This window comes from Coenobita brevimanus, chromosome 52 (genome assembly GCF_032717465.1).
Source record: "Coenobita brevimanus isolate Jiangsu-jjx chromosome 52, ASM3271746v2, whole genome shotgun sequence".
Classification (NCBI taxonomy): domain Eukaryota; kingdom Metazoa; phylum Arthropoda; class Malacostraca; order Decapoda; family Coenobitidae; genus Coenobita; species Coenobita brevimanus.
The window spans coordinates 38241154-38385332 of NC_137005.1; the positions used below are offsets into that span (position 1 = coordinate 38241154).

Sequence of the window (144179 nt, forward strand, 5' to 3'; positions counted from 1 at the left end):
GTGGAGGGACAGGTTGACGAATGAAGAAGTGAAGGAACGTTGTGGGGTAGATGTGGATGTGGTTGAAAAGATTAGGAGAAATACACTGAGGTGGTTTGGACATGTGTAGAGAATGGAGAATGAAAGACTGACTAAGAGGGTGTATGTAGGTGAGGTGGAGGGAGGGAGAGGGAGGGGTAGACCGAGGATGAGGTGGAGGGATGGAGTTGAGAGGTATATGAGGGAGGGGGGGGTGAATTGGGGGGAGGGGAGTCAAATGGTCGGTGACAGTGACTTGGAGGCGTTTTGTCTGCGGCCACCCTTTGCGGGATTAGGGCATCGGGCTATAGATAGATAGATAGATAGATAGACACGAGTAAGGATGGTCAAGGACGAGTGTGGGAAAAAGGGGTTATTCTCCAGAGCTAAACCTAGATAGATCATATAGCCCTGCTGGGGTGACAGTGTTACCCCTCCCAGTAAGGCAGCTACCCAGGCAGGGCATGAACTCTCCACCTCGCAGTCTCTAATCAAACACTACCACTGAGGCACCTGCTCTGTAGTGGGAGAAACCTGACTCCCTTACTCTCAAATTCACAGGTAAGTACTGATAGGTAAGCATATATAAACGATGCTGTGTTTGCTATTATGCATTACCTAACCTGACAATGGATTAGGTATTCCATGGACAGGAGATAAAACACGTGCCAAAACTATACAGCCAGGCAGAGCTAAACGACCATCCACTACACCAGACACCGATACAACAATGGCCAGAACTGGACCTAAATTCAGTGCTGCCAGCCAGGTGTGTCCAGCTAAGCCTATTTTGCCTCAGGCTATATACTCTGCTATACAAGTGTGTCCAACAGTTTTATATAAAGAGTATCCACAATCCATCCAGTTCTCCATTAACTATACCCTATCTATAGCCCGACGCCCTAATCCCGTAAAGGGTGGCTGTAGACAAAACGCCTCCAAGTCACTCTGTCACCCACCATTTGACTGCCTTCCCCCTCCCTCACATACCTCTCAACTCCCTCCCTCCACCTCATCCTCTCTCTCCCCCTCCCTCCACCTACACACACCCTCTTAGTCTGTCTTCCAGTAACACCCCAATTACATAACCTCACCTGTACAGCAATTACAATCAATTACAAAATCCCTAAACATGTACTGATTTCTACCTGATATTGTCTATGCCTCTATAATACCGTAACTTCCCTATTCAAAGTTGTAAACTAATGTGAACAGGTATTCTCAATTAAGGAAGCTCCCCCAACATCTTTCCCTTAGCGATTTATTTTTTTATGGCTGGTTAATATCCTTCTAGAAGTTATTTATGCAGAGTATGGTAATATTGGAAGGATTTTTACAGCTAACAGGACAGTATGAAATTTAGTTACTTAAGAAAAGATGTCAGGGAGTTCTGGTTAATATCCATTTGGATGTTATTTATGCCGAGTATGGCAATATTGGACGGATTTATATACAGTAGTTAACAGGACGGTAAAAAAGTTACTTATGAAAAGGTGTTAGGGAGTTCTGGTTAATATCTTTCTGGAAGTTATTTATGCAGAGTATGGCAATATTGGAAGGATTTTTATTACGGTAAGGGAGCTCATTAATAGTTTTGCAAAATATTTATGCAGAGTATGGCAGGGTTTATATGACAAGGATAAACCAAATTACTTAGGGAAAGGTGTTAGGGAGCTGATTAATAGTTTTGCAAAATATTTATGCAGTATGGCAAAAATGGCAGGATTTATATGGCAAGGATAAACCAAACTACTTAGGGAAAGGTGTTAGGGAGCCTATTAATAGTTTTGCAAAATATTTATGTGGTGTATGGCAATAATGGCAGGATTTATATGGCAAGGACAGTAAAGAATAAACTACTTACGAAATGGTGTTAGGGAGCTTCAATCGCCTATATGAACCACGTTACTACAGATTAATTTACATGCCATTTCTGGTACTGGATTAAAACTAACCCATCTAGTTTGTCTCCTAAGCAGATTAAAATATCTAATTCCGTCAGGGGTGGCCACAAACAAATCGCCTCCATGTCGCTCTGTCCCCCACCATTTCACTGCCCTGCTCCCAGCTCACACCTCCCTCCCATATACCTCTCCAATCCATCCCTCCAACGCATCCTCGGCCTCCCCCTTCCCCCCTCCACCTCACTCATACTCAGTCTCTTGCTGTCTATCCTCTTTACACAGTCAAAATACATTAGTTTAAAGGTTAGCTACAGCACAGCATCTGAAAAACCTGTTAGCTTTTCCACTGAACCCTTTTCTATTTCAGAGAACCCAGTGGACTGCAGGCTGGCTTCCCTCAACCATCCTTTCAGGGGATAGGGAGTACAATAAACTATTCCATCACTTACTACGAATTTAATAAAATAAGTCTCCTTGGTTACTAGTCAAAATCGTCTCCACCTGCCCTGAGCCGAAAGGGTAAGAAAAAAAAATACTTAACTGAAAAGCCTTCGTCCGTTGAATCCAAACACCCGTCTTGATCTTGAATTCCAACCCCGTCTTCTTGGTCGCTTGAATTCCAACCCCCGTCTTCTTGGTCGCTTGAATTCCAACCCCCGTCTTCTTGGTCGCTTGAATTCCAACCCCCGTCTTCTTGGTCGCTTGAATTCCAACCCGTCTTCTAGTTCACCTGAATTCAAATCCCCGTCTTCTTGGTCACTTGAATTCAAACCGCCGTCTTCTTGGTCGCTTGAATTCCAACCCCCGTCTTCTTGGTGGCTTGTATTCCAACCCCCGTCTTCTTGGTCGCTTGAATTCCAACCCCCGTCTTCTAGTTCACCTGAATTCAAATCCCCGTCTTCTTGGTCACTTGAATTCAAACCGCCGTCTTCTTGGTCACTTGAATTCAAACCGCCGTCTTCTTGGTCACTTGAATTCAAACCGCCGTCTTCTTGGTCACTTGAATTCAAACCCCCGTCGTCTTGGTCACTTGAATTCAAACCCCCTTCTTGGTTACTTGAATTCAAACCCCCTGGTCGCCTGAATTTAAACCTTCTTGGTCGCTTGAATTCAAACCCCCGACTTCCTTGGTGGCTTGAATTCACCATCTTGGTCACGAATTCAAACTTCGTCGGTTGAAATTAGACACTGAAAAAAAAAAAAAGGAGTTATCTCAATCATTTGTAGGCTATCCCTCGAAATTCCAAATATATGCAAACCTAAAATAAACTCAATTCCGTTCAGTTTTATGCTTTCTACTACCACATTATACATTTTGAAAACTATTTGGAAAGCTATTAACTCCAAATTATGCCCTCAATATCAAACTTTGGGGAAAAATATCAAATGAAAACACGCATAATTTCAAGAACTACCAATTACGCTTCACGAACTTTGCTTGCTGCTGTTACCATCGCCATCTTTAAAGTCCCATCTATAAACATTAGATTAACACCATATGGGCTGCTAGTCACGAAAAAGTACAATGGGAAGTATGAAGGGCCATGCTACGATCTTATTCTGATACTGAGGTACGGAAAATATGATACTGGAGAAAAATTAAAGTGATGCTTCCATATGGGTCGGACTTACAAAATCGCCGCTGCTGGTTAAATATTCCAGAAAATCAAGTTTAACGTTCTTCCATTAACATCAAGCCAAAAGTTTTAAAAGTTCCATTATGAAAGGAATTAGTTGGACGAAAAAGAAAATTATACTTACCCAAAGACGCAGAGATGCCCCCACCAGCTCCGCCCAACTCGGAATGAGCCGGCGACCAAGGGAAACGTACCTCCCTCCACCCCCTCCCTCCCTCCCTCCCGATCTCTCCATTCCTGCCGTCCACCCCCCTCCACTTCGGCCCCTCCCACTCCATATGGTTTCCATATTTTTTGTGTATATATATTGCTTTATATGGATGTATGTACGGTAAGTGTTCATGTATGTGTATAAATGTACATTTCTACAACTCTTGATTAGCGTAAAGTACGGTAATGGCTGCTTGTACCGTCTTTCTTTTGGGATATATGAATACGTACATTTGTGAATAATAGGTGTATACATATGTATGTTATGGATTAGTCTAATTTGGATCTAAGTCTAATGGAAGGCGGTAGTTTCCTCCAACCCCCTCCTTCTCTCCGCCCCCCACTTTCTTCCCCCCTCCCTCTCTCCGTCCCCCACTTCCTTCTCTCCTCCTCCTCCGTCTCTCCGACCCCCACCACCTTTCCTCCATTCCCCTTTCTCCTCCCTACCTCCTCTGTCTCTCCATCCTCCACCTCTCCTTCCCCCTTCTCCGTCCCTCAATCCTTCCATCCCCCTCTATTCCTCCTCTCCTCCCTCCTTCCTTTCCTCCACAAAAAGCCGGCAGAAATTCCTTTACCCCCTTCTTCCCCCCTTCCTCCCTCCCTTCACGTCCCCCCCTCCCTTCTTCCCCCCTCCCACCTTCTCTCCCTCCATCCCTCCACGGCCTGCCATCTACGGGGTTCTGTAATATTCAAAAACATACCCTTGTCTTTCTTCTTTCTTTTTTCTTTGTTTTCCCTCTTTTTACCTTAACCTGCCCTCCTTACAGGTGACGTACATATAGGTTCATTCTGCCTTCTACTAAACTATTATATTCAGGAAGGATTTATTTAAGGGACCTTGTTGGTGGGACACAAGTCAAGAGTGAGAGCAGTGGCAATGAATTATCTGAAAGGAGCCTGTGGAGTTACATGGAGAGACAGGCTGACAAATGGGAGAGTAAAGGAGCGTTGTGGTGTGGATGTGGATGTGACAGAAAGCGTTAAGATGAATACATTGAGGTGGTTTGGCTACGTGGAGAGGATGGAGAACGAGAGACTGACGAGGAGTGTGTATGTGAGTGAGGTGGAGGGGGGTAGGGAGGGGTAGGCCGAGAATGAGATGGAGGGATGGAGTGGAGAGGTATATGAGGGATGGGGGTGTGAGATGAGAGAAGGGCAGTGAAATGGGGGGGACAGGGCGACATGGAGGCGATTTGTTTGTGGCCACCCATTACGGGATTAAGGCGCCTGGCAACAGATAGATAGATAGGTAATATTTGTAATATATATAATACATTTAAGATAAACAACATATATATATATATATATATATATATATATATATATATATATATATATATATATATATATATATATATATATATACACACACACAAGATGGGTACCAAGCTTAAGGGATTTAAGTTACTGAGAAAGACTGGAAAGATTGAATTTACCAACGCTGCAGGAGAGGAGGAGACGATTATGCTATATAAATGCATATCAGGGGAACAGAAAATAGACATAAAATAATATATATCATATGTGTGAAGCATCAGCAAGAGGACATTGCAAAATACAGCATAAAAAGAGAGTTGATAAAGATGTAAGGAAATTCAGTTTCCCTAATAGGGCAATTGATCAGTGAAATGCACACCCGAATGAAGTAGTGTGTGCCAAAACTATTTATAATTTCAAGGATATGTATGATAAAAATGGTTTAATACACGGGACAATACGACCTTGACTCATTCCTGTAAAGATTCAAAGCTAAGAGCCTAAGGCAATCGTCACGCCTAAGAGATTAGATAACTCGTCCCCAGATGATTAATTATAACCATGTTTATCCAACCTAACTCATTCATACCTTAGAAATTCGAATTTTTACCGCTTTCTGCCTAAGCTAATTTAATTTAAGGGCGGAAACTACCCGAGAAAGCTTTGAGACGAATGATATGAGAAGCCGGAATGACCATTTGCCGTTTGTAAACAAAGGGCGAGAGGCTCCGATCATGTTACCCCTACAGAGATCAGAGGACAAATGGCAATAATCAATTATGGCATATTTGTGGCGGCCTCTGGCTATTATAACGCTACACCGGACTTCTTTGGTGTTCTTTGTTGTGCAGAAAATGTGGCAACTCTACTGCCAGACTTACAAGCTAGGAAAACGTCTCGTACAGTTTTTTTTTTATTAACTTGACGAACCTGAAGTGACCTGAAAGACCCTAAACTGACAGAAATAACACTGAACTGATCTACTGAAGTCTCACTACTAAAATAATGAAGAACAGCAAGAAAGGGTTTAAGCTGACATGAAAGGGTGTGCCTGGACTTCGATCTGCCTGGGCCCGAGTGGATGTAATATTGAATGTTATCACGAGATTTAAATGGCTCTGAACTCATCTGGACTCTCTCTCTCTCTCTCTCTCTGTTACTTATACCATGAGGAATTTGCAAGACACTCCAAGGAAAGTTTAACGTATTTTATTATACAGTGAAGGCCATAGATATTAATCTCCCCACCCAAAAATAAACATCGTATACTTCAACTCACCATCATAATCATCATCATCATCATCATCACCCTATCCCCACTACTAGAAGTGGGGTTGGTATGATCCAGAAAAATGTTGCTGTTGTTGCTTAACCCCAGTCTGTCTGGCCAAACAGACCTGTAAACCACAGGTAAGCAACTGCCTCTGTTGGGCCTCCTACAAGTCCAGTTCAGTACATAGACCTTGTGGGGATCTGGCACCCCCTTATGGTAGACAGCACCTCATCAAAATTGGACCAGGGTCATTCCCACAGCGAGGTGTAAGGAAATATGAGAAGCTTTGGCTCCTGGGTGGATGTCACAGCTGCTTTGCTCCACCTAGGGTACACAGTGCCAGCATCTGTGGGCTCCTCATCAGTGCCTCCAGATACATGCAAATTAATAAAATATCAAAGTAGGAAGCAAAGTGTCCAGCAAAAATGGACTGTACCTCCATACACTTACATACTACTACTATGATAATATAGTATAAATCAGTTGTAAATAACCCCCTAGGAGGTGTAAGGACCAGAGGCTAGGCCACTGTGGTCCAGAACATGCATGCATAGGTGACAAGCCTGTGCCCGATGCAGTATCACTGTTTAAATAACCTGCAGTAGCTTCCTGTGTATCTGATCCAGTGCACACAGTACTTGATCTTTACCCTGATTTGTACCAGGCATCTACCAATTTATAAATGCAGATTTTCTCTTGATATTATGTAATCATTATAGAGACCTTTATTATTAACCCGTACTGCGCTAGGGACAGATCTACATCCCCCTCTAAATTGCCATTGACGTAGTTATACGTCCTGCAGCATTGAGAAGTCACAGCAAACGACCAAAGTAAAATGGGAGGTAATAATGTATCTTGCTAACTTCAGACATATCTCTGCTACATTTACAGCACTGATTTAGGAGTGTGGGAGGCGAGTGACATGTTTCACAGGCTCACAGCAGCTCTACTTTCACAGTAACCTTGAAGATTTCAAAGGTCGTGTGGCAAAACACGACTCGATTCAAAACAACTTTCTGGCTTTAGTGATTACACTGATAGTGCCAGGGATCTTATATTGATATATTAAGCTTTTTAGCCATACAAAAAAATCCAAAATCGGTTCACAAGCTCACAGATGCTCTGCTCTCTCAGTAACCATGAAGATTTAAGAGGCTGAGTGGCACCAACCTGACTCAATTCAACCAACTTTCTGGCTTTAGTGATTACTTTTAATAGTGCCAGGGATCTTATATTGATGTATTAAGCCCATTTAGAAGGGAAAAAAATAATCCAAAATTGGCCAGCGTACAGTAGAGGGATATATATATATATATATATATATATATATATATATATATATATATATATATATATATATAATATATATATATATATTTTTTTTTTGGGGGCCAGCACGATACGGGTTAATGTGTATTGTTATTAGATGTATGCATATGACACAGATCCAGAATGCGTCTCTCCACGAAATTAATGCAGTATTATTGGAAGCATATGAATGACACAGTGACCTTTAATGTACCTCACCAAGAAATATTGCCACTGTTACTAGATGTATAAGAATGGCACACTGATTAGAACGTTGTGTCAGTGTGAAATAAATGCACAGGTACTGGATGCATGCGTATGACAACTCTTGAAAGCGTCTCAGTGTGAATTAAGCACACTCTTACTGAATGCAGAAGTATGACACACTAATCTAGACCGCTAGTTACTGTATAATAAATGCATTGTTTTTTATTTACATGCGTACAGTTGCAGTTTGTGGTTCCTCTGTAGCTTTTCAATGTCGTTTCGGAATCTATGACATCTTATTCACTGGGTTATTTTATCTACAGACTCTCTCTCTCTCTCTCTCTCTCTCTCTCTCTCTCTCTCTCTCTCTCTCTCACGTCTTCTACATTCTTAGTTCTTTCTCTTCCTCATTCGTGTTTCTCCTTGGTCTCTCTCTCACCCTTTCTCTTTCACTTCCAGTTTTCGTCCATTGCCCTTCATTCTTCGCTCTTTCTCCTCCTCTTTCGTCCCTCATTCTTCTTTCTCCTCCGGCAGTCCACAACACAACAGCTGACAGACACCGGTAAAGGAGCCCATGAACCGGTTGAACGCCTCGGACCGGGGTGCGGCGCGGACGAAGATGTAATATACCGGGATGCCAACCAGGAAGACGGCGATGTTGTACCCCAGTTCTACCGGTCTCTCGTATACCGGGAAGACGACCAGGAAGACGGAGACGAAGAAGAAGAGCACAGCCACCCACAGCCACACCTGTACCGGAAGAGGGAAGCTAATTATAGTGTGTTTAACCTGGCAAAAATCACCAAACACCTTTCAGTTCAGTTGATGACGAAGTGTAGGAAGACAGAAGGTTAAGTCGACTTGTAACTAAAGAGATTCAGTCCTGATTCATAGCTCTACCTGCCATTTCCCTGCCTCATACTCTGCCTTACCCTTCCCTACCTCACCCTTCCCTGTCTCACCCTCCTCTACATCACCCTCTTCTATCTCACCCTCTACTCTGCCTTACCCTGTACTGCCTCAACTTTCCCTGCCTCACTCTTCCCTGCCTCACCCATCCTCTACTTCACCCTGTCCTGCCTCACCCTTCCTTCTGCCTCACCCTCTCCCGCCTTACCCATTTCTTACCTAACCCTCTGCTACCTCTATATCTTTCTTGCCTCAGACTCTACAAAACTTTCCCTATCTCACTCTTTGCCCCATCCCCATCCTCGCTCTCCGCCTCACCTTGTGCCTCACCCTCTGGCTCACCCTTGCGTCTTCTACCTAACCCTCTGCCTCACCCTGTGCCTCACCTTGATGGGCCTCTTCCTCTCTGGCTGGGTGTACCTGAGCCACAAGAGGGCCGAGATGCATAGCAGGACGAAGAGTGACTCGGAGAAGGACACGCAGTTGATGAGCGCCAGGGTATCCGAGGTGGTCAGCATGCACAGGGTCATCGCGCACTGGGGAAGGTCAAATGAAGGTCAGGTGGGGTCAGATTGGGTCACAGGGGCCACAGAAAGGTCAAAGGGTGAAAAGGGAGTCACAGAAAAGGCCAAAGAGTTAAACAAGGTCACAGCAGGGTTAGATAGGATTACAGAAAAGGTCAAAGGGTTAAACAGGGTCAGAGAAGGCTTGAATTGGGTCACAAAAAAGAGCCAAAGGTTAAATAGGATTACAGAAAAGGTCAAAGGGTTAAACAGGGTCATAGAAGGGTTAAATAGGGTCACAGAAAAGACCCAAAGGTTAAATAGGATTACAGAAAAGGTTAAAGGGTTAAATAGGGTCACAGAAAATACCAAAAGGTTAAATAGGGTTACAGAAAAGGTCAAAAGGTAAAACAGGGTCAGAAAAAAGGTCAAAGGGTTAAATAAGGCCACATAAATGGTTAGGAAAATTGCAGAGACGTGAAACTAATGATAACAGAACGGTCAACTTCAGTCCTGTCAAGAAAATGGTGTTGAGGTCACAGGGATAATGAGAGGTCAATGAGGGGTCAACTGGGTCACAGGAAGGCGAATAGGGTTTTATGGGGTCAAAGGAAGGGGTTACGGGTTATTTAGGGTCACAGGAGTCAAAATGGATTATAATAACTGGAGAAATGAGGAATAAAATAAATAAAGTCCTTCAAACTTGTCCCTATTAGATTAACTGGTGTTCAGAGGTCACAGGAGTAAGGGAAGGTCAACGAAGGGTCAACTGGGGTCACTGAAAAAGTAAGGGAGAAGTTTGGGTTATAAGGAGGGTCAGATAAGGGGAATATCACAAGCAGAAGAGAAGACAGGCTGTGGAAATCGGTGTCAAGTATTTAGAGAAAGGGTAAGTGGTGTGCTAGGGACGAGGGGCCAGCTAGGGTCAAGAGAGGGTCAGCTAGGGTCAAGAGAGGATCAGCTAGGGTCATATAATAAAGGACAGAAGGAAATGGTAAAATAAACTGAATACATCGAAGAGGAGAAATCACAGAGAGTAATAATAATAGACTGATATGTGTGTACCTAGAGAGAGAGAGAGAGAGAGAGAGAGAGAGAGAGAGAGAGAGAGAGAGAGAGAGAGAGAGAGAGAGAGAGAGAGAGAGAGGGAGGGAGGGAGGGAGAGAGAGAGAGAACTTACACCTTCACCTACGAAGAATAAGTTCAAATGGAAACGTGAAACAGAAAGAAAGAAAAAGGAGATAATATAAATGAAACAATCCACACAGACCCCCACCTGAAACAGCAGTGCAGGTACGGGCGTAAATCTCTTATAGCTGATGAGTGCCAGGGCCTGCGGCAGATGACCCTCCCTGGCACCCACGAAGAACAGTCTGGAGCAGGCGAAGATGAGGCCGTTCAAGCTGCCGAAGGTGGACAACGCTACGAAGGCGGGCATGACGTACACCACCCACCCGAGGACACGGCTGGAAAACGCCTGGAAAGGAAAAGCAGAGGTGGCAAACTGGAAGAATGACGTATTATTGGGTTATGGAATATGGAATGAGGAAGACTGGACATGAAAAGAGGAAGTGGTTATAACATTCGAGAAAAGACGAATCACTAGGATGGGCTGGAAATGAAAAGCAGTATGGCAAGTTACAGCACTACGAAGGCTGGCATGATACGGACAGACACAACCCACCCTAGGACGCGGCTGGAGAACGACTGGAATTATGTAGGATCGTTGAGAGGATTGCGAATTAGAGGTGACGAACTAAAGGGATACTGTCTTGGATGGGGAGACAGAGTGTGACTGAAGGAGCGAAGGGGAGAAAAGGATGCTAGATAATGAACGAGAGGAGTGAAAAAAACAGGGAAATGATGGATTAGCTGGGTGGAAACTGAGAAGATAGTTAGAGGTGTAATGATGAACAGTCTAGAACAGGTGGAGATGAGGCCACCCCCCTCTAGCACACAGCTGGAGACTGACTCTAATTAAAGAAAATGGATCAGATGCAAAATGGACTGGAACTCAAGAAAATGTGGAGGTCAGTGGTGGGCAAGGCAACACAGTAGAGAGGTGATGAATTAAATGAATGAACTGGAGGGGCTGCAGATTAGAAGGGTTATGAACAAGGTGACGAATGAAGAGAACGAGGAATTAGGAGAGCAAAAAGGTGTAGCAAGAGCGGAGATGAGGTCACTGAGACGGTAGACGGTGCAAAGGCGGCCAGACCGACACCATCCACCCTGGAATGACCCTCGAGAATGACTGGATGCATTGAGGATGGAATCAAGAGAAATGGCGAATGAAAGAGGTGATGAATTTTGAAGTGTGGGGCATTATAAGAGTGATGGACTATATAACTAAGAGACTGTAGGTATGAAAATTGCAGATGGCACTACACACTACAGAATGCAGCTGTAGGATGACATTACATAGGAAATAAGACTAAAAAAAGAAAAAAAACAAAGGGATGACAAATACATAATTACAAATGACGTTACGCTGAAGAAAATACAGCAGCAGGGATGGCTACTACAGATGACCACACACACACACACACACACACACACACACACAAACAAACATCCACTCTTTTCGTCCGCCTATCTCTATATCTTTGTCTCTATCAATCTGTTTATCTATTAATCTATCTATCTACTTATCTGTTAGTCTAGTGTGTCTATCTATCTATCTATCACTCACTCACCAGCGCCACAGCATGGGAGGCCAGGACCTCATTAGGCTCCAACACGGCGAAGTAGGCCATGTTGGTGAGGAAGTAGACCAGAGTTACGAGGGGCAGAGATATCACGATGGCGCGAGGCAGGTTCCTGGGGGAGACAGTACGTACCTGGATTAGAGTAGTAGTAGTAGTAGTAGCAGTAGTAGTAGCAGCAGCAGCAACAGCAGTAGTAGTAGTTAGTAGTAGTAGTAGTAGTAGTAATAGTAGCAGCAGTAGTAGTAGTAGTAGTAGTAGTAGTAGTAGCAGTAGTGGTAGTAGTAGTAGTAGCAGCAGTAGTAGTAGCAGTAGTAGGTTTTGGACTCCTCTTCAGGTAAGGAGGTTCCCTAGCACCTCTTCCTTGGCGATTTATTTTTGGATACGACTGGTTGGTATTCTTTTGTACGCTATTTATGCAGGGTATGGCGGTATTAGAATGATTTAGATAACACAGAACAGGAGAGTACGGTGTAATATGCAAAATAAATCGCTTAGGAAAAGGTGTTAGGGAAGTTCCTTAACAGACTAGTAACCAAGAAGATTCATTCCTACATCTCTTAGGCTTAATGAATTATATACAACCACGACACAGTAATCAAGCCGTGAGAGTGGCACACTTGTACCTCACAGAAAAAAAAAAAAAAAATCCCTACTCCATTCAGCTCAGTTGATGGAAGTGTAGTCACAGTGGAGGGTTAATCTGACTAGCAACCAAGGAGACTCATTCCTCCATCATAAGTGAAGCTCATCGAATTTCATGCACCCACAACATGGCATTTCAGTTGTAGAAGTGGCCCGGTTCCGTCAAATGAAAACAACTACGGGAGGTGACAATATCAGAGCTGCATCAGTGCTCGGCTCGCTAGTGGTGGTGTGGCTGAGAGGTTAACTGGGCAATAAACTGAGGCTGAATGGGGTGTTTATGGCTGGAGATAGGCTGTGTACGGCAGCTTAGGGGACGCTGTTATATAAAGCCTGTGGTAGAGATTGTTGTGGCGGAAATAGTAGCATCGTTCTTGCCCTTGTTCTTGCTCCTGCTTTTGTTGTTGTTGTCGCTGTGGGTCTTCTTCTTCTTCTTCATCATCATCATCATCATCGTCGTCACATTATTATTATTATTATTATTATTATTATTGCCATTTCACCTTAACTTGGCCCATACTGTTGTCTTTTTGCAACTTATTTCACGTAGCTCAGTGAGAGAAAGAGATAATGCTACGGCTCTAAACCCCTTCCATGGAACTTCTTCGTGACTAGCATCATATTCTAGTGCTTGTCTTTTATTACAACTCAGCATTCAAGGCGGAGAGGTGACAGTTTTGGGCCAATTTAGGGTAAAAGGAGTATTGTGGGTTTACTCACCTGTATGGCTCCCTCAGTTCCTCAACCACGAAGTTCAAACAGTTCCTGAGGAGAAAAGAAATCATCATCATCATCATCACCTTCATCATCATCATCATCATCATCATCATCCTTATATTATTTCATCATCATAGTCACCACCACCACCACCATCATAATCACAATCATCATCACCATCATCACCACTACCACCACCACTATCATCATCATCATCACCATCATCATCATCATCATCATCATCATCATCATCATCACCACCATCATCCTTATTTTATTTCCTACTAAAAAATGGGGAACTAAGTTTGATTTAGAGACAGGAAAATGTAAGTACCGTCCATCTCCCTCTTTCCCTTTGTGTCTGTCTATTTAGCTGTCTACACATCTTTCTATTATCTATCTATCTATTTATTTACGTATCTATTTTTCTATCAACCTGTCAATCTATACATAAAACACACATACACCTATCTATCAGTCTGTCTATCTGTTTATCCGTCCATAACACACACACACACACACACACACACACACACACACACACAGTCTCTCAGTTAAAGGACAAATTTACCAGACACTCATCTCAATATTATTTTTTTCCTCCACTAAAACAAAATAGTTTCTCCAGCCACATCTGCCATAGAATAAAAGTCCTTGGTGGAAAAATGAAGATATGGACGCATCTTTCTCTCTCTCTCTCTCTCATTTCCGGCACAGGTGAACAGTCCAGGTACTACGATATAATTAGTGACGAAACACTTATCCTGGTTCTCTAGGTGTGTGTGTGTGTGTGTGTGTGTGTGTGTGTGTGTGTGTGTGTGTGTGTGTGTGTGTGTGTGTGTGTGTGTGTGTGTGTGTGTATCTATCCATCCTTCTATCTATCCGACACTCACCATCCAGCATAAGAGAATAATCCCTGGTAGAACGCGGTAGACAGTGACGTAACACTTGTCCTGGTGCGGTAGAATGGGTCCTGGTACAGCTCCGTGTGTCCTGCGGCGAGGTGGTAGAGTCCTGCGCCGATGATGAGCACCAGAGCACACACCTTGGCCGCGGTGAAGGCTCCTTGAATGTTTTTGGTCCACTTGACGTTCGTGCAGTTTAGCCATGTTAGAAAGCCTGAAGGGGGAAGGCGGGGGTGAGTTTTGGTAGAGAGAGAGAGAGAGAGAGAGTCTTAAACATAGCAAAACTGATCTAAATGTCGACAATATTTTCCTGGGAGACCCCTATGTCCCTTCTGGCATTACCGTACTTCTTTCTCCACCTTCCTCTCCCACCCTCTCTTCACCCACCCCGCCCTCATTTCATTCTCAGAAAGAGTCGTTAGGTCAAAAACTATATAAACTAATGACACTTGGCCTCAAATAACTAAACGTCGCTGATCCCAAAGTCGAAATGTATTCAGACTACTGTTGTTGATTCTTAACCCCGGTCTGTCTGGCCAAGCAGACCTGTCGACCACAAGTAAGCAACTGCTGCTAAAGGGGCCGTGCTAAAGGTGAAGTACGTGTAGGGTACTGGCACTCCCTTGTGGCAGACAGTAACTCGTCAGGGTCGGAACAGGGTCCTTCCCACAGCAAGGTGCGGGGTAATATGAAGAGGTTTAGCTCCGGATGGACGCCGAAACTGCTTAACTCCACCCAGGATGCACAGCGCCAGCACAGGTAGGCTCCTGGTCAGCGCCTCCTTTTACCTGTAATTCCTATGTACTCTACGTGCACCTATGTACCGTATACCCTACTTTCGGGGCCGAGATGTTTTCCCAGCAGAAACCTTACCCTCATAAATCCCGAACTCGTCCCTGAGACCATCGGCCGCTTCCACAGTCACTCTTTTCTTACGATGCTGACTATGGAAATTTTATTCTCCAGTTTAGGCCCCCACAGTCACCCTTGACGGCAATGTTGACAAACACACGAACCATTATTAAGAACATTATAAGAACAGTTAACAGGGAATCTTTAGTGGGCTTTAGAATCCACACCACCCCAGTGAAGTTTATCATGAAGAACGCTCTGAACATTACTACGAGCATTATTAGCATTATTAGAACGCTTGTCATGGAATCCTTAGTGAAGCTTATTATCTGCGGGCATTCTCTGTACTGAAATACAAAGACAGGATACCGGTAGCCAGAGTGATTTTCGAAAAAATTCAGGAGACTGTGTTAAGCCTGATTTTGAGTGAGAAGCCCTATATTAGTATTGACGATATCACTTGTAAATTTCTTAAACTACCCGTGTTTTGCATTTATTCCCCTTGTGCGGCAGCAAGGACCTCTGTTCTTACGCTGCCACGATCTTTTTAGTGTAACCAATCTATCTCAACAGTTACGGAGCTATAATTAACCTACTGATGACCCTGTTAATTAGCCCATAAGATTATCAGTAACTTATGAGATGTGGGCCCGTAGATTTTACATCAGGATTCCGGAGCGATCTTAAAGATTCCATATTACTACTTGATGTTTTTAGGGGAGCTTAAATCATACACCCACAGTGTGTAGTTGATCTCTAACTCTCATTCAGTCTTTCTAAGCACAAGTAGAGAGTTTCCTTCGTGTGTGTTGCCCAGTGTCACGAATACACTGCTTACACATAGAACTGTCTCTCCAGCAGTACGAGGGGTGATCAGAAAGAAATGACAGTGAGTCCATAAACTTTTATTAGCATGAAGAACTATCAAACTATGACTCACATTCCTTCAAAGTACTCCCCTCCAACCTCTATGCAGCGTTCCATTCTCTTTCTCCACTTCATGAAGCAAGCGTGGTACTCTGAAGACGGTATACTTCGGAGTTCTGAATTGACGGTCCATGCCAAGCCTTGGATGCGATGAAATTGCTTCCCAGCGATGGCAGATTTAATTTTTGGAAACAACCAAAAGTCACAGGGAGCCAGGTCAGGGGAGTAGGGTGGGTGGGGGAGCAGAGTTATACCTTGTTGTTCCAGGTACTGCATAGTGAGGCGAGCTTTGTGGGGTGCAGCATTGTTGTGGTGCAGCAAAAGGCGAGACCGACGGCGGGTTGGTGCGGTGTTGGCCTTGTGTTCCAAGACTTGTGGAAGGACCTGGTCTGTGTAGTATTGGGTTGTGATAGTGGACTTTTCAGGCATCACATCCACGCATATTGGTCCTTGAGAATTGAAAAAGATGGTGAAAAGGCGCTTCCGGCTGCGAAATCCTTCCTTCAAAATCTGAGGTCGAGGGTCTTCATCGCCCAACCACACCATGTTTGACTGCTTGTCACGGGTTGTGAAGAATGAAATCCAACACTCATCTCCAGTAGCAACATCTGAGAACCGTTTTGGACCATTTGGTTCAAATTCAGGAAGCCAGACACGACAAATCCTCACCCGTTCAGCCTTTTACTCATCAGTCAACAAATGGGGTATCCATCGACAACACTTCTTCCTCAGGTGTAACTGTTCATGCACGATGTCATATGCACTCCCATAACTGATATCAAGCTCCAAGGCTAAGAACCTAAGAGTTACAGTTGGATCCTCGTCGATGATGGACCGTGCACGGACAGTTGTTGCTTCGGTCACGGATGTCCGGGGGCGTCCAGAGCGTTGTTCATCTTTCAATTCAGTTTTTCCTGCTGTGAAAGCACGAATCCAGCGGGAAACAGTTTCCAGGGAAGGAGTAGTGTCTGGATAAACTTGTAATAATTCCCCTCGACTCTCTGTTGCTTTCTTTCCCAGTTTCCACCTCGTAAAAATGTAGAACCTGCAGCCTTCTTTCGAGTAATCCATGTTTCTGGCCAGAGAGCAAAAACAAGAGTGAAGCATTCACTCACAACAATAAAACAAGAAAAGTCAGGCATACGGCGACAAGTTCAAACTCGTAAGGACAGACAACTCTGCACTCTCCTTGCTCCCCTACCTCCCATCATTCAAGGTTTTCATGTTATAGCACGAACTGTCATTACTTTCTGATCACCCTTCGTATTTGTAAGAGGTCTGGTGGCCACTGCATCACTCAGTAAGTACTGTACAGCTTTGTCCGACCCAGATGCATCAGCAACCGACATCCGCTCGCATAAACTCTAGCTCCGAAACAGTTGCGAATCGGATCCATGTAGATTAATTTTACTAAGAATTAAACCAACATTTATAAAGTTTCTAATTTATATCCCTGGACACCCTGTATATCAGGCAAAGTGCACAACCCTTCATGTTTTGCACAGCACGATTTTAAATTCAAAAAGAGGTGGATGACGAGAGCAATAAAACGGAGTACGAGTTTAGCATGACGGGCTGCGCGAGGCCTGAAGGTTTACCAAGATGTAGCGGTTTAATCATCTCAGTCCAATGACGTATTTTCCATTGTATAGAGGGATTTTTTTTTCTTTTTGAGGGGGGACTTTGAGGGGTTATTCTATCGCTAATTTTGAGTAAGAAGTTATATGCTATCATGGGCCCAATTCTCAAGCGTTATGGAGCTATAATTACTGATGACTGAACGAAAATGGTCTTCCTCCTAATTAGCCCAGAATCTTACTTAAAATTAACCCCCAAGTAACTTCTCTCTAACAATTTTCGCCGGACACTCTGCAGTCTTGCTCTCTCCAGACGATTTTATTAAGCTTAGGAGAGACTTTTGGAACTGGAGGGGTTAGATACAGCCTTCATTAACCCCTTCACTGCAAGAGGCCTCCCCAAGCTGAACAAAATCGTCTGGAGGTAGCAGGAATTTACCACTATACTCCTCTCACCATAACTTGGCCCTGATTTTTATCCTTTTCAGCTTTTTCAAGTACTTTCATGACAGTAGAAGATAATGGTAATGATACAGATTTTATTGCACTTCTTCGTGACTAGCATCAAAATCTAGTATTAATCTACTATTACAACTCAGCATCCAAGAGACACGACAATTTTAGGCCAGGTTGGAGTGACAGTAGCATTTGGGGGCTAGAGACTGGTAAGGCTGACAGCCGTTCCCGCAACACACGAGAAAGCGCCCGGTAGAGTGGAGGGGGTAACATTACTTATGGACCACCCTGTACTGTGTGGGGGGGATGGGAAGAGGTGATGTGATTTGATGTGTAGATCCGCTAAAGGTCAAGGTCACGGGGTCAAGGTCACGAGGTCAAGGTCACGAGGTCAAGGTCACATGGTCAATGTCATGAGGTCAAGGTCACAGGGTCAATGTCAAGAGGTCAAGGTCAGAGGGTTAAGGTCAGAGGGTTAAGGTCACGAGGTCAAGGTCAAAGGTCTCGGGCGGGGTGTTGCTGTGCTCTCTGAAATTTTTTGATCTATAGTGGGTTAGTCTTCACCTGAGGGAACTGGACCACTAATATAACTTCAATATTAAGCCGTGGCTGACTGAAATTCCATGCGCTTTAGTTGTGGAGTATAAATGCGTCTCCTTGGTTACTAGTCGAAATTATTCCTTCACTATGACTACACTTAGCCTTCAACTGAGCTGAAGTTGTTGCATGAAATATGACGAGCTTTAGTTATCAGGTAAGGATGCGTCTCCTTGGTTACAAAGTCAAACCTTCACTCTAACTACACCTGGCCATGAACTGAGATGAAAAGGTTAGCAATGAGTCTCCTTGGTTACTAGTCAAAATTAACCCTTAACTCTAACTACACTTGGCATGAACTGAGCTGAGATGGGTTAGAAACGAGTCTCCTTGGTTACAGGTCAAAATCAAACCTTCACTCTACACCTGGCCATGAACTGAGATGATAAGGGTTAGCAATGAGTCTCCCTGGTTACTAGTCAAAATTAACCCTTAACTCTAACTATATCTGGCCATCAATTGAGCTGAGAGGAGTTAGAAATGAGTCTCCTTGGTTACTAGTCAGTCAAACCTTCCCTCTGACTACACCTGGCCATCAGCTGAACTGAGAGGGGTTAGAAATGAGTCTCCTTGGTTACTAGTCAAATCAACCCTTCACTCTAACTATATCTGGCCATCAATTGAGCTGAGAGGAGTTAGAAATGAGTCTCCTTGGTTACTAGTCAAAATCAAACCTTCACTCTGACTACACCTGGCCATCAACTGAGCTGAGAAGGGTTGGAAATAGTCTCCTTGGTTACTAGTCCAATTCACTGAGCTGAAAGGCGTTGGGATCATTGTCAGGTTATAATAAACACACTATACTTACATAATGCCAGCTGGGGCGTGGGTCCCATCTACCCTTCACTGTTCTGGCCTACGTAAGCCTAGCCGCGGGCCCCTACACCTCACAAAGGGGTATAATTATGGGATTAAATTCCCCCCCTTTTCTTTTTTATCCTTTTATTTTTTCCGTTTTAAATGTTTGATGGAGTAAAAAGAAAATAGTTTTTATCCTATTCTGGGCCTACTCAAGGATGATGATGTTGTTGATGTTACTTGTGCTGCTGCTACTGCTGATGCTGCTGATGTTAGTGCTACTGCTTGGTAATGATGATGATGGTGGTGTTAATGCTACTGCTTGGTGATGATGTTATTGCTACTGTTTGGTGATGATGATGATGATATTGCTACTGTTTGATGATGATGATGATAATGATGTTACTGGGGTTTAGCTGGCATTGTTACTATTATGACTACTAACTTAACTATCTCAAAACACGTAAATCTTCTCTCTCTCTCTCTCTCTCTCTCTGATGCGTGGTTTAATCAGTACCCCGCCCCCTTCACCACCACCATTTCAAGGACGCCTGTTTGTTATCTAACGTGTTACATTACTTCCCTTTTCCTTAATACTTCGTCCTCCTCTTTTTATCTTCTTTTTAGAGCATTTCCTATATTTCACCCTCGCTCCCTCTCTCCCTCCCTGCCTTCCTTTTCTATTTTCTATTTCTAATCGTCAGGGTAGTCCATGATTATATAACACTCCTCTTCCGCTCGGCCTGGCAATGTCTATCCCACTGCCAAACTTGGTGCCCCTTGCCTGTCTCCGTTTTCTTTCTTACATCATACATCTTCCGAAGTTATTTTTCCCGCCTTCATTCCCCTTTCCACATTTCATTCTCTCTCTCTCTCTCTCTCTCTCTCTCTCTCTCTCTCTTCACTTTACCCCGTCCTCATTTTATCCGTATTCCATCATCTTCCTTTTCTCTCTTCCTCCTCCGTCACTCTTTCAAACCTCCTCCCACCTCGCAACCTCTTCCACATGCTCTCCTCCTCCTCTTTTCCCTTCCACACTCCATTTCTCCTGTGTCCCTCCTCCACATATTTCACTCTTCCATCTTCTCTCTCTCTTTCCCTGCCCCTCCCTCTGTTTCTCCATCATTTCTCTTCTGTTTCTCCTCCACCTTTCCTCCCTCTCCTCTCTTTTCTTCACTTTTCTCTGTCACTTCCCCACTTTCCCCCTTTTCCATTATCCTCCTTTCTCTGCCCCGTCCTTTTCCTTACTTATTCTTCCTTGCTTCTCCCTCGCTTCATCCATCTTCCACTGAATCCCTTTCCTCTTCTCTCCCTTTTCCACTTCTTCTTCTCCTGTATCTTATCCACACATTTACATATTTCATCCCTCCTCCTTACCTCCTCTCGTCCTCCATACTCCCTCCCCTGTCTCTCTCTCACTCTCTCTCCGTAGTTTCACCCTTCATCTCTCCTATTATCCCCCTATCCTCCTCCTCCACCCACCCCTCTTCAACATATATACTTCCTCCTGACATTCTTCCTTCTTTCGTCCTTGTTTCTCTATCCCTTCCCTATTTCCTTCATCATTCCATATACACTCCTTTTTTATTCCTCCCTTCCATCTTCCTTGTGTCTTTCTCATTTCTCTCTCTCTCTCTCTCTCTCTCTCTCTCTCTCTCTCTCTCTCTCTCTCACCAGTTTTCGCGTGAATGAACTAAGTGGTGGACTAATCATTACGTAACGCCAAAAAGGGGGTTAGCATTTTGGCGTCCCCTATTTGGCGATTCATCTTTGTGTACAGAGACGAACCTGGAACTAACGATAGGGCTTAGTGACGACTGTTTTGTGTTTCGTCAGCGTCATCATCATCACCATCATCATCACCTCGACAACTCTCATCATCATTATCATCATCATCGTCATCATCAACAACAACATCATCATCGCCACCTCCACAACTACCATCATCATCATCATCATCACTTACACAACTATCATCATCATCATCATCATCACAGTTATCATCCTCATCCTCATCACATTTATCACCCTCATCATCATCATTATCATCACTATCATCTTCATAATATTCATCATCATCATCACGTCCACGATTATCATCATTATCATTATCATCACCATCATCATCATCACATTTATCATCAAGAGTATCAACATCATCATCATCATCATCATCATCATCATTCCAATCCCAACTATCATAATATGGGATGGGCAGGGTCCAAAAAACATGAATAATTACCAGCAGAATACCTTATAAAACATACCATAATCCATTCCCTTATCACTCACACCAAAATCCTGTGTAATTATCTCATTCCTTATAATATTCGACAATCTTTCATCTTTAGTCCCACGATCTGTCAAATTCTTCAGCTATACTCCTTTTACTCTAACTTGGCCTAGATTTTTGGTCTTTTGCGGCATATTACACAAGGCTCAGTGGCAGAAAAGGAGTGTTGCAGCTCTGCGTTCCTTCGATACCACTTCTTCCTGACTAGCACCATATTCCAATGCTAATTTGTTGTAACTCAGCATTCAAGATGGAGAGGTGACAATTTTAGGCCAAGTTAGAGTGAAAAGAGTGTAGACTACATCTCGACGAAGCGGAACAATGGTCTGTGGTAAGATAGGAGGAAGTACAATATACTATACTCTTCTTACTCTAACTTGGCCTGACACTGACATCTCTCCGTGTTAATTGCTGAGGTGTAACAACAGATTAACGCTAAAATACGGTGCTAATCACGATGCAGTGCTACAGAAACGATGTAGAGTGGTAGTATTGTCTTTTTCTGGCCAATGAACTACATGAATTAAATTGGAGAAGGAAAAAATCTGTGCCAAGTTAATGTAATAATAGTTTAGTCATATTACTGACAGGATTAATCTCGTGCTAAAAAAAAAAACTAAGCTCTTCTAAAAGGAGATCGAATTTAAATTGAACTCCTGCCTGGTTTTCATGCACAGATCTTTCTATGATGATTGTTCTCGTGAAGACTTGTGTGTGCAGCAAATTTTCTTGTCCATCTGAGAGCTATCTAATCCACCGTCAACCTTCCCATCAGTGTATGTGCCACGTTCCTTCTGCCTATCGAGACACCAGACATCAACAGGATCTCTCAAATAAACAAGATCTGCATTCTTGTCATCGTGGGAGACTCTAGCTCCTCTGCCTCAAGGATTTATTTTATTAGTGTCTATCTCTATTTGTCCATTGCAAGACGCCTTAAACCCGTAGGGGTGGCCAAGACCAATCGTCTCCACGTCGCCCTGTCCTCCACCACTTTGCTCTCCCTCCGCCTCACATCCCATCTCTCATATATATGCTGTATCTCTGAACTCCATTCTTTCATCTCATCCTTGGCCTCCCTCTCCCCCTCTTCACCTTCACCTCACTCACATACACTCGACAGCTCACAATATTTTCTTTAACGCTTACAGTCACAGTCACATCATTTACACTATTTTATATATCCCTCTAGTACCGACATAATTGGCAAGAAGAAAGTGAATATTTATGTGCCTTACTCTGATATAGATTTTTTTTTATTGTCGAGTTGCAATTAATAGACTGACACTAGAACATGGTGTCAATCACGAAGAAGTGCTATGGCAAGGATGCAGAGCACGTGTTGTCTTTCTACCACTGAGCAAAGTGAAATAAGCTACACAACGACGAAAATCTGGGCCAGGTTAAGGTAAATGATCTATAGTAAGCCACATGAACCTCCAAAAATACGATCCCAAGAGTCTAGACCATTCCCAAGCTGATAAAACTCAATTTGACATTTTAAAAGCGATTATCAATGAAAGAATCCCAAACATATGACATTACTTGGTACTCACAGACGACAAGCGCTGCAATGAGGCGAACGGGGACGTCAGGGAGGAAGTCACAGGTGGCGAAGATTGGCTTGATGATGTAGCTGGCGAAAGTGAGCGCCATGATGGTGTTGGAGGTGGGCGTGATCACCACCAGCGTCACCCACAGGAAGAGGAAGCCAGGCAGCCCGCCAAAAGTCTCGTGGATGTATGCGTAGTCACCGCCACTTTTCGGTATCATTGTGCCTGGGAATTATTATCATTATAATTATAATTGTTATTATTATTATTATTATTATTATTATTATTACTACTACTACTACTGCTATTACTGATACTACTACTATATTTTTTTGCGTCCTCTGTCTTCACGCTGCCCTCACTCCAACTCACATTGACATGAAGTGTACAGTACTGTGGAGGAAGTGAGGGGAAGGGGAGGCCTGTGAAGAATGAAGGATAAAGCGAATAGTTTTTAGAATCACAGAGGAAAATGAAGATGTTAGATACGGCCTTCATCTTCCCATTCACTACAAGAGGTCTCTCCCACAGCAGAATAGAATCGTCCGGAGTTAGCAAGCCAGCGAGCGAGCGAGAGAGAGAGAGAGAGAGAGAGAGAGAGAGAGCAAGTTAAAATGAAGTGGTTTATGGAGGGTGGGATGCAAGAAGTGTAGCGGCGGGGGTAAACTGTAAATTAGCGGGAACTATACTCCATCCACTTTAAGTAGGCGTAAAACTGCCACCTCTCCATCTTGAATACTGAGCGGTAACGAGAGAGAAACATTAGGGTATGATCCTAGTCACGAAGAAGTGCTATGGAAAGGATATTGTGCCCTAGTCTTATTCTGCCACTGAGCTTAGGGAAATGAGCTGCAAAAGGACGAAATCTGGGCCAAGTTAAGGTGAAGAGAGTATAGCTGTTAGTGATGTATACAGGGTAAGAAGTGATGCGACGGGGGTAAACTGAATCGGCGGGGCGTGGTTGTTTGTGGGTGGTTTAAAACTGCTGAAAGTGTGTCTGTGTACGTTCCAGTACTTCTCTCTCTCTCTCTCTCTCTCTCTCTCTCTCTCTCTCTCTCTTACTTCTTTATCTGGCTGGAGCGCCTTATCCCACTACGAGGCGTCATTTGGCTATATGGTTACCACCCAACGTAATAAATAGTTTCCTGGGTTACAGGAAACCATTTGGCCTGTAAATCAGCATAAACACAAAAGCTGGACAATCAAATGAAAAAATATGAAAAACAAAATACAACTGAGGCTGAATATTAAAAAAAAAAAAAAAAAAGCTGAAAGATCGATTATTATACAGGAATGCAAAAAAAGCAAAAAAATAGACGAATTATTTAAGTGAAAAAATAAAAAAAATAACACGGGTGAGACGTAGTACGGTAGTAAATTGAAAACAGAAAAATAAAACACGGCTGACTTAATAGTAAACTGAAAAACAGGAAAAAAAACACACACACAGCTGAGACTGAATATTAAAGTAAAAAATGAGGAAAACAAAGCGCGTGAAACTGAATGTTAGTGTCAAATACGAAAATAAAACAGACGAGACTGAATAATAAAGGAAAAAAACACGAAAACCACAGCTAAGACGGATTACTATGGTGAAAAATACGAAAATAAAACAGCTGAGACTGAATATTAAAGCAAAAAAACAAGAAAAGCAAAAACAGCTGAAAAGGATTATTATGGTGGAGAATACGAAAATTAAACAGCCGAGACGGACTTGGAAGATGAGAATTATAAAAAAAATGCAATAATAAAGGTTTGGTAAAGATATGCTTATGTTGTAAATTGTTTAGGATCCTTTATAAATACGATCTCTTATAGCTGCTTGCTGTTACGCATGTGCTAATCATGTAAACTAGTTAGGATCCTTTATAAAAACAATCTAGTAACGGTCAGCTGTTATGAATATTTGTTTACGTAGATTGAATGGGATACTTTATAAATACAATCTTTATTAATGGTTTGCTGCTACGAGGAGGTACTTATGCTGCAAATTAGTTAGGATCCTTTATAAATACAATGTCTCAACGGTTCACTGTTACGAATACTTGTTGATCTCGATTGGTTGGGATGTTTTATAAATACGATCTCGATTAACGGTCTGCTGCTATGAATACTTGTTTATGATGTGAATTGGTTAAGATCCTTTATAAATACAGCCTCTAATAACGGCTTGTTGCAGTGAAGAAGTGCTTATGCTGTAAATTAGTTGGGATTCTTTATAAATACAACTTAAAACTGGGCGGGAGAGGACCACAACAAAGCCACCTATGTTTACTGTATATATCTCCCTAAAACTTAAAATGTTTACTGTATATACCTAAAACTTAAAAATCCCTAAAGCTTAAAATGTTTACTCTATACCACCCTAAAACTTAAAATGTTTACTGTATATATCTCCCTAAAACTTAAGATGTTTACTTTATCTCCCTAAAACTTAAAATGTTTACTGTATACACCTCCCTAAAACTTAAAATTTTTACTGTATATACCTCCCTAAAACTTAAAATGTTTCCTGTATATATCTCGACAATTTTATTCACTTGTCACTCTAAATCGACAAGATATAGATAAAGAGAGAGAGAGAGAGAGAGAGAGAGAGAGAGAGAGAGAGAGAGAGAGAGAGAGAGAGAGAGAGGTACAGTCTCAGTGACCGAACACATCCATTAGATAACTGGGGGAAGGAAAGGGGGGGAGGGGGAGGGAGAGGGGAGGAGGGAAGGGGCAGGGAGGACAGGAGGGGAAGAGAGATGGACGAAGATAAGAGGAGAAGAGGGAGAGGGAGGAGAAGAGGAAGAGAAGGAGTGGGAGAGAGACACAGGGAAGGGGAGGAGGCAGCTGGGGAGGAGGAAATGGAAGGGAAGGGGAGGGAGATTGGGGAGAGAAGAAACAAGAAAGAAATGGGAGGGGGAGGGGAAGTGAGAGAGAAGGTGGAGGGAGAGGAGGAGGAGGAGGGAGTGGAAGGAGAGACAGGAACAGGAAAAGGAGAAAAGAGGAGAAGGAGGAGAGGTGGAGAGGGGGGGGGGCAGGGAGAGAGGGATAGAAAGGGGTGTGAGGGGAAGGGGGAAAAAGAGGAAGGGGAGGGAAAAAAGGGAGTCGATGAAGGATGGTGGAGGGAGGGGAAAGAGAGAGACGAAGAGGAAGAGGTAGGGACGAGGAAGAGGAGAGAGAGAGAGAGAGAGAGAGAGAGAGAGGAGAGGGAAAAGGGGAGGCTAGGACGTCAGCTTATCAGACTTCCTTCATAAAAAGTCCAAAAAAGTCTTAAGAACCAGTTAAGCGAGGCCGCGTGTTGTCTACCCTTAAAATTAGGAGGGTTGGGTCTCTCTCTCTCTCTCTCTCTCTCTTTTACATCCTTTTACACCTCATACTCACAATCCCCTACCCTCTCTCAGTCTATCTACCTGCCTCAACCAATCAACCTTTCAACCAACCAATCAACCAGTCAACCAACCACTCAACCAGTTTTTCTTACCTAGTTCAGCGTAGCAGAGGGCGCCCACCATGGACAGCAAGCCAGACACCGCCCACACCACCAGGGCCATTCCAATACTCCCGCTGTACTGCAACACTCCCTTGGGGGACACGAAGATCCCAGACCCTATGATGATGCCCACGATGATCCCTATGCCATCAATGAGGCCCAATTCCTTCTTCAGCTTCACTCCCGCACCTTCGCCGCCTTCGTCAGTCTCCCGGGCCTTGGGGTACTGCGTGTCGATCACCTCCGTCAAGTTGGTGTCAATTTCGCCATCCAGCTCGTTCAAGATGGGTTCGTGGTCACTGGGCGCCGTAGGGTAGATGTTGCTGTTGGTTACCATGGTGACGGCGTCGTGTTTGTTTACACTTTGGGGTGAGCACGTGGTAGCAGTTTGACTATATAACGCCCGGACACCTGTTTTGTTTGTTTACATTTAAGGGAGCATGTAGCAGTACCTGTCTTTTATTTTTTACTTGGCGATCACGTGATGGTAATTTTGTTTGCTTACACTTGGGTTACGTGGCGGTATTTGTTTTGTTTGTTTACACCTTTGCAAACACGTAGTGGCACCTATTTTGTGTCTGCACTAGAACTGCTAAAGTAGCATTTGTTTGCTTACACTTCGACTAACACGTGATGGCACTTGTTTGATTTGCTTACATTTGGGCAAACACGTGATCTGTCTTGTTTACATATGAATCAGTAGGTGGTGGCATGCATCTTTTTACACTTTATCAAGCACAGGATGAAATTCGTTTGTTTATACCTGCATGAGCACACGCTGTATTCATTTACACTTAGGCAAACTCATGGCAGCACCGTGTTAAATTACGTTCTTGGTACCTGCCTATCACCGTAGCACCTGGTCAAGTAACACCTTAGTAACAATTTTAATTAACACCTTGTTTCTTAGCAGTAATGTGACAATATTCTTCTCACTTTAACTTGGCCTAAAATTGCCACCTCTCCATCTTGATGCTCAGTTGGAACAGATGAACATTAGAATATGATGCTAGTCATGAAGAAGTGTGATGTTGAGGATATAGAACCGCAGCCTTGTCTTTTCCTGCCACTGGGATATGTGAAATAAGCTACAAAAGGACGGAAATCTGGGCCAAGTTAAGGTGAGGGAACTATATTTAACGCCACAGTACGAGTATATTTGACACTATCCCTTTTCTAACGCGGGGTAACTTTTCTGTCGTCAAAAGTAACAGTTTGTAGTGGGTGTTGTGTGGTGTCAGGAAGCGTGGGCATACAGAGAGACGGAAAGATTGACATGATAGTTAGGCAGAGAGGCAGATAATTAGGCAGGCAGGTAGATCCATAGCAAGGTAGGCAGATGAGACAGGTAAATATTTTGACAACGTTGACAGGCAGAGAGGCAGACTGGCAGACAACGCAGATAGCTAGGCAGATAAACGGGCAGACAGGTACACGCTGACACCAGTAGACATATAGGTAAGCAGGTAGATAATTAGCCCGGCAGATAGGTAGGCATTTAAACACGGTAGATAATTAAACACGTAGGCAGGTAGTTGGGTAAAGCAGGTAGGTAGGTAGACGAATGAGACACGCAGGTAAATAGACAGACAGACAGACAGATTAATATACAAGTAAGACAGGCAGACAGACGCGTGGATGGACAGGTGGACAAGTAGGCACGAAAATAGGTAGGGTAGTAGGTAGCAAGACACGTAGGTAGGAATCTGTTTTTCCACTGACTGGGTCTCTCTTGGTAGTCCTGCAAGGTGTGTGTGTGTGTGTGTGTGTGTGTGTGTGTGTGTGTGTGTGTGTGTGTGTGTGTGTGTGTGTGTGTGTGTGTGTGTGTGTGTGTGCGCCTCGGGGTGAGTAACTATTTTTGTACCCTCCTCTGCAGCACCAACCACCTCCTGCGTACATATGGTCAAGGTCTCAGTCTGTCTATTTACTGTTAGCGGCTGGCTGCGGAGTCCACCCAGATCCAAACCTCCTCTGATATCCTTGAATTTCTCCGTAGGAAGGACTCTTACTTGACCCTGGAGAGGCGCCGGTTACCACAAAGATGCACCAGATCCTACATGGTGTATTTACCGACTGTAACTGCAGAACGACGCCACAGAAGCAGTGCCTTACCATTTTCGTTGGGTATGACTACAGACAGCCCGGGGAAAGAACAGCACTAATAATAATAATAATAATAATAATAATAATAATAATAAAGTACAAAGTAAAAAGAAAAAACTGTAAGTAGCTCAGACTGTCTACGGTTAAAAGGTAAAGTTGTTTGCGTCTAATGTTGTTGATTCTGATTGTACTTGACAGCTTATCGTTTTCTGTTTGTATCCTTTGTCTGCAGCCTCACGGACCATCAGTTTACGGTCAGGGTATCACTCTGTTTACAGTTAGATATTCAAGTTGTTTGCGGTTAATGTAGTTGCAAACTTTACACTATAACTTCATGCAGGTTTTTTCCGTATGGGGTTATTAATTTTTAGATGCGGAAGCTCCTATAGGAATGGCCCTGTCCCTCTGCCTCTCGCTAATGATTTCCGGATGAGGTACTTTACTTTCGTGTACTTCAGCGAGGCCATATCACACCGTACCACACACCACACCACACAAACTCACCCTCCCCCGCCACACCACACATCACACCACTCCATCCGCTCACTCCACACCACACAGTTACTCTACCACACCACACCACATCACATCATACACCGTAACACACAACACAAAATCACCCTCCCACACCACATCACCCTATCACACCAAACAGCACAAAATCACCCTGCCACGCCACACCATACTACCCTTCCACAACACACCACAGTACCCTTGCACACCACACCACACAGAATCACCCTCAACACCACACATCATGGATATTAACCGGAGAGCCCTGATGTTCCCGCATCTAGTACTATTGAATTTGCATTTCTTGTCTGCAGCATCAATAATTTCTTGCTTACGGTTAGAGATTCAAGTTATGGCTTTGTTTACAGTTTGTGGTGTTAAATCATCATCCTCTCTCTCTCTCTCTCTCGTTATGTTTTTTTTTAACAGTTCGGGTCCTTACGTCATCCTAAACCACTTTTTTTCCTCACTACCTGTCCCCTCTTGTGTGTGTGTGTGTGTGTGTGTGTGTGTGTGTGTGTGTGTGTGTACCGATACCGGGTTCTGTCTGGCTCCTCATCCCTTTATTTACACTTAATAAAACTGAAGTCACATAAAAGATAATTAGGGAGTCATGTGAGCTTTTAAATTATATCTGTTAATGACGCTACTACGTGTTTATTCACCAACCCCTTCAATCCAACGACTTAGGCTTCATTTTATTTTGGATTCGCGTCGCTTTTGGAGACTTCGAACTGGAGAGGTTAAAGTCTTCAACTTCCTCTCCACAACAAAAGATCTCCCCAGAGGCAGAAATAAAATCGTGGAGGCAGAAAAAATAAATCAATAAAGGACGTCATGGCACTGAAGGGGTTAACGTGAGGCGATTTTGCTCATGAGAGAGAGAGAGAGAGAGAGAGAGAGAGAGAGAGAGAGAGAGAGAGAAAGCAGAGAGCAAAACCTATAAACGTAATTCATTCACACTGCCTACTTTTAATTATTTATTTTCTGCATTACATCTCCAATTCCTTTTTCATGTTGTTTATATCTCCCTAATAATGACGTGGTTTGCATCAACAACCTACCACATGATAATGAGGCGTAATATGCGCTATAGAAGAGGTGTTACGCACAAGCCAGTTAAAATGCGCGGGACCAGACGATTTTGCTCAGCCGAGATCAGTTTAATGTCGACGTGGTTTGCATCGGCAACCAACCATATGATCCTGAGGTGTATTATGCTGAATAAATCACAAAAGAAGAGGTGTTACGAAATTTACAAGCCACTCTAGAATTTGCGGGACCAGGCGACTTTGCTCAGCCTAAAGGATTCCTAGCAGGGATGGCGCCACGGATGCGATGTAAACAGCACGCCGTCACGTGATCCCAAGGCCGCGCGGAGTCTGATGCCCTTCATTCCACACCGGGGCAGCGCAGGAAAGCTAGGAAGGCGGCAATTTATACACAAAACAATATTATAACGCTCCTCTTCTGCCCTGCTGGGTGATTTCTCGTGTGTTGTGGGGACGGCTGTGTTGGTGCTTACCCTGCATCACATTCACTTCCCATTCCCACTGCCATAACCACGCCCCCACTACCCGACCGAGCCGTTCTCTCCACAACACGTAAGATACCGCCACGCGTTTCTGGTGCACCGCTAATTACAGGCCATCCCAGTATATATCTGGCTACTAAAATGTTATGTAAAACGGTAGATGTTCTATAAATAACAATGTACTGTCGTGTATGTAACGTTTATATTAGAACGCTGTGTTGTGACCAATGTTTTGGTGTACTTAATGATTTGTGAGTGGGTTAGCTGCTGTAGCCCATTATTATTATTATTATTATTAATTATTATTACATAATGCAGAAGTGTTAATGTGTAATGAAAATGTAAATCGTGTATATTTTCAGATTTGCTTTCTTCATTCTGCATTACGAATAATTTTGAGCATTTTTTTTTTTCTTGTAATCGAGTAGTATGGAGAGGTCGGATTTTTTTTTTTTTTTTTTTTTTGAAGAGACTTATCCATGTAAAAACGTACATATCTGATAAACAGGTTACCACTGCAGTGTATTTATTCTGTGTGCCTTAAGAATGGAACCTTAGGAGCAAGAGAGTTTTGCGTACTTAATGAAAGGATTAAAGTTTTACAGAACACACACACACACACACACACACACACACACACACACACACACACACACATCTATCTATCTATATCTATCTATCTATCTGTCTATATACCGGTAATGCATGTACCTTAATATCGATTGACAGCCTTGATCTGACTTGCTTTAAGTCTATGGATAATGCTGTGATGTAGCACATGAAAGATAAAAAAAAAGTATTGCAGCAAAGATGATGAGTAAATTACAAGAAGGTAGACGAAAAATATGCAGACATCAGAGTAATGCTTATAGCAGACGATGGCTATGGCACGGAAGGAAAATTCCAATGAAAATATCAAGCGGCTTCCCACTCATAACCCTTTGTAATTTCAATGGATACAGGAGTGATTCGGTGAAAGCTTTGACACAAAATTTAGATGCTGTATGACACCAGCCATATGTTTTCTACTTTCCATGACATTTCCTGTGATGACTAATAATCCAAATCATAACGTTGTTTGTTTGGCATTAGTGACGTGTAAGTCCCGTAAATCATCAGCAAGATCCATATACCGTTTGAAATATCCATGTTCCATTAATACACCTTTTGACTTCAACTTGGACCAAAAAGTGTCATCTTTCCATCTTGAACACAGAGTTGTAACACAGAATATGATGGTAGTCATGAAGAAGAGCTATGGAAAGGACGGAGAGCCGTAGTATAGTCTTTTTCTGCCACTGATATAAACTTTAAAAGAACGAAAATCTATGCCAAGTTAAGGTGAAAGAACTTCAGTGACTTGTGCAAAGTTGGTGTATCTTTATAACTGTCTCTGTGTAACATATATAACTTACTAAATTTGAGGGTAATATGCCCCTCCTAATAGCCTTATATTTTGTAAACACAGCACAAAAACACAATCTTGATATTATTTGGCATATTCCATCACTCTGGTGTGCAACTGAGGCAACCAAATACTGATATAGCACTAGAGGGCAGTACTGCGGCTAATGACGTCAAATTCTGTAAACACAGCAAATATTAACCAAACTCTTCATATGGTGATCTGGGGGTGTTACTTAACCAGCCGCTCGTTACGTAAGGGAGGGAAGTATCCTCCTGCCTACCGCCCTCTTCCCACTGACCCCTGGAACACCGCAGAATTAAAGTACAATTTGTCGTTGATTTCAGTGTTTCAGATGGTTTCAGTATTATCTCTGTTACTGTAAATACCAATAATACGCTACTCTTCCCACCACACACTCCCTGCCCTTCTCAGTGATCCTTGGAACATCACTGAAACAAAGTTATGATCTATCTAGCAATCTGATTCAGCCTTTGTATATCTCAGCCTCTATCTTAACCTCTCTATCTCAGCCTCTTTATCTATCGCAACCTCTCTATTTAGCTAAGCCTTTGTTTGTCTATTTGTCTGTCATTCTATCTACCTGTGTGATTGTCTGCCTGTCTCTCTCCCTGTGTGTGTGTGTGTGTGTGTGTGTGTGTGTGTGTGAAGCTTTCCACCGAATTCCTCTCAAGTTAAAAAATTCTCTAACCTAATCAACGAACTATTTATATTATTTACTTCGCCCACTGTAAGTACGAAGTTTGTCACTATAAAATGGCGTTACCTTTCTTCCAACAACAACACTCGTTCTGCATTATCAGGTGCCCATAGAATACCGTTGAAATACATGAGCTTGTCCTACTCTTTTCAAACTCTTTACATATCACCTTTGGCTCTACAAATGGCGCTAATATTTTTCCAACCACACTCTTCCTGCTCTTCCAACTGTTGTAATTTTGCAGAGACAAAGGCCGGTGATCTTGTCAGTTAAGGAAGCTCCCTAACGCCTTCTCCCAAGCGATTCAGTTTGCTTCTTACATCTTACTGTCCTCCTCTGTGTTACATAAATCCATCTAATATCACCACGCTCCGCAAACATAACGTACAAAAGGATTATTAAGTGGCCATACCCAAAAATATGTTTAGCCTACTTTGTTGCTGAAAATGACACTAAAATATGGATTGTTTACATTTTACTAAGCTCCGTAACCCCTTTCATTTCAGTCGCTGGTCGTGTGCTGTAGTCATATTAATTTGACTAATAACCAAATACTCATTTCTACCCCGGCTAAAGCCCGTCGAATCCCATGCAACCATGACAATATTTGTGTTAGTGACCTCGTTCCATCAGATGAAAACGGACTATGGTACTCTTCCAACTACAAGCTTCATGGGTTGTCTTGGATTTCACTGTTCTGGAATGATATTTGCCATCATACTCTTCCAACCACACGCTTCCTGCTGTTCCTTTTGACACTTGGTCATAGTAAAAATAAATTACGATTCCTGCTCTTGGATTTCACTGTTTACACTTTGCATTTGAGCCTTTTTTTTTTTTTTTCTTCTTCTTCACACTGATTGTCACGCGTTCGTTCTCGGATCCTTCACAGATATCAGATTTGCCGAAACTTTTGTTTTTATTTCACTGCCTTTGACTGTGAAACTTTAATTTTCCTTTTTCACAACAATTGGTGCTTTGATGAGTAAGGTCTCTTCCTTGTTATCAATTTCTCGTACCACCTTTTCAGCTATAAGAATTTTTCGTAGTCCAGTATTGGACCCCTCGGCTATAATGTGTGTCTGGAGATGGGTTTTTGTTTGTCGGCTTTCAGGTTATGATAAGTCTAGTTAGCGGGTAACATCTTGGTAGTAGTAGTAGTAGTAGTACCCTCAGGTTCATCTGTAACGTGAACACCATGGACTACAGGTTGAAGTTGCACTTCGCCAGTCCACCATCCTTCTCTAGCGGAATGAGGAAGATAAGGAGGTTTATATAACTGGACACTAGATACGCTCAGTTATATCACTGCCACCACGGGAAGGTGTCCCCCAGCCTCCAGCACCAACTGAACTTGAGCGAAGGGATGATAAATCTAATGGTTACTGTTAATTGCCTGGCAGCCACGCCTGAAGTGAGTGACGATGAGATTGAAAATTGTTACTAGTGTGGGTAAGTTAGAATGTTATTAGCTGAGGGCGCTACTGGGGCTGCTGTTGACTGTGAATGGAAAAGTACTAGATGAGGGAGCTTCGGGGCCCATCGGTTAATGTTCTTGTGTATGTGGTGTGGTGTGGTGTGGTGTGAGTGCTTTTGTGTGGTGCGGTGTGAGATAATTATTTTGTGTGACGTGGTGTGGTGTGGGAGAGTGATTTTGTGTAGTGTGGTGCGGTGTGGTGAGGTATGATAGTGGTTCTGTGTTGTGTGGTGTGGTTTGGGAGAGTGCTTTTGTGTTGTGTGGTTGGTGTGGTGTGGTGCGAGAGTGCATTTGTGTGGTGTGAGAAAGTGCTTTTGTGTGATGTGGTGTGGGGTGTCTACGCCAAAGCCTATAAGAATAAGGCACCTCATTAAAAAATCATTAGTGAGAGACAGGCGGGCACATCCCCTTTCAGAGATGCACAGTAATGAAGTAACGGCGGAACGTGATTATGTAAGCAGAAGGTACTCTAACCAGACAATAATTTCACAGGGCATATATTTCAGGCGTATAAAGAAGAAAGAATGACGGAAGCTTAGATGTAAACAGGGCAGACTTCAGACCACAGCTTCAGACCCACTAACACTGCCTGAGGATAAGACAAAATTCCTGTGCTGGCAACAGGTTTTAAAAAGGCGGTTACACAGATCCAGCCGTATAATCGCGTTCCTAAAAAGACACCGATGATGCGGGAAGATTAAATAATGATTCGAAGCCAGATTTCAGACCAAACGATATTGCCTGAGGATGATATCTTTAAACCGATGACGTTTCTTGAGTTTTAAATACAGGATGGTCGATATACAACCCTTCCACACTGTCCTGGGCGACTTCTCATTTCTAGCGGAGACGGCTTAGCGTTATCATTGTCTATCCTGTATCATCTATTAATTTCCCACTCCCACTACCACACACGCCCACACCAGCATACAGGGCCGTCCCAGCAACACATAATATCAGGTGAGGTTCTAGTGCAGAGCAATTTACGGACCACCCTGTATGATTAGCCATATAATCCCACTTTTACGGGACTGAATACACACGCAGCGACAAAACGAATTCCAAACGATGACGGTTAGATCAGATGACACGACTGGGAGAAATTTCAAAGTTGGCAACAGGCTTTTTCGGTTTTGCACATATCTAACCACGTAATCACACTTTCCAAGGGTTAAAGATGCAGTATGATCTTAAACGAAGCTTAGATGGGACGTCGGATCCAAGCTAACGCCATTTTCTTCCGATTTACGAAATATTTACCCATATGGTTTCAATTTTACGAAGTTGAAAGTGTAGTTAAATTTAAGGATGGCCCTAAGTCAACGGTGCACACATAAGACCAAAGGCTGTGTGTGTGTGTGTGTGTGTGTGTGTGTGTGTAAGGGGGACCAGACACACCTCACCCCGCCACCCGTCGACAAGGAACTGAAGGACGTTTTGAGACTTGAGAGACTGGGAGATTCCTACGACCCCCCCCCTCTCTCTCTCTCTCTCTCTCTCTTCCTCCTTCTCCTCCCCCTCCTCCACAATACCTCCTCCTCCCCTCCTCCACGATGCCTCCTCCTCCCCTCCTCCGCAATATCTCCTCCTCCACAATACCTCCGCCTCCACAATACCTCCTCCTCCTCTCCTCCACAATACCTCCTCCTCTCCCTCCTCCACAATACCTCTTCCTCCTCCACAATACCTTCTCCTCCTCTTCTATAATACCTCCTCCTCCTTCTCCTCTTCTTCTTCATTCTCCTCCTCCTCTTCCTTTTCTTCCTCCTCCTCCTCCTGCATAATATCTCCCCTCCCTCTCTTTCAGTTCTCCTTTCCCTTTTTCCTACCACCTTACCTCCTCTTCTTCCTCCCTCCCTCCTCCTCCTCCTTCCTCTCTTCCTCCTCCTACAATCTTCCCTCCTCCTCTCCTTTCCTTCCTCCTCCTCCTCCTCCCTACCAACCTTTCTAAGCCATCCCTAATCTTTCTCTTACAATGCTTCTCTCTCTCTCTCTCTCTCTCTCTCTGATACGTAACCCAATCATGAGTTCGTTTGCACCACGACAATCTCTCTCTCTCTCTCTCTCTCTCTCTCTCACACACACACACACACACACACACACACACACACACACACACACACACACACACACACACACACACACACACACACACACACCGCTCGCTGGTGCAGTGGTAACGTTCTCGCTTGCCATCTGGCAGACGGGAGTTCGCGCCTCGCTCAGGTTGCGAAAAGTTTCACTGACGAAGTGGGTGGTTACTGTCCCCCTTGAGCAAGGGGACGGGTGTGTGCGTGTGTGAAGGTCACAGCCTTGCCCTTAGATCGGACTATATGAGCTCTCAGCTCCCTTCCGGGAGGGTAAAAGCTGACGATCACGACCATCAAGTGATCCTGACCGACCCGGTGAAGTACACACACACACGCAACAATTAAGGACGTTGTGTCTAGCCTAACCTGTCTGTTTCGTTTAGTAACCCCGCCTCCTTCCCTGTCTATCTATTTATCTATCTGTCCTCGTCTATCCATCTATCTAGTTACTTAGTTATCGTATCTATCTATTTACCCAACTGTCTAACCACCTGTCTATCTACTTAGTTATATCTATCTATCTATCCACCTGTCTACTTAGTTATAATGTCCATCTATCTATCTACCTATTTAGCTAGTTATCTATCTATCTATCTATTTGTCTGCCTATCTGTCTGTTTATCTATATCTATCTATGTTATCTATCTGTTTATCTATCTATCTATCCCTCGAGCAACAGAAAAACAAAAATGTCAACAGTTAATAATAATACTTTTAACCCATTTAATCCGAGGGGGAGGCAGCCACCATCCACTCACTTGATGTAGTATTACCTTCAGCTGACTCGACACAGAATGACGAGCCAAGTATTTTAATGCAGCCCATTTACAAGGTTGGGTAGTAACCATAGCACCAAATGGACGCCTGGTGAAATTCAATGAGCCTTTTGGAATGAGTCTCCTTGGTTATTAGTCAAATCAATGCTGCACTCCAATACCAGGTTGTGGTTACATGAAAATAAATGGAACAGGAATGAATCTCCTTGGTTGTTAGTCGGAATTAACGTGTCAGTTCAATACTAAGTTGTTGTGTGAAAATCAGTGAGCCTAAATTACTAGTATGAATTAGTATCCTTGGTTACTAGTCAAATCAACGCTCCAAAATTACTAAACTTGGCCAACATTGACTGAGCTGAAACGGGTTAATGAATTTTGGCAGATTAAAAATTTGTACTTTCATCATCACCATCATCAGTTTTAACAATTCTCCTCCTCCTCCTCATCATCATCATCAGACTCAACCAACCTCATCGTCAGTATTAACCATCATCATCATTATCATTATCATCATTACTATTAGCCACCACCACCACCACAACTATTATTACCATCATCATTATTAGCCACCACCATCACAATCCTCCTCCTCCTCCTCCTCCTCCTCATCATCATCATCATCATCATCATCCACTCCTGTCTTGCATCATCATGTGTGTAGGGGTCTGGGGCTGAGATAATTATTCAGTGCCAACATTTAAAACAAAATACCATTGGGGTTTTTCAGAGCGCAGTGTTATCCTCAACTCGGTCCTACATCAGTTTTGTGCTGATTGCCATGCTTGTAATAGTCTTGGATTACTTGTACTCTCATGCTGAACTGTAAGATATAGTAATGGCATGCAACAATGAAATTATTAAAATATTACTAGAAAAACCATAACCAATAGGAATTATCTTCTTGTATAATTTTATCATTTACAATCTTGGACTAGCTATTCAAACGTCAACCCTTCACAACTTCACTTTACATAAATTCTGTCTGGTTTATTGTACTCTGTAGTCAGTCTCATATACTCGTGTATAAGGCCAGCTTATTTTTCGTTATTAACATCAATCTTTGTACTGACAGTCCTTGTACTATCTGAAATTTAGTATTTTGTAAATGTATGCACTTAACCATCCACATCGAAAAATAAACCATTAAGGAAGAGGTGCCGTTGTGGTAAAGACTACATATTATATAGATAGATAGATAAATAGATAGATAGAGAGACAGATAGAAGCAGGGAGTCAGATGATTGAGAAGGTGTTGTGTCTGCGAGAATCGAGCAGTGCTAAACATGCTTACACATTCTTAACACTGAGGAAAGCTGACGACAGCGGCCAGTAAGGAGATGATGCAGTTAGCTGTCAGCAGTCCTCTCGTGAACAAAGATCCACGAGGAACACACGTGACACACCCCTGCTACACCAGATTTTAGGAAAGAGAGAGGTAGAAGGAGACAAGCGACCCTAGAGAGAGGTCGAGACGGAGATTAGCCTTAGAACAGAAAGAGAGAGAGATAGCGAGACAGGGAGGTAGCTACCCGGGACTTATACTCTTCCCATAGAGAGACCTGTTTAATATTTCCAAGACAAATAAAAATAGTCCCATACTATTCTTTACCTCTCCCGTCACTACATGACATCTGGTGGGGAAACTACTACAAGATATAAAAGCCGCTCGACCACAAGTCTAAAATATACTTCTCTACAAGTAACTACAAAGTCGCTGCTTTATGATACAAAGTCTTTATGACACCGTTATAGGGAGCCTCCTTACCCGACGAGAATATGTGTTCTGGTCACACTTGCCTTATGCATCTCACTGAGTAGTCTGTCCCCAGGCCTCTGCTGCTCCAGGTAACAAAGGCTTGGATGATGATGAGTTGGACAGCCAAGACAAGAAAGGAATAACCAAGCCAGATTCCTCTATAGTGTACTTATTCCCATCTGACAAAAGATCCCAAACCTCGTTCCAGCTCTAGTTGATGGCCGTGTAATCAGACTATAGGATAAATATGACAACTTGACTAGTGACCAAGAAGACTCATTCTTACCTCATAACTAAGGCACATAGAATTCCATGCAACCATGACATCAGAATTTAATTGTGGGAGTGACCTACTTTCGTCAAGTGAAAACAAACAATAGCCACATCATTAACAAGGGAACCATCAGGGACAAGATGGTCTACAAGATGCAAAACGGCATTCTGAAAATAATGTAGATTTTTATTTTTCGCACTTACTCTAGTATATGTGAACACAGAAATAACACAAATACAGTACCTTCAAAAATTATGATGCAATATATCACTGCAACATCTAGCTTACCGGGTATGTAATACAGTACAGCCTGTGCAGTACTGTCTTATATATATATATATATATATATATATATATATATATATATATATATATATATATATATATATATATATATATATATCGTGATCATCTCATCCCTGTTTCCCACCTAAAGATGAGATGAGGTAGGGTCAAGAAATAAGAAATGAGAATTTACAAAGGTGAGACTTTTTTTTTTTTTTTTTTTTAATGTGTTCGACTCTGGGCATAGGCTTCACAACCCGCTCTCAAGGCCCAGTAGTCCTCCTACATTCCATACACCTCGACATGTCACCGCTTCGGCGCTAACACCCACCGTCCATATTGAATACATGCTAGGGCTGTCTCATACAGGACTGGTGTACTGGTATTAGCGGGGGTATTTTTAAGACATGTCAGCGAGCCTTCTGGCAGATCAGTAAAGTTTTGACATTTGAATCCTTAAACTGTTCAATGACCCAGCCGGGATTCGAACCTGGGTCCATTAGGACTGCAGGACACCTCTCTACCAACTCAGCCACATTTCTCCTTAACAATAAATATGTAAATAAAATAAAATGAAAATAAATCTTCACTCATACACACAGTACATGAACTAAATAACACTAGGATAACTCAAATAAGCTACATATACAACAACTGCCATTTTACACTTTACAACTTACAATATCACACTGTCCAGCATTATTCTGCAGAGAAAATGCATCTTAACCCCTTCAATCCAGTGACATCCTTGTTTTCTTATCATCGCCAGACATTTTTATTAAGCTTAGTGTATACAGTACATTTTGAGCTTAAGGGTTAGATGTAATTATCCTCCGAGTTACACAGCTTATGAGTTAGCCCACGGTTCAGCTTGAGCCGCCCATTTCTTAAGATCCTTGTATGGCCAAACAGACACGTGACATTAACATCAGAAAAGGCATAAAACAACAAACTATGGCACCAGAAAGTCATACCCTACTATTCAACGGTAAAACAAATAAGACATTAACATTGGAAAAGGCATAAACCAACAAGCTACCGTATGGCACTCACCTTCACAGATAAAGCTGGCTGACTTTGTGCTGAGTAGGGGGATCCAAGGCTGAGGAACTGGGTCTGGGGCTGGTCTCCAATTCCTCTGCACCTCTACTAAGCAATGCAGGTGGCTTGAAACCCCTCAAACCCATTGCCATGCTGCAAGGGCCATGTACTGTAATAGATCATGTCACTACCTGAGCACCGATAACCATCATTCATACTGACTACCATATTCTACAGCTGTTCAGTTAATCTATCTATCTATAGCCCGACGCCCTAATCCCACAAGGAGTGGCCGCAGACAAAACGCCTCCAAGTCGCTCTGTCACCCACCATTTGACTACCCTCCCCCCAACTCACTCTCCCCTCCCTCATATGCCTCTCAACTCCATCCCTCCACCTCATCCTCGGTCTAACCCTCCCTCTCCCTCCTTCCACCTCACCTACATACACCCTCTTAGTCAGTCTTTCATTCTCCATTCTCTCCACATGTCCAAACCACCTCAGTGCATTTCTCCTAATCTTCTCAACCACATCCATATCCACCCCACAATGCTCAGTTAAGGACTGGCATAATGGTATCAGTGGGGGGGGGGGAGAGGGATGTTTATGACAAACCGGTGGTCTTGTGCCAACAAAGTGAAGTCTGTTTTAACATACTGTACATCCAATAATCAGACTGTTCTGCCCCAGCCTGGGAGTGAACTGGCATCCCTTCGGACTTCATTAACCACTCAGTCGCCAACTTCCCTCCATTTCAAATATCTCCCCGAAACTGAATGAAAAAAGAATCGTACTGAAAGGGTAAGGAAAGTGCCCGAATAACAGAAGTAGTACTTGTAACCACAGGCTCATCTCAATGTGAACTTGGTGGACTGCAGACCAAAGCTGCCTTCTTTTGCAGTCCACCATCCTCCTTTTAGGGGATAGGAAGGGTAATAGAGAATGGTTGTATGACTGGGCAGTGGAGCTGTTCATACCTAGTACCATCATATGAAAGCAACCCTCTCCAGCAACAGTACCTAAGTAAATAATTTCATATAGTTTATAAAGGCTCCAACATGCTTGTATTTGTTGTCCTCGGTCACCTACTGGCAGCCCTCCACGCTGCTTGGTCTCTGGCAGCCTCCCTATTCAGTACCTTATCCCTGAGATCACATTCTATACCCTCGTCCTAGATCTTTCTGTGGTCTGACCCTTGCAACCCTAACCTCAGGTTCACACCTTTCACCGTCTACGCTCAGTTGTCATCTTCTATTTTCTCAATATGCCCAAACTCATTCTGCCCCTCCTTGTCTCAACATAAATACATTCAGGTCCCATCCTTCTGCTTAACCCCACAGGCCTCTCATTTAAGGATGCACTACACATCCATCTAATTATCATTTTCTGTATGTTTGAGCTTATGAATATCATCTTCCTTTACTGCTTAGGGCTCACAATCAACATTACACTCCTAACACATGCTGCAAAGATGGATCGCTTAGCATGGAGGGAGAGCTCTCGCAATGTCAGGAGTGGCAACAGCCCCACCTCCAGTACATAACATGTCCCCAAAATAACAAAACTCCTCCACACACTCAAGAATCTCACCAGCAAGATCAGTCCTTTTACGCCTCTCAATCTCTGTATGTTCTCCCCGACGCACTGCATATACAAAATCAGCACTATTTCGCAGACTACTTCTAATACCACTACATCTCTCATGCACCCATTTTACACAAGCACTGCACATGATGGAGTTACTTCCCACACCCTTGCGCCAACTGCTCATGGCCACACTCCTGCATTGACAGTACTGCCACCAGCCCTAGACATCGTAGGTTTTGTCTGATCCCCATTTACCCTCAAACGCTTGTACCTCATTACATCTCTCAACTTCCTAAATCTTTCCTCCATCTCTCATTCTCTGCAGTCAACACCAAGTAATCGGCATACAACATCTCCCATGGGAGTCCAATTCTGAAGTCACTTGACAGAGCTTCAGTCACTATAATAAACAACAAGGGACTCAAGACCGGCCCCTGATGCAACCAGCGTTTAGGGAAAACTCATCACTCAGACCTCTGTTCACTCTCGTCTGGGTGCAAACACCCTTGTACAGTGCCACAACTATTCTAACCAGCCACTCCCTGATCCCAAGCTTTCTCATTGCCCACTTCACCTCCTTCCAAGGAACTATGTCAGAGGCTTTCTCCAAATCAACAAAAACAAAGTACAGCTCCCTCTTCTTTCTTATGTATTTTTGTTGAAGCTCTCGGACAATACATATCACACATAATGAAACTTTTAGCACTTCTTTTATCAAATACTTCAGCCTAGGACCATATACGAGAACATACATACATACCTATATCAAAATGACTCCATATTTCCTCTTGGGGAATCTCATTACTAGGGTTGGCCATCGTAAAGCTGATGTTTCGATGGACTGGAAGTGAGAAAAACAACTATTTACTTCCCAATAGTTTGTTTGATGCCGCTGGGGGAAAAAATTGCAACGTGTGTTTAAGATCTCTAAGAATGTGGGAGTCTCAGCTTGGACTTTCATTCTATGTACAGTCACTCGGAAGATCATCGAGTGACCATTAATGGCCGAATGTTTCCTGCGTAAGAGTGATGTGTGGCTAATTAATAAGCTTGCAGCCACATTTCACTCACAGTAGTACAGTATTTACCACAGATTAACTAATCAGCACCATGCTCAATGAAATGCACCACACATTTAAACCTACCTCTCAGGCTAACCTTTTCACACACATATGTACAGTACTTCATAATTCCTATCAGACTAAAAAAAAAAAAAAAAAAAAAAAAAGTATGTTGATACCCACATCACTCACCAGATTCTCAAATTTTATTTTCAGTATATATATATATATATATATATATATATATATATATATATATATATATATATATATATATAGAGAGAGAGAGAGAGAGAGAGAGAGAGAGAGAGAGAGAGAGAGAGAGGCACGCCAAAGTGGACCTGGGAGGTCATAGGGTGTGACCTCTCAAGGATAAGGGACTGAATATGGAGACTGCCAGATAATGAGCAGTGTCAAGAGCGGTCATTAGGTGGCCAAGGTTGACACATGCATGCATGTTGGAGCCTTTATAAAGAAAGCGGAACAAAAGCAAAACCTTGCACACAGAAATGGACTCCCGTGGGAGATGTATGCTGATGATCATGATTTACGTTGATTGCAGGGAATGAAAGGAAGGAGGCGCAAAGATTTAGGAAGTGGAGAGATGGTATGGGGCACAAGAGCTTAAGAGTAAATGCAGATAAAACAAAAGTTATGGTATCTAGGGCTGGTGGCGGGTACTGTTAAAGAAGAGGGTGAGTGGCCACGTGCGCTTTGCCACAAGGGCGTGGGAAGAAATTCCATCTTGTGCAGTGTCTGTGAAAGGTGGGTGCATAAGAGATGTAGTGGTATTAGAGGTAGACTGCGAGTTAATGCTGATTTCATGTGTGCAGTGTTTCGGGGAGAGCAGGTGGGGATTGTCAGGAGTGAAAGGACTGGTGAGTCTCTTGAGTGTGTGGAAGTGTTCTGTTACTTGGGAGACATGTTATGTGCTGGGGGTCAGTCTGGAGCTAGCTCTGGCTAGAGTGAGGAGTGGTTGGAAGAAGTTCAGGGAGCTGCTGCCTCTCTTAACACTGTGAGGGCTCTCCTTCCGTGCTAAGGGATCTTTGTATGCAGCATGTGTTAGGAATGTAATGCAATATGGTAGTGGACTTGGGCAGTAAAGGAAGAGGATATTCGCAGGATCAAACATACAGAAATGACAATGATTAGGTGGATGTGCAGCGCATCCCTTAACGTGATGCCTGGGGGGGCTAGGTTTGCGATGGAAGAGTTGAGGGGTAGGATGAGACTAGAGTTTATTGGTGTTGTGATAAGAAGAGGTAGATTGAAATGATTTGGACATGTGAAGAGGATGAGGGATGATAATTAGGTGTAGAAAGTGAGAAGTGTTGCGAGAGGTAGACTGAAAGAAACCTGGGACGAGGTAACTGAGTGTGACCTCAGAGATAAGGGACTGCATAGGGAAGCTGTCAGAGATCGAGCAGCATGGAGAGGCACCATTAGGTGACCAAGGCCGACACATGCAAGCATGTTGGAGCCTTCAAAAATGAATGAACAAATGAACAGTATTCTGCAGACTTATTCCACGTTAACATTCATTCATCATCCAATCCTACATTGCCCCATGAGGAGTGTAGGAGCCCGGGGCTAGGCAAGTTGGTCCTGACATTTAAGATGAGAGTGACCAGCCTCACTCATCCCTGAGTGGCATTGTGAGAGCAATAATCCCCAACCACCCCTTGGATATAAACCTTCACCGGTTCAATCCAATTGGAGCGTTGTAATTACTCACTAAACCACTGCGCGCCAATATTTGGATATATGGTTACCACCCAGCATAGTAATTGGTTTCCTGGTGTACAGAAAACCATTTGGCTTGTTACTCAGTGTAGTCACCCACAGGCAGAAGGAAGAGGAAAGAATGAAGGAAAGAAAGATGGATGAGGGAGTGTAAAGTCACCCCTAGGCAGAAGGGCGAGGAAAGAATGCAGGAAAGAAAGACAGAAGAGGATGGAAGGAAAGAAGGATGGAGGAGAGGAAAGGGCAAACACGCGAGAGCAGTACTGGAGTGAGTGGATGGTGAGTGCCCCCACCTACCAATCACTTTAAATACAGTACTGTACCTTCTACTTTGTATAATGGCATAATCACAGCCATCTTCCACTTATCTGGTACAACTTCCTTCAGCCAGACTTTCTGGCACATTTCCAACATATATCTGTACACATACCCCATCAACAAATGCTGTCTTCCCACTCTTCAACCGCATCACCATATTCTTCATATATTCCACTGTCAAGGTGTATATTTATTCCAACAGAGTGGCTATGTTGGTCTTGTTGAAATCTGAAAACACATTAACGACTAATACCAGCATACTGAAATCAAGGTGAAATGAAAAAAAAAACAGAAATAAAAAAAGAGGTTTAATTCATTACAAGAACAGCATTCAATGAAGACACCAAGGAACTATTTTACATATTTACAAATGCTGTCATGTTAAGGTGCTCCAGACAAAGGATGGTGACAAGTACAAAATTCTTTCGCATGTACAGTAACTCATACAAATATGGAAGAACTGCTATAAAAAAGGTGTTGCTGTTGGCGTAGTCCCAAGTTCATCTGGACATGAACCCAGTGAACTGCAGGCTGGCTGCCTTTTTCCCACAGTGCACCACCCTCCAATGGATGGAATGGAGGGAACTGAGGGATGTCTGGATAATCTCATGGTGAATTTGTCCAGTTATACTGGTGCCACCATGTGGAGCTATTCCTCACCAGCACCTATAAAAAGGCTATCACCATTAACCACGGAAAATGATGATACCCTGGGCCGACATCAATGTTAAAACGTAGCATAAAGTTTTGCTACACAGCAAACCTATACTCCAAGATATGTGCCAAGGAAAATAGGCATACTTAGAAGTATGCAAACTCTTACTTTGGGCTGTATTCTAAGTGTTACACTGATGGAGACTTTTTAGCACATCTTCCTTAGCAGTCTATTGTGCACATTACACCCAATCATTCTCTTGCATGTACAGTATTTATTTAAATTGTCCTAATATCAACATAATTTGCATCAATAACATACAGGATATCGAAGTGTAATGTACATAATATACTGCCAGGAATCTCCAAAGCCACTTAGACCATGGGCCTTTGGTTGAGAACAGTGTGTCAGCTCTGTATACCATCATTTGTAACATGTACACACCTGAGACCATCTACAAACTCAGACTGTACATTCAAAAAATATTCAGTATACCTCAATACTTTCTGGGCAGAATCAGAATAAATTCTGTTACAGTTTTAATCCCCTCCCATTCTGCCCATTTTGAAGATCCCTCTAGAAAATGACATCATGTTACTTGTATGTTCACCTATGGTACATTTAAAGGATAACTGCAAGATGAATGAACATGGCAGAGGAATGCACTGAACAGAGTGATGATGCTGAACAATTAAGATAATAATATCCAATCCATTTAATTAAAAAAAAATAAATAAATGAATGAAAGACCTGGGCTCCTTAATTTTCTCAGCCATTATAACCAAACTGATATACAGTTCATGTATAGAGCTATGCACTCAAAATACATCTCATGTAAGTCTTTAAATCATATCAGCTTTTCCCACTGATCACTTCTGTTTTGTACTCAGTGATCCAGTTACAGATTACTACTCAGTGTACTTCCCTTGGCATCTTCTCAAGGTGAGATACCCAGCCCCTTCTCTGCTGAACTTCTACTGCAACTTGACTAGGCCTTGAAAAAAAATTTGAAGAAATTCTAGAGTTTAAAAAAGGATTTGAAATCATGCCTGCACCATCTGAGGTAGTTAGTGGTGACTCTTCCAATGTGACAAGCCAACATTTACAAAAATAATGCACATAATGTGTAATCTAGGAAAAGAGGTACATTACTGTAGACAGATGAAGACAGTACTGTAGGTCTGTAGAGAGAGTTCTGCAATTACTGGATATTTCCATCATCAACCAACAGGTGCTGAAGAGGGATGCCGTCCTGTGGTAGTGCCGATTCACCTGGATGAGTGGACTTGCCCAGGTGAGGAACATCCCTCAACTCCTCCTCACCTCCCAGAAGGATGATGATGACTAGTGTTGGCTTCCTGTCCAGATGAGCCTGGGGTTGCAGTGACTACTCCAGCCTTTGTCATGAAGTTACCATATTATTTCTGTCTTCACAAACTGTAGCCCATTTATTTAGCTTTACATGACAACATCTGGTATGTCTGAGCATGAATTCATACTGTAACTGGACACCTGAGTATCTTCACCATTCTTCAGTATCTGCTTTGCAAATGGTTGTGAGGCATGAGTGATTCTGTATGCATCTGAATGCATACTAGCAGTCTTTGGTTACCGTAATCTCACAACAACAGTGCAATCAACTAATATTCATTATGATATCCAGCCAAGTTCATATAATTTTTAATGACAAACCTCCTTATGAGGAATTCTCGGAAACAGAAGGATCACCATCTTGGAAAAATTTCAACTGGGGAGCAAGATTTTAATATGAGCCAATGGACCAATGTCAAGTTGGCTTCTGAGATTTTGCAATGCCTCTTCCTCAATAATTTATTTTACACATTAAATCTTACTGACGCAAAGTTTGTTGTTATCTTGCAGATATCTATCTATACCACAAGAGAAGGTAAGGTTAAAGATAGAATATGAATCATTAAGGGAGGGGCACTATGAGGTTTCCTGTGCCAATCACAATACAATCATAGGGATGAAGTTGTACAGAGCATTATACACCTACATAATACTCCTAATCCCTCCACACTGAGGATATCTTTTTGCAGTTAAATCTCATTACCTATAGATGTTTTTTATTCACCTTAGGAACGGCCTCTCATATGGAAGGGAGTAATGAAGTCTACATCCAGCTCCTTCAGTTGGAAAAGCCTCTCATAAGCTGAATAGGACTGTCTATAAGTATCAAGAAAAAAACTGAAAAGTACATCATTGGACTGAAGTGGTTAATCATGGTTAGTCAAAATTTCTATCACAGGCAGTACTCTCAGGACCATCCTCCTAAAGAGAGGGGTACATGCATCTGTGGGTGATTAAAGACCAGTGTGCGTGGCCTGGGGTTGTCCTCACGGTGGTGGCTGTGGAGAAGCTTGAATACGCCTGTGCCAATGTTCATAGGCTTGCCCATGATGATGCAGTCACTGACACCCTTGATGGGGTTGCTCTGCCCATGGTATGCCGCGTCAAAGAGATGGTCCGCAGTCTTCTCAAACTGGAGGCAAGATAGGTTGCTTTGTTGGGATAGTCAATTAAACTAAGTCCTTGTTATATGGAGCCTTTTAAACTCCGCCAATAATGTTGGAGGAGGTTATGTATTCACCCTTGTTTGTCTGATTGTTTGTGTGTTTGCATACAAGATATCTCAAAAACCTATAGATGGATTTCAATGAAATTTTATGGATATATGGGTCATGGGCCAAGAAAGCACTGATTAAATGTTGGTGGTGATCTGAGTTTGAATCCTGGTTCAGGACTGTAGTAGCAGTAGTAGTAGTTGTTCCCTAGGCAGTCTGGCCAAACAGCTCCGGGTCCCTAAGCAAGACCACTGCTGAGACCGGGCTTTCCCACAGAGCTCTCAAGGAGTGTATGTTGTGTTGCTGAAGTAGGTGACTGTTTGCAATGCAGTCTTCCATAATGTTCTTAATAGTATGGTGTACTGTGTTGCATCCAGGACAGGCATCAGCAACGGAGTTATCCAGCCTCTTATTTTAACTCAAGAGGGGTTGAGGACTGTTTTTTTTTTTGTTCACAAGATTATTAAAAAAAAAAGTATTAATGGATTTCACTTAAATTTTGTCAATCTGTGAGTCATGGACCAAGGAAGAGTTCATTAAATTTTGGTGGTGATCTGAGTTGTCTGGTATAATTGCCAAAGGTATGAGCTAAGTGCTGTCAAGTTAGACTTGTTCTTTGGTTTTTAAGTCCACAGTATGTTATAGCACAATACTGTACAGAAAAAATGCCATATAAAGTTCCATTGTTGTCTATTAAGCTGATCTGCCAGTTCCTCTAGTTTACTGCATCAATTGTACGGATAAAGTTGTGATATTTTGTAACACATCACGTACAATGGGGAAAATGTCATAAAAAAATACAAAGAGAAATACTTTGATCGCTGGAAAATGATAGTACTGTAAGGACAATATTAAATACTATTACTGAATTCTTCATATAGGCAACAAAATGCCTGTACTTTTAATTCATTCTCCTGCTAGCACCCAGTCAAAGAATTAATGAGCCATTTACATCCAAGGTAAAGGTTTAACATAAGAAAAACAACCACAGTTTGTTTTTCTTATGTTAAACCCACTTTCTCTTGTGTACATACGTGCATGAAAACACTCACAAGCAATCACTCTCACATATACAGTACACATCCACTCATCCATCACCCAATCCTATATTGCCCCATGAGGAGCGTAGGAGCCCGGACCTAGGCAACTTGGTCCTGATATTTAAGATGAGAGTGACCAGCCTCACTCATCTCCGAGTGGTCTTACGTGAGCAATAAACCCCAACCAACCCTTAGATATAAACCTTCACTTGCTCAATCCAATTGGAGCACTGCAATTACCCACTAAACCACCAGTCACCAAAATTTGGTTATATGGTTACCACACAGTGTAGTAAATGGTTTCCTGGTGTACAGGAAACTTGTGCACATATATGTAACAAATGCTTTCACATAAAAAGTATGACCACACCCACCGAGGCCAGCATCAGCACAGACTCCTTCATCTTGGATAGGCCGTGTCGAGTGATGCCCAGCACCTGACCCCTGCAGGTCATGAGGTCTGCCAGCAGCATCACATGTCGCCGGTCAACGCTCAGCCCGTGGTTCTCCATGGTAACGGTAATCTCACGAATGATAGTCGCTCTGGGGGAACACCAGGATAGAAAATCAGTGCAAACTTGACCCCTTCACTCTGATTACCTATTTTCCATTACAATAAACATACAATACTTAACTTCTTCATTTCCATTAAAGGAGACTCATTATAAGCAGCCTTTTTGATACCCTGTTTTTCTATTAAATCCTAAGAACAATAAAGAATAATTGCCTATTAAAGATCCATTGCTACCTAAGATGATATACCAGATTCCTCCAGTTTAAAGTACTATCTATTTTTATATGTGTTGTGATATTTTGTGACATTCGTGATACTGTATTTGGAACGAGGAATGCCTGTATAAGGATCTATCAACATTTACTATTATTATTCTAACCCTCTTTCCTTGCTAAAGTTGGGGAGAGATAGTACCTAGACACAAGGACACAGAGTAAAAAGGGGGAGAACTATCAACAGCATGTAACTAATATAAATATTACTACACACCTGTATGAACTATTAAAAACCAATACACAATATCAGTAAGACATCAGGATAAGAATGATGCACCAGAGACATCACAACTGGAAGAAAATACAAAACAAAGGGGTTTACTCACATCATCATCATCATCAGCAGCAGCAGCAGCCTAACCCTAATTCTCACCTATGCACTGGGGTGAGGTGGGATCCAGAAACAAAGATAATGACAAAATAACATTAAGATATCAAATGTCATACCCAGGCAAACTGACTACTGCCTGCAAGACATCCACAATAAACCTTTAGTCTACAAACAGCATATTTTTACTGGAATGCTGCTCTTCATATCATTGTGAATATTACTTATCTAGTGTACATTGTACAACCTGAGTTGCATTAAACCCTTAAGTACATATGATGTACATTCATCCTCAGTTCTTCACAGTTTTCAGGGAAGATACATCTGTGATTAGCAAAAATGAACCCATTGACATGAGTCCCCACAGCCATAATTTGCCTATGATTGACTAAAAACCCTTTGTAGTGCCCCTACACAACCACACTTTAAGATCTACTTGTTAAAGGTGCATTTTCAAATGATTTGACAACAAATTTTGTTCAATAATCCCAAAATACACCTAAAACCAGTGCATACTGTGAGTTTACTCATCCATGACTAACCAAAACTTGGAATATCAAAACCTCAAAAACCAAAGGATGAGTACTGTACTTTTTATTTCATTCTTGCTACCTCCTGATAATTTTCCAAAATTGAGGAAAGATCCTTCACAACACAAGAGCAAAAGGAAGTTGTATCTGACCTCCTTCACTATTAAATGTCTTTTTAAAGGTGAATAAAATTATTTGATGGTAACAAGAATATAATGAACAGTTGAGGAGGTTATATTAGTAGAAGTGTGGTAACCCCAAGCTCATTTGAATGTCAACCTGGTGGACTGAAGGCCCAAGCTGCCCTTCTTCTCAGTCCATCATTCTTTTTGGAGGACAGGGAGAAGACAGCAGAATGTCTGTATAACTGGGCAGCTCCACCACTTGTTATAATGGTGCCATCACATGAAGGTGCCCATCTCCAGCAACAAAAGAATAAGGAACAAATGGTAGTGGTAACAGCAAGTCCCATATTCACTGTAACAACTGATGCTGGAAAGGGATATCTTCACATGGTGGCACCATTTTAAATGGGCAGACAAATGTTCTTCTATGCCCCGCTTATCCCTTGAAAGAAGCATGGTGGACTGGAGTAGAAGGAAAACTATCTGCAATCCACTAGGTTCATGTCTAGATGAGCCACGGGACACAACAAGTGTAACAATATACAGTATACAGCCACAAGCAAAAGTCTGTCAACACTTGCCAGCTGTGGCAATAGAAGGGTTACAGTAAGTACTTTTTATGTGATGGGAACATGAGGCACACAACAAAGGAGTGAGAATGAAGGATATACTCTGTCATTTGGGGAGGAAAGAGAAATACTGAAGGCAGAACACAATGCTGACAGTTGACTGTTGGTGAACTTTCACTCACATCTGTACAATGTAAACAAATCCCTATAATGCTCTCAGACCTTGCAGCCTCAATGCCCAAACATGTGAAGACTTCATATGTGTTGTTAGAGGTGCAGCGTGTGCCATCAACGCCGTATGTGGCGATCACTTCCCGCAGATTGTCACCCTCCACCAGAAGCTCATATGATGGCTTGCCACCTGGACCACCATCATTCTGAGGGCAGTGAGGGAAAAGTGTAATTGCTGCACAGTGCATTTATTTTCACCTGACAGGTCTATAACTCTCTTTGTGGTTTAATAGGGAGTGCGGTAGCTCGGTGGTAGGGTGTTGGGCTCGTAATCGTGAGGTTGCGAGTTTGTGCCCCGCCCAGTGGCTGCTGTGCTGGGAGGGGTAGCACTCTCCTGTAACCCTAGTAGGGCTATATGATCTGATGAGGTCTAGCTCAGGGATTAATCCCTTTTTTAGGTTTAATTGATGGCCAAGTGTAGTTAGGTTGGAGGGACTATTAAACACGGAAAGTCATTTCCATTTCATATCTACGGCTAACAAAATTTCATGCAACTAAAATTTAGTACTTAAGTTGTGGGAGTTGCCCAGTTCTGTCAGATGACAACAAACCAACAATAATACTCATGCAATCTTGATTCATTATTAAATCCTTTACACTGATGATGCATTTTTCATGTATTTCCTGCTACCACCAAATGCCTTGATCTATCTTAGAGAAATTTTATGAAATAGAAAGGTCAAATATTGATTAACTTTGGGATGATACTTGCGTCTCTGTTTGTACAAGTCTTCCATCTGAACAATTTAATTCATGGCACAGTAAAATCATAGACAATAAGAATATGCTTTTTAGTACTGTGTCATAATTTATATGGTATCACTCATACTGCATGATGTGTATTTCTTCAAAATCATATTCTACTGAAGAGAATTCATAACTCTAAGTAAGGAAAACAACCATGAGGGGGATTAATTACAGAAAAATGTTAAAACAGCATTCACAACTTGAAATCATAACTTTTGAGTTAGGAAAACAACCATGAGGGTGATTAATTACAGTAAAATGATAAAACAGCATTCAAAACTTGAGTAATTATTGCCTACCATTCAATAACTTTTTTTTTTTTTTTTTTCATAATTAAACTGCCTAGCCCTAGGCTCCTACGCTCCTCATGGGGCAATGTAGGACTGGATGATGGATGGAAGTTTAGATGACACTTTATGAACTGGAAAAATTAGAATACAGCCATTGGAAATCCCTTCACTACAAATGTTGAACAGAATGATCTGGTGATGATTAAATTCAAAATATATCATCGGAGTGAAAGGCTAGCACTCAGACAGATAACATGAACACCAAAGCCCAAATAAACATATATCTTGAACACTGTACACACCATCTTATAAAAATAAACTACATACCAGAATGAGGATGAGAGTATGGCACACTTGTTTTGGTACGCTGCTAACAATTCTCCCTCCATCATTTTTTTTCTTCCTCTCTGAACCCTACCTCAACCCATCCTTGGGTTCGAAGATGAGGTTGGAATGATGATGGTGATGATGATGATGATGATAAGAACAACAGCGATGATGATGATGATGATGATGAAAACAATGGCAATGATGAGGATGAGGATGATAACAATGTCGATGATGATGATGATGATGATAACAATGGCAATGATGATTATGATTATCACGACAACCTTACTGCACCACTGCACTAGTCCATTTCTGGTGACCTTCACTTTACTTGTGGAGAATTCACACAGGATAACTTATAACTTTTCAGTGCCCTACATACAGTGTAACTCAAATGACAATTTGCATTTTGAACTAAAGATCTGTTTATCTTCAACCAGACACATTAATCCTGGCAGGGATAGCCATGAACATATGTCTCTGGTGGGGGTGGCCATGAACATATCTCTGTGTCACCTTGTCTCTGCCATCAGGTGCCCTCACTCCACCCAACACCACTCTCATCCACATCTACTTCCACTCTATTCTCCCACCTCATCCTTGGTCTCCCTCTCCATTTTTCCATCTGACTCACATACACTATCTCAGTCAATCTTTCACTCTCCATTCTCTCCACACGGCCAAGTCATTCAGGGGTACTCCTAACACTTTTCAGCAAATCCACATCAACACCACAATACTCTAGAACAAAGAAACCTTTAGAATTTTGGTGCAATATAGCTTAACATTTTAAAATATTCTATGAAGCTCCTCCACCAACTGACCTGGTTGATCACTGCCCGATTGACGGAGGGTAGTCCCTTGATGATGACCTTGGTAAGGTGCTGCTTGAGGTGTTGTAGCTGGTAATACATGGCTGATGCTTTGGTACGTGACGGACGCACCGTAATGATGGTGTCACTCTCAACACATACATCTGTTTCCTTTATCTGTAGAGAAAAGCATAAGCTACTGCATCACTCATTAGGGGGCATGGATTTCCCTCAGCTGCAAAAACATATCCATTTAAAAAAATTCAGAACTGATCACATTTTCATCATCATCATCATCAACTCTCTTTCCCACTTACATGAGGTGGCAAGGATCAAGGGAAATATAGAAGTAGGAAAACTACCTGCAAAGTGCCCAATAAAAATGAGCCACACATCTATTCAAACTTTTTGAATTTTTATGTACATATAGCACTACTGTATATGGATTTCCTTATAATTTTCTTTTAAGTTAAATAATCCAAAATTATATGGTCAGTAAATGATATACAAGAAAGAAAATGGACACCAAATTTATACTGAAACTGGATTAATTTCCTTATTATTTCATTTTTAGGCTAAATACATTAAAATTTTTGTCAGTATGTGATATATAAAAAAAATGAACACCAAATTCATATCAAAACTGGCTTTTGGCATGCGAGCCTGTGCCTCCAAATGCCTCTTATTTAGAACATGCCAAAAGGATAGTGGATATTAACATGAGAATATCTACATAACTGTGAGTGAAGTAAAGACAGGCAGATAATGCAACCCAAGTAATAAGTAAACCCCTTCAGTCAAATGATAGATTCTTAAATTTATTCTTGATATTTCCAAATGATTCTATTTAGCATAAGGAAGACTCACTAAATTGTAGGGATTATGTACTGCCATCATTGGCTTCACTACTAGAGACCCTTCCTAAGTTGAATTAAATCATCTGGGTAGCAAGAGTTAAATAGACAAATATGCCAACAGACTGATGGCTATTGATTTATAATCAGAAATGTGGGTTAGAGAAACTCCCTGGGCTATACATGGGTCACATCTACAAAGGTTTTGTTGAAGCCTCCCTAGGGACTCTGGAGAAGACCTTTGACAGAGTCCCTAGGGAGGTGGTGAAGTGGGCAATGAGAAATCCTGGGATCAATGAGTGGCGGGCTAGAGTGGTTATGGCTATGTATGTGGGTGCTTGCACCCGGGTGAGAGTGAATGGAAATTTGACTGATGAGATTTCCATGAATGCTGGTGTGATTCAGGCATCAGTCTGGAGTCCCTTGTTGTTTATCATGGCTTTAAGCCTTCTCACATGACTTCAGAGATGAACTCCCGTGGAAGGTTTTGTATGCTGATGATTTGGTGTTGACTGCAGAAAATGAAAGGGAGGCAGGGGAATGATTTAGGAAGTGTTGAGACAGAATGGGGCACAAGGGCCTGAGAGTAAATGCAGATAAAACAAATGTGATGGTATCTCGGGTTGATGGCAATACTGTTAGACAAGAGGGAGTGTGGCTATGTGCAGTTTTGCCACAAGGGCATGGGAAGTAAGTTTATCTTGTGTAGTGTTTGTGATAAGTGGCTACATTAGAGATGTAGTTGTATTAGAGGCAGACTGCAAGACAATGCTGATTTCATGTGTGTGGTGTGTCAGGGAGTGTATGTGGATATTGCCAGGTGTGAAAGGATTGATCTTGCTGGTGAGTCTCTTAAGTGTGTGGAAGAGTTTTGTTACTTGGTAGACATGTTATGTGCTGGAGGTCGGACTGGAGCTAGCTCTATGGCTAAAGCGAGGAGCGGCTGGAAGAAGTTCAGGGAGCTGTTGTTTCTCCTGGCACTGAGAGGTCTCTCCCTCCGTGATAAGGGATCTTTGTATGCAGCAAGTATTAGGAGTGTAAGGCTGTACGGTAGTGAGACTTGGGCAGTAAAGGAAGGGCATATTTGTGGGCACAAATATACAGAAATGATGATGATTAGGTGGACTTGCAGTGCGTCCTTGAATGCAATGCCTGGGGGAGCTAGGTTTACGATGGAAGAGTTGAAGGGAAGTATGGTACTGGAGTGTATTAGTGTTGTGATGAGGAAGGGTAGACTGAGATGGTCTGGGCATGTGGAAAGGATGATGGATGACAACTGGGTGCAGGAAGTGAGAAGTGTGAACACTGGGGATGGGGTTGTGAGAGGCAGACCAAAAAAAAAAAAAAACCTGGGTCAAGGCCACAGAATGTGACCTCAGAGATAAGGGGGTAAGGGACTGAATAGGGAGGCTGCGGGAGATCGGGCAGCATGGACAGCCACTGTTTAATGATCAAGGACGACACATGCAAGCATGCTGGAGCCTTTATAAATGAACGGGGGGGTCACATTAACCCTTAGATTCATGGTCATAATCAGTTAACACATATACTGTACACAGCTCAAAAATAAAAACAAACATACTGTGCATATTATAATACTAAATACACACTGCAAAAATGAAAATGAACATAGTGCACACACTGTGATAATAAAGTAATCCCTCTAATATCCGAACGCCCAATATCCGAACATCCCCACTAACCGGACATAATCCTCCTGGGATCCATTATTCCCAAAATGGGCCAAAAACCGCAAAAAATTCGAAAAAAATCTGACTTTTTTCCCTCCCATAATTTGAAATTCCCGCCTGGCGCCAAACAGCTGTTACACCATGGTCCCTTCACCCCTTCCTTCCTCCCCCTCCCCCCTCCCCTGTCAGGTTGCCATTTGGTATTTTTCATTACCAAGTGTGGGACAATTTGGTAATGAAAAATTCGTTTGGTAATGAATTAGAATAATGCATTACCAAATGGATTTTTCACATGTATGAGGATACACAGGATGGAGATGGTGGATTGTTTGCTCTCTCTGATTAATCTGCTACCCTACATAGTGTGAAAATAATCAACATGGTGTTAATTATAAGGAGAGTAATTACATGTATTTCCACTTGTATATATAATTAGTGAAGAATATATGCTAGCTTTACGAATTTGGTAATGAAAAGTTATATTTGACAATGAAAGTTGAGGAGATTGGTAATGTGGCTGTTGCGATCTGGCAACTCTGTTACCCCACCAACATCAACAGTCACAGCTGAACTCCGATGGAGAGCAGATACTCATAACAGTGCAAGCCACAGGTGCTTGTTTTTTGTGAATAAACAGTGAATAAACTGCAATACCTTGCCACTAGAACACACGGGAATTTACAGTGTTGTGCAGTGTTAAGAAATTAGAATTTAGAGTGCAGAGGATTAACTGTGGACTGCAAACTGGCGGTTCAAACCAGTCCAAGAGCAAGGGACTTGTAAGTACCCAGAATGTTTAATATTGTATAAACTCACCTCTAAAACCTCATTTTATGGTTCTTTTGCATTTATTTCAGTCTTTTATGTCCCTTATTGGTGTGATTTGGGTCTTAAATAGGTGCAATGCATGTCCAGAGGGAGTTGTATAGGTGTTTTTCAGAGTTAGGGTCCATAAGTACAAGTCCATAAGCTGGGGCCCAATATCCGGACAGGACCACTATCCGGACCTGCCTATGGCTCTATTGATCCGGATATTGGAGGGGTTACTGTATACAGGGGTCTTCCACAAGCATAACTTTCTATACGCTGATATTTGCACAACCGAATGAGTGTCTATGTTCCATTAAGAATGGCAGAATAACTGAAGATGAAAACATGTTTTTGGTTGGTGGGGACGCTCAACATCAACTCACTTGATGTAGTGCTGCTTTCAGGTGACTGCCCTTTCCTCTCTTCCTTCCTTCCTCTTCTGTCCTTCTCTCTTTCCACTTCCTTCTCTCTATGGATGATTCTGCACTGAGTGACAAGCCAAATGGTCTACTGTACAACAAGGAACTATTTACAATGCTGGGTGGTAACCATATAACCAGACTATGAAGCCTGGTGGTTTAGTGGGTAATTAAGGCACTCCAGCTAGATTCAGCCTGTGTAGGTTTATATCCATGGGGTGGTTGGGGTTTTTTGCTCACATAATGCCACTCAGGGTTGCTGGTCACTTCCATTTTAAATGTCAGGACCAACCTGCTTAGCTCTGGGCTCCTATGCTCCTCATGGGGCAACACAAGATTAGATGATGTATGAATGTATACGAGTATCCGAAGCTACAGAACGTGGTGAATGTTTTTGGCGTATCCGATACAGCCAGGATTTCGGGGGATTGAATGATAAGTGAATGGAAGCGTGGCCCATTGGACTGGGCAAATTTGGGCTGTCTGGACATTGCTACTCCTCACCCTGCCCTAGGGCGGGAAAGGAGGTCCGGATGATGATAATGATGATGATGAATGTATGTATGTATGTATGTGAAAACATGATAAGCTTATTTGGACCTATTTCCAGCACTACAGCTCTGACATATATAAATTCTGGATATCAAAATTAACCCTGGCTACAGCAATTCATAGACCTAGGGCAAGGCTATACATATACACAAGGACAGACAAATACAAATTATCCTCATCATCATCCTGATCCCTTTTTTTCCACCTAAGGATAGGGTGAAGCAGACACTTAAAAAAGGAAAATGACGGTATGAAAGAAGGAAAGCTAACAAACATGCCCAGTGAATTGGGCCAGCTAATCATTCACACAAAATTCAAGCCTCTGAAATCCTGGCTCCACCTCACAAGACAAATACTGCACTATAATCAGATACTTGCCATTCACTAATACCCATCCAACCCACCTTAAGCTTAGATGTGCAGATGGAGTACTTGATTGAATACGCATCAACCTCCAGTTTAAGTAGTCTGATGCGATCCATTGCAAGCTTGAGCAGAAGGAAGCAGTCATCAGGAAGAAATGCCTCCTCCACATACTCACAGACCTCCCCAAGCAGTGTCTTCTCCACTCGGCCCTTCACCTGACGTGCCTTCTCGGGGTCCTGGTCCTCCTTCAGCTTAGCAGTGATGATAGGGGTGGAGATGCTATGAGAGGCATTGATAATTTCCAGGATGCTGTGGGGTGAGAGAAAACGGGAACGTGAGCAGGTACTAGAGATTATGGAAGTTATCTCTTCCTCACTAGTGAAAATCTAATCACTTTTCATCACCATCATCATTATCCTAACCAAATACCTTTTTTCAATCTAAAGAGGCTGGTGATATAGGATCCAGATAACAAAGAATAAGAAAGTATAAATTTGGGAGAACTATCAATAGCAAGCCCAGTGAACCGGACTGGACGCTCATTCACATAACATTCATGTCCCTGGAATCTGGTCTCCTTGTCACAGGCCTATCATTTCTATTGTCTTTTTAACTTCACTAATGAATAAGAATTCCCTCCTGCAAAGCCAGGCTCACCTCAGTCTTTCCTACCCAGCCTTGCAGCCATTTATAGTCATTTTGCTTTCACCTGACAGAACTGGGTTATTACTTCAACTTGAATATTATGTCATGGCAGCATGAAATTTGACTTGTCTTAATTATACTGAAGGAATGAACTTTTTTGGTTACTAGTCAAAACAAACTTCCAATCTAACACCTGCCCATTAACTAAGCCAAAAAGGGTTAAGGAACTTGGTTAGGTTAGGGTATATGTGCTAGGGTATCTTTACTGACCGAGGTACACCAAGTGTGATGTTCATCGCAGCCACACCAGCGAAGTGGAAGGTCTTGAGTGTCATCTGTGTGCCTGGCTCTCCAATACTCTGGGCACACAGGGCGCCAACAGCCGTGCCCGGCTCCATCACTGCCACTTGGTACCGGTCCAGGCACGAGTTCAGGAAGTGGATCAGCTGTGTCAGGGTGAGCCGTTCTATGTGACGTGCCATGGGATGCAGTTCACGGTCCTTGCTCACACGTGCACGCATCTGCAGGGTTACACTAATGTCAAACTGTAATAACATAAATACCCGTAATAAATCTGAGATAATCTCACCGTACAAATCATTATAGGAAGTAGTAATTGCATCCCCAGGCTCATCGGAAAATAAACCTAGTTGAATGCAGGTTAAAGCTGCGCTTCTGCATGTCACCATCCTTGGGGGATGGGAGGGGGATTGAGAGACATTTGTGTGACTAGGTCATGGAGCTGCCTGGTTGATATCAGTGCCACCGCAAGAAGGTGTCCCTCTCCAGCACCAAAATTAAAGGTAGTGGCTGGAATGAGATACAGTCTGGTCTCGTTGTATGACTATTCGCTATGCGATACATCGCCAGAATAATAATCTAAAAAATTATACCCTTTTCGGAAAATGTTAAAAAACTGGTCACTATTTCACTAGAATGATCATTTTAAGGCTGCCTCCAAGAATCTCATGTAGATGTGGTGACGCACACAAGCTGACAGTCAGCTGTCAGAGCCAAGATGGCTGCCCGGTATTTACATTTGCTGTAATCATCTGCCTTTTGTTCCATTTTGTGCATGAACGGCCACTGAAACAAAACTGCTATTGCCAAATAATAGTGTGAGTGTTTAAAAAATAGTGTACTGTGCAATATTATGTGAAATGATAACTTTTTGTGTGAAATACTCTACTGGAACCTGTGACTTGTAAATAGTGTCTGGCAAGCATGCTACCAATAATGGAAATTGTGGTGCAACTGAGGGGTGCTGAGGCATGCCTTAAAGGGTAAGATTTTTTTAGATTTTTGGTGTCAGGGTTGAGGTCACCCTCCCTAACCCCACTGAACGGATGTTATACCAACCTCACTTTGCGACAAGTAGGTTTTCACCTCATGCAACCCTACTGTATGGCAAGACTGGACTATAATCAAGAAAGTGTAAACTGTGAATACAGTCCTTACTATTGCATAAATTATGTTGCTTTGTTATTTCGATATTCTTTCTGATATTAAATCCACAGTGAATAAGTGAAAACTGCTAACTACTGGTCCACTGGCATCATCATCATCATCTAATCCTATGCTGCCCCATGAGGAGTGTAGGAGCCCAGGGCTAGGCAAGTTGGTCCTGACATTTATGTTGAGAGTGACCTGCCTCACTCATCTCTGAGTGGCATTACGTGAGCAATAAACCCCAACCATCCCTTGGATATAAACCACCACAGGCTCAATCTGGTTGGAGGGCCTTAATTATACACTAAACCACCAGGCACCATAGTTTGGTTATATGGTTACCACCCAGCAAAGTAAATGATTTCCTGGTGTACAGGAAACCATTTGGATCGTTACTCAGTGTAAAGTCACCCACGGACAGAAGGAAGAGGAAAGAAAGCTGGAAAGAAAGACATAACATGAAGAAAGGAAAGATGGAAGCAAGAGGGGAAAGGGCAGCCACCCGAGGGCATGAAAGCTTTTTCTATTTTGAACTCATTGGTGAATCCTTCACTTATAATATGAACTGCCAACAGTGCACCACACTATCAAAACACAGACAATCCTTCAACATAACCTCAACAAAAGTCCTATGGAAGCAACCAGTTGAAGTGGCCAGCTTCCTGCAGTCCACTGGGTTCATGATAAGATAAGCCTGGGATTGCAATTACAGTGAAAACTGCCTATCAATATAAGCAAGCAAGGAGTTGTCACCTCTTACCTTATCAACCCTCTTGGAAAACTTGTCCATGAAAACCTTAAGCTCTGTCTTAAACTCGCTGGAGAGGTCCTTGAAGGCATCGTCAGCAAGATACTTTGTGGCCAGTTGGAGTACCTCAGCACCAGTGAGGGGGTCCTCATCAGGGCAGGGATGAATGGCTCGGATGTGGTACAGTACCCGCTCCAGGTCCACCGGCCCTCCACTGCTGCCTTCAAGCTCAGTAGGATCCAGCCCATCACCTCCATACTGAATCTGTACAATGGCAGTAAGGGATCATTTTGATGACATAACACAGCTCCAATATCCAAACAGTATATTAATAATTTTATTCATGATCATCATCATCATCATAATATTATATATATATATATATATATATATATATATATATTGTATATACACATATAAGTACAGTATATAAAGTACTGTATAGTGCTATGAAATTTAAGGAAACAGAGTGATATACTTTATCCCATGACACTGATGCTGCCTTTCACAAAGGGTGGTATGCTTTCCAGTATCTCACTTAAATTTTTTTCTTTTTCTCCTCCCCCCCTTATACATTTTCTTATGGTACAAACGGTGTGTTCACTACTGATGAGGGGTCAGACATGATGATGCAAACTCTGTCTTGTGTAATGGTCAATGGTGGCTACTCCCTTCCCACCCTGAACACTAGTCAGCCAAAACATGCTTCGGTGATCAAAAGCATGGTGTCTTCACCTCATCTCAACAAGTGAAAGGGAGCACTTACAGTCTTCCAATTTGTTTTGCTTGTAAGCAGAAAGTCTGATTTACCTGTGTACACATTTTTCATCACCGTCATCATCCGGACCTCCATTCTCACCCCAGGGCAGTGTGAGAAGTAGCACATCCAGACAGCCGCAGTTTGCCCAATCCAATGGGTCACGCTTCCATTTACTCATCATTCAAGCTCCCGGAATCCTGGTTCTATCTCACTTTACAGATTTTTAATGACATAAACTAAATACTTCTATGAATATTTTCTAGGTGAATGAAGCAAATCTTTTACAGACCTCCTGCACTGTGGATATCCCATCTGACAGGCATGCAGCAGACTAGAAGTTAAAATGAGCCACGTAACAAGTATCCAACCTGAATGATATCCTGTGTTGAGTTGCGTACAGTCATGTCATAGGCAACATACAGGTCTTCGAGGCTCTTGACCAAACGCCGCTGCATATACCCTGTTTCTGAGGTCTTGACGGCCGTGTCCACCAAACCCTCACGACCAGCCATTGTGTGAAAGAAAAATTCGGTGGGTGTCATCCCAGAGAAGAAACTGTTGCTCACAAATCCCTTGGCTGCAGGAATCTTGGAGTGTCTGAGGGGGATAGAAGAAGATGGATAAAAAAAAAGAAAATGCACATGATTCATGTATGATACACACAAATTATCACCAGAACCAACTAAAGGGTGGGGTACGGTCCATCCTCTCCTCCCATCCATTGGTGTCACTCTCTCCCCTTCCTTCTATCCACATTCCCTCTACTCCTTCAGCTTCCTCCTCCTTTTTCACTTGCCCTTTTCCCCTCCTCTTCCTTTCTTTCTCCTACTTTCACATCACAACCCAGGGATGACTACGATAACAACAAAGATGATGGCGATGATGATGATGATGATAACAAATGTAAATATCAGCCCTTACCTCTCATAATGTGGCAGTGCTCTGTCCTCAAATCCATTGGGCACCCTCTTTCCTCCAATGGCCTGCTGTCCAACACAAGCAATCATTTGTGAGATATTGATGAAGGAGCCCTTGGAGCCTGAGAGGGCCATGATGAGGGCAGCATTGGTCTTGTGTAGCTCCATGACACAGGCTTTACCTGCTTTGTCTCGGATGGTACTGAGCTCCTTCAGGATAAGCTGTTCTAGGGTCTCCTCTGCACTGCATCCAGGCTGGCAGTGCAATGTTCCTTCACCAAGCTGACTGATGAACCCATCACACTTGCCATATCTTAGCAGAAGAAAATTACTGGTTATGGAAACTGCCTGAAATCTGTAATGTACTTGGGTAGTGTGATGGGTAAGGATGGAAGATTTGGGGATGAAGTGCTTGAAAGAGTACAGCAGGGAAGGAAGGTTGTTGGTTCACTGAAAGAGGTGATGAGGAATAGGGAGGTGAGTATGGAAGAAGTCACTGCATGATTGTATTGTGATCCCTATCCTGACGTATGGAAGCGAGGCGTGGACCTGCTAGAGAGGAACAAGTCAAGAGTGAGAGCAGTGGAAATGAGTTACTTGAGAGGAGCATGTGCAGTGACATGGAGGGACAGGTTGACAAATGAAGAAGTGAGAGAACATTGTGGGGTGGATGTAGATGTGATTGAGAAAATTAGGAGAAATACACTGAGGTGCTTTGGACATGTGGGGAGAATGGAGAATGAAAGACTGACTACGAGGGTGCATGTAGGTGAAGTGGAAGGAGGGAGAGGGAGGGGGAGACCGGGGATGAGGTGGAGGGATGGAGTTGAGAGGTATATAAGGGAGAGGGGAGTGAGTTGAGGGGAGGGCAGTCAAATGGTGGGTGACAGAGCGACTTGGAGGTGTTTTTGTCTGCGGCCACCCTTTGCGGGATTAGGGTGTCGGGCTATAGATAGATAGACAAATAGATTTTTTGGTGTTGGAGAGGGACACCTTCATGTGGTGACACCAATACAACCTACTGCCTGGTTATACAAATCTCCCTGAAATCCCTCCCTATCCCTTGAAAGAAGGATAGTGGGTTGCAGGAAAACTTCAGCCTGCAGCAGTCTAGGTTCACATTCATTTATGCCTGGGGAATGATGATGATGAGATTATGATGATAATGATGATGATCATGATGAATGATACTTATGATGATGATGATCATGATCATGATGATGACTGGGACTAATGATTCATGATAATGATGATGATAATGACAAAGACAATGATAATGATGATGATGATGATGACAATAATGACACTAATGATGATGAAGGTCGCGCTCTCACCCTTCAAGGAGCAGCTCTCGTTTCCTGGCCAAGAGTCCAGTACCCGGCATGACATCTCCTATGCCAATTGAGAAGCCGTGGTTCATGAGGAAGAATGTGGATACACGAGCAACCCTCCACATGGCATCGGCTGCGTGCTCCTTCCCATAGTCCTTGAGGATGACATAAAAGAGGTTTTTCTTGGAACCAGAGCCCAGGAGGGACTTGTCTAGGGCACCAGCCAGCAGCTCCGAGTTCCTGAGCACCACCCAGGCCTCATTGGAGCACAGTTCCTCTCCCCGTGTGTAGTCCTTCCTTCTTGCAGTCAAGTTGCATGCCACGGGGAAGCTTGGGCTGGGCCGGATGATGGTGCTGAAGATCTGTTTCCCTGTCCACAACTGCACTGGCTGGAAAATGTATACTGCTGTTCATCTGTTTAATATCATGTCATCATCACAAGCCTTTGAACCCAAGGACATCTTTTATATTTCATTCTGGCTACAACACAGACGACCTAATACAGCCTAAGGGGAGACTCCTTGTGGTGATGGAGTTAATGAAGACTGTACCTAACCCCTCTAGTTCGAAAACTCTCTTCTATTATTAATAAAATAGTAACCTGTTAAAGGGTTTATATAATACCTGTTAAAGGGTTAATATCATATCATTTTCATTACTATAATTACTATTACTGTACTATATCCATGGAATGGCTAGGGTTTATTGCTCATGCAATGCCACTCAAAGATGTAAGGCTGGTCACTCTCATCTTAAATGTCAGGACCAACTTGCCTAGCCCCAGGCTCCTACGCTCCTCATGGGGCAACACAAGATTAGGTGATGATGATGACAATGATTATTATTATTATTAACATATGGTGGATGAGTGTTTGAAGAAGAAAGGTTTGGAAGTCAGTGAGGCTAGGGAACTGATAAGAGATCGAGCTGGCTGGATGAATGTTGTGAGGAGAAGTGCATGATCAGGGATTTTGGCACCCCTTGTGAGCATGGCAATGTCCAGATTGACTCAATCGGATACGTTTGTGTGAAGCTGCAGAATGTGGTGAATGTTTTTGGCGTATCCGGTAGAGCCAGGATTCCGGGGGCTTGAACGAGGAGTGAATGGAAGTGTGGCCTATTTGGATTGGGCAAGTTTGTGCTGTCTGGACATTGCTACTCCTCACCTTGCCCTTGGGTGGGAAAGGATGTCTGGATGATGATGATGATGATGACATCATTATTATTATCACCATCTTAAATCTGCCAAACAGAATGGAATAGGCATACTGTGTACCCACTCCATGTTCACCCACTGCCTTCAGTGCAGTACAAAATAAGGCTATTTACATACTGATCCATAATGATGATGTCATGTTTTCTCTCAAGGAAACCCCAACTGGAGTTGACCATGTTACACCTGATGTCTTCTATACACTCAAACCACATGCCAAAACCAGTTAAATACTTCCCCCCCCAAAAAAAAAAAATAAATAAATAAAATGTGTAAATGAGATTTATAACAATGTTAGAAGAAGCTTGGCTTAGAATCTAAATCTATATTTCCCCCCAAAAAAAGAAATTTAAAATGTGTAAATGAGCTTTATAACATTGTTCGAAGAAGCTTAGCTTAGACTCTAAATCTATACTTGATTAATATCACATAAGGGTTTAAGGATTAAAATTTACCAGTCCCACTGACTTCTGAATGATCAAACTGATTTCTCTTACCTTTAAAATGGCTGGTGGAGGGAGAGCAACTTTGTACGCAGCTTCTCTCCCAGCCAGGATTGAGTTGATGAGGGCACAGGAATGCTCCTTATCAAAGAACTGGTCTTTCTGGGTGAGGAGATAAGACCCAGTGAGGAAATCCTGAGTGGCACCCACGATTAGAGCACCATGTCTTGGAGTTACTAAATTTGAAGTCACCTGTAAATACGAAGGTGCTTATTAGGTCTGAAGAAGCCGAAGCCAGAATCTTACAGGGTAACACCATTTGACAAAGCCCTTTTGAGGGCTCCAATAAAATTAAGAACTGAAACTTCATCACTGAGAAGAGGAAGCAGTTGTTATCATCAATATTATTAACCCTGAAAGCTTGCTCCTTTTTGGGAACTCCCTAACAGTGGACTGCTGTGATGGGGCCACTTCTAATCTATTTTATATTCATATACCTCTCTCACCCTCTCAAACACTCCTCTTTCTTTTCCTTCTCTCTCACCACTGTACTGCTCCACGTTTTTTCCACACTAAATATGGTTTGTCTCTTCTAGCATTGCCCTTAATCTCACTTTTAAAGACTATCTTTGGCACTTTACCAACAGTATATACCTGGCTGCAACTTACCCCCATCAGCATAAGTGCCTCAGATCGTGCTTCTTCTGTTTGTGGTACATGCAGGTTCATCTCGTCACCATCAAAGTCTGCATTGTATGGCGCGCACACACACTCATTGAAGCGGAATGTGCGCCAGGGCAGGACACGTACACGGTGAGACATGATGCTCATCTTGTGTAGAGATGGTTGCCGGTTGTATAGCACTATGTCACCATCCATCAAGTGTCTGAGGGGTTGGAAATGACTCAGCATTATCATCATCTCTACCACCACCACCACCACCACCACCACCACTTTCATCACCATCACTGTCATTATCATCATCATCATCATCACCATCATCATCATCATCGCTACCACCACCACCACCACCACCACCACTTGCATCATTACCATCATCATCATCATCATCATCCTGACCTTTTTCACACCTGAGAATGTAATGCCAGCATAGTTTTTGGGACAGGGATGGGATGTGGCTCAGATCTCTGCCAGAGACTAAAGGGCATTGTGGTTCTCAGGCTGCAACTCCCGCCCAACAGAGAGGGGTCCGAACCTGGGAGAAATGCCCCAGGAGGCTGCTCTATCAGTGGGTGTATAATCGTGGGGTACTTATAGAGCCAAGGCGCACTTGGAGCATGTCCCTGTAGCTGTCGTGGCATGCCCCAAGGCCACTGTCATAGCCAATGGCCACAGCTGGTGGGCTATGGGTCCAAAGTCCCAAGCCTGGACTCGGGACTGTGCAGATGGGTGGGGCCTGTGGTCTGTCTCCTCATTCTTTTTACCAACATTTGACCAAAATGGGAAGAAGAAGTAAAAGAAAGCCTGAGGAATTTAAATCATCCAAGAGGTTCAGAGTAGCTCCATGGAATATGGGTAGTTTGAAGGGCACAGTGGGGGAAATGATGAAGGCTATGAGTAGAAGGTGGGTGAATGTTGGTTGTATACAGGAGGTTCGGCATAGGGAAGGTTCAGCCAGAATGACTGCCGGGATGGACTGTAGGTACAAGCTATTTTGGTGGGGAAATGAAGAAGGATATGGCAGTGTGGGTGTGCTGGTTGGTGAAAATTGGGTGGAATGTGTCATGAATGTAATGAGAGTGAATGAATGTACTGTAGCAGTGAAAATATTGCTGGGTAGACACATAATTCCATTCATATTGGTGCATGCTCCAAAGGCTGGCTTGGATGATGTAGAAAAAGACAGATTCTGGGATGACCTGATACATGTGACTGGTGGTATGGGGGATGATGAGACTGGAGTTTTGAGAGGAGACTGAAGTGGTCATGTGGGCAAAGAAGCTCAAGGATATGAAGGGGTACATGGAGGAAGCGCATAAGGAACAAGGAATCATTTCATTTCGTTTTTAAAGGCTCCAACAAGGTTGCATGCATCAGCCTTGGTCACCTAATGGCGGCTCTCCATGCTGCTCAATCTCTGGCAGCTTCACTATTCAGTCCCTTATCCCTGAGGCCATGCCTAATGACTTCAACCCAGGTCTTTTTCAGTCTAACTCTTGCAATCCTACCCCTAACGTTAACACTCCTCACTTTCTTCACCCAGTTATCATCCCCATCCTCTCCATATACCCAAACCATCTCAATCTACGTCTCCTCATCACAACACCAATACACTCCAGCCCCGTCCTCTCTCTCAATTCTTCAATCTTAAACCTATCCCCCTCATTCAGCCATTACACAGATCTCTTCACCAATAAATTCTAATCAGTGCCTCACTATAGCTCTTTCACCTTAGCTTGGTCCATATTTTTGTCCCTTCAGAGCATATTACACACAGCTCAATGGTAAACCAAGCTCAGTGGAAGAAAGAGACAATACTATGACTCTGTATCCTTTCCATAGCCCATATTCAAGACTAATGTCATATCCTAGTGTTGACACCTTGCTACAACCCAGTACTGTATTCAGGATGATGTGATGGCAATATTGGGCCAAGTAAGATTAACAAATACAGCAAACCTGTGCAGCCCTATCCCACAGCAAAGGCTCATAGCAAATGCTACACACAAAGTGGGAAAAAATGAATAATTCCATAATTCTGTAAGCCCTAAAATGTTTTCTGTAATACTCATAGATATCCTATTCCTCACAACACTTTACAGTACTAGATCCCCCATTTACACACCCCCTATCCCCCATGAAACACAACTTGGCAATATAAACCTCTACTCCAATCCCATTTACCTCATTCTGATCCCGCTTACATGGACCAACCGACATTCAATTTTTACATGCCAACATTCAAAATACTAAGATAAAGCCTCTGATGAATCTGGGGGGAGTAATTTTGACGGCTTTAAGGCCTAGACTCAGCCCTCGAGGGGTTAAAGGCACTGCCCAGTCCCCTTGCTCTACAGTAGCCCCTCAGTCTCAGATATCCCACCCCCCCTTCCCAAGCAGCAGTTACTTAATCATGTATCAAGATAAAACATCAATTACTGGCCATCTATTACCATTAAAATCTTGATAATGTGCTGATTCTTATGCCTAATGATAATCAGTGTGTTTTCTTGCATGTGTTTGGTTTGATGGGGGTAAACTGGGACTTTGGGAAATGTTTGGGATATTGTTCCCTTCCGTTAGACAAGTAACAATGGTTCTTCTGGCACAATGATTGCATTTCTGGTTACATGGTAGCTTTTACCTTCACATTAGCCACTGTCTGTGAGAACCACACTGGAGAGTTAGTGCAGTCTGCCCACTCCTCAGTACAAGCTGTGGAGTGCGAAAAAAAAGGGAAGACAGCACCCACCTCTCAATAACATCCCCCTGGCGCAGTTCCATAGCCATCCTCTCCCTGTGAACGTATCTCATGGCCTTCTTGACCCCCGGGGTGGAACGAGGCTTAACAAAGAGTGCTCCGGGGTGAACATCGGGTCCATTCCTGACTAACTGCCTCATCAGAGCCAGGTTGTGACTTGTGATCTTTTCAGGATATGTTAACTGTTTGGCTACCTCTATGGGAACACCAACCTGGAAAGTCAAGTATGTTATCATCATCATACTAGGTAGATACCTTTTCATCCATTCATCCAATCCTATGTTGTACACTGAGGAACGTAAATGCCCAAGGCTAGACAAGTTGGTCCTGACACTTAAGTTGAGAGTTGCATTAAAAAAAAAAAAAAAAAAAAACAGAATTAACCCTGGGAAAATAAGAAATTAAATGGAGCTATCAAATGAAATGAGCAACACATCCAGTCATATGCAGCGATATAATTAACTCATCCATCCATCCATCATCCAATCCTACGTTGCCCCACGAGGAGTGTAGAAGCCCGGGGCTAGGCAAGTTGGTCCTGACATTTAAGATGAGAGTGGCCAGCCTCACTCATCCCTGAGTGGCATTACATGAGCAATAAACAAATAACAAACAAATAAACAACAGCTCACATGACAGGCTCTATAGATTGAAAGTGGCTATGCAGTCTTATAATTATAGACAGTACTCTCAATTATGTATAAAATTACACACAACTCCTTTTCTTAAAAGCAATACAGTACTTTAATATACCAAAAGAAACTACTGCATGTTGTGTGCCACAGTCCACATTAGTTAAGAAATACTACCATTTCAAACAATACCAGATGACTGCTTCTTTTTCTGGTTATGGAAGTCTGTATAATTTCACTGCTTAACTCCTTTGCCCAAGGAAGCTTGTGTGTTACTTTTTTATCTTAGTTTTACTATCCCTACACTGCTCTGTTCTGTAAGGAGACTTTTTGAACCAGGAGCTATACAGAATCTTCATTAACCCTTTAGCTACTAAAGATCCTGCTACTGCTGACTGGAACTGTCTGGCAATGGCATGAATATAATAAAAATGACTAAAGCTCAATAGGGAGGCTGCCAGAGATCGAGCAGCATGGAAAGCTACCATCAGGTAACCATGGGCGATGCATGCAGGCATGCTGGAGCCATTATAAATGATACGACAATATTTGCAGTGAAGGAATTATGAAATTTAAACTACCAGTACATCCACCATGTAACCAGACACACTTAAGATTACAACAACTCTCACCTCATTGATCCTCAGGTTGGGGTCTGGGGAGATAACAGTGCGTGAGGAGAAATCAACACGTTTCCCCGACAGATTGCCACGGAATCTGCCTTGCTTTCCCTTCAGACGCTGTACAAACCCTCGTGTAGATTTCCTTGCCTGAAGAACACAAGTATAGTACGGTGAGGGACAAAAGCTTGCTTATTACCTCACTGCATCAATTTCACACTTAAGGCATTTCTGTCTTTTTCCTCCCTAATGCATCATTTCACAGAGAATCACCTTCAGGTTGGGAAACATACCAAGCCACTCTCAACAAAAGACAGAGAAATGTGATCAGCAGAAGAGGTGAAATATTAGGTAAATTTTTGAGTCCAACTGTGCAGTAATACAGCAGGCAGTAATTAGTCAAGAACCATCCATCATCCTATTTCCTACTAGTAAATGACTGGGCAGTACCTAGACAGGGGGACAGTTGAACCTACAGTTATGAGATGCAACAACAGACTGCCAAGTGAAATTTACATGTGATACATTATCATCAAATCTATATTCTACATCCCATTTCTCACCACTGAAGCAAGGAGATCCATGACAAAATTTTTTCATCTCCTTCAGGTAATACACTCTTTCACTCTGGTGATGTAATTTTTATTACATCTTTGGTACAAACAGGCAGTTTTATCAACCTTGTCAAGACCTTTCAATTTTGAGATGACAGATTTTGTACAATGGGCTCTTCTTATTCACAGGGATTAGGAAACACAAACTCTGACTAACTGCAAATTCACGAGAATAATTAAAACCCTTCTAAAAGGGTCTCTAAACCTGTAATTTAACTATGGGACTATCATGTTGCCAACCCATTATCTTATTCCAAAACATCACCACCAGATATTACAATCTACTTATTTTAATGTGTATTTTATGTGTATCTTTAGATGATTTAAGTACACAGGATTTTAAATACAGTAGACCCTTGCTTTAATGGATCTTGATTGACCTGATATCAGATTAAATTGACACTACAAAGGCCATCAAACTTCATTTTGGTATAACGAACAATGTCTGTTAAATGGGATGCAATGGCCTGCAACACATGTGTTTCTTACCCTTTTTACTCCAACCTGGCCTGAAATTGCCCTCTCCCCATCGTGACCGCTGAGTTGGAATAACAGACTATAGTAATACTGTACTGGTCACGAAGAAGTGCTATGACAAGGATGTGAAATAAGCTGCAAAAGGACAAAATTACTTGCCAAGTTAGTGTTAAATGGATATAGTTTTTAATTTCTAATACTAGGATATGCTATTGTACTAATTTATTTTCAGGCATGTGCTTGAAACCGAAATATTGGTGAACCGAAATATCTTGCTGAATTTTCAAAATTCCCTTCGACACACCCAGGTGTGATGTTACGTAAAGATGATTCCTTGCATCTTGACGAGCCTGGAGACATTCACCAGTCATCTTTCTCTGATCGCTCTTTTGTGCATAGAGCCCCTAGGTTATATAATAGATTGCTGTTGTCCATGGGACAACTCTCTCCTGTTGAATCCTTTAAGAGCCAGCTAAAAGACTTTCTCTTTTCAAAATGCTATGATCTGGTAAGAGATACTGTGACGGATGATTATAGGGTTTAATTACTGCCACTTTCGCATTGTTTTTTACTGGTGAAATTTGTACTGTATACGAGAGATGTCGTAATTCTTGTAACTGTAAAAATAATGTCTATGTGTGTCGAGCGCCACTGAAGTCTCAAAGGAAAAACTGGCGCTTTTGAGAAACAAAAGACCTGATTACAGTATTATTTTTGTTATTATTATATGTAAAGTGTATGTAGGGTAGTGCATGAGATAGTTAGAGGAAGTGTTAAGGAGAGCATGCAGGTCTACACTCCATATCAGTGACACACTGAAAAGGTCAGCAAAGGGGGATGGTCAAATATTCCAGTAGTTCGTGAAATGGGAGCTCCAGCTCTCCCTACCATCAGCATTCCCATTCCCCCTGGGAGTACCACCTTGATTAGCTGGTGCTACAGCCGACTAAAAAATTATGCAAGCTTTTCAAAATTCAAAAGATATGTCCTCCATTAGTGTAAGAAAAATAAACACATAACAGAAGACCCTCGTTATATGATGAACCAGTATCCAATGAATCACTTACATGATGATGAAAAAGACAGGGCCTTTATTTGATATACAACAGCATTTTTGCTTACATGATCAATACCATGCCGTAAAAAACCTCGTAGGTCAATGTACGATCACTTATTCAACTACTGACATGCAAACTTACAATCATTTGTTTGTTTCACGATGGTCTTTGAATCTGTCATTCTCAGGTGCGTTAATGTCAGTGATGGAACAATACAGTAGTGTCAGAGTTCAAGCAGCAAATGAAGTGAAGTGAAATGATATAACTACCAGTTTCGGTGAGGGAAACTTGTTTATCGATTCAGTTGGGGGAGCAATCCCTGGACAAAAGCATATCCCCACTGAACCCACGTTACAACAGACTCGTTATACGCTAAATCGTTATATGATGGTCTTTTTCAAACGCATCCTCATCATAAAACATGGGCATGCTGTATAAACACTTCACCTACACTATGTATGTAAAACCCAGATGTACTACTCTTCCTACAATATCTCCTTCCTCATTTGTTTCATTTCCTACTCCACTATTGCCACACACACACACCCATGCACCCACCATGCTGAGGTCATGAGGAACAGATATTTCAGAATTCATGATGAAGGCCACATGCAACTGTAGGTGTTCCCATGAGTCCTGCACACTCTGCACCTTCCCTGTGCTGCGTTTGTTGATCAGGTTGTTCAGGAATAGGATCTCTGTTAGCATCACCGTTATATCATCTTCATTTCTGGAAAGAATGTGGAAGAGGGCAATGCAGTGACTCTTAAGCAGTCATGAGAATTTGAAGGGAAAGGCTACTAATAATAAAAAATAAAGAAATAAAATAAAATACAGGTATTCAAATTATTCTCCCCACCCTTGTATATCTTTCAAAATGTTAACATTCTGGTATGGATTCAATGGAGCAAAGTTTTGGTTCATCAGAGAGGTCCACCCTGAGGGTTTTTTCACCTATACCATAAATAATTTCATGTGAATAAAATATTATGCACCATTACAACTCACTACTACAAAAGACGTGCTTCTATCTCATATGTATATCACAAAAGACTTTAATTGGAGTTTACATACGTGCCAGACTTGAGCTCTGAGATGACAGAAGGACGAATACAGTTGGGTGGAACCAAGAGGCGGGTCAGGATTAGATCCTTTGGGTGAGAGAACTGCTGGTCCATACACAACAAGGGAAGATCATCCAGTGGGATCTGCACCAAGTAACAGTACATGCTAGGTATAAAAATTCTGTAACCATATGTAACTGGAAATATGCAATATCAAAAAGGCATACCCCGATTTAACAATGTAACTGGTTAGGTAAAACCCCATTGTTAGGCAGGGTATCGTATATCGGGGTACTTTTAACATGTAAAGTAATGTGGAGTGTTTACCAGCCTTGGGTTTCCCTCCAAACCAAGCCCAAAACCAACCCAAATGAGCCTCAAAAAAAGCTCTAAGCCAATATTAATGGCCTAACTGCTGTCAAGAATGCTAACCTAAGCCTAACACCAGTAAATAACTCACTAAAACCAACAAATAAAATCTGAAAATCGTCAAATATGTCTGGAAAAAAATCAAGCTTAGTAAACTGTACCCGAAAAGGACAATGTTCACCCCATCTATGGCTCAAACACGTTAATCTAAGTTTAAAAACAGTTTATAAATCAACCTAAATACACAATTTTAGTCCAAAATATCATCAAAAATCAAAACCTATCGTTAAACCGGGGTTCGCCCATCATTTGGCTGGGTATGGTGGTATTTCTACCCCCGTAGTTACGTCGGGGTATCGCAACTAGGGTATCATATATCGAGGTATTACTATATGTATCAATAGCTAGATGCCATACTCCCGTCCAGGGTGGCTGTTTGTCTTTGAGATACAGTAGTTGTTTCATGGGGAGGGACACAAACCCTCTGTGAAACCCACTTGTTGACACTTAAGGAACACATTTGGGTTGGTTATATGGTTACCACCTAGCACTGTAAATGGTTTCCTGGCTTACAGGAAACCATCTGACTCAATGTAAAGCCACCTCAAAATGAAAGAAAAGTAATAAAAAGTGACAGGAAAGATGGGAGAAAGAGGAAGAGAGGAAGGCAGACACAGAAAAGAATGATAAAGGTGAAGGAAGAAGAAGGCAGCACTACATCCAGTGAGTGGATAATGGTTGCCACCACCAACCACAAATATCAAATAATAATTACAATTCATTTGTTCATTCATCATCTAAACCTGTATTGCCCCATGAGGAGCATAGGAGCCCGGGGATGGGTAAGTTGTTTCTGACATTTAAGGTGACAGTGACCAGCCTCACTCATACAAAGGTGGGTGCCCCCACCTACCACAAATAATGATAATGATAATAATGATGATAATAATAATAATAATAATAATAATAATAATAATAATAACAGTGATAGGTGGGGGTGCTCACCATCCACTCATTCGATGTAGTGCTGCTCTTGGATGCCTGCCCTTTCCTCTCTTCCTTCCTTCTTTCCTGCCTTCCCCTTCTGTCTTTCTTTCCTTTATTCTTTCCTCTTCCTTCTGTCCGTGGGTGACTATACACTGAGTGACAAGCCAAACAGTTGCCTGTAAACTAGGAAACCATTTCCTATGCTGGGTGGTAACCAAATAATAGTGCCTGGTGGTCATCATCATCATCATCATCCAGACCTCCTTTCCCACCCAAGGGCAGGATGAGGATTAGTGGGTAATTAAGGTGCTCCAATCAGACTGAGCCTGTGCAGGTTTATATCCAAGGGGTGGTTGTGGTTTACTGTTCAAGTAATGCCACTCATGGATGAGTGAGGCTGGTCACTCTCATCTTAAATGTCAGGACCAACTTGTGTAGCCCCGGGCTCCTACGTTCCTCATGGGGCAACACTGGGTTACGTGATGGATGGATGGATGGATAGATAATAATAATAACAGTGGTAGTAGTAGCAGTAGTAGTAGTAGTAGTAGTAGCAGCAGTAGTACTAGTAGTAACAGTAGTAGTAGTTGTAGTAGTAGTAGTAGTAACAGTAGTAGTAGTAGTAGCTGACAAGATAATGAAAAGATACAAGCTCAGTGATACCAAAGAAAAGCTAAGAAGCTGCCATTGTGCAACAGTACAGTACACTGTATGGTTGTATATTAAAGTACAGAATATTAACCAGAATATTATAACAACACCTGATAATGTTTCTGAAGAATACTTTCAATAACAGTTTATCTCACACCACCATACACAGATTTCTGAAATAAAAGGCAACTAACAACTTCACATCATCATCATCATCATCATTTGGACCTCCTTTCCCACCCTAGGACAGGGTGAGGAGTAGCACGTCCAGACAGCCTAAATTTGCCCACTCCCATGGGCCACACTCCCATTCACTCATCATTCAAGCCACCAGATTCTTGGCTCTATCTGATACGTCAAAAACATTCACCACGTTCTGTAGCTTCACACAAACGTATCTGATAGAGTCAATCCAGATGCTGTCATGTTAAAATGGGGTGCCAAATCCCTGATCATGCACTTCTCCTCACAATATTCATCCAGTCAGCTCGATCTCTTGTCAGTCCCCTAGCCTCACCAACTTGCAAATCTCTCTTCCTCATATACTCATCCACCATATCTCTCCACCTTCTCCTTGGCCTACCAAGCTTCCTCCCTCCTTCAAATTCACTGATGTACCTTTTTCACCACTCAATTGTTATCCATTCTCTTCACATGACCATACCATCTCAGTACACTGTCTTCGATTCTGGTGTCCACAGACTTCCTCAGTCCACATCTTTCATGAATCACATTATTTCGTATCCTATCCATTCTCTGTACTCCACATACATTCCTCAGCAGTCCCATCTCCACTGCTTTCACTCTTGACTCTTCATTTTCATGCCACACCATGGTCTCACATCCATACGTCAAAGCTGGCACTAACACTTCTTCATGTAAGCCTCATGCAGCTGCAACAAAGAAGCAATGACAATATTCTTAGGATGTCAAGGGCAGGAAGTAAAGGAACAAAAGAAGTACAGGCAGTGTAACTATTAGAGGAAATTGCTGCTGCAGTACAAACAAAAATCCATTTTCTAGGGGAATGTTCTGTCATAAGCAGGGTAAATAAAGGAGGTGATGGATCACAGGCTCTGCCCACGCACACAGTCCCAAGTCCTGGCATGGGACTTGGGACTCATAGTACACCAGCCATGGCCAGTGGCTGTGGCAGTGACCTCAGGGCATCATGCCATGACAACTACAGGGAGACTATCCAAGCGTACCTTGGCACCGCAACTGTCCCATCATTATACACCCACTGATACGGCAGCCTCATCGGGCACTACTTCTAGGTCCAGGCCCCTCTCTATTAGGTGGAAGTGGCAGCTTAGAAACTGCAATGCCCTGTACCCCCTGGCACAGATCCAAGCCTTGTCCCATCCTGCCCACGAACCTGCACTGGTGGAGACCTGCGCCACTCCTCCCCTCAGATTCACCACTAGGTAGTGAGGGCAAAATTTTCTAGCCACATGCCCTTGCTGGTGCTAACCCCTGTATGTACTGAGGTGGATTGTGTGGTATGTAAAGTGAACACAGAGTAGTGCATGAGATGATTTGAGAAAATGTGTTTGGGAGTGCATGTCGGCCTGCCCATCACATTAGTCTATCTATCTATCTAACTATTGTCAGACGTCTCAATTTCGTAAGGGGTGGCCACAAATAAATTGCCTCCACGTTGTCACTTCATTGCCTTGCTCCAAGCTCACACTCCCCTCTCTCATATACCTCTCCATTCCATCCCTCCATCTCATTCTCAGCCTCTCCCTCCTTCTCCCCCCACTCCACCTCACTTGCAAACACTCTCCTCATTAGTCTCTCGCTCTCCATCCGCTCCATATGGCCATGTTATTGTAACGCTAAAAAAGGAGAGTAAATGGGGATAGTCAGGATATTCTGATGGCTAGTGAAACAGGAGCTCCAGTCCTCCCTGTCACCAGCATCCACAGCCTCCTTGAGAGTACTGCACTGATCAGCAGTTGCTACAGTTTACTCCCTGAATAGGGAGGATGCCAGAGACTAAGCAGCATGGAGAGGAGCCATTTGATGGACAAGACCAACATATATATGTATGCTGAGGACTTTATAAATGATACGATATGATAAAATATGAAAGTTCTATGCCCGGTAAGATTCCTCTCACCAGACTGCTTTTTTCAAAGGTGTATAGTCTCTTGAAACATTCTAGTTAAGGACCTCTCTTAGGGCTTAACATCATATTTTCCTTGGCATACCAGTAGGGGCTGTCTCTTCCATGTTCAGGTCTCCACAGCACTTCATACAGTAACAAACACAATCCCTCCACATTTCACAACTGCCTCAACCCCTTAAATCTCTACAAGTTTGTCTCAGTGTGTGGCATTACACATCCATCTCAATTCTCATTTAATTATGTTCAAGTCTTTGACATTCTTTTCTTTACACACACAAAACAGATAGAATTCCTTTTATACACAAAGACTCTTTATTGTCAGTAGGGCCAACAGCTCTTTAAACTTCTGATCAATTCTTACTTGCACAACCCCCACACTAAAATATCCCCTAAACACAACCTACTGTCACACTTAAGAACCACACCTCCTCCATTATTCTCCTCCAGCCTTAACTGAATCAAATGATCTCCCTTGTATATGACACAAGTATAATTACTGTACAGTACTTGTACCTCGGATGGACTTATACCTTGCAGCCCAGCCTTCATACACCTCACATAACCACTCTCCATAAACACTACACAAGATGGAGTTACTATCAAGCATCTTCCTGAACCACTGTCTACTCAACACCAATGAAGCTCTGTCCATCCCAGTGACACTTAAATATACTGACAGCTCCAGAAGCTAACACAGAACAAAAAACTACGTACAATTATGCAGGAAACACACTTGATAATACTGCATTGTAGCCAAGAAAGTGCTGTGGAGAAATTTAGGCAATCAGAGAGAGGATATGCAGGCTAGAGGTTTGAGACTGAGCATCAAGTTATGGTAAGTTGAGAGATAGATGCCCACTGGTGGAGAGTAGTTAGAGGCCTTATAATATGAGGTAGGCAGAGGTTGTTAATGTTTCTGCATTCTGTCTCCAAGAAGACCCACTGACACATATGCAACTGTTTCCATGGGACTGTCCTACAGATACAGTAAAGTACATACACCACATAGGGAACTGGTCCTGCCTTGTGGCAAACAGCATCTTCCCATGGCAAGGTGGAGGGAAATATAAAATGGGTGGCTCTCAGTTGAACAACGCAGCTGCTCCACCCAGGGACTCAGTGCCACTACATGTGTAGTATGCTCCTTTTCAATGCCTGAGGCATTCAGTAAAAAAAAGGGTCAGTGGTATCTTTTGCAGTGCTCGTGAAGGGTATGGATACAAAGATGTGTAAGGTAGAATGCATGATATAATCAGTTAAGAATGTACCTTTTACAAGTGAGATATGGTCCAGCCAAGGATGCAGGAGCTTAACATACGGGATGTGACTCTGCAGCATGCTACCATGTTTTGCTATTCCGAGTATAAAAGAGTACGCATCTCTTTAATATTCAAATGAGGCTTATAAGATATATGAAATTAGAAAAAAACTGTACTTTCCTTACCCTTTCAAAGAGATCAAGTACTTGACTAGGGTTGAGGAATTCAACAACATTAGCTGAGAGTTGAGATTCCAGGTCCTTGTTGTATTCAGTGGCTGTCTCAAACTGGGCTGGGAAGAAAAAAAATATGTAGGGTCAAAGTATTATAAAACTACTACTTTCTGGGTAAGGTGCACTGATTATGATACTTTTTCTGACAATTACCTACTCACAATGATGATTCTAATCTCTTTCATATCTACTTTAGTCCTGCAGGTTGTCTGTCCATGGATATGGATACACAATACCAGATTGTGAAGAATTCTAAAGATGTTCAAGAAGAATTCTAAAGATGTTCAAGTACAATCTTCCACACACACACACACACACACACACACACACACACACACACACACACACACACACACACAAAAACAGTATGGACAAATAGTACTTACATACCAGAACACTAATCAAGTTTATAATTCCTTGGGAAAGAAAAAAAAAAAAAAAAATAAAAAAAAAAAAAAAAAAAAAAATGACCTGGCAAGGAAAGGGAACAATCTGTGGGACTAATAAAAACGCAACTGAGCTCAGTTTACTCTTTACACTGTAGTTACAGTATTGTGAGGTAGATCTGGGATGTGCTCCATGGTGCATTAGGGGTGTCATTCCACCCTTACTGAAGGGGGGGTTCATCCATGTTAACCCTTTCCCATCACGGGTGCTTGTGAAAAATTACTGTGGTGTGTGACTTTAGCTGAAGCGCTGTGTGAACAGCCACGTAGAGGTGTTTTACTACTACCGCTCATAGTAAAGTTACTATTCATCGTAGAGAGCTCAATTTGGTCTGTTCTGAAGCTCATTAATTGTATTTTATCATACGAAGTCCAAAAAAACAATATATGCAAAGCAAAATGCAAAAAAAAAGCTAGCAGAATTTAGCCAACATATAGAAATTTCACTACTTTAAGAAAAATGCTGAGAAAAAAAAATAAAAATAAAAATCATCATCATCAGGGCCTCCTTTCCTACCTTAGAGCAGGGTGAGGTGTAGGAATGTCCAGACAGCTCAAATTTGCCCAATCCAATGGTCCAAGCTTCCATTCACTCACCATTCAAGAGTCCAGAATCCTAGCTCTATCTGATCCACCAAAAACATTCACTATGTTCTGTAGCTTCACATAAATGTGTCCGGGGTGAAAAAAAAAAAAAAAAAACTATTCATGATAGAATAATATTTTTTGCTCCATAACACAGCTACATAAATTTCCTTTCCAATGAAGTATAATTTATTGCATTTGGAGCAATAATACTGCAGAAAAATTAAAATGAACAGGAAGACATTCGGATGATGACTTTGCCCGTCATCCAAATGTCTGAGCCTCAGAAGCCGATGATGGCCAAAGCCACTATCTTTAGGTGAAAGAGTTAGTGTTAGGAGCCACTGCCTGAGTTGATTAAACGCTCAAAACAAAACAGGTCCTTGGATAATGTGATACCTGCAGCAAAAACCTGTTATGTCATGTTACTAAAATTACACCAACTCACAGAAATAATCAGTGAGGATGGGGTCACTCTTCTTCACATTCCTAAAGCGTTCATGCACCACCTTGAGGGGCGGGAGCTTCTTGACAACCCCATTCTGGGCCCCACAGTATGGACAGATGGACATCTTCTTGCAGAGCTCATTGATGCGCTTGTATAAGGCTTTCTTTTGCAGATATGATGTGATGCGCTTTGCCTGCTCACATAAGGTTGGTTTGTCCTTGGCCTTCAGCAAGACATGGGTACAGGTCTAACAGCAGGAGAGAAAACAATTTATTGATACAGGTAAGGGAGAAAACAACTAACTCCTTCAATCTAAGTATTGTCTTCAATTTGTTCTTGCTGGTAAAACCAGTGAGAAATAGTTAACCTCTTCAGTCTAATGTACAACTGACTCCTTCAATCTAAGTATTTTCTTTAATTTGTTCTTGCTGATAAAATCAGTGGCAAACAGTTAACTTCAGTCCAATGAAGTAGTTTTTCAGTTTCTTGCTATCTTCATGTGGTTATATTCAGATTATGAGAAATTTTTCAAACTAAAAGGATTAAATATGGTCCCATTAACCCTTTTACAATTAATGTGCTCACCTAAACTAAACAGAACTCTCTAGAAGCAAAAAATAAACTAAAAAATATATAAATGAACAAAAGGGGCTAAGTACTGACAAAGTGTGAGTGGAGGAACTGCTATATGGTATATGAACAGAGACACTGTTACCTGTTTAATTCTTTCATTATGAGTATCATCATCTTTATTATATTCTGGCTACTACATGATAATTAAGTTTACATTAAAACTCTCATTCAGAAGGAATTGAAAACTCCTGCAATTAACCTCTCCAGTGAAATGAAGCCTTATTCTGTTCTGGCTACCACCACAATGCTTTTTCAACTTAAAGAGATGCCTTGTGAAGTGGAGGGGTCGAGAATAAAGATAAGGCATTACTTACAGACACAAGGAAAGAGAAAATCTGCTCATTGCTTTTACTCTCAAGACTTTTACCTCCAAAAGACTGCTGACGAAGACTATACTATACAGTATTAAAGTATAAAGTAGAAGTGACATAAAACTTCATAGAGAGAGAGAGAGAGAGAGATTAAATATAAAAGTATAAAACTGTATTGTGGCTTGGCTACACACAATCACAGGATGGCAGACCGGTAAATTATTTGTCCACAGTACTGCACAAAGTTAAAGCAATGCAACACTCACTTTACAAATGTTTTGGAGGATGTGGATGGTGTTCTTGAAGTAGCCCACATGGAACACTGGTCGTGCTAAGTCCAAATATCCATAATGACCAATGCAGTCTGCTAGGTTCTTTGCACACGTTTCACAAGTCATGTCCTTCTGACTGGTTCCCTGCAAAACATTAGTAAAAATGCACAAAAAAGTTACCTTAAGTAACCAAATACTGTAAAGGCAGCAATCTTGTTAAGTCAGAGACATGCTCTAAAACATTCTTTCCTTTTTCCGAACAGCTCACCAACATCATCGTATCCGACACCTTGCTCTCTCTCTGGAAACCCTGGAGAGGGGATGACTGTGACAGAAGTATCACCAGGCTACCTCTCATAACACACCTTTTTCACTCTCTCAAACACTCCTCTTCCTCTTCCTACTCTTTCTTCGACGTACTGTAACGCTCTCTTCATCCTTACCACATAAGGTCTGACACTACCAACACTGTCCTCTATTTCACTTACACACATTTATGCTAGAAACTCATGGGCACTGGCAAATCTGCTATACAGGTAGTAATGGAACTTGAATCTACTGAGAACATAAGACATTCATTCATTCATTCATTGCCAGACGCCATGTATCCCAGACAGGGTGGCCAAGGGCTTAGAGTTAATTGTTTTACAGGGAGGGGCACTAATCCTCCACCAACCCCACTTGACGTAGGGATGCCAACAGCATCTGGTGTTCCCGGGCGGTCACCCATCCAAGTACTAACCAGACCCAGCGTTGCTTAACTTCGCTGATCGAACGGGAAGCGGTAACATAAGACAAAAATAAATAAATAAATACAAAAATTAATAAATAAAATGAGGAATTACTAAACAATGCATAATATCCAATTTCTACAAGCTTATACCTTACATTCTATCACATAATTAACACTGACTCTGAACCCTTGCTTCCTCAAATGAACCCCTTTGACAGAAAATGGCACGACTACAGCACCTCTAGGCTATTTTGTCCACACACACACACACACACACACACACACACACACACACACACACACACACACACACACACTCCAGCTCATTCTTCTTCCTCTTCCTTCTCTCTCTCTCTCTCACTAATGTCCTGTACAACTCATTTTTTTCTGTACCTACTACTATGGTCTTTGTCTTTCAGTATTACCTTCAGTCTCACTTTCACATACTTCCTTTACCACCCTGTCTATGTGCATCCTTTGAATATGTCCATACCATCTCAATGTACCTATCTTTATTCATCCAGTAGTTCAATAATATTATGCCAGGCAAAGAGATCAATGATGCCAAACTCCCTGACTGACAACAAGAAAAATATATAGAAAAAAAATAAAAATAAAAGGGAGCTATACTTTGTTTTTGTTGATTTGGAGAAGACCTCTGACAGACTCTCGGGAGCTGGTGAAGTGGACAATGAGAAAGCTTGGGATCGAGGAATGGCTGGTTAGAGTGGTTATGGCTATGTATGTGGGTGCTCACACCTAGGTGAGAGTGAATGGAGATCTGAGTGATGAGTTTTCCATGAATGTTGGCAAGCATCAGTGGTCAGTTTTGAGCCCCTTGTTGTTTGTCATGGTGTCTGAAGCTCTCTCAGGTGCCTTTAGAAATGGACTCCACTGGGATATGTATACGAATGACTGATTGCAGAGAATGGAAGGAGGGTGGAGGAAAAATTTAGGAAATGGAGGGATGGGCTAGGGATCAAGGGTTAATAATAACAACAATCTGGTCTTTTGTCTCTCAAAAGTGCCAATTCCTCCACTGAGAATTCACTAGTGCTTGACACACATATACATTACCTTTACAATTACAAGAACTGTGACATCATTTGTTTACAATACAAACTTCATCAGTATAAAAAAAAAAAATGTAAATATGGATAAAACAAGTGATGATATCTAGGACTGGTGGCAGTACTGTCACAGCAGAGGGTGTGTGGCCATGTGCTGTTTGCCACAAGGGTGTGGGAAGTAATTCTATCTTGTGCAGTGTTTGTGATAAGTGGGTGCACAAGAGATGTAGTGGTATTAGAAGCAGACTGTGAAAGAATGTTGATTTTGTGTGTTCAGTGTGTTAGGGAGGACATGTACAGATTGTCTGGCGTGAAAGGAATGATCTTGCTGGATAGTCTCAGGTATGTGGAGAAGTTTTTCAATTTTGGGGACATGTTATATACTTGAGGTGGGGCTGGAGCTAGCTCTGTGGCATGGGTAAGGAGTGGTTGGAGGAAGTTCAGGGAGTTATTTTGCTTCTCCTGACACTAAGAGGGATCTCCCTCCATACTGAGGAATCTTTGTATTCAGCACATATTAGGAGTGTAATGCTGTATGGTAGTGAGACATGGGCAGTAAAGGAAGTGGATATTTGTAGGCTGAAACATGCAGATGTGACAATGATTGGATGGATGTGTAGTGCATCCTTGAATGCAAGACCTTGGGGGGTTAGGATTGTGACTGAAGAGTTAAGAGGAAGGATGGGACTTGACTCTATTGGTGTTGTGATGAGGATAGGTAGACTATGATGGTTTGGATATGTTAAGAGAATGGAAGATGGCACCTAGTGTGGAAGGTGAGAAGTGTGAATGTTGGTGGGGGCAATATGTCAAGAGGCAGACCAAAAAGGGCCTGGGATGAGGTCACTGAATGTGATCTCAGGGATAAGGGACTGAATAGGGAGGCTGCCAGAAATTGAGGAGCATGGACAGCTGCTATCAGGTGACCGAGGCTAACGCATGCAAGCATGCTGAAGCATTTATAAATAGGATACAAATTCAATTCCTCACTCCTACAGCTCATTCTTCCATTCCAAATGCTTATAAGCTTCTAATATTACTTACACAATCCATCCTCTTAACAGCTGCAGCTGCCATGAAAGTAATCCTCCATGGGCAATAACTTAGAATGTTCTCTATCACTAGAGGTTTCATTCTCATATGACTGCTGGAAATATATAATATTTTCACACAAGGCCCTGTCCATCTTCAAATTAACCATCTTACTCTTCAGGAAAGTGTTAAATTTCCCACATTCTTTTGTTCTGAAGGCCTCACAGTCCATTTTGCCATAATCACACATTTCAGCTCTCATATAGTTAGAATCATCAACCTCCTCCAGGATCTCATTCTCATTTATGGTTTAAAAATGTAATCTGCCAGTACAATATAGTATTTAGAACAGACTGCAACCACAAGGAAATAAGGAACCCTTTAAGTTTTAAATTGCCAACTTAAATGCTTCTGTTATGGCTATATTTTACAGGCCATGATTATGATCATGTAATATTAAGCTGTACCAACACAGTTGGTCACAGGATGAAGCATGCATGAGATGAAATATAAACGTGGAAATGTAACCGTATTCATGCCAACTTTATTCTTTTAACATAAATGATGGAAAACAACTCAGACTGCTAGTTATCCTTTTGTTTCTCAGTGCTGTTCAGGGCAGTGTTAGCAATTAAAATCTCCCAAACTAGGACAATAGGTGAATATTTTTTCCTGAGGCTGACTGTAAATACACTGAGCTTCAATCTGTCAATATCTTTCATACAACTACAGGAGTCCATGATGGTAATTTTGGAGATACCTGGATTCACCTTTTCATAACAGTATTTAAGGTACATTGTGTAATTTCCAGTAAAGTGGTAAACTGCCTTGAAAGGTGCTGGGAGAAGAGGCACTACAAGTAGTGACAATATGTAGCAGAGCTACTTATTACAGTAGCAAGTATCTGTAGTGCACTACTTTTTATCAGTAGTAAAACAGTAGCAACACCATATTTCTGATGCATTCCAAACACTACTCACTATACTTAGTCGTGTTTTTGTTAGATGCGACTCTGACATGGTTGAGTTTGGTGCGCACCAGACACCAACGGACTGTCAGTAAGGTTACAACTGGTGTTACTCATAACCAAACAGGCAAATTTGGTAATGAAAAATCTTTTTGGCAATGAAACAACAAGAGTTACTTGCAACCTGAAACGCACTAATTAATAAGTAAGAGTTTCCAGTGTTCATTATCTTCCTTCATTTGTGGTGCTGTAACATACCGACAGTGAATATTACTAACGATCAGAGTAAATGATATGCTAATTTGTTGCTTTCTTGGTCAACTTAAATTTGGTAATGAAGAGGCAAACTGGTATTAATATTCCTGAGGCTTAGTTGCTCCTTAACGACCATATATTTCCTGTGAATGAAACTAATATGAGTGGATCCTTCAAAAAGTTCTCAGCCTCACCCATAACCATGGGGAGCAACCACAACTTGTGGGTATGACTGTAAACTACAAAGCCTATGATTATGTAAAAAATGAACTAAAATCATTGTCTTTATTTGTTTGCAAGTGAGGCCCTCTGAAACTTGATGGCTTAGAGCAAAACCCAAAAATGGATGAGCAAGAAGCCCATGCTGTCATCAAGTACTGTATATGTAAAAAATATCCATCCATCATCCACTCCTATATCCCCCTATGAGGAGCGCAGGAGCCCGGGCCTAGGCAAGTTGGCCCTGACAAAAAAAAAAAAAAAAAAAAAAAAAAAAAAAAAAGGGGTATGGACCCTAGGAAAGCCATGAAAACATGGTCAACACACTTGGTGAGGAATCTCCTTGCTATTCCACCATAAAGTAGTGGACAGCTGATTTCAAGCAGAACAGGCAGAGAACTGAAGATAACTCTTGGTTGGGACACCCCAAATCATTGACCATGGATGATCAAGTGGAGGTCATTCACTGCATGATCCTGAATGACAGATGTCTGTCTGTGCAAAGATAACTGACACCATGGGCATCAGTGCTGGCTCAGTGCCCACTGTTTTGACCGACATCTTTGGTATGAATATGTGGTCTGCAAGATGGGTGCCCAGAATGTTGAAACCAGACTAGAAGCTGACCAGACTGGATACTTCAGGGACACTTTTGGCTCATTTTCAGGCTGATCCAGCCAATTTTTTCCTGAGACCTGTGACCCAGGATGAGACATGGGTTCGTAACTTTGAACCTGAATCAAAGAATCGAGGAAAGCAATGGAAAAACCATGGTTCTCCACCTCCCTCAAAATTCAAGGAGTGAGGTGGAGGGGGGCAGAGGGAGGGGGAGGCCAAGGATGAGATGGAGGGATGAGTGGAGAGGTATATGAGAGAGGGAGATGTGAGCTGGGTGCAGGGCAGTGAAATGGCAAGGGACAGGGAAACATGGAGGCAATTTGTTTGTGGCCAACCCTTACGGGATTAAGGCGTCTGGCAATCGATAGATAGGCATCTCTCAGCAAGGTGATGGCCTCAGTGTTTTGGGACACTGTGGGAATTCTCATAAATGCCTACTTGCAGAAGGGTCAACCCATTAATGAGGTCAATTATGCATCAGAACTGCAACAGATGAAAGAAGCAATCAAAGTGGAATAGAAAGGAAAGCTGCAAGTGGGTGTGCTGTTGTGCCAGGACATGCCCATCTCCACATAGGACAGGTGGCAGTGGCTGAAGCAACAAACTGTGGCTTTTAACTGTTGCCTCAAGCTACTTATTCACCTGACCTAGCTTTTTCTGACTTCTATCTGTTTCCCAGAATGAAATCCCACCTGCATGGTCACTGTTTTCAGACTGATGATGAAGTCATTCATGCTGCTGAGGAGTATCTGGAAGCTCAAGATGTGACCTCCTTCCACAATGAGATAGCAATGCTTGAATGTCGGTAGACCAAATACACCGAACTTAGTGGAGACTGGGCTGAGAAAAGCACATTAACAATCTTTCTCCTGCAACGTTTTTTGGCTAAGGCTGAGAACTTTTTGAAGGACCCACATACAATAGGTTTTTTGAGTTTCAATAAATGAAAGTCATAACCTACATCTGGTATGTACTTTGCTTATATGAACCTCACTATGAAGTGATAGTACTGTACATAATTACTGCATTATGATCTAAGTATTGGTAGTAGTACTGTCACTACTTTCTGAAGGCAGCGTGCACAACACTGCTTAAACAATACCTTAATTTAAGCAAATATGATATTGTATATTAATGAACCAAAATTTAATGGTTATACAGTAAGGTGGCTACTGAATTTACCCATACCTGATGCTTTTATCAGCTGACTAAAGATAATAGTTTCATATTACCAGTGAGCATTTGATGATGAGCATGACAATGACAGTGATGACACTTCTCATTGACGTGGCCAGAAACAATAAGCATAATGAACCTACAAACTATTAACAGGCACTATCTAAGTACGTTAAAAAAGAAAACAGCCAAAGCTGACTTTACTGTGTAGTTAGACAATGCAACTTACCATGCGACGATCAAGTACACCATGAGGGGCTGGCTCTCTGGACATTTTGTTGGCACTGTACAATTCTGAGGAGACTATATGTACATGGCTCAGCTGCTGCATGTCCTGGGCAGACAACACCCCAAACTGAATGTCCAGGATGTTGCGTACAACATCCGTCTCACGGTATTGCTCCTTCATGATGGCTGTTGCTGTTTTACTGTTTCACTTGAAGTATCTGAACACCTGCAAAGCAAATGATTCTGTAAATAGGTACAAAATATATGTGGATGGACATTACCATTTGTCAAAAAGAATCTATCATTTGTTTATGTATGAAGGCTCCACTATGCTTGTGATGGCAGCTCTCCATGCTACTCAGTCTCTAGCGGCCTCTTTATTCAGTCCCTTACCTGAGGTCACATTCTATGACCTTGTCCCAGGTCTTATTTGGTCTGCATCTTGCAACTCTACCCTAGACATTCACACCTCTCACCATCTGCATCCAGTTGTTATCCTCCATCCTCTCCACATGGCCAGACCATCTCGAGTTACCCCTTCTCATCACAACACTAATACAAGTACATTCAAGTCCAATCCTTCTATTGAACTCTTCATTCACAGTCCTAACCCCCTAGACCTGTCATTCAGGGATACACAACATATCCATCTAATCATTACCATGTCAGTACATTTCAGCTTATGAATATCCTCCTCTACTACTGACCACAGCTCGTATTCTTGCTGGTCATGCAAGCTCCCTAACATCACTTCCTTAGCAATTTATTTTTGGATACAGCTGGTTAATATAATATTGTATGTGATTTATAAAGTTTATGGTGTTATCAGAATGACAAATAACATAGTAGAGGGCAGCAACGTGCAATAAGCAAAATAAATTGCTGGTGGAAGTACTGCCAAAGAAGAGGAAGAGTGGCCATGAGCAATTTGTCACAAGGGTGTGGGAAGTAATTCCATTTTGTGTAGTGTTTGTGATAAGAGGGTGCATAAAAGATGTAGTGGTACTGGAAGTAGACTGTAGGATAATGCTGCCTTCATGTGTGCAGTGTGACATGGAGAGCATGTGGAGATGGTCAGGCGTGAAAGGACTGATCTTACTGGTGAGTCTCTTGAGTGTGTGGAAGAGTAGTGTTATCTGGGAGACATGCTGTGTGCTGGAGGTGGGGCTGGAGCTGGCTCTGTGGCTGGAGTGAGAAATGGTTAGAAGTAGTTCAGGAAGATGTTGCCTATCCTGACACTGGGAGGACTCTCTCTCTGTGCTAAGGGATCCTTGTAGGCGGTATGTGTTAGGAGTGTGATGCTGAATGGTAAGGAGACCTGGGCAGTAAAAGAGGAGGATATTCACAGGCTCAAACGTGCAGAAATGACAATGATTAGCTGGATGTGCAGTACGTCCTTGAGTGTGAGGCCTGGAGGGCGGTTAGGTTTATGATGGAGGATTTAAGAGGTAGTGTACACACTTGCCACCAGGGCCGGGCTGCGATTGGCTGCTGGGTCTAAGTTGTCTGTGATTGGCTAGCAGCCGCAGAATATATCATGGATGTCCGGATATTATAAATCTCCTCGGAAATGAGTCACTTTGGAACCTAGGGACTGCGTTTTTATATTTATTAAAAAAAAAAAAAAAAAAAAAAAAAAAAAAAAGAGGACTAGTTGGGCAATGTACCGTGGATTTCAAATTCGTGACTTACAGATACGCCAATTAGGCAACTTGACTGTATTTAGACGCCACAACTATAATTCAAGTACAGTAATCCCTCCAATATCCGACGTAATAGAGCCATAGGCAGGTCTGGATACTGGTCCTGTCCGGATATTGGGCCCCAGCTTATGGACTTGTACTTATGGACCCTAACTCAGAGAAACACCTATACAAATCCCTCTGGACATGCATAGCACCTATTTAAGACCCAAATCACACCAATAAAGCACATAAATGACTGAAATAAATGCAAAAGAAGCATAAAATGAGGGTTTAGAAGTAGGTTCATACAGTATTAAACATTTTGGTTACTGGCTCCTGGACTGGTACTTATGGACCCTAACCTAGCCTAACTCAGCAAAACACCTCCCTACTGCACATGCATAGCTCCTAACACCCTAATCACACCAATAAAGGACATTAAAGAGTGAAATGAGGTGTCTGAGGTAAGTATAGTATGGAAAAAGTACAGTATGAAACATTCTGCCTACTTACAGCAAGTCCATGTCCACCTCGATGAATAACCGCCTCCTCTCGGACTCTGACAGTAAGAAGGATTTCCTGGAGCACTTCCAGTACACTGTTCATGAAGTCTTGCACTGAACTTAGTCAATCGCACTCAGAAGTCGTTCTCTTCACAGTGCGCACTCTTGTCTAACTAATGCTCCAATGTAACTTACTAAGTGTTGCACTCTGCACTTTAACTTTTCCCATTCTTCTAATAATTTTCTAAAGCAAAAACAAACAAGTCTATATACGTTAAATTTTGTTCCAAATTAGTCTTTTCACTCACAACTGTAAATCCTTAACACAACACACTGTTTCTTTTCACTGCACAACAGTGTAAATTCCCGTGTGGTCTAGTGGAGAAGTTCTTGCTGTTTATTCACTGTCAGAGTCCGAGAGTACCGGTAACACTGGCAGGTGACCTAGGGGTGCGTCGCTGGGTCGTGGTGATGGTGTACCCACTGCAGACGACTGTGAAGACAGACGCAAACTCACGTCGAGCGGTGACTCCACCGTGGCTGATGTGCTGAGCTGTGGCTCGGAGCATGAGGGCCTGTCTTGGGAAGGCAATGGAGTGGAGCCAGGGCTGGGCACAGCGGGGGTCACGGGCCTGAAAAAACTGTCAATGGTTGATTGGCACAATAACTGACAATTCTGACGATTGATGATGCGCTGCCTGAAAGCACGCACTTCCTCCCCAAGTCCCAAGGGCCCCATCTCCCTGTCGCAGTACGGGTGTTCCAGGTAGTCTAGGACGAACTCTAGGTGTTCCCGGAGTGAGCTCAGCTTGGGGATGGCTGGAGTAGTGTCCTGCTGAGAGGAGTCCGCATCATCGTCGCCTTCCTCGTCGGAATCTTCAAGCTCGGTACTGACACCTGCAACTGAAGACGCGATCTCGATATCAGACAATGTCTGATACCCAGGATCGCCCTCGTCATCATCCAACCACTCACGAACATCGTCCACACCAACATCGTCGCCGTGCATACGTAGCCGTGCATGGAAGTCATCCACGTCAAACCCTAGAAAATCGTACTCCACATCCGTTCCGAGAAGCAGACGAGACCAACCATTTTCCAGAGTCTTCACAGAGACTTCCTTCCATGCACTAGCCCAGTTGTACAGTGCAGACTTGATGTTGTAGCGGTGAAGGTTTTCCAAAGTCGGCTGGCCTCGTGTGTCCCGTCCCTCCCTGCACTCGTCCTCGTCCTTGAGAACAACCATCACCTCGTCCAGGAACTTCCGTCGGTATAGGCGCTTTGTTGCCACGATCACTCCTTGGTCCATTGGTTGGATGAGAGCAGTCGTATTAGGTGGCAGAAACATGCACCTAATCCGGCCATTCTCAGCCACCAAGTCCTTGTCGCATGGGTGGGCAGGTGCACTGTCGAGGAGAAGGAGGGCCTTTACCTGGTCGCGTGGGATTCCCAGTGTCTCCGTTTGGTAATTGATGACCTCCTTGACGAAGTGGCGGTGGAACCAGTCTTTGAAGATCACGGCTATAAACCATGCCTTCAAAGAATGGTACCAGACGACAGGAAGGACATCCATCATCCCACGAAGACACCGAGGCTGCTTTGCACAGCCAACAACAGCGGGCTTAAGCTGGTGCATGACGTTAGCATTGGCACAACACAAAGCAGATATCCGTTCCTTGGAGAGCCTGCGGCCAGGTACACACTTCTCTGTCTCCTCGGCTAGAGTGTTTGTTGGCAAAGAGCGATAGAATAGACCAGTTTCGTCAGTGTTGCAGACTTGACCGAGAGTGAGGCCCTTCCTGACGATCAAGCCCTTCACCTTGTGCCGAAACTTGTCAACTCCATCCTCGTTAGCGTCCAAAGCTTCGCCATGAGCTTTACGGTTGGTAAGGCCATGCCGTAACTTGAACGCAAAGAGCCAACCCTCGGATGCCTTGAAGCCTAGGGTGTCGTGAAGCCTGGCGAACTTCTCAGCAGCAGCCTTCAGCTCCGTTCCACGTACCAACACACCAGCAGCACGTTGCTGTCGATACCAAATCAACGTGGAGCGGTCGATTTCAGCAAACTTGGGAGTAAACATCACCTTCCTCTCCACGTTGCGTTTGCTTCTCGACGAGAAGTCAGCCGTGCACTGCATGAGTTTGTCTCGGGATCTCTTAATATCGAACAAAGTAGATCGGGCCAGGTTGAACTCGCGGAGGATGCGGGAAGAAGACCACCCCGCATCTACTTTTTCCAATATCTCCCGTTTCTTCTCCAGAGTCAACACCATTCTCTTCCTTTTCTCAGGTGGCGAGGCCATCATCACACACACTAAGAGGAGGCCTGAGAGCAGCAGGAGTGCCTGTAGCAGGTAAGGCACCACCACAAAAGAGAGTACGTGGGCAGCCATAACGACAAGCGTGCACTCGCGGCGAGAGACAGGCAGAAAGTGGGGAGGATGCAGCGGCGCTCTATCGGACGTCGGAGGAATGACGCGCCACAACAATGCTCTCCCGCGCCGCACGCGGCAAGTTCAAATTACGGGTGGGATTCCCCCCCCCCCCGGACCATTTTGGGAATGTTGGATCCCGGGACGATTATGTCCGGTTAGTGGGGATGTTCGGATATTGGGCGTTCGGATATTAGAGGGATTACTGTATTCTGAAATGCTTTTAATACCGTTTCGCCATTTGCTAACCCTTTCTACTAGGATACTTCCATCACACGTTAATCCCTTTCTCCCCTCTGAGGATCATTAACAGACTAATCCCTTAATCCCCTCTGAGGGTCATTAACAAACTAACTAATCCCTTAATCCCCTCTGAGGGTCATTAAGACACTAATCCCATTTTCCCCTCTGAGGGTCATTAAGAGACTAATCCCTTTCTCCCCTCTGAGGGTCATTAACAGACTAATCCCTTTCTCCCCTCTGAGGGTCATTAACCCCCCACATGGAGACAATAACCCCCATTGGTATCATTTGTGACGGCAAGTGTCATGGAAGATATAAAATACATCAATGGCGGGGGACAGGGCGACTTGGAGGCGATTTGTTTGTGGCCACCCCAAACGGGATTGAGGCGTCTGGCAATAGATAGATAGATAGACTGATTCTTTACCAAATAGGCTCGGCCTTTCCATATTTTCTATTGAAATGTGTCTTTCACAGTTCACTTGTTATCATTCCTGGATTATTACAGCTACTGGGCAGTTTTATAAACTTACCTCTGAAGGCTATATATATATGAGGATTTAGAATGCGTACAGTATATATTCCACCGATATCTAACAGTAGCTGGCAATATTTAACATTCCTACTGTGCATTTTCTTCATTTGAAAGCTGGCTGTCAAATGTAAGTAGGGTTAGGGTGGTTTAGGTTTGGTTAAATCATTAAAGTTTCCCATAGCTTTGACAGGAGATACACTGACACATTCAGTCGGAGTGATGGCTGGTAAATAACGCAGTCAGCTGGAGAGATCGTCGGTAAACACTGTCCTGGACGACCAAGCTAGTTCCATAAATACCCTTTAATAGGTATAATTTTTTTGTTCAAAACATTTCTTGCAGTCACAATTCAACAATGTTGCATATGGACCAAAATTACTTACCATGAGACCATACAAAACTGTTTATTATATTCACAATCTTATTTTTAAAGAATCCCAAAAAAGCAACTGCCAAATCACAATCACTAAAGCCATCTGGGAGTTTTTTCTTCTTTGAACATCCAGTTAGATCATTTAAAAGTCTACCGTATATAACTTAGCCATATCTGATCCTGCTTCCTGAATCTTTTGATTATAATATTGAATCTTCCTTCTCCTTACCAGATAATTAAACTGATTTTTAACACTCTTATATTCTTCCCATGCACTCACAGTTTTCAACCTATGCCATTTACATTCTTTACGTCTCTTTTCATTCTCAATACCTCACTATTAAACCATGATGACCCCTCCTTAACTATTATATACTTTTCTCGGTAAGGACACCTAGCATCATATTCATCTTTAGTCACCTGATTATACATACTCATAAGACAGTCCACACTCTCAGATTTTAATAATGAATCACAATATATACAAGAATGATTTAACCCCTTCAGTAATTTTCCTGGTCACCTCATCAATAAAAATCTCTGGAGAAAAGTCTGATTTATCACTAATACAGATTTTTTTGGTCAACCTTGCTCTTAATAGAAAGAGTTTGAAAGTCACAAGCCTATGCACTGGAGAGCTTGTACACTCTTCCTCTACATCAACATCACTTATCAGATTTGTAGAAACATCTCCAATAACTAGATCCAGCATATGACCAGTAGATGAAGTTAAAGGTTTCACATTATTTGACAATTGATAAGATTCCAATAAATCACAGAACCTTATCTTACCATAGTCATCTGGGTCATCCATCCATATATTAAAATCACCAACAATGAACACTTTTAAAGAATCCATATCAATCAAATCAAGCAGTGCACTAAATTCTTCTATAAAAACACCAACACTTGATGAAGGGGGTCTCTAAACAACAACAAAAGACACCCACGGATTTTGACATTTAAAATTCACTTCCATATATTCAAAACTACTTACATCCAGCCTCCTGAGAACCCTTAGATGAGAAAGAGCATTCGTTGCAAACAAACTGACTCCCCCCCTACTCCACTCTGCCTCTGGCTGATAGTGAGTCAGACACTGAACTTAAATTGCTGCATTTTAAGATGATAAATAAGGATATTATTATTCGAGTTATTAAGAGAGCTAAGAAGACATATTGTGCAATGGATCCAATGCCTATATCTGAAGTGGTGGAGGCTGAAAAATTTTCAAGCTTTATAGATATTATGGTGATTGTGAACACTAGTATTTCTACATGTAAGTTTCCTGTATCTCAGAAGACAGCCATTGTTAAACCAGTGCTGAAGGGTGCACTTGATTACCAAAGCTTGAGTTCTTTCAGACCAGTTTCAAGTTTGTCATATGTATCTGAAGTACTGGAATATGTGATTCTAAATCAGTTACTTGATCACCTACAAAGGATATATAAATGCTTTGCCAGATAGTCAGTCAGCTTACAGGCAATTATATTCCACGGAGACAGCAGTGTGTTCTGTAGTCAGTGATCTACTGGAAATAATTGATAACGGTAAATGTGCGATGTTGGTTCTGCTTGATCTGAGTGCTGCCTTTGACACTGTTGTTCATGAGCTGCTTTTAGATGACCTAAGATCTATTGGGGTCATGGATGGAGCATTGTGGTATCTAGAAAACTACTTGTTGGATAGGAAATATTGTGTACAAATTGGTAATTCATTTTCTTCATATGAAACGCTGAGTAGAGGTGTCCCCCAGGGAAGTATGCTGGGTCCAGTTCTGTTTTGTATTTACACAATTGGTTTATCTAAACTGTTGGAAAGACATGGACTGAAATTTAAGTTATTTGCTGATGATACTCAGTTTTACTTTTCCATTTATGAAATAGATGACACTTGTGAAATTAAATAATATTCTTTTGAGTGTCCGAGAATGGATGGATTTTAAGCAGCTCAAGTTAAATGAAAGTAAGACTGAGTACATGATAGTAGGCAGCAGGGACAGAATAAGAAATATGAGCAATATTAATATGAATATAAATGGTAATCCAGTTGATGTTGCTGATAGAGTTCGTGATCTGGGTGTCTTACTAGATTGTAACTTGTCCCTGAATGCTCAGGTAAATAATGTTGTTAGAATCTCTGGCCACCATTTAAAGAATATTGCTTTTGTTACGAAATACATAGATGAGAGTTCTGTGAAGAAACTTGTGATAAATTGTGTAATTAACAGAGTGAAATATTGTAACTCAATTTACTGCAAACTGCCAAAGATACAGCTAAAAAAATTGCACAGTATCTTGAACAGGGCTGCAAGACTGATTAAAGGTGTTCCTCCTCGTGATAGAATTACTCCGGTGTTGACTGAGATTCACTGGCTGCCTATCAAGGCCAGAATTAAATTTAAAGTATGTGTTTTGACTCATCAAGCACTCCATACTGGTTGTCCATCATATCTGAGAGACCTGTTGCATGTGGTTCAACCAACTGAAGATGGCATCAACACTCGTCGAGCTAGTGTTGGACTGACACTGTTGGAGCCTAGAGTTTCATCCAATATTGGCTTTCGTGCCTTCAAGTTTGCTGCCCCAGGACTTTATAACAGTCTTCCACTTGATGTAAGGCTGATCGAGGGCATAAAGAGTTTTAAAAACAAGTTAAAGACATTCTTGTTCTCAGAATGTTACAACCTGGAGGATTCAACAATCAGGGAAGGATACGCACTGTGATTTTTGTATTGGGTTTGATCTAAATCATACGTGATGGTCCTGCAGAGTGCCTTTGGCGGAGTGGGACCAGATAAAAAACGACAACAACTTCAACTTCAACTTCAACAATTTACGTGGAACTGCTGCCCCTATCTGGTAAAGAATTACTGATACATCTTACAAACTGCACGTCTGACAGGTCCAAATAACACAAACACACACAGTAGCATTTAAAGTAGTCCCTTTATTCTCCAGCCTCCATCTTGTGTTTAGGTTGGTCGTGCTGCAGCTGTCAACAAACCCTTTCCTGCCATCGCTATAGAAGACATTAATTCCTAACCAAGTTATCATAAGTGTTTGCTGCAGCTATGGTGTCTGCTTAATATTACCATAAGGTCCTTATTTAGATCTGTTGTTGCTTCCTAAGTTTTCCTGGAGGTCACCTTGGTGGTAACATGTTATCATGGCCACAGGATGTCATGCTTACACTGCCGTAAATAAAATCATCTAGTCATAGTCTGAAAGATTTTGCCTTCAAGAAAAGGATAAATCTGGTAATTCACAAATTTCTCATCAATTACCGGTAGCCTAGCACCTTCCCATAAGGCTAGGTCTTTGAAATGAAGTACTTCAATGTTCAAAATGAAATTTATGACGTACAAATATCTCTTACCTTCCTCTTTACCTCCCAGAAGAATACTGGTCATTCATTCTTTTAATAGCTGTCAGTTAGTTGGTCGTCAGTTCCACACGTACACTGGTTAACAGACCGACTTGGCTCACATTTGTTTACATCACGACCCATGTTGATCTCCACTCCAGGTGCGGAGGACTAGCCTATACAAATTTTAAAAACTTACAGAAACCTTAGCTTATTAGCACCAATTCTCAATGGATAATTAAAACAACTTTGGTATCATGTTATTTAAAAATAAAATATATTCACAGCAGAAGCCTCGGGCTCCCTAACCTCCATCCTCCGTTGCTTATGTAATAGGCGTTCGCGATGTCCACACACACACACACACATTATAAATAGATTGATAGATATCGATAGTGTTATGCTCGGTGTGTTTAGGTCGGCTTCTCGTCCTAGAAACACTATCTCTTTATTCCGTTACTTCCAGTGAAATTTTGGCGTGACCTATTCTGATGGCCTGATGGGAGATGGTCCTTATTTGAATGCCCAAAGCTTGTATTTATTCCACTCTGGAAGTCTGGCTGGCCTGTGACTGGCCATGACCTGGTAGGCAGTTGCCCATTTTGCCTATACTTGATAATCCGGCCATGTGTACCGGTAACCAACAGACGCAAAGGCACTCCAGCTGAATGGGTCCCACAAGGGTGTACAGTACATTAGAGGGATGGTTAGGGTTTATTGTTCACATGATACTACTCAGCACCAAGTGAGGCTGGTCACCCTTGCCTTAAATGTTGGGACGGAGTCGCCTAGCCTTGGGCCCATGCTTTCCTGATAGACCACAAATGGACTGCATGATGTATAGAACACACACACACACACACACACACAATCACCCTTAAAAGTATTGTTTATAAAGGCTTCAACGTGCTTTCATGCATAGGCCTTGATCACTTAACAGTGGTTCTCCATGCTGATCGATCTATAGCAGCCTTCTTGGTCAGTCCTTTATCTCTGATGTCATACTCTGTGACATCCCAGGTCTTATTTGGTCTGCCTCTTGTAACCCTACCCTCAACACAGGCCCACAGCTAGGCCTTTTGAAGAGGGGGGGTGTCATTTTCTGCTGAATCTGGATCTGCATAGCAGCCGGCTGGTCAAAGGTGTGCTGCTTATTATGGGGGTCTGGGTGTATGCATAAGCAATGTTGAGAGGCAGCACAAAACTTCTGAACAATGGAAAATGACTTTTTGCACTGATATTAAAAAAGCAGACCACGAGAAAGTGAACATTTAGGTAGGTGGGAAAGGGTGTCCAACCTTCTTGACCTCCCCTGACTACGGACCTTCAATGTTTACACCTCTCATCCTCCAGAACTGTCATCTTCCATCCTCTCCACTTGCTCAAACCATCTCAAGCTACCCCATCTCATCACAACACTAATACAGTGAAGTCCCATCCTTCCTCTCAACCTTTCATTCACAGTCCTATCCTCCAGGCCTCTCATTCAAAGGAATCCTATAAATCTATCTAATCATTATCATCTCGGTAAGTTTGAGTACATGAATATCCTCTTCTTTTACTTCCCAGGTCTCACTACCACACAGCATTACACTCCTAACACATGATGCATACAAGGACTTCTTAGTACAGAGGGAGAACCCTCTCAATGTCAGGAGAGGCAACACCTTGAATTTCTTCCCCTTACCCTATAGCTACAGTATACACTGGTAACATGTTTCCAAAATAACAAAACTCTTCCACACACTCAAGAAACTCCAGCAAGATCAACCGTTTCCTGCCTCTCAATCTCTGCATGCTCTCCCCTAAACACAGAACACAAAATCGTTATTTGCAGCCAACATCTAATACCACTACATCTCTTTTGCACCCACTGATCACAAACATTATACAAGATGGAGTTACTTCCCACAACTTTGTGGCAAACTGCAAATGGCCACACTCCTTCCGATTTGACAGTAATGTTAACAGCCCAAGATCACCTGTTTTTTCAGAGTTTACTCTGAAACCTTTGTGGCCTACCCTGTTCCATCTCTCCACTTTCTAAACCTTTCCTCCGCCTCCCAATCATTCTCTGTGATCAGCACCAAGTCATCAGAATACAACATCTCCCTTGGGAGTCCAATTTTGAAATCACATACTGGACTGTATATTTTATAGTATGTATGGTAGGTGAGTGACCCATCATCCACTCACTTGAGTCTACCTTCAGGTAACTCTATCCTGAATGATGTCAAATTGATTCTTGTTGCTCAGGAAACCATTAAACACTGTGGTAATCATACACTGTAGCCAAAAGGATGCCTGTTGATGGTTGGGGCATATTGTCTTATATGTCTGGTCTAAGTACAGTAGCTAAATCCTGGTCTCCACAGTCTGAACATTCCTGATACGGCATTTATGTGAAGGGTGGGGCGCTGCAGATCGGAAACATACAGCAGGATTGTAGCTAGGATTTAAAAAATACGGTGACCAAACCTGATTATTGGGTGGCTCAGGGAAAACTTAAGGGAGAGGATCCACTGGTAACCATTTGGAAATTAGGGTTGGCCAGGCATATCTCATGGGTGGCCAGTGCCACCCTAGTCACTTTTCTGGTTGTGCCACTGGTATGCACACTGTAATACATGCCAAGGAGAAAATTCACTTTGTTTTCAGGTTTAGCCTGTACATTCTTATTGTTCTTCTCTTTGGTGGATGTGTACAAACAGAATGATGGCTGTTTGCATGGAGTAGCCCATTGTTTTGAGCTCCTCTAGGTGCATAGTTGCAAGCATAAGAAATGCTCTCTAATCAGCATGTCTTTCTGGCTCTATGGCATATTAAGAAGTATTTCCATCAACAGATTATTTATAATGGTTCATCAATACAAACACTTAGTAAATATACTGTAGTCACTTCGAGCAACTGCAGCCACTGCTTCAGCGGAACAAGTAGGTTGTGGAACTCGTATACAGTATTCACAAATACAGTATTCTTGGGATCATCCAGTCCCCATAATTCAATGTCAGTCAAGGACTCCACTCCAGTAGTACTGTCCATCACAGAGTTGTTGCCTGTCATGTTCAGTGTTGCCTCAGCTATGGGATGGCTTGATGTCCCGGGTAAGCCTAGATCCTTAGGCACTTTCATTGTCACCTCCTGTCTGGGTAGCAGTGCATCTCACACAAGGACCCCCAGTTCTCGTCATCAACTGTTCTTGGGTGTGAGGCAAGGCCATGATGTGACCCAATTTCAGTCAGTGACAGACATTGGATAAGACCCCACAGGTGATATATTGGTCATTGGCATGGCTGGTGCCTCCTGTTGTTTAGACTGAGTCAGGCCTTGTCCACAGTATGACTACCTCACCTCACTGAACACAGCTCCAATTCTTCTCCCAGTTTATTAAATAAATCCCTTTCTTTGAACCACATGGGCACTGGCAGTAAAGGGGGAGCATGCCTGCAATTGAGGAAAGCTGATGACGTTTAGCACAATGGACTGCTGAAAGGTGCAAATGTGAAACAGCATGTAAGTACAGAACGTGGCAGGGCAAGCAGGATGGTGGAGGACCAATGTCAAATGATGCATGAGTAAGGGAGGAAGAGGTCTCTGTGAGGTGGATAGGGATCTAGAACTGTTAAGGCAGAAGAGGGTAGAGAAAGAAGTCTCTGTGAGGTGGGGAAAAAGGCTGGCATTATGCAGGGTGAGGGAGAAGTCACCATGACATGTAGAAGAGGCTGGAACTTGTACATGACCATGTGAACATAACTTTCCTCTTGAAGGCACTGGTGTTGTGGCCTAGGGTAATCTCCCGTCCCTAAACATACCAAGACACATCCACTCTAATCATGCAGAAAATACTTGGGAAAAGCCATACCATGACTACATATGTATTTCATACACACACCATCAGATGATACAGGTGAGACAGCATCTGAGACACACACACTCCACCCACAAGGAAGGCACGAGGACCAGCTCATGACACACAGGCAGTTCCCACAATTGTAAGCAGGTGAGCTGATCCCACAGACAACTGTACTTGATCTCTCCAGCCCTGCCTCTGTCCAATTCCCAGTCCTCATTTGAGCATAGAAAGAGAATAGTTTTGATCTCTTCAGCCCTGCCTCTGTCCAATTCCTGGTCTTCATTTGAGCACAGAGGGAAATAGAATAGTTCAGACCACCCTCATGGGAATGACTCAGACATTAAAAACGGTCAGAAATGATGCAAGAAAAGTGAGGTAGTCGCACTATCAGCAAGGCATGGAGAAAGCCCAGCTCTTCTTTCTCAGCATTACCGGTAGTCACAGACAGAGGTCCCAAGGAAGACCATGAGATTCACAGTGGGGCCAGAAGTGTTTAGCTGAACCTGAACACTGTTACTCCATCTGGTTCACTCCCAGAGTGTGAGGATACCAGGGGGACTGGATATGGGGTCAATCTCTAATCCCAGCGCAGTCACTTCTTGCTAAAGTCAAGGATGTTCCAAAGTATCACAAATTTTTTCATACTTATGCCATTTAGTCATTTCTATGACACAGGGAAGAATGTTAAGGCATTTGGCTAAAGACAGACAGACAGACATCACTTTTCCCACCTCCCCATTCATATGCTACCAGGCATTACACACTACATTACAGTGGGATGTAGCTAGTTTCAGAAACAATGTTTACTAAAGCTATGTAGACTACTTGATACAAATTGCAGTAACTAAAAATGTGCTGCTGTACTTACATGATTGTACAGTACCAGGTACAAGTATTAATCAGTAATAAAACAGAAACTACAAGCTACTTGTATTGCCAAGCACCTAACATTACATCTGTCCATACACAGTACTTAATACAATACAGTAAAACCTTGACAAATCGACCCCGCAAGAGGCAGAAATTCTGGTGAGTTGAACTCTGACCGAGGTGTGACCTAGTGCTAATTAAAAGGGTTACATTTTAGTTTCTTACATTCCAAATGCTACATTCTAGTTTACTATATTCCAAGTGTTACATTTTAGTTTGATTGTAATTTGAAGTAAGCAAGTGCAGAACTTCACGTAATTGACCCCTACGTCTATGCAACCTCCTATCCTAGCCTACCCTATGACATGCACCAAACTGTTTTTACTGTTTATTTTTCTTGCTTTGTAAATGCTTCTTTAGTGTTAATGAACAAGTACTGTAAATAATTTGCGACTACTGGGGGGGTAATATAGTTTTCTTGCAATTACTTCCGGTTAGTTGGGAAATTCAGTGTCAAACTACTCTAGAGCCCCATACAGGTTGACTTGTGAAGGGTTTCCTGTAACACCAAGATACACTGCAAATACATGATCATTATAATTTCACATTACTTCAGAGACATGGGCTCAAGAAATAGGAAAAAGAAAACACAAAAAATAAGAAGTTGTCAATATTGTACAAGTACCAGTAACACTATATAAGAAAAGTTTTCTATGCATATTATACTGAAACACATAAGCAAGAGAGTTCCCATTTTCCTACATACATTCCGAAGGCATTATTCCAGGCTTACATAGGCAAGACCTTTTCATCTGGCAGTTAATTTCCAAGCAGCACAGTCTACTACAGCTTTCTGGTGAGTCCCTAAACTTGATGTCCCTTCTCAATATATCATCCCACATTTCTCTAAGTCTCATAACAAGGGCTCTCCACTCTGTTCAAATATGTACATCACTTCACTAAGCTACTCCCACATGCTGAATTCAGCTTGTCCATACACATCATGACACTATGCATATCAATGCTCTACTTTTAAATCTGCACATGTTCTGTCCACTATATATTGAGATGTAAATACCAAAATACCACATAAAGAAACATTGTAAGCACAACCAGTATATCAATAATGCAACCAGCAAACATTTCTATGTCTGAATGACATATTCTGAACAAAAATACATTTGCACATTGATGATTGCAAAACAAATTACTATTATATAAAAAAAAAAAAAACTTTGAGGTAACTTCAACTGAACTCATGAGCTACTTTACTTATAAATGATGGTCTTTCATTATGCTTTATTATTTTGACTCATATACAGTGAATGTAGCATATGGTTCCATTGTGTCTACCTCTGATCTCACTATGTGACTATTTTCTGCCAATCCATGTCTGATGTGTGTAAGCTGGCTATAACAATTCAGTCTTCTCTATCTATGTGTATGGTCTGAGAGGTCTGAGCTTTTCCTCCAGTGCGGGGAGCCTCTACAGTGAGAATGCCCTCAGGTGATAGTGAAGACTCCAATGCTTCCACCTCCACATCCTCAGGCAGTGTACACTCTCGCACCACAGAATATGAGGACTTTGAATGCTCTGTTTCTGTTGTAGCTTTGCTGGACACACTCAAGTTTCTCCCTGCACAAATAAATGTATTTAGTACAGGCCTCAAAGTACAGAACTGTATATTTACAAGAATAAACTCAATACACACTATCTACCTACCTCTACCCAAATGCCTTAACCCTGGGAGTAGTCACAAACTAACTGGCTCCAGGTAACCCTGTCCACTGCCATCAGACTGCCCCCTCTCCAATTCACAACACCATCTCTCATACACCTCCACCCCAGCTCTCCATCTCATCCTCAGTCTATTCCTCCCCCTCCTCCTTCCACCTCACATAAGCTCTCTCAAAGTTAGTCTTCCTCTTCATACTCTTCACATGGACAAACCATCTCTGGGTACTTCTCATAATGCTTTCTGGCATATCTGCAGCAACAACACAGTGCTCCTTCACTTCCTCACTCGTCTGTCTGTATCTCCGTGTAACATCGCAGTGTGAATAAACTGCCTGATTTTATTAACCCCAAGCATTTCCTCTGCACATTTAACACTGTTCTATAACTGCTCCTAGTTACTTAAACTCCCTCACTAACTGAAATATCTGTCCATCCACCACCAACTCCCTCACCAACTCAAATATCTGTCCATCCACCAACACATCACACAAAGTTATGCTTGTATTTTACCACTCATCACTCTACTAACTTTACTTTCAATACATGATACTTATAGACATCCCCAAAACATGTAATGCTCCTGTTAACTACTGAATCAGGGAACTTACATATCACCATCTGCATACATCAGACCTGGGACACTTCACTCTCATTATATACTGTGTGTGTGTGTGTGTGTGTGTGTGTGTGTGTACTGTATATCATCATCATCATCATCAGCCATTTGAGTATCCACTGCAGGTCCGGCCAATCCCGACCAAAGTGGGAACGATACAGCCTATGTATCTCTACCAAGTGGCTTAGGCTGTCTGGTAGAGATTGTATGTAGGGTGAGAAGTGCTTGTAAGTGTAATTGTAGTGTTGGAGTGGCTTTGGATGTGTGTGTAGTCTGTGAACCAAGTGTAATCGGCCTGCGCAAGCGGACTGGGTGCTAGCGTACTTTATAGTTAGCGGCACTGGTTCAACCCAACCACAGCACCCCTTGTGTCCGCCAGCGCAGTACGTGGTCGGAAGAACGCTCCCAAAGTTTATTACCCTGGCGGGGTGTGAACCCTAGTTCTTCAGTGTATGAAAATGCACGCTGTACCACAGAGGCTCTGTACTGTATATACCAGTGCATATTATACAGATAGATAGATAGATAGATAGATAGATAGATAGATAGATTGATAGACAGACAGATAGACAGATATAGTTATATATGTATATATAAGATAAAAAAGCCATGGGAACATAGCACACCCTTCTCTTACTAAACAACTGATAATGTACTGAACAATGGTGTAGTCTCAGTAAAACAAAATGGTGGTGCAGTTTATCAGATCTTAGATTCCTTTTGCTTTCCTTGATGTATTTTTGGATAACTGTCACAAGCTCTGACAGTAGCTTCCTAACACTGGACAACTAGCCCATGATTATTATCAATAACACCAACATAAATATTTTTTCCCCCATAACAATACTTATATATGCTTCATTAATATCCTAATAACTTTAACATTCAATAACTTTCCACATACAAAACACCATATATGCATAAAACCCTTCCCTATTTGCCTTGTTCTAATTCTTTAAAAGATCCTTAACCACCATAAGTACCCTACAGTCCTCCTCACATACTTTTGCCATTATCTGTAGCTAAACATTTCACCATCATCATCTCCAATGCCATGCTTCCTCCAGAGAACCCCTGAACACAAATGGCTATGACAGAAATGTCTCCAGGTTACCTTACCCTCACACAGATCTCTCACACTCAAACACTCCTTTTACTTCTCTTCCTTCTCTTTCACCAATACTGCTCCATTAACTTCATATGACGTGCCTGTCTCCACCACACATCCCCTACCACTCCTAAAACCATCCTGTTAATCACCCACAAGACATCTGATATATGCACATCCTTTAAGGTATTCTGCCATATACATTTCTCATCAACCGACAATATTCTGATCATGAGGCACCTTCTTATGCATGGAGATAACATTATGGATAAGCAATAATGCTGATGCATTAACATACCTTTCAGTGAGACTTTTACATCCTCTGGCTTAGCATTGGCAAAGTTAAAAGACAACTTGTATGTGTTTTCTGTGGATATATCTTCCACATGGCCAAACGCAGGCTCTGAGACTCTGGGGACAAGTCCACGTGATGACCCAAGGAGAGGAGGAAACTGAAAGATATGGTATGTAAGGTGAAAATATTAAACCTATCACAATGTCTGAACTGGTGTGAGATTTGGACTTCTCTCAGAAATATTTATTCATCTTGGTGGTGAACTCTTGCCTTCAAAAGGGCTAAAAAGAAGGTATCTTCATTACAACTTGAAAGCTAAATGACTGCTGTGCATATTGTGGCTAATGCCTGATGTCTCTACTTGGCTTAACAGCCACATCTCAGCCTCAAAGGGTTTAAGAAACTAAATCAACATCACTGCTATGAAAAAGACACTTTATCAGTATCACTGCTATGAGTACATCTTATACTGTATTTCAAACTAACCAGTGGCATGTCTATAAAGCACATGGAATGAATGAACAGCTCTTGTTGTTACTGTTAACATCAGTCTGTCTAGCTCAGCAGACCCAATCACCATGAGTAAGCAACTGCTTCCACGGGACCATCATACTGCTAGTGCAATACATGTACCATGTAGGTAATCGGTGCCTCCTTGTGCTTGAGGGACGGACCCGAGTCCTTCCCCATAATGCTGTGTGGAGAAACATGAGGAAGTATGGCTTCCTGGTGGATGCCGCAGCTGCTCAGCTTCACCCACAGTGCACTGCGCCACCACATTTAAGTTTCTTTTAGGTGCCTGATGGAACCATAAATTAATGCTGCTCATGGAAGGATACAGAGACAGGTCATTTAATTTTCTTTTCCACAGGCCGGATTTAGTCTGAGTATCAGACCATTAACTACTGAACAAATGTATTTAAGTCAAAACAGCTCCCTGGGGACAGGAGGGGATTAAAGGTCAATGATGTTAACCTCCCTCTCTTTGAACTGTTGTGAGATTATGCTGACCCCACCATCCAGTACTTTACTGGAAATGGTCTTGTATACATGATAAAAGTACTGGACTGTAGACATCTGATGATACCTTACTGATCAACATACTGTAGTTCATGATGTCCTCAGAATATGAATCTGATTCATTCATTCATCATCCAATCCTACATTGCCCCATGAGGAGTGTTGGAGCCTTGGGCTAGGCAAATTGGTCCTGACATTTAAGATGAGAGTGATACTACCTGAATACAGTTGATCATAACAATACTAAGAAATGTAACAAACTAATGATATATGGTATCCTCATTAAAGCAATGTATCAATCTGAAATAGATCCATCCATCCATCATCCAATCCTATGTTGCCCCAACAGAAGCGGAGAAGCCCGGGGTTAGTTAAGTTGGTCCTGACATTTAAGAAGAGAGTGACCAGCCTCACTCATCCCTAAGTGGCATTATGTGAGCAATACTGTAAACCCCAATCACCTCTTGAATATAAACCTACACAGGCTCAATCTGATTGGAGCACCTTAATTACCCACTAAAGCTCCGAAACAGAATCATCATCATATTCACTTTAATTGAGCATTTTTTTTTTCTTAATCAAGTACAGTGGAACCCCGGAAATCGTACGCCTCTCTACTCGTACAACTTGGTTTTCGTGCAACTTTTTTGTCCAAAAATCATTCCAGTTTTTGTACGGCGACCCGCTATTCGCACTAAGAGATGCGTCGTCATAGGTGCCACGTGGTCGCCAGTCCCGCTTTGTCTTACGCCAGCTAAGCATCAGTCATACAGGCTCCATTAAACTTTGTGATAAATTACGTATTTTCGTTAAAAATTGTACATAATTATGGGCCCTAAGAAGATTAGTGAGTCAGCTGGAGGTAAAAGAAAAGCAGTGAGAACAATAATTGAGCTGAAAAAAGAACTCACTGCAAAGTTTCAAAGTGGAACCCTTGTCTCCAATCTTGCCATTCATTACAGCAAAGCAAAATCTACCATTTCATCCATACTAAAGAATGGATTACAGTAAGCTCGCCCCGAACATGTTCTCACTGAATGCGCTCGCAATTATACACAGTAAGTGCTGGGATATGTATAAGACAATAAGATTAAGAACCATTACGAAAACTATAAATTTACGCGAGAGGCCTTTGAAAGGCCAAATCCTCGAACATCAGTGCAGCACCACGCATGGTTTGTTTTGATCACGTGATCGTGTCCTGCTTTTCCACAGTACTGTACTGAATTTGTAAGTTAAATATTCACATTACTGTCCTAGTAAGTTTATGTGCAATTTAAAGTACTATTAAATACCATTAAAGCAAGTCTTATAACCAGTTTACCTGATAGGCATCGGAATATTGCCTTTTTTATTTGTTCATTAAATATTTGCTGTACAGTACTGCTTTTCCACAGTACTGTATTTGTAAGTTAAATATTTACTGTTCTGGTATGTATTTGTAAGTTAAAGCACTTAAATAAAGTTAAAGCATTAAATAATGCCTTGTAACCAGTTAACCTGATTTATATGATTACACATGATCGACGTCAAGTTAATTCGCCAACAGACAATTCCCCGTCAAAACATGGACGATTCCTCGTCAGGACAATTTGCACCCTGGACGATTCCCCGTCATTCTATAAATATACTTATTATTAATTAATCAATACTTTTATAAATATACTTATTATTAATTAATCAATACAGTAATCACTCTAATATCCGGACGCCCAATATCCGAACATCCCCACTATCCGGACATAAGAATGTTTCATACTGTACTTTTTTCCATACTATACTTACCTCATTTCACTCTTTAATGTCCTTTATTGGTGTGAATAGGGTGTTAGGAGCTATGCATGTGCAGTAGGAAGGTGTTTTTCTGAGTTAGGCTAGGTTAGGGTCCACAAGTACCAGTCCAGGAGCCAGTCACCAGAATGTTTATTATTGTATGAACCTACTTCTAAACCCTCATTTTATGTTTCTTTTGCATTTATTTCAGTCATTTATGTGCCTTATTGGTGTGATTTGGGTCTTAAATAGGTGCTATGCATGTCCAGAGGGAGTTGTATAGGTGTTTCTCTGAGTTAGGGTCCATAAGTACAAGTCCATAAGCTGGGGCCCAATATCCGGACAGAACCAATATCCGGACCTACCTATGGCTCTATTACGTCGGATATTGGAGTGATTACTGTACTTTAATAACTATATTTCAAGGGGATCCATCAAAGTCTACGTTCAATAGCGTAAGCTTTGGATATTATTTATTAGTTGCACCTAGTCAATAATTAACTTGTTTCTTTCTTGATGTAGTCGCTTGTGAATTATATTTTAGCGTCACCCATAGCTGTCTTTATTAATGAAGGCGAATTGTCTAGTTACTGTTGTGACAGTCCCGAAACCAGTCGGCGTCAGAATGTTACCTTGTGTTTACGTACAGTATTTGTATGTTGAAGTTTTGCTGTGCGGTACTGTATTTGTATGTTCTATCTATCTATCTATTGCCAGACGCCTCAATCCCGTTTGGGGTGGCCACAAACAAATCGCCTCCAAGTCGCCCTGTCCCCCGCCATTTCACTGCCCTGCTCCCAACTCACACCCCCCTCTCTCATATACCTCTCCACCCCATCCCTCCATCTCATCCTCAGTCTCCCCCTCCCTCTTCCACCCTCCACCTTACTCATATACACTCTCTTTGTCAGTCTTTCACCCTCCATCCTCTCCACATGGCCAAACCACCTCAGTGTGTTCCTCACAACGCTTCCTATCACATCCACATCCACACCACAACGCTCCTTTATATCCTCATTCGTCAGCCTGTCTCTCCACGTGACTCCACAGGCTCCTCTTAAATAACTCATTTCCACTGCTCTCACTCTTGACTTGTGTCCTTCCAACAATGTCCAAGCTTCACTTCCGTATGTTAGAGTTGGTATCACAATACTGTCATGTAGTAACTTTTACTTCCATGCTCACTTCCCTGTTTTCTTATCACTGCTTTCAAGGAACCAGCAACCTTTCTTCCCTGCTGTACCCTTTCAAGCACTTCACCCTCCAAACCTCCATCCTTACTCATCACACTACCCAAATACTTAAACGTACTCACATTTTCCAATTCCTCACCATCCAACCTCGCTGTACATTCACTGACTTCACCTCTCTCAAAGACCATCACTTTACTCTTCCCTACATTCACCTTTAGGTTCCGTTTCTTACACACTCTCCCAAACTCATCCACCAAGCCTTGCAGCTCCCCTTCGTCTTCACTCAACAACACAGTATCATCTGCAAACAACAGTACAGGGAGTTTCCAAACACTATCCTCTCTCACCAGGGCCACTCCAACATCCACTACCCTACCTTGTACCTCTTTTATTACCCCATCCATGTACAGATTGAACATCCATGGAGACATGACACATCCCTGTTTCAAACCAACTTTCAAAGAGAAAAATTCACTTAGTTCACCATCCACACGCACTGCAGCCTTCGCACCATCGTACATACTCTTCACAGCATTCAACAACTTCCCATCTACTCCATATATTCTTAACACTTTCCACAATCCTTGTCTATCCACCCTGTCATATGCTTTCTCCAAATCCATGAAAGCCGCATACAACTTCTTTCCCTTCTCTAGAAACTTTTCCACTAAAGATCTAAGAATGAATATCTGATCTACACAACCTCTTCCCTTCCTAAAGCCTCCCTGTTCTTCTCCAACTAATTTCTCTGTTCCTTCTTTAACTCTGTCTACATACACTTTTCCTATTATACTAAGAAGACAAATGCCCCTATGATTACCACACACTTATTTTTCCCCTTTTCCTTTGTACAAGGGAATAATTATACCTGACTTCCAATCCTCCGGGACTCTACCTTCCTCCCAGGCCAATCTGCACATCTTCCACATCCATTCTACTACTATCTCTCCCCCATGCTTCAGCATTTCACCACACACTCCATCAATTCCTGGGGCTTTCCCCGATTTAACTTTCTTCATTGCTTCCACAACTTCTATCCTACTGATTTCTTCCTGTCTTCTCACCTCCCTAGTTCTCCCAGCCATTCCCCAGCCACTTATACTCGCATTACTTCCATCCTCTACGTTCAACAATTCCTTAAAGTGTTCTCTCCATCTGCTCACTTTTTCTCCCTTCTCCACTAGTAATCTACCATTTTTATCTTTCACTCCCCTGCTAACTTCACTTCCACCCTGTCTTACTCTTTTCACTTCTTTCCAGAACATTTTCTTACAGTCCCTCCACTTTACACTCAAATTCCTTCCAAATTCCTCATCCACTCTCTTCTTACTCTCTCTTACTAATCTTTTCACCTCTCTCTTCCTTTCCACATATAACTCTCTCTTCCGCCTCTCAACTTCTTCCACGCCCCTATTTCTCATCCATTCATTGTATGCTTTCTTCTTTTGTGCCACTGCCTGTTTCACCTCTTCAGTCCACCACACTGTTCCTTGCACCCCCCTCCGTCTTCTCTTCCTTCCACACACCACATCACATGCTGCACATATTTCTTCTGTAAATATCTTACACACACCTTCCACGTCTCCCATCTGCTCCAATTCATATTTGCCCAATCGTTCCTCCACTTCTCTCTTATACTCTGCCTTTTTCTCATCCTCTTGTAACCTTTCCACTCTCCTTGCAACTTTGTATGTTATAACATTAAATAAACCTTCTAACCACTTAAAGTGCTTCATATTGATTACAAATGGCTGATAACAGCAAAACACCACATTTAGGGGGTCTAGGGAGCAAAATAAGGAGTACAGTAATCCCTCTACCATCAGACGTAATAGAGCCAAAGGCATGCCTGGAAAGTGGGCCCCTGGCTCTTCGACTGGTACTTAAGGACCCTAACCCGGCCTAACTTTGAAAGCCACCTAAATAACTCCCTATCGGACATGCATAGCACCTATTTAAACCTATTTTAGATTCTATTCACACCAATAATGGACATAAAGCATGAAATAAATGAAAAGGAACCAAAGAATGAGGAATTAGAAGTGACTGTACCTCAGCCAAGGTACTTACAGCACGTCTGTGGCTGCCTTCTCTAAGGCTTTGGCAGTGGTGAAAATGCTCTTGAAGCACGCACAGTCATCCAGTGTTGTGCTGCACTTAATTCTTTGCATTGTGAGTTATAATTGTTTAACACTGCACATTGTTCTTAACTGCACCATGCCAGTTTCAACTGCCATTTTGCACTCCACAGTTAATCCTTTGCATGCTAAATTCTAATTTCTTAACATTGCACAACACTGTAAATTCCCGTGTGGTCTAGTGGCAAGGTAATGCAGTTTATTCACAAAAAATGAGCACGTGTGGCTTCCACTGCGATTAGCATCTACTCACAATCAAAGTTAAGCAGTAACTGTTGGACAGTATTGGTGATGCGGAATCAGAGTTGCCAGATCACAACAGCCACATTACCAAACTCCTCAATTTTCATTACCAAAATCGTAAAGCTAGCATTATTCTTCACTAATTACTGTATATATACAAGTGGAAATACATGTAATCACTCTCCTTATAATTAACAGCATGTTGATTATTTTCACGCTATGTAGGCCGGCAGATTAATCAGAGAGAGCAGACAATCCACCATTTCCATCCAGTGTATCCTCATGCATGTGAAAAATCTGTTTGGTAATGCATTATTCTGATTCATTACCAAACGAATTTTTCATTACCAAATTGGCCTACATTTGGTAATGAAAAATACCAAATGGCTACCCTGACAGGGGTGGGGGAAGGGGGGAGGAAGGAAGGGGTGAATGGGCCATTGGTGTAAACAGCTGTTCGGCAACTGCACGGCAATTTCAAATTACGGATGGGAAAAAATTAGGATTTGGGGGGGATTTTTTTCTTTTTTTTTTGGCCATTCTTGGGTTCCAAAGGTCCAGGCACACAATGTCCGGTAAGTGGGGTGTCCGGAAAGTGGGTGTCCACATAATACGGGGATTACTGTAGTTAAAACTTACGCGGTTTCACGCCGAATGCACTACGTTAGGAACGAAACCCACACATTCAGGGCGAGCTTGCTGTAATGCAAAATACACTGTTTCTTATGGGAAAAAAATGATTCGGTTTTCGAACAATTCGCAACTCATACAGCCTCCAGGTACGAATTGTGTATGTATTCCAGGATTCTACCGTATACATCATACACTAAATGAAAGGTGGGGTAGAGTTGCATCTCCTTTCTCCATTATGATACTGAGTCATCTCTAAGGGAAAAGCTAAGACCAAGCATTTGACAAATAATGTTCCCTGCTCAAGAACTGGGAGTTCACAAGCCTAATTTACAGAGTGAGACTTGGCGGTAAATAGTGGTGACAATATCCACTCACTTGATGTGCTGCCTACTCCTTCCTTTGCCTTTATCATTCTTTTTCTGTGTGAGCCCTTCTTCTTCCCATTTCTCCCATGCTTTCTGTCAGTTTTTATTACTGTACTCTTCTTTCCACAACAGGTGGCTTTACACCAAGTGACCAGCCTAACTGTTTCCTGTAACCTAAGAAACCATTTAGAATGTTGAGTGGCAACCATAATATCTATATAACCAAATAATGGGGTGATAAGGAGCCTACTGTGGTGCTCCTGTTAACTGGGAACTAAACCTTCTCTGTTCCTGATGCCTTGTTGTGGCAAGGTGATGTCCACTGCAAGGAAGCATTAGTTCAATGCACAGGATGGTCCTGAAAGGATGGATGTTTGCCTGTGGTTCATGGGTTTGCTTGGCCAGGCAAACCAGGTTTAATAATATACTATTATATATGTATATATATATAGGCACATGTGTTTATCAAAGTGTTCTTAGGCTTCCTTATGAATGTTTCAGGTATTTAAATTTTAAGGCCAAGGTGGAGAAGGTTAGGGTATGCTTAGGGTCATTAGGGGTGACACTGGTGAAGGTGCCAACCAAACTCCCCCCCCCCCACCCAAAAGTTCTGTCTTCCATACAAATTTTCCATAACATTCTGCAAAAGGGAACATTTAGTTATAAGTAAAGAATGGATCTGACATGGCTACAGTACTTTACTTACATCCCTAAAGATGGAGCTGACAGTGCCCTCAATGTCCCTCCTAAATCTCCTCTCCATATCCTTCATAAAGTCTTCCATCTGTGAAAATGGGTCTCGTCCAAAAGGTCCACGGCTGTAGGGACGGGTGTAGGTGGGGACGATGATGGATGTTCCATGCTGCGGGGTCGGACCACCCCTCAACAAACCCCTCAGCTTTGGCACCACTCGGGAAATGCGCAACATGACCATCTTGTTGCTCTGAAATCTATTGATTAATAATTAATCTTTGCTATGTCATCAACCAAACTGTGGGATGAAAATTTAATTTTTCAAATCACTGAAAGTACTGTACAGGGAATGAGCAATTCTGATGCTGGTAAAATCTGTTCAGCTAATGAACTGGAAAGAAGCAGTGATTATGGCTACGGTATATATATATATATATATATATATATATATATATATACATACACAGTATATGTAACAGTAGCCAAAGAAAGCACATTCCATCTGTACAAGCACCAAACTGTACCAAACCTAACCTAGTCAAGTAAACCAAATCCTTCTGTCTTAATTTTGGTATTCCTCAGTTCTAATCAAGACAGAGTCTGGAAATATACAATCTCATCTGAATCCTTAACTTTGGGACAAATTGGCTCAGATTTCCAGTACTGTACTTCTGGTTTCCTTCACATGATCTTCCTTAAAAAATAATGTGCAAGAGCTGCATGTTTCCTTCATGTTGCTTTCCTTAGAATGAAATACCACGGAAGAACATGCACAGCACAGTGATCCTCTGGTTATCGCACATGGTTGGTACTGAACAAGGTGCGAGATACAATACACAGAACTTGTGGCACCCCAAGTGCAAGCCAGATTTTCTTTTATAAAACAATTTTAGGCCCAGTAAATACATACCCAGTAAATATTGCTATGGCGCGTACCAGAAACACAAATTAGGAATAGTTTAATTAATAGATAGTGTTGAAAAGGACAATAGGGATGAAACACACACCAAAGAAAGACTATGGGTGGAGAGTGCATGGCCTCCACCACCTGGGATTAACTCCTCAAGTAAGGCCACACTTCTGAATCCCCCAAAGCCATTAGAAACCACAGACAAGGCATAACTGCAGCAGAAACCAGTTCAGGCAGGCGATACCAATTTTTTAAGCCAAAAATGTGCTATAATGGCAGAACCACAGATTATCATCTCACAGTGATAACAAAAACTCTAGAACCAGGAGAACACTGTAGCAACTCTATTAACAAACACTACCTTAGGTCCAATGTTTAGCCTGGAAAAAGAAAAGTGGCCAAGCCTACACATGGGGAGGCCCAAGAAAAACTGCTTAGGGGGAGTCCATTGATATTTGGTCAATCTGCTGTTTTGGATGACAAGGGAATATATATTTCCTTTAGGCTTTATATCGTGTGCTCTCACTCTTGACTTGTTCCCCTCTTGCAAGGTCCACGCCTCGCTTCCATACGTCAGGGTAGGGATCACAATACTATCATGCAATGACTTCTTAACTTCCATACTCACCTCCCTATTCCTCATCACTGCTTTCAGTGAACCAACAACTTTCCTTCCCTGCTGTACCCTTTCACGCACTTCATCCCCCAAAGTTCCATCCTTACTCATCACACTACCCAAGTACTTGAATGCACTCACATTCTCCATATCCTCACCATCCAACCTCACTGTACATTCTGTGACTTCATTCCTCTCAAACACCATAACTTTACTTTTGTTTACATTAACTTTCAGCTTCCTCCTCCTACACACTGTCCCAAATTCATTCACCAAACCTTGCAACTCCCATTCATCTTCACTCAACAATACTGTATCATCAGCAAACAGCAACACCAGAATCTTCCAAATCTCACCCTCATTCACTAGAGACACTCCCACATCCACTGCCTAACCTTGCACCTCCTTTTCAATCCCATTCATGTATATATTAAACAGCCATGGAGACATCACACAACCCTGTTTCAGTCCCACATTGAGATCAAAGAACTCACTCAGCTTGCCATCCACTCGCACCGTAGCCCTAGCTTCCTCGTACATACTCTTCACAGCACTCAACAATTTCCCCTCCACTCCATATATTCTTAATATCTTCCACATACCTTGCCTATCTATTCTGTCATAAGCTTTCTCAAAGTCCATGAAGGCAGCATACACTTTCCTTCCCTTCTCTAGATACTTCTCCACTAAACATCTCAGAACAAATATCTGATCTACACACCATTTTCCCTTCCTAAATCCCCCTTGTTCTTCTCCAACTAGCTCCTCTGTCATATGCCTAACCCTGTCAATGAGTATTCTACCATATATTTTACCAGTCACACAAAGAAGGCAAATACCCCTATGGTTACCACATACTTCTCTCTCCCCTATTCCTTTGTATAAAGGAACAATTATACCTGATTTCCAGTCCTCTGGAACCCTTCCCTCTTCCCAAGCCAATCTACACAACTTCCATATCCACTCCACAACAATCTCACCCCCATACCTCAGCATTTCACCACACATTCCATCAATTCCTGGGGCCTTTCCCAACTTAATCTTCTTCATCGTTTCCACTACTTCCGACCTACTGATCTCCTCCCTCCTCTCATCTCCTCTTCTCCCAGCCATTCCCCAACCACTTATACTCGCACTGCCCTCACTCTCTACATTCAACAAATCCTCAAAGTGCTCCTTCCGTCTCCTCAATTTCTCTCTCTTCTCCACCAACAATCTATTATTCCTATCTTTCACTCCCCTACTATTTCCCCTTTCACACTGCCTTACTTTCCTTTCCTCCTTCCAAAACAATTTCTTACTCTCCCTCCATTTCACACTCAGATTCCTGTCAAACTCTTCATCCACATTCTTCTTACTCTCCTTCACCAGTCTCTTAACCTCCCTTCTGCTCACATACACCTCTCTCTTCTCTCTCTCATCTCCCCTACCTCTACTTACTAACCATTCACTATATGCCTTCTTCTTTTGTTCCACAGCTCGTTTCACCTCATCATTCCACCATGCTGTCCCTTGCACACCCTTGCATCTCCTCCTCACTCCACAAACCGCCTCACACGGTGCGCCTATCTCTTCCATGAATATCTTACATACGTCTTCCACCCCTTCCATCTGCTCTAGCTCATACCTTCCCAATCTTTCTTCCACTATGCTCTTATACTCTGTTATTTTCTCACTGTCTTGCAATTTCTCCACTCTTCTCACAGGAGCTGCTTCCTCCTGTCTTCCCCTTCATTTCCTCAACCATTTTCTTTGCAGTTCTACCTTGGCCATCACTAAGTGATGGTCCGAGACTCCATTTCCCCACCCTCTCCACACTCTTGCATCCAACACTTGTCTTCTCATTCGCTCATCCACACACACGTAGTCTATCATTGCCTTTCATTCAACAAGTTCACCATCCATCCTCCTCATTACTCTCCATGTATACCGGTGGATCATCTTATGACGAAAGTAGGTGTTGGCTATTGCCACCCTTACAAGCACAGATGTCCACCAAAGCACTACCATTCTCATCTACTTCAGCTGGCACACCCCACTGACCAACCACTCCATCCACTCGTACATTCCCAACTTTGCCATTCATGTCTCCAATCAACAGCACTCTCTCACTCCTCTCAAGCTTGTCCATACATGCTTCTACTCTCGCCCAAAACTCATCTTTCACTCTTGCCACTCGATCCTTGGTCAGGGCATACACACATACAATCGCCCATGCTTGTATACCTACTTTCATCCTCACCCATACAATCCTTGCACCCACCGTTGCTTATCATCAGACATACTCCCTCTCTTGCCCTCTCACTCTCATTGACTCCCATACATATACCTAAATCATATTCCCAATCTCTCACCCTTTCACCTTTCCATTTAGTTTCAGTCAATCCACATATATCCACTTTTGCATCCTCAAGCATCTGAACAATCTCTCTCTCTTTCACTTCATCATTCACTCCTCTGTACTGTACCATATATATATTCTATTTTACCATGATTTTATTCCATTTTACCATTATGTTTTGTAGGCCCACTGCATTTTTAGGTCTGCTTAAGCAGATGGAGCACTGTAGTGTTAAACAATAGGAACAAGTGTTGTATGATGTACTGTAGTGACCTTTTACAAAGGCTTTCAAAGTTAGGTTATGTACAAATGAGGGCCAGCTGAGAAGTTCACTACCCGGTCATGCCTTTGGCTCTATTACATCAGATAATCGAGCAATTACTGTAATTTTGAGGATACCAACTATAAAACCACCAATTTTAAACACAAACTGTGGAATGTGGGCACCTGGCATAACAGACTTTTAGGCTGACTCGGCTGCATAAAATTTTCAACATTTGTTAACGGGAGCTCTGCAGTTTGTCAGTGCAGCCTACCACATTACCCTTTCTTGTATTGTTCAATAAATTATACTACAGCTAATATTAACTTGCAACAAATATATACCGTATGGAACTGTAAATGAGAAAGTTAGGAGAGATATATACAATATAAAGAGGAAATATATTCTATGGCTGTCTTAAACAGCAAACTGACTGGATATTCCCCCGGAAACTTGGAGTGGCCGGGTATGCTTCAAGGGTGGCCAGTTGCACCCCAACCACCTCTGTGGCTACACCACTGCTTCTGTTAATATGAAAATACTCTTACCTACATGTTTTGTGAGCCCACATATAAACTATGTATCGCATAACTTCCGCATACAATACCGTAACTTACCATCTTTTGTTTGAAGTGAAAAAACATTAACAATCTTTGACTCATAATGAACACGTATTATTCAATTTCGTTTTGAATTTGTATAATGTACTCGTCTCACTTTGGGTGCAAATTTTTACGCTGATTGGTACGGTTGTCACTTCAAGGAAGCAAGGACCGTCACCCTCCATACAGCAATTTACCTGGTTCAGTACATTGACATCCTAATACGAAGCCACTGTAATCTCTAGCAATGTTCCAAGTCAATATTTACCACACCAATAAGCGACTTGAATAATGCTTGTGGATCCTCAGGTTGATGGACTGACAACCAACTTCGCCTGTTCGCCCCTCGTCCACGGACTAGTGTCGTCTGCGGGATGACGTCAAGCTGGTGTAACTTATAAGCCTCCGTGGTGTACTTATCAAGAATCTTCAGGAATTTTCTGGATAAAGAAGTCTCCAGTACAGTTTATTATTGTCTGAAATCGCCTAGTTATCATACTGTTCATTTTAATTTTATCCCTAGTTTGAATGTGGATTGTTTGGTAGTTGTATAATTGAACATAATAGAATAAAGATGAAATTCATAACGTAAGTTGAAGAAAAATTGTAAATATTCTCTTCCTATGTCCATATCCCTTCGTCTCATGTTGGCCAGGTGAAATGATATATATTTCTGTACTAGTGGTAAAAGGGCTATTTGAAAGCAATAATACAACTATTCCATAAAACCTGGATAAAGTTAAGTATGTTGAACATTAAACGTATACATAATGCTATAAATCATTGCACCGAAGTCAAAGCCCATAAAAGGAAAACTGTTTGATGCAAGAATGGCGGTAGCTGATGAAACTTTCTAGAATGTTATAATAGCTCTTGCTCCGTAAACAATAGAAAGCTTCTTTGTGGATGGTGAGATCGTCTGGCATTAGCAGAAGGAAGATTTGTAACTCGTCAGTCATCGTTAACGGGTTAGTCGACATTGTTTTTCAGTCAATTTTATAACTGTATTTGCTTGAAGAAAGTGTGTGGCGACTCACAACCTTGTGTATATCACCTTTATAACAGTAACTTTGTGAAATACTCACCCGGCAGATCGACCCCGACACCACCACCGCAGAGGACATGGGGAGGTGACACCCACCCCAAGAGGAGGCGACGGGGAGGCGTATCGGTGTCCCACGCCGTACCGACTCATCTCCCCCGTGACCTTATGCCCCTCTTCTACGCAGCCGGACCCACGGGAAGTGCACCGTCCAAATGCATTACCCTCTGATGGGCATAGCGCTCACCAGAATCGGGGTGGGACTTGCCCTGCAACAGTCCCAGGTAGGCCCTAGGTAGCAGTGTCCACCGGACCTGCCTCCACAAGAGAAAGAACGACCTCAAGTGCTCACAGGCTTACTTTACCCCGGGGGACCAGTGGCACAGTAGTATCCACCGGATCTATTGCAGGAGGAGCATCCACCAGATCTCCCCCTTCTGCCACCCACCTTTGGGAGCAGACGTCTCGGACCTCCGTGACCGTCAGCCAGACGACCTTCACCTGCAGTCCCCAGGAGGGCGGCAGGCCCGTGGTAGAGTCCACCGGACCTGCCACCTGGGGAGAGACCACTGGTCGTCCCCCAGCTGCACCTTTCCCCTGACAGCAGGAGGGCGGTACAGTCCATTGGATCTGCCGCAGAAGCCAGACAGTCCGCCGGACTCTCCCCTCCTACTGTCCCTGGGACAAGTGGTCCTCTGGCAGTGTCCCCTGGACCTGTCAGCCAGAAGGAGTGTCCCCCATATCTTCGTCCACTACCCCAGGAGGAAGCCTGGGTAGCGTCCCCTGGACCTCCTTCCTCTGCCCCGGAGTGGAGTTCCAGCAGGGTCCGCCAGGCTCGCCAGGCTGAGGGTCAGGCCACCGATTGTCCCTCCTCCACTACCCTGGGGGCCCCCTACGAAGACGCAGTCTCTGGCTCAGCCCATCCCCCAGAGGCCGAGCGAGATGCCCTTCCTGCCCCCCCTCCTCTACAAAGGGTGGAGACTGCTCTCCAACAGGGCCTCCGTCGAAGAGTACCTGGAGCGGACCCATTGTGAGCCTGGGCGTCCTGTCCCTGCAACCCTGCCCCCAGCAGCTGAAGGACTCCCCCAGGGTGAGTGGCCGCAGCCAGCCCCTGACAGCCTCCCCCTCTCGGTGAGACCGCAGCCTTTGGACCTTGAGGGGCACCCTGCTGCTGACCCCAGGCCCAGACCAGCCAGGACCTGCCCCCAGGACTCCCATCACAGCCAAGGGCAGGCGCTGTGCAGCACGCCCCTTAGCCCAGAGGGCCACCATACTCCCAAGGCCCACATCAGGAAAGGGCTGCCCACCACACTGCCCTCCAGCTTACCTCAGACACCTGAACACGCTGCACAAGATCTGTGCCCCTATTGGGAGCGCATCCCGATGGCCCCCCTCCCACACTGGGCCGTCACCCGTGTTTACATGCGACCTAACCCTCTGTGCACCCTGGTGCCCACCAGTGGCACCACCAACACTGTGCAACACTCTTGTCCATTCCCTAGTGCTATAGACCCTGTGTGAGCCCCATCTCCCCTGTCCAAAGTGTCGTGTCCCTGTGTAATATAACAACCCCGCCTGTAACGTGTCAGAGACCCCGGGCGTACACATCAACTGTGTAATATTCGTACTCTGCCAGTGTAGTGTTCTCAACCCCTAGCATCGCCCCTGTTTGTGCTCCATTGTGTAGTGTCCTACACCCCTGTGTAACACCATACCCTGTGTAATATTTGTGACCCCTATATATCATACTTGCCCTGTGTAATATCTCCCCCACCCCCTTGTGCCCCAGTTGTTATATCACAACCCCTGTGTCATATTTGTGGTAACCTACAGTGTCATAGTCCTATGGGATATCTGTCTCCCTTGATGTATATATATATATATATATTTATAGCCTTGTGCAGTAGGCTATATTTGTGATATAACTAGTGTTGTGCCATATCCCATACCTGTGTCGTATATAGTGTTGTGTACTATACCTTATTTGTGCCATACATAGTGTTGTGTCATATGCTATACTTGTACCATATATAGTGTTGTTCATGTACTAATTGTGTTAAGTGCTGGAGGTGGGGCTGGAACTAGCTCTGTGGCTAGAGTGAGGAGTGGTTGGAAGAAGTTCAGGGAGATATTACCTCTCCAAACATTGAGAGAGTTCTTCCTCAGTGCTAAGGGATCTTTGTATGCAGCATGTGTTAGGAGTGTAATGCTAAATGGTAGTGGGACCTAGGTACTAAAGGAAGAGGATAATCACATGCTGAAGTCACTGAAATGTACAGAAATGACAATGATTAGGTGGATGTGCAGTGCATCTCTAAATGCAAGGGATGAGGGGGCTAGGTTCATGATGGAGAGTTGAGAGGTATGATGGGACTGGAGTGTATTGATGTTGTGGTGAGAAAAGGTAGACTGAGGTGGTTTGGGCACGTGGAGAGGATGAGGGATGATAATTGGGTGCAGAAAATGAGAAGTGTTAATGTTAGGGGTAAAGGTGCAAGAGGTAAACTTAAAAAGACCTGGGATGAGGTCACTGAGTGTGACCTCAGGGATAGGGGACTGAACAGGGATGCTGCCAGAGGTCAGGCAGCATGGAGAGCAGCCATTAGGTGGCCAATGCCAATGCGTGGAAGCATATTTGAGCCTTCAAAAATGAAATGAAACAAAACATTAATATATGAAACAGAACCAGATGAGTAAGGATCTATTCCATATATGTCAACTATCAGTCCTAATGAAAAATAAAAGATGCAAAACATTTACGTACTGAATATACAAAAAGTGAAATACCTTGCCTGACATAACACCATCGACTGGAAGTGCCAAATACCTCTCAATATCGCACACTTGCATTCATCAGCTGGTGACTGTATTTTGGCAGTGGCAAAAATTATCTTTTTGTACTGCCACAGAATTTCAGTTGCCGAGTGCTTTCGCATCATTTTTTCTTGATGCTACTTTGAACAATTTTAAGCTTTTTTGTATCAGAAATATACATATGTATATATATGTGATAGGAAGCGTTAGGAGGAATACATTGAGGTGGTTTGGCCATGTGGAGAGGATGGAGGGTGAAAGACTGATGAAGAGAGTGTATGTGAGTGAGGTGGAGGGGAGGAGAGAGAGGGGGAGGCCGAGGATGAGATGGAGGGATGGGGTGGAGGTGTATGTGAGAGAGGGGGGTGTGAGTTGGGACCAGTACCATTGTACCAGCCTATAATTTCTGAGAAACATGCTCACCAGCGAATATTAAGTGGTGAAATTTTTTTTGAAATAGCACCTAAAGTGTTTAGGTACGGCATCTGATTATGAGTGGAGTACAGTACTGTGATCTATATAAGCCAATCATATTCTATTAGGTTAGGTTTAGAATAGGTTTCTTAGGTTAGTTTCATACAAAAAATAAACACACCTACCCTAACCCGAGATTCAGTATATAATTGGCTATTATATCTCAACACTACTTTGGTAGGCATATGAACATGGCATGATACATTGCTCAGCCAAAGCAGACCCTCTACTTATGGTACTTATTAAGGCCTCAGTGCAATACTTTTTTTTATTTCATTTCTTTACAGTAATGATAAGGAGATACAGGAATACGATGATACTGTTCTGAATTAATGATGAAAACTTATTTTCTCTACCCTGTCATTTGGACCTATTTAAAACACTGGGACAGTTTCACAGTATACTCAGGATCTCATCAGCATAAGGTTTCAATGTGTTTTTCATTATCATCACCATCAGCCAGACCTCCTATCTTACCCCAAGGTGACGTAGGGTCTGAAGAGTCAGAATACGATATTGACCAAAGTTTGCCCAGCTGAACATGCCACACTCCCATTCACTCATCATTCAAGCCCCCAGAATCCTTGCTCCACCTGATGGGCCAAAAATCATTTGATGCATTGCATAAAAAAAATCATTCGATGCATAGCATAAAAAAAAAAAATCATTCGATACATAGCATCACACTCACCTATCTGACAGAGTCAATTCAACTGAGGGGGAGGAGTGGGGGAAGTGTTATTTTGAGTAGTCCCAAAGTGGAGACTCTAACAGTTCAAAAATAAACAAAACTAGAATGACTTCCTGACTGTTCAAACACTCTTGTATTGACTGTTCAAACACTCCTGTATTAAAACAGAGAACAAGAGTTTGAGAATATCATCATCATCACTATCATCTGGACCTCCTTTCCCACCCTAGGGCCAAACAGCCCAAGTTTGCCCAATTCAATGGGTCACACTTCCATTCACTCATCATTCAAGCCCCTGGAATCCTGGCTCTATCAGATACACCAAAAACATTCACCACATTCTGCAGCTTCACATAAACATATCCAATAGTCAAACTGGACACTGTCACATTAAAAAGGGGTGCCAAATCCCTGATTATGCACTTCTTCTCACAACATTCATCCAGCCAGCTCGATCTTTTGTCAGTCCCTTAGCCTCACCAACTTCCACACCTCTCTTGCTCACACACTCATCCACCATATCCCTCCACCTTCTCCTTGGCCTACCTTGCCTCCTCCCTCCTTCAAATTTGCTCAGATATAGCTTTTTCACCACTCTATTGTTAACCGTTCTCTCTACATGACCATTACATTCTTCTATTCTGGTGTCCACAGACTTGCTCACTCCTCATCTTTTGTGAATTGCATTATTTCGTATCCTATCCACTCTGTACTCCATATACATTCCTCAGCAGTCCCATCTCTGCTGCTCTCACTCGTGACTTTTCATTTTCATGCCACACCCTAGTCTCACATCCATATGTTGAAGATGGCACTAACACTCCTTCATGTAAGCCTTGCACAGCTGCAACACTCAAGCCTGTTTCTTAACAAGGCCTTCATAGCACCAGCTACTTTCCTTCCTTGTGTCACTCCACTCTACTTTCCACTTCATTTGCAAATTTTCCTCTCTTTGACAGCAAATGTGGATAAAACATGCGATGATATCTAGGGAAAGTGGTGGTAGTCATAGGAGTAGTGTGGCCATGCACAATTTGCCACAAGAGTTTGGAAAATAACTCCGTTTTGTGCAATGTTTGTGGGCGTCCATCATCTCAGGCCCTGCTGACTCTGTGAATGAAGGAGGAGCCTTCTTCCGGGACATATCCTTCTCAGGAGAATACCCTTTCAAACCCTCTACGCTTACATTTTGGACTCACATCTACCACTGCAACATCAACTTTCTGGGAGTCTGACTAGATATTCTGACAGGTAACTGGTCACAAACACTATCTCAAAGGTTCTACTTATAATTTTTCCTTACTGACTGATTGCAATCAGCTGATCCTATGGTGGGGAGTATTGCCACAATGTTCCTTACTGACTGATTGCAATCAGCTGATCCTATGGTGGGGAGTATTGCCACAATGTTCCTTACTGACTGGTTGCAATCAGCTGATCCTATGGCGGGAAGTATTGCCACAATGTTCCTTACTGACTGGTTGCAATCAGCTGATCCTATGGCGGGGAGTATTGCCACAATGTTCCTTCAGAATCAGGAAGAGCAAGACAGATTTGCTCTACTCTGGACCAAGCTGATCATATGCTGCAACACATGTTGTACTCTAACCTGGCCTAAAATTGTTCTCTCTCTACCTTTATTGCTGAGCTGTAACAGGACACTATTATTTGATGCTAGTTGTTCAGATGTTTTCCGAAGAGGCTGTACATGCTTAGTGCTGTCTTTTTCTGTCACTGAGCTACACAAAATAAGCTGCCAAAGAATGGTTTAGGACAGGTTAAGACTGTTGTTGTTGCTGATGCTAAACCCCAGTCCGTCTGATTGAGCAGACCCATCAACCAAAGATAAGCAGCTGCTCCTATGGTGTTATCCCAAAGGTTCTCTACACTGCTAATGTTGTGTCTGTCTTAGTGTGTCATGTCATGTGCAGTGCTCTAGTATGTGTTATGTTGTGTGGGCCTCCTCCAGAAGCAGAGCCAATGTCATCCTTGATTCCATCCAACCCAAATCTAAGCTGGTAGCTGAGAAGGGTTAAGTGTTGTCTTGGTCTAAGCTTAGCTTGATGAGATCAATCACAGCAATATAAGGACAACTATGATGGCTGGATGTCCAGAGGAGGACTTGTAATATACGAGTAGTGTTCTTTGTATGATGATGATGACGATGATGATGACAGATGAATCAGGTGACGGGGATGCTTGAGTTCATGCCCTTCTATTGACACCTAAAGTGTAACAGACAGTGCCACTATGCAATGCTGGAATATAATGATGACTCAAGAGACAGGGTTGGCTGCCAGTCTGTTCTCCTTCAAAGTGTCTCTGAGTGCTGACTCCTGTGCTGCCATGGCCTCTTGCTCCACTTCTCCAGCACTTGGGTGCCACAGTCTTGAGGATATTCTCTCCATTCCCAGTGCATACACAGCATGGCATGGTACCACACTTCTGTGCACCTGTTGAAAATAATCACAATAACTGACTGACACTGAGATACTAATTATGGTATTGTGAACAACTTATAAAATGAAATCCATGGCTAGAGTATTACTGCTCTTAGAATAACAGTAACTCAGTCAGTGCCATTCTCAATAGAAATTCATCATCACTATCATCATAACCTATCTCCTGCAAATACTGTATACTGTATATTGCAGATATGGTGGGAGGGATCTAGAAATACTGAAAGGTATGTAAAACACATCATCTTCATCATCGGGACCTCCTTTCCCACCCTTGACCAGGGTGAAGAGTAGCAGTGTCCAGACAGCCCAAATTTCTATCGATCTATCTATTGCCAGACGCCATAATCCCGTAAGGAGAGGCCATTTGACTTTGAGTTATTAATTTTGCAGAGAGGGGCACTAACCCTCCACCAACCCACTTGTTGACACGTGGGGACCACGTATGGTTTGGTTATATGGTTACCACTCAGCATTGTAAATGGTTTCTTGGCTTACAGAAAACCATTTGGCTTGTCACTCAATATAAAGCCACCTGTAAAGGAAAGAAAAGCAATAAAAAGTGACAGGAAAGATGGGAGAAATAGGAAGAGAATTTGCCCAATCCAATGGGCCACACTTCCATTCACTCATCATTCAAGCCCTCAGAGTCCTGGTTCTATCGGATACGCCAAGAACATTCACCACGTTTTGTAGCTTCACATAAACGTATCCGAGTCAATCCAGACGCTGCCACGTCAAAAAGGGGTGCCAAATCCCTGATCGTGCACTTCTTCTCACAACATTCAACCAGCCAGCCTGATCTCTTGTCAGCTCCCTTGCCTTATTGACTTCCAAACCTCTCTTCCTCACACACTCCTCCACCATATCTCTCCCCCTTCTCCTTGGCCTACCTTGCCTCCTCCCTCCATCAAATTTGCTCAGATATACCTTCTTAACCACTCTATTGTTATACATTCTCTCCACATGACCATACCATCTCAGTACACTCTCTTCAAATCCGGTGTCCACTGACTTCCTCACTCCAAATCTTTCATGAATCACATTATTTCATTTCCTATCCACCCTCTGTACTCCACATACATCAGCAGTCCCATCTCCACTGCTCTTACTCTTGACTTTTCATTTTCATGCCACATTATAGTTTCACATCCATGCATTAAAGTTCGCACTAACACTCCTTCATGTATGCCTTGTGCAGCTGCAACACTCAAGCCTCTGCTTCTTATCAAGGCCTTCATTGCACCAGCTACTTTTCTTCATTGTGTCACTCTACTTTCAACTTCTTTTGCACATTTTCCTCTCTTTTCAATCACCATACCCAGGTATTTGAACTCTCTCACCAATTCCAGTCTCTCTCCATTCACTGTAACATCGCACTGGGAGTCACCTTCTCTCTCAAAAACAATCACTTTAATCTTTCCTACATTTACTCTCAAGGCACGATGCTCACAGACACCAGCAAAACTTTGCATTAACCTACCAAGTTCTCGTCCAGTACAGTATTTGCAAGCGGTACTGCATCATCCGCATACAACAAATTTGAGATATTCCATCCATCACCATTCATTACCAACGCCATTCCCCTCTCCATTACTCGTGTTTTTACTTCTCTTATCACCCCATCCATATATATATTGAACAACAATGGGAACATCACACAACCTTGTCACACACCCACACCGATCATGAACCATTCACTTAGATGCCCATTAACCCTTAAACATGCTTCACTACCATCATAAAAACTCTTGATGGCACCTAGCAGCTTACCATCTACATCGTACATGCGCAAAACTTTCCACAATCCTTCTCTGTCCACTTTGTCGTAAGCTTTTTCCATATCCATGAATGCCATAAACACCTTATGGTCCTTCTCACAAGCCTTCTCTGCTATCTGTCTCACTGCAAATATTTGATCCACACATCCTCTGCCACTTCTAAAGCCAACCTGTTCATCACTCACTAGGACTTCTGATATCTCTCTTACTTTCTCTATAATAATTCTTCCATATAGTGTACCCTCCCTACTGCACTCAATAAACTTATGCCACAATAATTCTTGCACTCACTTTTCACCTTTACTTTTGTACAGGGGTACAATCACAGCCTTTTTCCACTCTGCTGGCACAGTTTCACTCATCCATGCCTTCTTACATATCTCCAACACTTGATTCCACTCTCTCCACTACACTTAATCATCTCTGCATACACCTCATCAACCTCAGCTGCTTTACCATTTTTCAGCCACTTCAAACAGCACTCTTCACCTCTGCGAGTGTCACGTCTCCTTGCACTGCATTCCTTCTCTGCACAATCTCAAAACCAATCACATTTACAGCTGCTCTGCTCTCTCTATTCCCATTCATCAGGCTTTCAAAATATTCTTTCTATCTGGTCCTTACTTCATCCTCATGGGTTAATAATCTACCACCTACATCCTTCACATCATCACATTTCTTTCCGCTTTCACTTCTACATTTCCGCACCTCCTTCCAGAATGGCTTCCTATTTTCTGAGTAGTTTGCATTCATTTTTCTTCCCAGATCATCATTTACCTCCTCCTTTTTCCTCTTCACTAGTCTTTATGTGATTCTTGCTCTCAATATATTCAGTTCTTATTTCAAACTGAACTCCTGTCCTGTATCCACTTTAGCCACTTCTTCCTCTTTTCCTCCAGTGCTCTCTTAACCTCCTCATCCCACCATGCTATACCTTTCTTCTTTGTTGTTATTCTTGCCACACCACACGCCACTTTAGCATTCCTAACAAGGCAATCCTTATATGCATTCCACAAGCTGTCCAGATCCATTTCATTCCAATTCACTGATTCTAACTCCTCTCCTTTGGTCCTATAATCATCTGCCAATTCTTTGATCCTCAGCTTCTCAACTTTCTGTCTTTCTCCCTGACTGCTCCTCTCTCTCTCCTGAGCCACCTCACTCCTCTCAGCTTGATTCTGCATTCCACAACCATATGATCTGACAGACCTCCACATCATCCTCTCACGGCCCTCGTATCAGCAACCATTCCCAACATCGACCTCTCTACAAGCAGGTAATCAATCAGGCTTCTTTCAACACGATCCCCGTTCCCTCTATACCATGTATATTTGTGTGCATCTTTGTTTTTGAAATATGAGTTACAAATGCACAACCTCCTCTCCTGACACATATCCTTTAGTCACTTCCCATTATCATTTTCTTCTGGTGTTCCATAACAACCCATTATGTCATCCTCACGTAAAACACACAAAGAAGAATCAATACAGTGACTGCTGAAACAGCCCAATCATCCATTCATTCATCAGTCAAACCTTTGAAATATTTTCAGCTCCATCTCACAGGTCACAGAATCCACACAAAATAAGGTGCTTGAAATTACCCATCATCATCCTAACCTACTGCCTGGGGCCTGAGGCTAATTCTGCTTGGAGACTCTATTAACTTCACTCTTTAAATACATCTATAAAAGCATGCATGCATAAATACATTCATCAACAAGCTATTGCCATATGTCACAGAACATAAAAGAGAATGTTGCTCTTTTAATTTCCATTCATTAAAACATTATACACAAAAATCATTGTATTTCTGCCAATGATTTTTCTTTTCATTTAAGCAAAACAAAAATAAGTGAGCTATAAAATGTGAGAGAAATGTATAGAATTTTCTGTATTTGTCTACTGGGGCCCCTCGCAAGCAGGCTTCAGCCTAATTAACCTCAATGTAATCTGCCCCTGCCTACTGCCCACTAATACATGTAGTGCTGGGGAACAATGCTTTCCTGTGGTGGCACAGTCATGACTTGGTGATGAAGGTACTTGGTTTGTATAAACATCCCTCAATTCAGTCCTCTCCCTACTCTCCAAAAGGAGGAGAGTCAGCTACATTCTGATGACCCTGAGGTTGTAACTACTAATACTATCTATCTATCTATCTATTGCCAGACGCCTCAATCCCGTTTGGGGTGGCCACAAACAGCCTTACTCATCACACTACCCAAGTACTTAAATGCAACCACATTCTCCATTTCTTCATTATCAAACCTCATTGTACATTCAGAAATTTCATTTCTCTTGAAGACTGTAACTTCACTCTTCCCTACGTTCACCTTAAGATTCCATTCCTTACACACTCTACCATACTCATTCACTAAGGAGAAATGAAAGACTAATACTGGTAGCTTGACTGCTGAATGGTTTGTGTCTGTGTGATGAATGACCAAACAAAGAATTGCTGTCCAATATGAGTGGAAAGGAATGTGCACCCGCTCTCTTGACTATCAGGTTGTTCTGTACAGGATTGTAAGCTGCAGTTCCATTTCTACTGTTCTCATTCATGATTTCTGACACTTACACCACTCTGAAACTCCACACTTGCATCAGCATCTTCCTGACTGAGGCTCTGATATACTTCTATCCCTTATCTGATCATGGGGTTCCAGGCAGCCCTTATGATGACACAGCACTGAGAAATGTGCTTTTGCTTGGGTCTGTGGGTTAAAAGAGTAACACAGATTTATCCATGTTTAACCACACACCAACAAAAGTGAATGTCTGCGGCATGAGAACTTACAGCTCAATAATTCCTTGTTTGCCATACTTTCATAGAAAAGTTTTTCATTATAAAACTGTTCAATAACTCAGTAACATTTTTCACATAACACACCTTTGTTCTATTACTAAGCAGTAATCATGTGCAGTGAAGGTTTGGGGTTGAAGCAGAGTACATAGGAATTTATTATCAATATATCACTTTTTTCTATAAACTGCTTATGGAATTTAACACACCAAGCACATTCTGATAATCATCTGCATCCCTGAATATGGTATGTTAATATTTTACAAGAATACTACATCTTGTTGGAACATACCTCCCTTAATATTCACTTCAGCATGATACTATGGGGAACACATCTACAGTGTTATGTAAGGAATTATCTTATATAAAACCAATGGTACAGCTTTTTTGCTTGAAGTGTAGTCTGTCCCTTAAACTGCTCCACAGGGCTGTTGTTAGTCTGTCCCTTAAACTGCTCCACAGGGCTGTTGTTAGTCTGTCCCTTAAATTGCTCCACAGGGCTGTTGTTAGTCTGTCCCTTAAACTGCTCCACAGGGTTGCTGTTTACCTATAATCAATGGGTCTACGCTGCCAGACAGACCAGAGTTATGCTGAAACAATGACGAGTATATTCCCTTTCGTTTAATTTAAAAATATACCCTTTCGTTCAATTTAAAAACCAAAACCACTCCCAGGTACTCGAGCCCCGTGAGGAGCCGGGGGGGTTTGTGGTGGTTTGGCCCCCATGCTGTCCTCCTCTTCTCTTCAACAGCCTCTGGGGGGTAGACCCATGGCAAAGACGCCACCGCTCCAGGTCCAAAATAAGCCCTAAAACAACATTAAGTACAATATTCACATTCACAGTAAAAAATGGAGCTCATACCAAGATTATTGGAACAAATAGTATGAATACTCACCTGGAGTGCTTCAAACAGATCTGAACAATTAATAGGTGGGAGTGAGGGTTCCACCTGAGGGGCACAGGAGGCCAGGTGGGCAGCATTTTGCTCTGCAGAATCAACAGTGGGCCATATAGGGCGCTGACCTGTGTCTCCTCCTTCACTGACTGGCAGACCAAGGCTGTGCAAAGACATAATATTGTACTAAATTCATCATTTTTTTTTTTTTTTAATAACAGGACAGAGGGGGGGGAAAAAAAAAAACTAATCCATACACCAGATTACTGGTGTCCTCTGTTCATAAAATATCTGTAACAGTTAGACTTGAAAAGCTATATATGGTATAAAGCTAAGGTAAAAGTGAGGGTAGATGTCATGAGGTGTTTGGGTGCAGTGCTCATCTCTGTAACTTGTACAACCTTTGAGTCTGTAGCAGGTTATTCACCCAATATCCTGGGATACATGGCCACTGCATCATCCAGGTTATAACAGCTTCCCCCCCTCCCCCAGGTGTTATGGTGTTACCCTAGGTACTCATTTTACTACCGACCTACAAAGGGCAGATGGATGCCTGAGTCAAATAACACTAGCTGCTTGCACCAGGATTCAAACTCTGGAGCTAATGGGCTGGCAGCTGTAAAGTCAGCAGTGCTAACCACAAAGCCACCAGAGAGGAGAACTAATCAACAGCATGCCCAGTCATATGAGTCACACTCTCATTCACCCACCATTCAAGACCCTGGACTCCTGACTCCACCTCACAGGCATAACCATTCACACTTATGCACTTCACACTGCCAAGCAATAATAAATAAATAAAATCAGGAACATCATTATGATCATTATCAAGTTACCATCATCCTAACCCCTTCTAAGGATAGGGTGAAGTTAGGTTCAGAAAACATGGGAGAAAACACATGAGGGAAAACTATCAACAGTATACCCAGTGATATGGGCCAGATACTCATGCACACACTAGCACACTAAAAATAAAGTGTCTTATAATAATAATAAAAAAAAAAAACATAAAAGCATAATTTACTTTTCTACATACACTCAATTCTCGTAAATCACGTGTTCATAAATCACGGATTCATAAATCACGGCTAGGTGCCCGTCAGACTGCCACAACCTTATATCACTGTTAAGTCATGAAAATCGCCAATCTAGGCACCCAAGTGGACCTTTTACAAGGAGAACCGTAAACTGCGGCATTCAAACTGAAAATCGCGACCCAACAACCAATCACCGCACGTCCCTGGTGGCATATGTGCATACTAATGCCGCCATGTTGTTGTTGTTCTTGTCCCGCCAGTCCCCACACTACAGACCGTTGCCGTGGAGTACAAGAGTTACCTGCCTTTTTTGTGCAACTTCCCCCCGCCTCTTACCTGCCATGGCCCCTCCCGACCCCCCAGTGAAGCGCTCTAAGCGCTATGGCGTCAAGAAGCTGCCGCAGTTTTTGTACAGTCAACGTTTGGAGCTCATTTGTTGTGCTGAGAGGGGAGAGAAGTTTTCAAAGCTGGTGAAAGAGTCTGGGAAGAACAAGTGCTGAGAGGTTCAAAGTTCTTCCCAACACCACCCCACTCCATTCACTTAAGCAATTTCGTCACAGGATTAAGGTGAGATCCCTTAATACATGAACTGAATATTACTAAATTTGTATGACTGTGTTTGATGGTGCCTCGACAGGTGTAGGCAGGGTGCTGTGGGGGTGAGTTGGCCAAAGTCCAGACTCAAATTAATTTTTCACCTAAGAGTTATTATTCATCAATCATGGAATTCATAAATAACGGCAGTGGTCCAGACCCAAATTGCCGCGATTTACGAGGATTGAGTGTACACTCCAATGCCTTTTCCTGGTACTGAATCATGGGCGGTAATGACAAAAGGCCATTCACATAACAGTATTCTGACACAGCTTTCATGTTTCATTCCATTCCACTCCAAACACTTCCATTCCCTGTTTCTACAGTCCACTTGCAGCTAGCCTGCCATTTAACTCACCTTCATTTCACTACTGAATAAAATACAGCACTAGGAGGATGTGGTTAACTTCAATTCTGTGATGTATTTTTGTAGTTTATTATTGTTACCTCCTGATGATTTTATGGAATACAGGAAAGACTTCTACTATTAAAGGCATAAACAAAGGCCTTTCCAGATCCAAAAGTTTCTCCTATGCTGAATAAAATCAACTGAAGATTGCAAGAATAAAATATAAAAATGTGCCACCAGAGTTACTGCTACCACTGCTGTGGCCCAAGATTCATCTGAAACATGAACTTGGTCAAATGTGGGCCAAAGCTGTCCTCCTCCTGACGTCCACCATCCTCCTTCTGAGGGATGGGAATAGAGTTGAGGGAGATTTTTATAACCAGGCAGTTCCACAGCCCAGTTATATCAGAGCCACCACAGGAAGGCATCACTCTTTCACATCATGCTGATGAGGAGCCTGCATGTGGTGGTACTGTGTACCCTAGGTGGAGTGGAGCATGCATCTACCTACATTCCTGGGTAAACAGACAATTCTCCATATTGCTGTGAGAACACATGTTGTACCTCGCATCCTGTGATCTGTTTTAGCATCACAGCAGTACCCACCTGTTCACTGTGGTCTCAGCTGTCGACTTTGAAGGATTTATGACACCTCCAGGAGACCTCAGCAGTGACAGTGAGAGTGACAACAGGGCTCCCCGCCCCGCGGGGCAAGAGTAGATGCCCCGAGCCTCAGATACCCACCCCCCCTCCCTTCTTAACCACTAAAAGATGGGTGTCCGCATATGCTGTCCATGGGTACTGGGGCCAAAAAGACAGGTGTCTGTGTGGTCACATCCCTCCCACCCCCTGAAACCCACCTCAACCCCCTACCACAACACCCGCCGCCCACCTGCACCCTCATCCCCCAACTATGACCCCCTGCCATCTCCCCACCACCCCACCCCCAAACCCCTACCACCCCCAACTCTCCCCAGTCCCATCCACAGCCCCTTACCACCTCAAACCCCTGCCCTCCCACCACCCCTCCCTGCCCCATCCCCCACAATCTCCAAACCCCCAACTGCTTCCCCACCACCCCCACTCCCCCACCATTTGCCACCCTCTATCCCCCACCCCCTACCACCTTCCCCCTAGCCCCACAACCCCCAACCCCCCTCCACCTGCCACCCCATACCTCCAAACCCCCACCCCCGAAACCCTCCACATACCCCAAACAACCCCACAACTCCAACCCCCACTGCCACCCCCACCTCCCCCAAGCACCCAGTCCCCATCCCCACACCACCTCACAACCCACACACTCCTCCACACCTCCCCCCCCAATACCCCACCGTATCGCACCAGCCGATTATGCCCGTCCTGAACGTACATCAAAACATTACGATGCCCGTCTTTTAGGGGTTAACAAACTCAGAAGTCACTTAAATAAAGGTGCACGGTGTTTTATTTGTTGTTTTACTTGTTGGTCCAACTAGAAGTACTATTAGACAAGGTATTAGCAGGGAAGAGTAGGCTGGAAGGGGACCCAAAGACCAAGCCCTGGGTGGGCTGTCCACCATATACCATTTTTCCCACAAGTTCTTTGGTTCACACAATTCAAAATCGAAGAATGCGAGGGTTCCTGCCGCCCACGAACTCGCACTGTGTGAGGGTGTACAATACCTTGCTGTGGGGAAGGGCCCTGGTCAACCCCCTGGTGAATCATTGTCTACCACAAGGGGGGCGCATATTCCCTTCATGGCATATATACTGCACTATACCTGTAGGATGGTCTCGCAGAAGCAGCTGCTTAACAGTGGTTAATGGGTCTGTTTGGCCAGACAGACTGGGGTTTAGCAGCAAACCAAAAACAATAACATCATCAGAGTGAAGTAGCTGAGGTAACTCTAACCTTTCAGCAGTCCAGTCTGTGAGTGAAGCAGTGTTCCTGAGCCATGGGTTTGGTGGTGTTATCCCCAGAGAGTGCATGAACTTCCCCTCTCTGATCTTGTATCCTCGTCGTCGACTGACCACCGCAATCAGTATATTTTTCAAGCATTGCTGGAATGTTGCCCAATACAAATATTAGCAGTGTTAGTTACAGCCCAAGGTTCATTTGAAATGTGAACCCAGTGGACAGCAGGCTCAAGTCACTCTCCTCTTACTATCCACATTCCCCATTTTGGGGGATAGGGAAGTAGCTAAATGATGTCTGTAGTGTATAACCTAGCAAATGAGTTGCCTGTTTATATACTGGTGCCACCAAATGATGGAATCCCTCTCCAGCACCATAATAATTTACTCATCATCATCCGGACCTCCTTTCCCACCAAAGCAAAAATGGATTGTATCATTATACTCCTTGTACTCTAACTTGCACTACATTTGCCATCTCTCCACCATCAGTGGTGAGTTGGAACAGTGTATCAAGACTATAATATGATGCTATTCATGAAGAAATGCCATAGAAAATGTGCAAAGCCAGAGCACTTTCTCTTTCTAACTCTGAGCTACCCATAAGTGAAACAAACTGTAAAAGTTTGGGCTAAATTTGGGTAAAAGAACTGCAGTGACAACCTTTACCAGTCAAGTACAAAAATAATATGTCATCATCATCATCATCACTGTCATCATCACTATTCTTCTAATCCTACTTGTCAATGAAAAGTCGGATTGTCTGTCTATCTATCTACTATCAGATGCCTCAATTACATAAGGGGTGGCCACAAACAAATCGCCTCCATGTCACCCTGTCCTCTGCCACTTCAATGCCTTGCTCCCAGCTCACACACCCCTCTCTCATATACCTCTCCATTCCATCCCTCCACCTCATTATCAGCCTCCCCCTCCCTCAACCTCATTTGCAGACACTCTCCTTGTTAGTCTCTCACTCTCCACCTTCTCCACATGGCCAAACCGCCTCAATGTATTTCTCCTAACACTTTCTATCACATCCACATCCACACCACAATGCTCCTTCACATCCTCATTGTCAATTTGTTTTTCCATGTAACTCTAAATGTCCCTCTCAAATAACTCATTTCCACTGCTCTCACTCTTGACTTGTTTATTCAAACAAGGTTCTTCACCTCTGTGAGTGTCACGTTTCTTGGCACTGCATTCCTTCTCTGTACACCCCCAAAAACTAATCATCTTAACAGTCACTTTGCTCTCTCCATTTCCATTCATCCTAATTTCAAAATATTCTTTCCACCTGGTCCTTCCTTCATCCCCATAGGTTAATAATCTACCACTTACATCCTTCACACTTTCACATTTCTTTCCACTGTCACTTCTACATTTCCGAACATCTTTCCACAATAATTTCCTACTTTCAGAGAAATTTGCATTAATTTTTCTTCCTAGATCATCATTTACCTCCTTCTTCCACTTCACTAGTCTCTTTACATGCTTCTTGCTCTCAACATATTCAGTTCTTATGTCAACTGAACCCCTGTCCTGTATCCACTCTAGCCACTTCTTCCTCTTTTCCTCCACTGCTCTCTTAACTTCATTCCACCATGCTGTACCTTACTTCTTTGTCACTACTCTTGTCACATCACACACTGCTTTAGCATTCCTAACTATGCAATCCCTACATGCATTCCACAGGCTGTCCCGATCTATTTCATCCCAATTCACTGATTCTAACTCCCCTACTTTGGCCCTGTATTCATCTGCCATTTCTTTGACCTCACCTTCTCAACTTCCAGTCTCTCTCCCTGACTGCCTCTCTCTCTCATGCTCCACCTCACTCTTCTCAGCTTGATCTTGCATACCACAATCATGTGATCTGACAAACCTCCACATTGTCCTCTCACTCCCCTCGTATCAGCAACGCTTCCCAGTACTGATTTCTCTAAAAGCACGTAATCAATCAGGCGCCTTTCAACACAATCTCCATTCCCTCTACATCATTTATATTTATGTGCATCTTTGTGTTTGAAGTAAGAGTTACAAATGCACAATCTCATTTCCTGACACATGTCCTTCAGTCACTTCCCATTATCATTCTCTTCTGGTACTCCATTATAACTCATTATATCATTCACAAGGTGGTAGGTGGAGGTGCTCACCATCCACTAACTCAACTTAGTGCTGCTCTCGGGTGCCTGCTCTTTCCTCTCTTCCTTCCCTCCTCTTCTGTCTTTCTTTCCTTCATTCTTTCCCCCTTCCCTCTATCTACATGTGACTCTACACTGGGTGTTAAGCCAAATGGTTCCTGTACACTAGGAAACCATTTACTACACTGGGTGGTAGTCATACAACCAAATTAGGGAGCCTGGTGGTTTGGTGGGTAATTAAGGCACTCTACTCAGGTTGATCTGGTGCAGGTTTATATCCAAGGGGTGCTTGGGGTTTATTGTTCGTGTAATGCCATTCAGGGATGAGTGAGGTTGGTCACTCATCTTAAATGTCAGGACCGACTTGTCTAACCCAGGCTCCTACAATCGTCAAGGGGCAACACTGGATTAGATGATGAATGAATGAATGAATGATGTCATTCACAGGACCAGTGGCTATGCTCCCATTAATGTCACCCATTACAAACACTATAACTCCTAGGCATTTCTTCTACTACTTCATCCAGCTCATCCCAAAACCTGTCTTTCTCTGTCTCACTCCTGTCATCACACAGTGCATATGCTACAACCACTGCCACTTTCACCTTCTAAACTTGAACTTGATGTGCATACATCTCGAGCTGGCACATTTGTAATCTCTCATTCCACTCTGCCACACTTCATTCATCAACAAGGCAACTCCTTCCTTGTATCTTCCTCGCCCATTCATGCCCGACCTTACACATTTCACACCCTCACACCCCTTCACTGCACACCCTTTCATCTTTGTTTCACGCAATGCCATCCTGTATTGCTGTTATATCCTTTTTACTCTAACCTGGCCTAAAATTGCCATTTCTCCATCTTGATTGCTGAGCGGCAACAGCCTCACAGAAGAATAGATGACAGTCATAAAGATGCGCTACGGAAAGAATGTAGAGCCACAGTATTCTCTTACTGTCACTGAACTACATGAAATATGCTACAAAAGGATGAAAATCTGGGTCAAGTTACTGTAAAGGGACTTGCTGCCATCAATGAGTTAAAAAAGGCTTAAATATGTACCCATGATCACAGACTTTAACAACTAATAAGTAAAACATATGAGTTTTTTCTCACTCCAACACTGATACTGAACTACTCACGAAAGTAACCATCTACTGCTACACATGCATCACTATGGTCAATTTATTTTCATCTGAGAGAACTGAGCCACTCCCACAAGTTCAATACTAAGTCATGGTTACATGAAATTTGGTAAGCTTTAGTTATGAGATATGAATAAGTTGCCTTCGTTACTGGTTAAATCAACCCTACAATTTGACAACAACTGGCCATCAATGAAGCTGAAAGGGGTTGCAGATGTTTGGCAGATCAGAACAACTGTAGTATACATGCACACTGTTATTGCTGTGGCACCAGGCTCATCTGAGTGTGAACCGAATGGACCGAAGGAAACCAGTTATTAAAGGCAGGTGCCTCCACAGATCCTCTGTAAAAGTTTTGCTGAAAGTTTGTGTTGTGACAGTCAGATGCATGAGGCAGGTAAGTATAGAGAAGACCCTCATTTTATGACTGACTATTATACAATCATTCCCTTATATGACTGACCATTTTAATAATGTTTTTTCATTTTCATTTTTTTTTTTCTTTTTTGCTTACACAGGCACTACAATGCCCAGTTTCTTGTTAGATGGTTGTTTCTCTCTCATATACAATTACTACACTGCTAAATTCCTTATACAGTAGAAGTCCGATTTTTCGGCATCTATGGGACCAGGCAAGTGCCGAAATATCAAAATTGCCGAATTATCGAAAACCCTACCCACTCAGTACCTTATATGTTTCAGTGAACACTATCATCATTACTCATATCATTACAAATGTGTTTGGAGAGAGTACTGTATACTGTTTGATACTGTACAATACTGTAATGAATACAGTACTATACTGTACATGAATATGAAAAATAAAGAAATTAGTGAACATACTGTATATAAATGTAATGGTACAGTAGGCCTACAAGTTCACATGCACTTACCTAAACTTATAGTAGGTTCCTTATTTACATATGTACAATAGAAGGGGTTGATTGGAGTCTGCTACTGCTGGAAGAAGTCCACATCTTATATGTACGCTTCTTGCTAACACCAGTTAACTTTCCACACGTGGAGGCCATTTTCAAAGCACGCAGATGTTTATACTGTTCACAACACACGGCTGGTCCACTCAGGTGTTACAAAGCTCCTGTCTGATGTTACGGTGCTTACAGCACACTTTACTCGAATAGTAATTTCAGAGGTATTTCGGTCTGAAGTTCACAAAGCACACAGAAGAATCAAGAGAAGTCGGCAGCAGCACGGCAACAACTCGGAAGAATGGCAGAAGAATGGCGAAACAGATTCTCTTTCCCATGCTAGACTCACTACATGTTTGTCCTCTCTTTATGCTATAGGAGAAAGAGCTAGCCTCTGAGCTTCATGGCAGAGGTAGACTCGTTCCATCACTTTCACTATCTCACTCACTAAGGCGGGTAAAGGCGGGTAGCTAGCTGGCGAGCCTCATGGAGAATTTCAAGACTGACGAAAAAAATCGGAGAATCTGCTGAACGATCGGAGATTTTCATAAATGGGACTATTTCTCAAAACTGCCGAAATATCAGATTTGCCGGGGAATTGGATGCCGAAATATTGGACTTTTACTGTACAACTGGTTTTCAAAAATGCATCCAAGACTCCAAGTCATAAAATAAGGGCATGTTGTACTGTGCTGTGAAGGCACTGCATTACTGTTTCAAAGTTGTAGTATTTTGTGCTGGAACTGAAACAGAGGGGTGGTTGCCCCATAATCATCATTTGGCTACATGCACTTATGGTAGGGGATATTTCCCTGGTGGTTCATGAATAATGCAGTTTGGCTGTAAGCTTTGGATGGCCATAGTGTCTCTGTGCTTGTGTATGTATCTGTGATGTCTAGTGCTGGGTGGAGGGGGAGGCATGTTTTTGACACTGTGTAGTGTTCAGACATTGTATGGGGGGTGTTCATCGTACAGACAGTGGGTGGGACGGTGCTTTTACTGAAGTAACAAACTATATTCCTCCCAAGTTCATGTTTTCCTTGCTTGGAAGTACTTTTGTTTTTGGTGCAAGTAGGTAATCTATATTTATGGTCTTTATACATCCTGCTACTGTTCTTAAAGCTTTACTATGTGTTATATGTATATAAAATCAGTGCTGTGCAAGAACAGCACCAGTACAGTATATTGTGTACCCCATCCAAGTGCTTCATTATATATATACAAAATATAAATCCCCTGAATGATATCCACAAATAAACCTGACAGCAATTACCTGAGTTGCCTCCTGCAGCATAGTGGCTACATTGTCTGCTACTTGTGTGATGCCATGATCCCAGGCTGCCAGAAGCAGGCGTCCCTTCAATGGTCCTGTATCCAGAAGGCACATGGAACGAGACATGTACCCGGCGCCAGCATCAGTGATGGCCTGAGGTTCATGAAGGCTGGCTGTGGCTGCTACCTCATGAACACTGACTGCCTCAAAATTACCCTGAAATTTACCAGCCATTAATAAAAAGCTGTGACTGCTACTTTACATACAGTGACAACCTAAAAGCTACCCTGAAGTTTAGAAAAACAGACAGACATGAGGGAGCAAAGAAGAGCTTTAGTATTGCTGTAGATGTGGTGGAATGCATTGGGAGAAGTACCTTGAAATGGAGAAAATAGGGAATGAGACTGACAGGACAGTGTCATATGATGGAAGGCGCAGGGGAGGGGGAGACTGAGGATAAGGATGAGGGATAGGATGCAAAGGTACAAGAGAGAGGGTAGCCGGATGGTGGAAGAAAGGATGATGTGAAGGAGTTTCGTTTGTGGTCACTCATTTCAGGATTGAGGTGGCTGGCTACTGATAAACAGCTAGATGGGATTTACACTTGGGACAGCAAGAAGTGGCGGAGAAGTGCCTCCCTCAGGGTGGAGTGAGGAAAACGCTTTCCTTTGCTAGTCTCTGGTTGGTCTACAGAGATGAGCCGAATGGGGAGGTGTGGGTGTGACAGCGCTTATGTTTCCCTCTAGTATTTTGTTAGGTATCACATATTTCTTCCTGGAATTAGTCCAATTGTCATCATGTATGAATATGCTCTCACAAGAACATATAGAAGCCTATACTGTATTTTCTCTATGATCATGAACTAATTTTGCTAAACATGCACCACTGAAGTCCTAGAATCAGTCACTGACATTCCCCTACTGTCACCAAACTGATCGCCATTGTTCGAAGCTTTATTTATTGGCTACAAGTTAATACGCGTACATAGAATATTACCTATGGTGTACAGGAAACCATTTGCTTGTCACTCAATGCAGAGTTACCCATAAGCAGAAGGAAAAGGAAAGAATGAAGGAAAGAATGACAGAAGAAGGAGTGTAAAGTCACCTGTAGGCAGAAGAAAGAGGCATGAGTGAAGAAAAGAAAGACAGAAGAGGAAGAATGGAAGAAAAGAAAGGGATGACACCCAAAGCATCACTACATTGAGTGAGTGGATGGTAAGCATCCCCACCTACCACTACTACGATAGTTAAAATCTCTCCTGCCAGCACAAAAATGTAATATACACTGCTGAGGGGTGATTTCATGTGCTGCTACCAGATGGCTCCACTGCCTGGTTAAGCAAACATCTCTCAACTCACTCCCTACCTACCCCATGGAAGGAGGATGGTGGACTGCAAGATGAGGGCAACTTTGGCCTGCAGTTCACTGCGTTCACACTTCATTCGAGCCTGAGGATGCTATTGCTACTACACTCACGTCATGGTTTGTTCTCAAAATCTTATTCTTCTTTTTTGCCTTCAGCTTCTTGCCAGAGGATGGTGTGGAGTAGAGACCCGCAGAGGAGGAGTGGTCCCAGCTGCTGCCACCTGGGTCCAACCGCTGTGAAGGAGAAATACTGTCAACAAAAAAAACTAAAGCTCAGTGAACATCATGTAACTATTATACAGTATACCGTGGTATAGTATAGTACTGAAGTGGAGGGTATCAGTGCCCCCTTGTGACAGACAGCACCTCATCTGGGTTAGACCAGGATCCTTCCCCACAGTGAGATGCAGGGATATATGAGGAGGCTTGTATCCCAGGTGAATGCTGTAGCTGCTTAGCTACACCCAGCATGCAAAGTGTCACTGCATGGTGGCTCCTCATCAGCGCCTAGTATCAGTGTACAGTAATAAGCTGACCAATAACTGTTAACTTTTATGTGGAAGGATCCTGTTCTGACCCTGGCGAAGCATTGTCCCACACAGGAAAGCAGTTGCTTACTAGTACTGACAGGTCTGCTTGGTCAGACAGAATTTTATAGACCAACAGCAAGTACTTCAACACCAAATACATGTACTTCAACTACTGCTGCTACAACTATGTAAAGAAAACTAACCTGGTCATCATGTCGACTGTGCGAGTCCGAGCGAGATGTTGCTGAAGATGAGGTGAAGAGCTGACACTTGGTGAGTATAGCCAGCAGGAACTCATTGTGTAGATGTACAGAGTTAAGAGCCAAGAGGTCTCGGGCATGAGTATCAAATTCTTCTTTAGTT

At 42.7% G+C, this 144179-nt stretch overlaps 4 protein-coding genes across 4 annotated transcripts in view; all 4 read right to left on the reverse strand.

Moving 5' to 3' along the window:
* Positions 1-8315: 8315 nt before the first annotated feature.
* Positions 8316-27069, reverse strand: LOC145400534 (Y+L amino acid transporter 2-like). The gene is made up of 8 exons (XM_080273055.1): positions 26724-27069; positions 23258-23479; positions 14190-14415; positions 13300-13344; positions 11926-12049; positions 10506-10706; positions 9113-9262; positions 8316-8567 (listed from the first exon to the last, which is right to left on the reverse strand). Exons 1-8 carry the CDS (start codon positions 27067-27069, stop codon positions 8328-8330), a joined length of 1554 nt encoding a protein of 517 aa, XP_080129181.1. The 3' UTR covers positions 8316-8327.
* A 21155-nt stretch (positions 27070-48224) lies between these two features.
* Polr3A (RNA polymerase III subunit A) lies at positions 48225-98447 on the reverse strand. The gene is made up of 21 exons (XM_080272926.1): positions 98327-98447; positions 89180-89404; positions 82875-83024; positions 81665-81911; positions 80138-80244; positions 74563-74696; positions 74047-74218; positions 71352-71489; positions 70079-70299; positions 67315-67531; positions 66700-66897; positions 64993-65378; positions 63663-63971; positions 63110-63338; positions 61994-62245; positions 60055-60305; positions 59178-59448; positions 54460-54624; positions 52260-52414; positions 50071-50239; positions 48225-48574 (listed from the first exon to the last, which is right to left on the reverse strand). Exons 2-21 carry the CDS (start codon positions 89357-89359, stop codon positions 48350-48352), a joined length of 4176 nt encoding a protein of 1391 aa, XP_080129052.1. The 5' UTR covers positions 89360-89404; positions 98327-98447; the 3' UTR covers positions 48225-48349.
* A 4648-nt stretch (positions 98448-103095) lies between these two features.
* LOC145400414 (heat shock protein hsp-16.2-like) lies at positions 103096-119937 on the reverse strand. Its single transcript, XM_080272927.1, has 4 exons — positions 119852-119937; positions 114866-115109; positions 106798-106951; positions 103096-104673 (listed from the first exon to the last, which is right to left on the reverse strand). Exons 2-4 carry the CDS (start codon positions 115091-115093, stop codon positions 104459-104461), a joined length of 597 nt encoding a protein of 198 aa, XP_080129053.1. The 5' UTR covers positions 115094-115109; positions 119852-119937; the 3' UTR covers positions 103096-104458.
* A 6826-nt stretch (positions 119938-126763) lies between these two features.
* LOC145400415 (transcriptional adapter 1-like) overlaps positions 126764-144179 on the reverse strand; it is a 20396-nt gene continuing 2980 nt past the window's right edge. Inside the window, exons 2-7 of the mRNA XM_080272928.1 lie at positions 144020-144179; positions 143398-143520; positions 141919-142134; positions 136417-136565; positions 132543-132705; positions 126764-127057 (exon numbers count right to left, since the gene is read on the reverse strand). The exon at positions 144020-144179 is cut by the window's right edge and continues 2 nt beyond it. Coding sequence (XP_080129054.1) covers positions 126881-127057; positions 132543-132705; positions 136417-136565; positions 141919-142134; positions 143398-143520; positions 144020-144179 — 988 coding nt within the window. The 3' untranslated portion in view covers positions 126764-126880. The remainder of the gene's footprint in view (positions 127058-132542; positions 132706-136416; positions 136566-141918; positions 142135-143397; positions 143521-144019) is intronic.

Excerpts from the sequence above, each read along its gene's own strand:
- LOC145400534 (XM_080273055.1), bottom strand. The coding sequence starts at position 27,069 with ATGGTAACCAACAGCAACATCTACCCTACGGCGCCCAGTGACCACGAA. Across the intron at positions 23,480-26,723 it reads CCTCTGCTACGCTGAACTAG|GCACAATGATACCGAAAAGT; the intron begins GTAAGAAAAACT and ends AATAATTCCCAG. Across the intron at positions 9,263-10,505 it reads TACCTGCACTGCTGTTTCAG|TGCGCGATGACCCTGTGCAT; the intron begins GTGGGGGTCTGT and ends GACCTTCCCCAG.
- Polr3A (XM_080272926.1), bottom strand. The coding sequence starts at position 89,359 with ATGAAGGAGCAATACCGTGAGACGGATGTTGTACGCAACATCCTGGAC. Across the intron at positions 70,300-71,351 it reads CCAACCTGAGGATCAATGAG|GTTGGTGTTCCCATAGAGGT; the intron begins GTGAGAGTTGTT and ends TTGACTTTCCAG. Across the intron at positions 54,625-59,177 it reads TCTGCACATCTAAGCTTAAG|ATAAAGGAAACAGATGTATG; the intron begins GTGGGTTGGATG and ends TTTTCTCTACAG.
- LOC145400414 (XM_080272927.1), bottom strand. The coding sequence starts at position 115,093 with ATGGTCATGTTGCGCATTTCCCGAGTGGTGCCAAAGCTGAGGGGTTTG. Across the intron at positions 106,952-114,865 it reads TCAGCTCCATCTTTAGGGAT|TTTCCTCCTCTCCTTGGGTC; the intron begins GTAAGTAAAGTA and ends CATATCTTTCAG. Across the intron at positions 104,674-106,797 it reads TGTAAAAGTCTCACTGAAAG|GGAGAAACTTGAGTGTGTCC; the intron begins GTATGTTAATGC and ends TTATTTGTGCAG.